The sequence below is a fragment of the Candoia aspera genome, chromosome 4 (genome assembly GCF_035149785.1).
Source record: "Candoia aspera isolate rCanAsp1 chromosome 4, rCanAsp1.hap2, whole genome shotgun sequence".
NCBI classification, from domain to species: domain Eukaryota; kingdom Metazoa; phylum Chordata; class Lepidosauria; order Squamata; family Boidae; genus Candoia; species Candoia aspera.
The window spans coordinates 117,524,602-117,660,992 of NC_086156.1; the positions used below are offsets into that span (position 1 = coordinate 117,524,602).

The following is a 136,391-nucleotide window of genomic DNA, read 5'->3' on the forward strand; positions in this document are numbered from 1 at the left end:
ACCCAGAGGCTCTTCACAGTGCCTGGTGGGCAGTCACTTGGCCACTGTGCACCTCCCGGTCTTACCGCAGCTGCCTGCACCGCTCGGCTGTCACACTGTGCCTCCACCGCTCTGCCACTTCCGGAAGCTCCATGGGGCTCTGATTGCCCCCTCCAGCCCCCAACGCATCAGCAACGGGGTCCGGGGCACTCCCAGACATCCCCAAGACCACCATCCAGCAAGGTGGGTAAGGAGGGGTCTCCAGGCGCCAAACAGGCATCCCGTTCAGGCCGGCAGCCAGTATCGGCTCCTGGTTGCCATCTTAGAGTTTCCAGAACAGATACCCACAAAGCCAACCGTTAGTAAAAAAAAGTTTTTATTTTTTTTTTCCAGAAAGTTACCATTTTGAGCGCAGAGAAAAAAGCAAGAATTCCAAACACTCAACAAAATAACGTTGCCTTGATTGCCCGCTTCCGCTTCCTTCCTCCGTTGCGGCATGGTTTACTACGGTCCCCCCGCCCCCCCATCAGCAGAAAGCAGCGGAACCAGGGGAGAGTTCCGATTTTCTTTTTTTAAACCTGCTACACGGGACCAAAGAAAGCTCAGCCAAAACCAGACAAAAAAGGTCAAGTTAAAAACAAGGCTGGTGCAAGAGCTTTTGATTCTCGGAACCCACCCCAGAGAGGAAAAAAGTGAAGACATAATGCACCAAAGCCAACAAACCTTCTAGTTTTCAACATAAATAATTCCCAACAGATACACCGAGAACGTACTATATAGCTCCAGCTGGGCAATGGGGGAAGAGCGATGGCCACCAAATGCCAGAGCGAGCAGAACGTGGCTCCATTTTAATGGGTTGAGTAAGAGTCAGGGCACCTCCCCAGTTATCCCGTAAAGTACAGATTTTGAGAGTTTATTAGGGGGTCAAGGTAAGTATTTACAGGTTGGCTTTTTTTCTGAAAGATAAAAACGGGGGAAAAGGTCAAAAGCAAAGGATCAAGGCCTTCTTGAAAGCAGGTGGCTCTGAACCAAGACCCCCCTTGGCCACTCACCGCCTCCAAAAACTCTGGGTTTCCCTTCGGCAACTGGGCAGGCCAACCCCCAGGACTCCCGAGTTTCTTCCCCATGTCCCCAAGGGTCCTGACTTCTCAACAAATTGTTCATGTCGTCACCCCGCGATCACGCCCCAACGCCTCTCCGGCCTGATGGGCGCCCCTCAGTTGTCTTCGTCGCTGTCGTCCGGACTGATGGCCGGGCTGGTGAGGCTGTAGGTGGGTGAGGTGGGGCTGTAACCGGGAGAGGTCGGGGAGTACGTGGAGCCTTTGGGGGAGGTGGGCGAATAGGTGGGGGAGGTCGGGCTGTACTTGGGGGAGGTGGGCGAGTAGGTGGGGCTGGTGGGGCTGTACTTGGGCGAGGTCGGGGTGTACACGGGCGAGGTCGGCGAGTAGGTGGGGCTGGTGGGGCTGTACTTGGGCGTGGTCGGGCTGTAGGTGGGCGAAGTCGGGCTGTACTTGGGGCTGGTTGGGCTGTACTTGGGGCTGGTTGGGGTGTACTCTGGAGAGCTGGGGCTGTAGGATGGGCTGGTTGGGGTGTACTTGGGGCTGGTGGGGCTGTAGCTGGGCGAGCTGGGGCTGTAGCTGGGCGACGAAGGGGTGTAAGTGGGTGACTGCGGGGTGTAGCGAGGGCTGGAGGGAGAGTAGCTGGGCGAGGTAGGACTGTAGGAGGGGCTGGTAGGAGAGTAACTGGGAGATGTTGGGCTGTAATTTGGAGAAGTTGGTGTGTAATTAGGAGAGGTCGGGCTGTAGCTGGGGGAAGTTGGGCTGTAGCTGGGGGAAGTAGGGGTATAATTTGGAGATGTTGGACTGTAATTAGGGCTGGTGGGACTGTAGCTGGGAGACGTCGGGCTGTAGCTGGGAGACGTCGGGCTGTAGCTGGGAGACGTCGGGCTGTAGCTGGGCGACGTCGGGCTGTAGCTGGGCGACGTCGGGCTGTAGCTAGGTGATGTTGGGCTGTAGCTAGGGCTGGTGGGACTGTAGCTGGGAGATGTTGGGCTGTAGCTAGGGCTGGTGGGACTGTAGCTGGGACTGGTTGGAGAATAACTAGGCGACGTCGGGCTGTAGCTCGGACTGGTAGGGCTGTAGCTTGGGCTAGTTGGAGAGTAACTTGGGGAGGTGGGGCTGTAGCTGGGGCTGGTGGGGCTGTAATTAGGACTTGTAGGAGAGTAGGAAGGAGAGGTGGGGCTGTAGGAAGGGGAGGTGGGGCTGTAGCTTGGGCTCTGTGGGGTGTATACTCCAGGGGAGCGTGGCTCATAGGCGGGCGAGGTTGGCGAGTAGCTGGGAGACATGGCGCCACCTGGAGGGGCAGAAGGACACAGACGTTAACCTGGGGCTCAACTCTCTGAGGACGACTCTGGGAGATGTGGCAGGACTGGGGCAGCAACGTACCTGGAGATGGAATATAGGGGCTGGAAGGTCCCGGAGAGCCAGGGGACCCCGGGGTGGGCGACCAGGCTGGGGAATACCCAGGGCTGAAGCAGCTGGCATCTGAAGCTGCGCTGGGAGAGAAGCTGGCAGCCCCGGGGGTCATTCCGCTGCCTGCAAAGGAGAGGAAGGAAGGGATGCTGTTGGGAAAGAAGAGAGCCCCCCCAGGGCTGGGAGCTGAAGGCCCTTTTGCCCTGGGAATGGTGGCTGATCAGGAAGGCAGCCTAGAAATAAACTTAATGGAAAACCCATGTATTCTCTCCCTGCTCGGGGCAGTCTGTAGCTATTAGCAGCCGGCCTTTGGCTCTGAGGCCACATAGCTTGCTGGTTTTGGCAGCTGGAAGCCCCAAAGGGCCGGTCCACACATGGGAGCCCTGCATATTTTAAGCGCACTCGCTGCCTCTCGCAAGCGGCCTGAGATCTCCAACGCCCTCAGTGGAATTCTCAGATTAGGGAGACTTTAAAAGGGGTAACGGCCCTGGCGCGCAAAGCCGATTTAACCCGTTTTCATTATGGCCGTGAACAGAACAGCTTGATCCACTGAAACGCTTCTGAGAAATGTTTCCTGTCGCCCAAGCGGCCCTGCGAGGCATGTTCCTGTGACGAAGAGAGGTGCGGGGGTGCCGGGGTTTCAGATCAGTCCTCCCTGCCTGCAGGGACAGGGGCGCATCTACACTCCCCTGAAGTGCTCAACCGTCAGGATACCAAAATCAGAACCTCGACACAAACCACCCTCAGCGTAAACCGCTTAACCCGAAATCAGGATGAAGCCCTTACTCTGCCAGGGGGCTAGACACCTACCGACGCTTGGCGACCACGCGCCGTAGGCTGGAGTGGCACCTTGGTTCCATGGGGTTGTGGCAGGCGACACCCCACCCATGGGGCTGGGTGCAGAGCCGAAGAACATGCCCGTAGCTGCAGGAAACAAAGGAGAGTGAGCAGGACTGGTGGCCCCAAAGAAGATGCTGGAGCAGCCTCGCTCGTGGGCCCCTTTCCCTGGGGCAGAGAAGAAGCTAGAAGTAAGACACCCACCTTGGCCGGTCCCAGAGCCACGGTTGCCTCCCCCCCTTTCATCCTCCAGATGTGGAATATGACCTGACTCCCAGCTGTGATCCCCCTGGGGCTGGAGGAACAACTAACACTGGCCTCCCCCAAGCCAGGGCCCTCTATGTGGGTCGATTTTGATGCCTATATGGAGACTGTGGCTCGGGGTTCTGGGAGGTGGGAGCTCAAACCTTTCCTCCCAGTCTAAATGAGAGGGTTCCCAGCTCCATCCTCTTGCAACCTGTGGCTGCCCCCCAGCCGCTTCCCTCTCCCAGGCTCCCCAGAGAAGCACCGAGTACTTACGGCCCCCGACGCCCAGCCCGGTAATGTTGGCGGGGATCTCCATGCCGTATTTGCATTTCTCTGCATCCAGCAAGAGATCAAAGCAACCGGTGCCAGCAGGCGCAAGCTGGCCCAGCATGATGTTTTCTGAGACCCCCTTCATGGGATCGCTCTCGCCGTGGGCAGCGGCTTCCATCAAGACGTCAACCTGGAGGATGCAGAAGGAGCCCGGTTGGTGGGATTCTGGCCACGGGGCCGCGAAAGAGCTGGATCCCCCTTCCTGCCGCTCCCCACAAACTCACCGTCTCTTCGAAGGAGCACTTCATGAGAGGCCCCGTGTCCTGGCGGTTGACGCCGTGCCGCGTGATGGCCATCAAGTGCCCGCGACACGTCATGGTGTCACAGAGCAGGGCCAAGTGGCGATAGTTGACGTAGGAGCCGTCGAAAGAGATGACGTGGTACAGCTCCCGTTCCAGCGCCTTCCTCACCGCCTCAATGCCTAGCACCTGCAGCAAGGGAAGAGGGACCCACGAGGTCACTCGGGCCCTGCCGTCTCCAGGGCCTTGTTTCCCCAACCCCTGCTGCTCTGAGCTCACCGTGAAAATCTCCACAATGTCATTGGAGGTGGTGCGCACGGGGTCCACATCTTTCTCGCTCAGCACACGCATGAGGCTCACGCCATCGGTTTCCAAGATCCACTCCTGCAGAGCTTTGAACTCACCGTCTTCTGTAATTATGATCTTCTTCTTGTTGTCAGTCTGGGGTAGGTGCATGTACACCTGGGGGAAGAGGAGGGTGGAGAATTAACCATGCCAGCAGCCCTGGGGGAGGAGGAAGCGGGGAAGGAAGGAGATGGGAATGGGGAGAAGGGAGGGAGGGAGGGACTTCCCTGGGGGAGGGCTGTTAGGAAGGCCAACCGCGCACACCTTGCTGATTTGCTCAATGCCTTGAAGGGTCATGTCTGTCAGCATGTTAGACTCGATGCAGCGCAGGAAGACATCGTCATCCATCTTGTCTACCACCTCTTCCTCCTAAGCCACCAGAGAATAAAGACCTCTCATGTACCGCACAGGCCGGCGGAACCAAGGCTTTTGACCTGGCCCAGCGGGCACGGAAATCCACCCGAGTTGGCAACGGCTGCTCCCCCATGAGCAGGCACGTGCCTCCTGCAGCTGAGGAAGGCCCTGGCAATCGTACCGGCTTCCCATCAACTCCAATCCCCAAAGGTTTAATTGTGAGATCCCTGCCTTCCCCACCTCCTGCATCTTGTTCTCGTCACTGTTCATGATGCGAATCCGCAGCACCAGCTTCTCGGCGTTGTCATCGTTGAAGATGCAGTTGAGGTCGTCCCCAAAGCCTGCAAAGGAAGGAGGTGTGGGCATTGGAAAGGTGTGAAGGACAGGGCCTCGAGAGCAGGGTTTCTCAACCTCCGCCACTTGAAGACGGGTGGGCGTCAACTCCCAGAATTCCCCAGCCAGCATCAAGAGGCAGGGCAGGCTCTGGCCAGCAACCCCACTGCCCTTCTCACCAGCGTTGATCTTCTCCGCGATCTGCTCCATGGTGAGCTTGCGGTCCGTCATGTGCTTGCGGTCCAGCTCCACCCTCAGCAGCCAAGGGGAGATGCGGGTCACGTCGAAGTCGGGCATTTCATAGTAGACGTTCACCCACTCCTGGTCCTCGGCCACCACTGTGTTCTGAGGGTTGGGGTCATAGTAGATGGCTGTGTTGGCCGTCACCTTGCGGAGGGTTGTGTGCTCCAAGCGGCAAAGGATGTCCTGGGAAGGAGACATGGGGATGAGGCAGAGAGCTGGGAGGACGGAGGCCTGGAACTCAACCACGGAAGCTACTTTCTGCTAGATCTACATCCAGTGTCGGGCCACCCGTTTGCAGCTGCTTTCAAGAGATGGAGGTGCAACCGATCTTTGGCATGCAAACTCTGAGTTAGAGGAAGACCGGAAGATCGAAGTGCAGCACGGCGGTGCAGGAACGTTTTGCCACCGGGTCTCCTTGGGATTCCCTCCCCTCATGACCCACAGCCAGGGCCGGTTCCACCAGGACCTCCCTCTCCTCACCTTGGCCCTCTCAGCGTCACGGGCAGACTGGCCCAGGAGGAAGACCGTCAGGGAAGGGGTCTTGGGCTTTTTGGAAATGTTGATCAGTTCCTTGAGCCGAGGCACCCCCAGGGTCACGTTTTTGGCTGAGACCCCAGCATAGTGGAAGGTGTTGAGGGTCATCTGGGTGGCCGGCTCCCCCAGGGACTGGGCAGCCAACGCCCCCACCATCTCACCAGGGTGAGCCTGTGGAAAAAGGACAGCCGTGACTCCACCAGGTCAGGCACGGCTTGACGCCGAGTCTGACGGCTCGTTATTTTGGAAATTAAGAGCTTTCGTTGCTATGTCTGATGAACAACTCGCTCCCACCAAACCTCGAGAAGCTTCCCACCCACCTGGGCGCCTTTGCATACATGGACTTCAGCTCCCAGAATTCCCAACCAGCACGGCCGTTGATGGGACACCCGGGAGCTGAAGTCCACGCTTTTGGAGGATGCCTGGGTGGGGGAAGGCCGTTCACAGCGGTAAGTACAGTCTGATGTGGCTCGCTTCAAACAAACACTAGGCAGGCTTGGAGGAACCGAGCTACAAAAAAAGGGAACAGAAACTTCCCAACCGCTTGGGCCTCAGCCAGAGGACAGGGAGAGGAGGCTGGCAGGCAAAAGCACGGGGCCGCCCAGCTCTCCCCTTCCAAGAAGAAGATGCCTGCCGTCTTCTGACCCCTTAAAGGCGGGGCAGAACTTTCCATCCCAGCGCAATCGGGCATGGCGTGTTCCCATCGCTAAAAACTTGGCTCTGGCAGCAAGGAATGCTGGGGCGTTTCAGGGTCCCAGCGGGCCACGCCTCGGCTGTGCTGGACGCAGCCCGGGGGAGACTCTGCCCCCTCCCTCCCCTGCCAGTTCCAGCCGTTCCCAGCATCAAACGCAGAAGTCGAAGTGAGCCCCGGGAACCGAAACAGCCCGGTTTCGGTTCGTCATGCCAGTTTCTGCTGGACAGGCGAGGCCCCTTCTGTGGTCACTGGGGCAAGCACTCACGATGGCCTGGTTGAACTTGGATTCGATTTCTCCCAGCAGCCAGTCGAAGGCCTCCCCGCTCAGCCGGAACTCCTCAACCATGCGCCGGCTGCAGAGGGTGGAGCGCAGGTGGATGTTGAAGAGCAGGGTGGCGTTCTCCTGGGCCTGCTTGCTCAGAGGGTCGTCCCCGTTCACGATCACCAGCTTCTTGCTCAGCTCTTTCACGCCTGGGGAGAAAAGGGACGGGGCTCATTCCCCCGAGAGCCGCAAGGGCAAGTCCACCCCCGGCCGTTCCTGAGCCTGTTCTCTCCCCGAGGCCAGAGGCCAGCTTCTCGAAGCCGCTCGACTGAGCCACCTGTGGGCAAGGCCCTGATCCACAGCCCAGAAAATTCAGAGAGGGGCCTGCCCAGCCCACCAGGGTCCAGGACTCTCTCCCTGCTCTGCCAACGGAAGGGTCTGCCCCCCCAACTCACCCTCCACCACCTTGATGGGATGCAGGTCAGAGGGGAGACGCGTGTTGATGTGGAAAATCTTCTGGGCGTTCCAGATCATGCGCAGCAGGTTGCAGGGAAGGACTACCTGTTACGGCAGGGAAAGTCACGGCGGGTGAACTGCAGCCAGGACCACCTGCCCCTGGTATCCCGTGGGCTAAAACCCACGGGCCATCCACCCACGGCAGGGGCCAAACAGAAGCAGAAGCCCAAACACACGTGGAGGGCGGGTTCGTTCCTCAGTGGCGTGACCGTGGGGGCCGCCCACGCTGCCTCTTCTCATACTTGCAAACAAAGGAAAATGCGAATGGAGGGCGGGCGGCTTCCCTCGCTGGGGACGTACGTGCCGCAGGAGTCTCACCTTCTCCGAGGAGGGGAGCCCGGGTGGGCCAGCCTCACCTTGCTGTCTCCGGTGGGGAAGATGACTCTCAACACCTCCCGGTCCTCCTTCATCTTCTCAAACTCCCTCTCCAGCTCGTTCTGGATGTGAGCGTTGCTGAGGATGTCCTTCACCATCTCCTCTTGCAGCATCCGCCGCAGCGCCCGCTCGTTGGTGTAGTCAAACTTGAACCTGGGGGGCGGGAAGCGAAGGGGGCCGTCAGGGTGGCCACGCGGCTCCCATCATACTCCTAAGCGTTCAAGCTGGGGGTGAGGACAACGCCGGGCGCTGCTCTCCAGAGAGCTGCATCTCTGCGGGCACATCCCAGGCGTCTTGGCAGAGGCCAGAACAAAAGCCTCTTTCCTCACCCCACCACGCAGCTCTGGGCACCACAGATCCAAGAATACAGGGTATTCTGAAAGAGCCCCTCCGAGCCGCTCCATCGCACAAGGAGGTCCGTCAAAGAGATGCCTGCTGCAAGCCTCTCGTGCCCAACCCTCCTTGGCTATCTTGAGAGGCTTCCTCAAAACGGAAGAGAAAGAAGGTGCCCCTCCCCAAACAAGCCCAGGAGCCCCCCACCCAAGCCGGGCCCTCCCTGCCCATGGACGCGCCCCGGCTCAGAGCAAGGGACTCACTTCTTTTCAAAAGCTTTGTTGGAAGGCTTGAGGGTGGCCAGGTTCTGGAACTCCACGCTCTCTCCGGCCAGCCCGTCCTCCCCGTAACGCAGCTGCACCACCTGGTTGATGGAGTTGCGCACGGTGGCGTCGTATTTCACCATGACCGACTCCATGGACTTGATCAGTCGACGCTGGATGTAACCTGGTGGGAGGTGGCAGGAGATCAGAAGAGCCCACGGACGCTCCAAAGGCGAGACGTGGCGTGGAGGATGCCTCCTTGCCATGCACAGCCCTGGGGAACCGCCCCGTGTGAGCTTTCCTCCCTGCGGCAGCTCAGCCCCCTTCCGACTCACCCGTCTCCGCAGTCTTGACGGCTGTGTCGATCAGCCCCTCTCTGCCCCCCATGGCGTGGAAGAAGAACTCCGTGGGGGTGAGGCCGGCCAAGTAGGAATTCTCCACGAAGCCCCTGCTCTCGGGCCCGTAGTCATCCTTGATGAAGTGGGGCAGCGTGCGGTGCTTGAAGCCGAAGGGGATGCGTTTCCCTTCCACGTTCTGCTGCCCCACCACGGCGATGACCTGGGGGCGGGAAGAGAGCAGCACCCTCAGCGAGTCAGCCCAGGCCTCCGGGGATCACCCCCCAGCGAGTCTTGCATTGTGGGAGGTGGGCCGTACCTGGGAGATGTTGATCTTGGAGCCTTTGGCCCCGGAGACCACCATGGACTTGAAGTTGTTGTACTCCGAGAGGGACTTCTGGGCAGAGGAACCCGTCTTGTCTCGGGCATCGTTCAGGATCCGATTGACCTGGTTCTCAAAGGTCTGGCGCAGGGTGTTGCCAGGCGTGGGCTCCAGTTCGTTGTTGTGCGCCTTCTCAATGACCTGGTGAGCAGCAGAGATGGCCGGGGCTCAAGGCAGGCCCAAGGACCCAGGCCCGGCTTTCCAAGGCTCCTGCTCCGTTTGGCAGCCGTTCTTCCTCCTCCCGTTCAATCTCCTCAGAGGTCCCCCAGGTTGCTGTACCAGCTCCTGCACATTCTGCTGCTCAGTACTTTATTTCCCCACTGTCCTGATTTTAGCTTGACTCGTTGGGACAATTTATCCCACTCCCAAACCACCCTGGAAGCAGCATTCAAAGGCAACGGAGAGTTTGTGGAAACAGGGCCAGCTCCCCCAAGTCTCAAGCGCCAGGTCTTTCCTTTTGTGGGTGACCCAACACCAGGTCCTGGCACCTGACCCTTGTCTTACCAGCCTCCCACACCTCGGTGTCTTTCAGCAACTTTTTCTTGCTTGCTCCCTACCTCAATCACATCCTGTTTGGCCTTCTTGATGGTGTTCTGGATGTCCTGGTAGGTCTTGGCATCAGCAATGGAGTCCCCGATACCAATGGTGTGTCCTGGGCAAGGAGGAGAGTGGTTCAAAGACAGGGAGAGAAGCAGGCATTCACCTCCCCAACCGCTGTTCACAAAAGCCACCTTTTCCTGCAAACTAACAGCTTTACTTACTCACGCCTATGTACGTCCACGTGTATCTGCCCAATTCAAGAAATGCAGATGCAGCATATGGGAAAATCTCTATTTTATAAACCCCCCACCAAGCAGACAAAGTCTGTTCTTTCCAAAACACCCGATAACGGATGTACTTTACAAAAATTTCAATTTTACTGATATTGGATGTAAAATTGTAAACAAATGCTCCTCATTTTCTGCTGCTCCGTAAAAATCAAAGGTTTTCTCAAGTTAACGTGTGATGGTTTTGAAGTCCTACAGTTCCCACTATTATAATTTCCGACAAGCCTTGGCCAGTCCCAGCTTAGCCCTCTTCCCAGACTTCACGGTCCCTTCCCACCTGAATGTCCTCACCTCATCCTGTCCCCACGGGAACTCTCTCGCTTTAGGGAATATCTTGTTATACCCTCTTAAGAGATCTCGACTGCAGGTTTCCCCCGTGTGCTACGTATGGGTAAGTCTTCTACCACAAACCCTTCTGCCCGCATGGCCCAATTTAAGCGGGCTGTACGTACACCACCTTACTTACGTGCCCGTTCCTACTTGTCCCTTCGTTAGCTCGTTAGCAGCGGCATTTCGGTGACAACATGGTGACCTCTGGCCAAAGGTCGCCAAGACCCTTGCACCTCCTAAGCTTCTGTTTTTCTATGGGGCCAGGACCACCAGCACGCCCAGAGGCTGCCACGGATGTCTTTGAGTTGCCAGCAAGATACCCCCCGTGATATGAAGACGCCCACCAATGCCTCCCCATTGCCCGCTGCCCCTGCCAAAGAGCACCCTACCGTCCAAGGAGCGGAGAGCGAGGCCCCCTAGCCCACCCTCCTCCGAAGGCTTCCCCACGCGCAGGCGGGTCGGCCTCACCTTCAATCAGCAGCCAGTTGTTGATGACCGTCTGGATGTTGCTGTAGAACAGGCGAGTGACATCGTGGCCCATCTCCAGGTAGGAGATGTGGACCAGGGAGCCGGCCGAGGTGCCCAGAGACTTCTTGCACAAGATTCCCATGATCAGCTCCCCGTTTTCCACAACGACCTGGAGACCGGAAGTACGGGAGCAGAGCCAGTCTCTCCCTTGTTCTAAAGGCGTCAGCAGGCTCCCGGGCGAAGCTCCGCCAGCCAAGCCAGGCCAGGCCAGGCCAGGCCAGGCCAGGCCGGGTTTGCGCATTCCCGGGGATCCTTCCCCAAGGACCACCCTCCAGCCATTCTCCCCAGCACTGGCGGGGGCCAAACACTTCTAACTGGTCTGGGTTCTCTGTATGAAGAAAGGAGGCTGATTTCTTCCGCTTCGCCAAAGCTGCCATTTCTCCCGGGGCTGGATCAGCTTGGCAAAGCAGCTCTGAGGCTTCCCAGGCACGCGTTATCTGGCCCCAAGCAACGAACCGAGCAGGCGACTACTGCTGGTTGTACGAGGCAGCGAAGTGGCAGCGGAACAGAGCAAGCCGGCTCAGCCACGCAGACCAAGACTTCGACGCTCCCTGTCCTCTCTGTCTGCCTTCTAACGCTACCCGGAATCCAAAGGCTTAAGACACCCAGGACGCCATCGCTGATCGGAAGCCGCTGCAAGCGCTCCCCTTGAGTTCCTCCCCGGCCCAGCTGGCCAGGCAGCCAACCATCCCAGAGAGCCTGTCCTGACATTAAGACTTTCCCCCAAGAACAGAACCACCCCGCTGTGGCGTTGGAGGTGTCAGTCTGGACCGGCCCTTGCCCCTGCAGACGCACCGCTCTACTTCTCCTCAACGAGCGATCGCAAGACTGGTGGCACGACGACCGATCCACCCGGGGGAAGCAGATCCCCCGAGGGACTGGGAAGGGAGGAAGGACGCCCGCCCCGCTTCCCAGCAACAAGCGGCCGTCGCACCTTGGTGTCTCCCGGCGAGATGTGCTTGTACGGGCCGCTGTCTTCGTCATCCGGGTGCGTGCTGTGGGTCCGGATGCAGTTGATGTGTCCTGGGATGATCAGGGAGAAGATCTGCTTCCCGGTCCAGAGCGGGCGAGGCTTGAGAATGGCCGGCTGAGGCACTTTGCCATCCCAGGTGGACAGGAACATCAGCAGGTTCATCACTTCACCCTGGGGGTAGGAACAGGGAGGAGCAAGGAGTTGGGAGGAGGTTCAGCATCCGCATTCTCCCATCTTCCACGCTAACCCTACGGCACGTTCCTATCCTCAAATTTGCCACTCCGTGATGATCGGGAAGGAGCAAGAAAGCCGACCTCAGCTTCCCGAGCTTTTTCTTCAGGAAAGAAAAGGACACCCTCTTGCTAGGTCTTGCCCTGGGCTCACTCACCCTCTCCAGGAAGACATCCCTCTTGGTGAACTTGCGGACCGCTGTCAACGTATCCTGCACAATGCCCATGACGGGCCTGTTGGACTGGGGGGTGACGATCATACGCGGCACCATGGCCAGTTCCTGGATCTCTGCCCGGGTTTCCAAGGATTGGGGAAGGTGCAGATTCATTTCATCGCCATCAAAGTCAGCGTTGTATGGGGTGGTCACGCTGAAGGTCAAAGGGACAACGCTGTTAGGCCACTGTCCAGCCCCGTGTTTGTCCCGGTTTGCAGACTCGGGGCGTGGAAGAACAACCGTGTTCTAAGTCAGACTAAACCCAGCTCTCTAGGACAGCATTTCTCAACCTCAGCAGCTTCAAGATGGGCGGACATCGACTCCCAGAATTCCCCCAGCCAGCAGTGCTGGGGGAATTCTGGGAGTCGATGTCCACCCATCCTAAAGCTGCTGGGGTTGAGAAACACTGCTCTAGGAGGATCTGGGATAACAATGGAGGCCCTTCACAACTCACAGACACAAGATACAACTCCATCCAAGCGGATGGAATTGGAACAAGCCACACACCCCAGCAGGCGCTGCATGTTCAAGCTGAACTGTGTGCAGGGGATACATGTGCTCCGTTTCAGTAAGATGCTACAGATCAGAAGGTAACGCGAAGCACTGACTTCGGGGGGAAAAAAAGGATCGGAAGATACCATCCTTACCAACTTGCACGCAGGCTGACCTGCTATGTCTTTACCCCACCTAAATTAACTTCTTCTGAAAACCAGCCCATTTCTTATTTCTAGCAGGAAGAGGCCCAAGCAAGAGAAAACAATGTTTTTAAGCTGTCCGTTCTTTGCCCCAGTTCGGCACAGCAAGGGATGTGTTGGGACTCCAGTTCCCTTGGCCGCTAGGTGTGGGCGATGCAAATTGTGCTTCCAGCGCCAGGGAAGTGGGGGTGGGGGTGAGCTGGTCCTTCAGGCCTGCGGCCCAGTTTCCAACTCGTTTTATACCAAATGCTTCTTATCCACTCGCTCATTTCCTGAGAACGCTAAGCATAAGTCCGTTCTTTTGTGGAAATGGCTCGGGGGGGAGGGGAGGGACTATCTCTGTGCAAACCCTCCGGCAGAACGAACAAAGCAAACCTGAGATTGAGTCGGAAGGTGGACCATGGCAGGATCCGGACTCTGTGGCCCATCATGGACATTTTGTGCAGTGTCGGCTGGCGGTTGAAAATGACAATGTCTCCGTCGCACATGTGTCGCTCCACCTGGAAGTGGGGAGGAAAGAAGATGAGCTGTTTACTGGAAAGAAGGGGGAGAAATCCAAGCCAGCTCAGGGTCCTGGAACAAAATCAGCTCCAACGCGGTGCCTGGCTAGTGCTCCTGGCGTAGCAAAAGGCAGTGAAAGGACAACCTGAACAAACGATATGCCAATTTCCACCTTTTGACGGGGTGCCATCTTGGTTCACCCCAAAGGACTTGGGAGATACGCCTCCCTTTCTGCCCCCCACCCCCGGAGCAGCTCCCCCCGTCCTTCCAGCAGCACCAACCTTGTATCCGTGCTGCAAGTGCAGGTCGCTGGACTTAGGGTGAAAACGGAGGTCAATCCTGTCGCCGTTGTGCCGGATGATGTACTTGGCTCCGGGATACTGGCTGTTCCCTCTGCCCACCAACTCCTGCAGCCTGCGGGGTGGGGGGCAGCCAAGAGGGTCAGGAGACCGCCAGACAAGCAAGCACTGTGCCTCTGGGTGCCAGCCCAGCACTGAGGCTCGTGGCTCACCTGTCAATATTGAATGGAGTCACAATCTCTGCAAAGGTCATGTTGGCAGCGATGGAACGAGGAACGCCCACCTGGTCGATGGAGAGGTTGGGGTCCGGCGTGATGACCGTCCGGGCAGAGAAATCCACACGCTTCCCCATGAGGTTTCCCCGCACGCGCCCCTCTTTCCCCTTCAGCCGCTGCTTCAGAGACTTCAGCGGCCGGCCCGATTTCTGCATCGCCTGCAGGTTAGAGGGGGCAAGCGCAGAGCGGGCATCAGGCAGAGCTCCGTCTTGCCTCTGGTACGCGGAAGAGGGAAGAAAGGCCCTCGGCCTTTGGTGGGGGCAAAGCCGGCCTGCAGCAACACATGAGACTTTAGGCACTGTCTCCATTCTCCCCACCCTGCACCCTTTTTCTCCTGTGGTTACTTAACGATCAGTTGGCCCGTTCTGCAATCAAGGAAATAAAGGGAAACACCTTAATGACAAGGCCACACGCTGAAATTCATTCATTCAGTCAACTCAGTTAGTAGCTTAAGGTAACAACAAGGTTTCCTTCCTATCCACACTGTGTCTAGGTGAGGTGGGATCATATGCCCCCCCCCTCGAAGCCAGAGGGAGGGAGGGAAGGTCCACGGTGCAGCCTTTTGCTCTAAAGCAGCCTTTTTCAATCTTTTGACCCTGGAGGAACCCTTGAAATATTTTCCAGGCCTGGGGGAACCCCTGCACATTCAGGCTCAAAGATAGGCCAGAAGTCACAAAATTATATTCATTTCACGGATAGGCCTGTATATGTGCATTAACGGTATTCTTAAACTAAAAGAAATGAAGCTTCCTTCTTTAATGTGAAGTTCCCCAAATTTGAAATGATGTTTTAAATACATCGTGATCTCCCAAGGCACCCCTACTGACCTCTCATGGAACCCAAGGGCACCACGGAACCCTGGCCGAGAAATCCTGCTCTAAAGCACTGTGACCAGAACCAGGAATGTTCCCTCCCTGGGGGGGCACCTCCCTTGGGCTGCTTCTGCCCCTCTTCAGGCACTTACACGGGGCAGCCCGGGCAGCTCATTGTCCACCATGGTGGCCACGTGGAACTGGAGGAGCTTGACATCTTCCGCAATGACGTGAGCGGCCGCCCCATTCTGTTCGTTTCTCCGCAGCTGGTTGTTGATTTTCACAATGTCAGCCAGCTTGTGAGTCAAGTCATCCTGGAAAAGGAGGAAAGGGGGTTGCTTCAGGCTGCCCACCAGAAGGGCCGGGGGAGGCAGCAAAGCCCAAGCCAGTAGCCCCGGGCGGGCCGGGCCACAACGCATGCCATTCGCTGCCCAGCTGCAGAGCCGGGATTCGCCCAGAGGCTTGGATCCTAGGCCACCCGGGCATCTGAGCCTGCTGAAAATCCAGTGCAAGCTCCAAGCGGTCTGCAGTCACCTGATTCCTGGCCGAGCCTTGCATGACGACGGCTGGCCGGACGGACAGGGGAGGGACCGGAAGCACAGTGCAGATCATCCACTCGGGCCGGGCGTACTTGGGGTCCATGCCCAAGATGAAGCACTCCTCGTCGGAGATGCGCTTGAAGATCTCATGGACCCGCTCAGGGCTCAGCAGGATCTTCTTCTCTTGCGAGTCCTCGTTCACGTGCTTCCACTCGGCGTAGAGCTCCAGGCCCGAGCGGCGGATCCTCGGCTGGTAGCGCCCGCAGCCCCCGTGGCCCTTGAGGGAGGGAGGGAGGAGGTCACCGCCTGTTAAGTCGAAGCCCTGCTCCAAAATAGCCACTAATTTCAGGCCAGAGGCCAGTAAAGTCGGCCTCGGGTCTCATGTGGGGCACTTTGGAGGCTGAAGACAGGATCAAGATCCACAAGCAAGTCCCCCCTACAGCAGTGTTTCTCAACCTGGGCTGCTTGAAGATGTGTGGACTTCAGCTCCCAGGATTCCCCAGCCAGCATGGCTGGCTGGGGAATTCTGGGAGTTGAAGCCCACACATCTTCAAGGGGCCAAGGCTGAAAAACGCTGCTCTACAGGCAACCCCAAAATCATGTCAGGCCCAAATAAAAGGCGGCTGGGGAGCACATAGCTCCCCGACCGCACATCACCGGAGCCAAGCCTCTGTGCAGGCGCAATCCTATATGCTCCTCGCATACATATTTTCTCTCGACATAATATTTCTCTAGGTTTTTTTCTTTTGGAGAACCCTTCTATTTTCACCTCCACGCAGTCTTCAAGGATTGAGTGAAAAAAACATCAGCAAATCCACATGTAACAGAGCCGAAATACGCATGCCTGCTATGATTAGCTAATACTAGATATTGTAGCATTATAATTAGTACTAATTATTAGTATTAATGATTGTAACAACAGGAAAGCTCAATCAACCTGGGTAGACTTGAGACAGAATTCAGACTAATCAATTTGAAAAACCTACTTTGGACTAAGAGACTTCCGGGGAAATACTTGTTTCTCCTAAGTAGGGCTAAATTAAATTAACTCAGAATGAAACGAAGGCACAGTCAGCAGATTTGCCACAGGGTGACCCTCTTCCCCCCACCACAAAGAAGCTTTGAGGGAAAGTATCAGCCGTCAACGGGAGCTTCAATCCGGCTTCCGAACGACGAACGTGAAGCACCCGAGCTGCTTCCGTTTTTCAAAACAGAAATAGCAGCCAAACACGCAATTGGGTGAGGACGCCTGAAAGTGCCCTTGGAAGATTAGCATTAAGGCATCACGGGCATCGTTCGTGCGGTAATTTCCCTGTGGAAATTCAGCCTTGCACAGATGTTCTCCCAGACAACAGGCGAACGGAATCCAAGACCAAGCGAACTGGCCAACTCGCACAACCAGTAGCTCTCATTTAATGGCCGCAATTGAGACTGGCATTTCTGTTGCTAAGTGAAGCGGCCATGAAGCAAATCCCACCCAATTTTACGTTTTTGGTGGTGATCATTAAACAAATCACCATAGGTGTTAAGCGAATCATGTGGTCGTTAAGCTTGCTAGGAGCCAGCCAGGAAGGTCGGAAATGGCGACCACGTGATGCCACGATGGTCATAAATGGGAATCAGTTGCCAAGTGCCCGAATTGTAATCACGAGATTGCGGAGATGCTGCAATGGCCGTAAGTGCAGAAACCGGTTGTAAGCCAGTTTTTTCAGCACCATCGTAAGTCTGAACCGTCACTAAACAAATGGTTGTTAAGCGAGGACTACCCGTATCGGTATTTCTGTATTATCATCAAGGGAAAAGGCTTCCAGTCCAATAAATGACTTCTGCCCTAACTCCTGCAATAGCAACGTTGCAGAAGACACATGGAATGCTGAAAATCAATGTGGTGAAGGAATTTGGGTTAGAGTAAAGGCAGGTGCTTTTGGAATGGAATTTTGTGGCTTTTTGGGTCTGTCACAAAGCGAACAAAACATCAGGCAGGGACTTCCAAGCTAGATTAGAAAAGTGTGTGCGCCCAGAAGTTCCTCCTCGGAATCCAAACTTGCTGAGCCTCGATTTTGTACCCACGGTATACCAGAAAAGAACAGAAACCCACAAGGCTGAGCAAATTCCAGTTATTTCAGGAACTGGAAGGCCCCGAGCAAGTTGCCAAGCGGAGTGGGGAAGTCCTGAGCTACGACTGAGGGGTGGGATTCTTCGCTAAGCCACCTTCCCTCCCCTCCTGGCCACGCTGCGGCTCTTCACCTTTTCCTTGGTAAGGTCCTCGTCACCCTCGGACTGCTCCACCCCGAACTTGTTGTCCATCTCTTCTCCCCCCTCACAGATGTTCTTGCCTTTGCAGAGATCGTAGACGTGAGTTAAGCGCTTCTTTGGCTGGCCTTTGGATTTCGCCAAGATGTCCTTGATCTTTGGATTGTTCTGCAAAAAGGAGAACGCACCGGAAATTATCTCCCGCAAGCCCCACCGCTGCCCCTCCCAGTCATCTCCAGAAGCCAGGTTTTCAACAGCCATTCTCTATCCCCTACGCTCCACTTTAGCCCTGGCCTCTTGGGTTCAACCTTTGGGGAAGGACAGAAAGATGGATCCACAGCCCTAGGGGCATCCAGTGATGCTGAAGTACAGCTGCCATTATCCCTGCGGCCGGATGGGATGGGCTCACGGCCTGATTCAGTGGAAAGCCACTTCATAACGTCGTGTGCACGCTTGGGCATAAAACGTTCCAGCAAGGAGACCACCAAACAGAGGAAGGTGGCAAGTTATTTGAACACTCAGGAGCCAACCTTCTTCATTTTGGCACCGTTCACCAAGACGTTTAAGGAGAAAGTCGTGAGAGACTAACACAGAACCCTCCCCTCTCATGCCCAGATTAGGCGGCCTCCTGGAGATTGAAACAGACCTTCAAGTACATTTTTCTCAAGAGTTCCTCCTTGAGAGAGAGCAAGATCTGGATTATCAGTTTTTCTAAAGGAACCAGCTAGAACCCGAGACAGGACCACTGGGAGACCCACCAGGCCAACCTGAGGGGAGGAACCGCCACAGGATGGCACTTTTTTTTTTTCCTCAAAAGCTTCACTTCGTGCCAAGCCTGCTGGGTTTAAGCACCAGCCTAAAAAACAGATCCTAGGCAGGAAGGCTTCTAAATCTTCATGGCTGGAAGCAACCTTGATTTTTGACACTAGGACTCTTCAGGATGGCTGGTGAAGGACTGTGGGGTGTTTTTAACTGGCACGGTTTGCTGTCCTGGTGTGGGTGTTCAGGAAGGTAGAATCAAAACCGGGGCGACCACCACCAAGGCTTTTTCACAAGTGTGGGCACCCCCATGGTGAAACAAGTAAGGATCAACATCATACTCCACCCAATTCATCACTGCAGACCAGTGTTTCTCAACCTTGGCGAGTTTAAGATGTCTGGACTTCAACTCCCAGAATTCCCCAGCCAGCATGGGGATTCTGGGAATTGAAACCCAGACATCTTAAACTTGCCAACGTTGAGGAAACACTGGTATAGACGATACTTTATTTTCTTTATTAATTTTATATACCCTCCCTTATATAGTGCCTGATGCGCTAAAATATTAAAACCAATGAAAACAATTAACATTACTGGTGTAAGTCAATACATTTGGCTGCCCTGAAAGCAGAGGGGCTTTTTCCTGGGGCAGTATAGTCAGAAGCTTCTTCCTCCTGCCTGCACAATGAATGCATCTCAGAAATGGGAGAGCATCCTTACTTAAGGCCCAGACTGTTCATACTGAGCTAGATAGTCCCCCCGATGAGGAGGACACTGTGATGGATTTTAACAGGTAAAAGTAGCATCTTAACCCATTCTCAGGAAACGAGCAGCCGCTGCAGATCATCCAGCCACAGGTATGCGGTTCCAGAATTAGGGGCCAATTTTAGCTCAGCTACTTCATTTGGCACCCGTTAAAGCTTCCAGGCGCTCTTCAAGGGCAGCCCCAGAAGCAGCATGTTGCAGCAGCCATTCCTACTGAATGGTAAGACAGGCTTGCTGACAGGCAGTTAACCAGTCCCCATCACATGGAGTCCTCGGTGCTCTCCGAGCTCGGTTGTTTTCTTGCAGACGTTTCATTGCCTAACCAGGCAACAGGAGGCGGGCCTTCTCTGCCGTGGCACTCGCCCTTTGGAACAGGTTACCCCCAGAGGTAAGACAGGCCTCCACTCTCCTGGCCTTCCAGAAGGGGGTTAAGACCTGGTTACGCCACCTCACCTTGGATGGGAGGGGGGAATAGCCATTCATGGGGGTGGTTGGCACCGTGATGGTGCCAAGAATAAGATCTTATTGCCATCCTGAATTTTATATTTTTTGTATTTTTATATTTTTGAGTGTTTATACCTATATTTATATTGTACTGTTTTTAGCAATTGTCATCTTATTATCTGTAAGCCGCCCAGAGTCGTCGTAGGCGAGATGGGCGGCAGAGAAATTTGATAAATAAATAAACGGACATCTTCAGTGCCTGGTTGGTACCCTAGCACTGAAGATGCTGCCTAGTTGGGTAATGAAACATCTGGGAGAAAACGACCGAGCTCAGAGAGCACCCAGGACTTCGCAGTTCAACCCTGAGCTACAGAGATTCTCTTCGATCAGTCACGATCTCTGGCAAGGCACCGCCGACCAGAGAAGCTGCCGCAGACTAAAAAAGCCAGGCGCTACTTCAACCAGCCCACAAGCTCCGAGCAAGCCCTGCCAAGCAGGGTATTAATGCCCACGAGAGCAGGCAAACTCCCTGAGTCAATTTTTTCAGCTGCTTGTCGGTGCCCTTGTTACTTACAGAGTCAACCAGCAATTTGGAGCAGAAGAAACAAACACAGCGGAGGACCTTCATGGTCTTTCCGAGGAAGCCGACGTGGAAGACGGGCTTGGCCAGCTCAATGTGGCCAAAATGGCCAGGACATTCAGTCATGTTGCCTGCCGGAGAGAAACAGAAGGCTGTGATAGCCTCATCTGTATTTCCTCTTTCCCCTCCGCGCAGGTGGGGGCACAGCCAAGGTGCCCACCTGCACACGTCTGGCACCGGCCAGTCCTCTCGATGACGCCTTGGCGAGGATCCATTAGCCCCCCAAGCTTGGGGCGACCTCCTTCCGTCGTCTCCGGGTACTTGATCCCCGCTTCGGTCACTGACATCCGTTTCTGGAAAAGCAACAAAGGGCGGGTGAGCGCCAGGCGTGCTACGAAGGAACAGCCTTCAGGTAAAGAGTGTGCAAGTGCCACAAAGCGGACGTTCTCTGGTTGTGCCTCCAACATGCTGGACAGGAGATTAATACCGGGGGAGGGGGGAGGTAAGGACAGACTCCCAGCAAAAAGACAGAACAAGTTTATCTCTGATTAGGTCACCTGGATGTTTCCTCTAAATCTAATTTATTGCCAATGGAATTCTCAAGAAGCCTTTTTTCACCCACCAGAGAATGGACTGCCCAAATAAAGGCAGCTTCTTCAAGTTGCCCCGACCACCTGTTTAACACTCTTCTGGCTTAGCAGGATGACATTACTTCAGTGTTAGGATTGTGAGTGGAACAAAAACAGGGTTTACCAACGTAACTGGCAGGAAAGTTTTGTTTCATAGTCTCTGGCTGCCCATCCAGGGGGCGCTTTTGAAAAGGAGAGAGCCCAGGGCAGGGAAGCTCAAAGAGCCGGCTTTGTGGGGGAATTTTGGACAAGCAGAAGGCCCAGGGATCAGGTGGCACAAAGCCTAAGAACCAGGGGTGTCGGGGAACACAAAAGTGGCTGGAGCCTGCAGAAGACTTTCAAATCAGGCCGCGCAAATCCCAAGTTCCTGCAAGCCGTTTGCGAAGATGTCCCCAGGCCTCCAACCCTCCGGGACGCAGGACCAGCCCTGCGCAAGGACCACCCTCAGATGCTTACCAAGCCCCACTCTCTCTTTAAAATCAGGATTAAAAGAAGCGGGGAGGGAAGAGAGAGACCCCCCCATACTGGAGCTCCCTGCTTGCGAAAGGGAAGCCAACGACACCGGACGGGGCTTCCTCTTTCAAAGGGGAGCAAAGAAGTCACTGCACTTGCAAAAACTTGCAAAATCAAAAAAAAGAGGGGGCGGCTTTGGAGAGCCGGGGGAGGGTCAGAGAAACCTACTTAGTAACGAGAGACCCCCAAATTCCGGGTGGGGGGAGTTTTTGCCCCCCCTTCCCGCCCCCCGCACGCTGAGCCACCAACCATCTCATCCGGGCTGAGGACGCCGAACTGCACGCGCTTGATGGTGCGCAGCGGGCACGCGCTGTCCCCGGAGGGCGCGCCCCCGTGCATCTTGGCTCTGGCCCCCCCTCTTTTTTAACCCCGTCCGCCGCCGCCGCCGCTCGCGCCTCCTTTTTCGGAGTCACGTGACGCAGCCGCCGCTGCTCTGCCTCCGCCTCAGTCCGTCACCAGCCCGGAAGAAGCCGCCGCCGCCCCTCCCCCAACACTCCGGTTTTATGCGCCGGGCGCCGGCGGGCCGAACTCGCCACCGGGGCGCGTCCCCCCTCGCGCAGCCTCGGCGCTCCGGTCGCGGGAAGGGGCCGGCGTCCCGACGACAACTCCTGACACGCGCGCGACCACGTCCGGCCGCCTCCCCCCCCTCCTGTCCTCTCCCTCCGCGCTCTTCGGCGCGACTGAGGGTAGCGGCTCTGGCGCCGCCTTATATAGCCTCGCCCCCCCTACACGGGGCTACAGGAGTACAACGGCAAGGGCGAAGACAGAGAAAGGGGCGGCGCTGCGGCTGCGTCCTCTCCGAGGGCAGGCGAAGTGGAGGGGCGTGGTTAAGCCGGAGTGAAAAAACGAAAGAGGCGGCGACGGAGAGGGAGAAAGGGTTGAACCAAATCTGTGGAGGGGGGGAGGGAATGTAAATCGACGATCGAGACATTATTTATGCCTCGTTGCATTTGCTTTTCTTTTGCAATCCAGCTGGATTTGTTGCGGATTGCGCAACTTTCAACTCAGTCGTCCTTTTTTCTTTTTTTTCTTTCTTTCTTTCCTTTTTTTTTACTACTGGAAGCAGATGTCACACGATGTTGAACAGAGATCCGAACCGTGCAAAAGGCATTTGAACTAGGGAAGCAATTAGAGTACTGAAAAGCTGGTATAAGATGCGGTTTGGTGCAGCTGCCGGAATGCCTTGTGGTTTCTCAACGAACTTCTGTTTTCGCTACTCGTAATGCAATGGAAGCTCTGAGTTTCTTACAAAAATAGCAAGTCATTCCGATAAGGAATAACGACCCAGACAGCTTATTCTATAGCCTGAGCCTCCTCACTGGGGCGACCAAGTGGGGATTTGTTCTCCAAGTACATTAATACGAAATGTACTCAATTATTCTACTTTCCCCCCTTTGCTAATGGTGCAGTCCGTACGGAAGAAGGCTTGTTTCCCGAAGATTTCCGACGTGCCTCATTGACTATTCATGAGCTGCGGGAGGCGGGGAAATAAAGCCGCCCCCTGAGAGAGTGGGTGTGGCCACATTCCGAAGTTTTCCGAAAATGGTCGAAGGAGCTCCGAGAGTGGAGAGTAGGGTGCCTCTCAGAGCCAGCTTTTGTCGAGCGCGAAGTCGAGGCGGATGGGACGCTCCGAGGTGCGGCCTGCAAGGCCTCGGGCTCGCGTGATTCACTTGGCCGGGAGAAGCGCGCGCTTGCCCGGCCGCTCCGCTTAGGAAAGCACGCTGCTTCAGGGCCTACCCCACAACCGAACCGGGCCTTCGCGGAAAGGCTCCTAGAGCTGCTCGGGGGTATGGAGGGCTGGAGGGTGGGGGAGTTACGGGAGAGGGCGGCCGAAGCGTGTTAGGGTGACTGCCTCCGAGGAGGTCGGTTGGGCGGGGGGGGACCTCCTGGCGGAGGGGCGCCTGGGGGTTGCCGCTCTTGAGGGGTCGGCCTCACGGCGTGATAGGAAGCGGGAGCGCTGTCTTGCCGGGGGGGCCGCCAGGGAAGGCCTGGAGCTGGTCTAGGCGGCTGGGAAGAAGTAAACGGGGGTCAAGCGCGGGGCTGGAGCGGGGCGAGGCGTGGGCCGGGGCGGGGAGCCCATCTCGGGGGAACGGGAAGCGGGGAGGGCCGAAGAAAACGAAGGGGGGGCGGGGAGGGGAAGGGCCTTCGGGGGGCGGCGCGGGCGGGGGGAGCCGCGCCCCCTCCGTGGGCAGAAGGCGGGTGCTCCTCCGGCGTAGGGGCAGCCTGCGACCAGGTCCGTCAGACCGGTGAGGGGGGCTGCCTGGGGTGGTCTGGCCTGTTTTCAGGCCGGGGCCCCGGACGACAGAATCTGGGGTGGGGTGGGGGGAAATGAGTCCCGAATAACCATTTGCCGCCCCTTCTCCGAGGGTTAAAAGGGGTCTGCTGGGTGGTAAAGGGGTGGGGAAGGAAGGAGGAGCCTAAAGTGGTGGGGTAGCATTTTTTTTTTTTTTTAGACATTCTGGGGAAAGGAGGAGGAATTTGGCAGCCGAAAATGGGGTGGGGGGAGAGAAGAACCCGGGAGGATTCTGGTGGTCCAAGTAGTGGGTGCAGGACAGCCTATATATACGCTTGGAGAAGTAAAACAGATGATGTTGGCGCAGCTGAGACTGATGTTTGCATTCCTAGCACCAGCTTGCGTTCCTATACTGTGTCTTTTAGTGGAAGCTGGGGGGCTGCTTAGGAAAATGAGAAAAAGGTGTGCAAATAAAACATGTGCGGCATGTTCAAAGCCTGGAACAAAAAAAAAGACTGGCCAGCAGACTTTCGGGGGGGGGGGGGGGCAGATGGGCAGCTGTTCCACTCAACATACAAACGTGGAGGGGCAAGGTCCCAATTAAACTACTATGCTAAACTGTGATGTGGTTGGTTTGATTTTGGTGTAGTGTGTTGTATGAATGCAGTCATTGTGGCTTATAAAACCCAGGTTGGTTTAATGTGTGAATCCAATATATTTCCTAGTTTCCGTCCACCTCAGCAGAAAAGCAGCACCTGTCTGGCCTAGGAAGTTAACTAGGATTAAGCTTGCATCACCGGCAAATTCCAGGGCTAGAACAAGGGATATCTAATAAAGATCTTGGAAGAACGCAGTGGCAAACCAATTCTGAATTGCCACCGAGAAAACTACACAGATGCGGCCACGAAATTGCAAAGTAGAATCTGAATTAAGGGCATTTTTGCTCACTTCAAAAAGCTGGGGTATGTGGGGCACGAACAAGGGGGCACCACTTTTCACAGCCTGGGTCCAAACGGGAAACGCAAAAGTGCCATGTGTGACGTTAGCTCTAAACTCCATTTTAAAATGCTATAAATATCTGTTGGTGTGGCAAACCATCAGCCTCTATGGAAGCCGTTACCATCTGCTTTCTCACTTGAATTAGACTCGTATAGAATAGCCATCCTTAATTCCACGCTTGCAGCTGGCTGGAGAATTCTGGGAGTTGAAGTCCACTTATCTTAAAAGTTGCCAAGTTTGAAAAACACTGATTTAGACAATAGCAGAACACCCCCTCCCCTTGATCCCTCATGTTTCAGTTGCTCCTGATGAAGGTTGGGCGCAGTTAAAGGATGTTGTAACTAGATGAGCCGATAAGCGTGGGGAAGAGCATGTTAAAGCAGCATTTTTGTTGCAGTTCAAGTTGCAAAAAAAGCATAGAAGCTTTCAGGTCTCAAGAAGACTAACCCATGAGTTGGTGAAAAAAGCAAAATAGTGGGGAAGGGTAGCTGTATTTATTTTTTTACTACTTGGGGAGAAGTTCTGGAGAGCCCCCCCCCCTTCCATGCCTCATTTTGAGCGGATTAATTCTTTGTCTTGTTTTTTGTGGACGTGGTTTGCCATGCGTTAGCCATTAGGGCGAGAACCAGCTTGTTGTGATTAAGGCACCAGGCTAGAAACCGGGAGGCTGTGAGTTCTAGTCCTGCCTTAGGCATGCCAGCTGGGAGACCCTGAGCCAGCCACTCTCTCTAGCCCTAGGAAGGAGGCAATGGCAAACCACTTCTGAAAAACCTTGCCAAGGAAACTGCAGGGATGTTGCCAGGAGTCAGGACTGACTTGAAGGCACCCATGCCAAAACAAAGAAAAATTAGGAAAGCACCATGGCCAGGAAGTTGGAAAGAGATGGGGCAGGGGGGCAGGCCAGCCTTTGGTTAAGAGGCATCTGCGGCTTGGAGCCTGCCTGCGTAGTGGGGGTTCGGCGGGGGCGAAGAGGTGGGGATGGTGCCAAGATCAGTGATAAAAACTGGGGCTGGGCAGGTGATGTGCTGCCTCCTGGCCCTCTGCCAGCGCTTTGGGTCCCCGCTAGAGGGCGCGAGCAGGCTGCGGAGCTGCCCGGCGTGCTTTCGGCCATCCCATTGAGCCTGGGATGCCAGCCAGCCGAGTGCTTGCTGCAAATGGCTGCGGGGCCTTCCCTTAGCAAGGCTCGGTGCAGGGGCTGGGCGAGGCAGGTGACTTTTGGTTTGCAGACAGCCAATTCTGTTAACCCCCCAATCCCCTGTATGCAGGAGGGGGACTGAATGCTCCGGATTGCAAGACCGGGTGGGATCTGAATGAGCTGGCAGGAGGACAGGACTTGCTCTGCTCCCTTTATTATTCTGAAATGCCTGAGAAATCATCTCGGTGATTGGAATTCAGTGCAAGACACTTGCATTCTCGGTCCCCCCTCCCCAGCTATCTCAGTGTCCCTTTCCCTCCTCGCTTGCTTCACTGGATATCTCCACATCCCACTACCAGGCTTTACAGGGTCCCTCGGAGCAGGCCCAGAAGGGTGAGGAGCACCCCACTGCCCCCTCCTCTCGTTGCGGAGCAAGCTTCGTGCCAAGCTGTGCCTTCTCCTGGGAAGCACGTCTGATTTGGATGTATAAATATAAATGCCATCTGGCTGTCGCAGAGGTCTCATGCCTGGAAGTGCCTCTGATTACATTTGCATGTTAATGAGCTGCTGGAGCACAAGCCCCTCCCCCCTCATCTCCTGTTGAAATCTGCTTCCTAATTAGATGTGGCCCAGACTTTCTAAATTGCTCCCAGCTTTGGGCCAAGGGCACTTCCTGGCAGATTCCCTCCAGGAGGGGCCGATGCCAGCAACCATTCCTCAGAGGTTTCTGGTCCTCGTGAAGGAGACCATTATAAGAGAGGGGTTTGAGGGGGGGGAGCGGAAGGCCGCTGGAGAACTCTGGATCCTGCCTCCTGTTGTTCTCCAAATCTGAGCCGCTGAGTCATGACTCTGGAATTTCGAAATATCAGCACTTGTGGTCAGCTCAGCTGGTAGGAGAGGGACTGTCTGCACGAAACAACCTGCCAGGAATTGGGAAGACCACGAAAGGCTTGCGGCGCATCATGTTCCTTCTCAAGGCCTGCGAAGAAGTGCCAACTCTTGGGCCGCTAAAAGAAGACAGGAAATCATGCTGGGCGGGGGGGAGGCATGCCATCATACAGAGGCAGCGAAGATTCTGCTTCACTGCCCCAGCCAGAGTTGAAGGCTTCCTGCCCAAAAGGAGAATGGCTGTTCTTAATTTACAAGTTTCTCTTTGGGGAGGGTGGAGAAGAGAAGAACTGGTTGACTGCCATGCAGATCCAGCACTTAACTCGTCCCTTAACTCCAGCGGGGATCTTGAAGCTCCAGCTTAGCGGGGTTAACCAGGAGGGTCTAACTGGAGACCGTATGGAAGCAGGCTGGAACAGTCCAAAATGTAAACGGGAGGTGAATTGGGGTAACGGGGCCGTCCGCCCAAGCTCCTGACGGAGAGCCGTCTGGATCTGCGATGCTCCATCTCCCCTCTGGCCCCTAACAGCCAAGCAGATTCAAATGGACAAGTATGAACAAGTCCTGGTCCCCCACTTTGAATTTTCTCCCCGCGGGGACCCTGCCGTGGAGCTACATGGGTGGGAAACGTCCTGCTCAGAGGCCTGCCCCCAATTTGTAATTGACATTGCAGCTTCCATGCACGCTCAGCACCCTTCCCATGTTTCTCAACCTCAGCAACTTGAAGACGTGTGGACTTCAACTCAGAATTCCCCAGTCCACACGTCTTCAAGTTGCCGAGGTTGAGAAACACTGCTCTGAAGGGCTTGTTCAGGGCTTGTAGGGCACAGCCCCCGTATCTGGAAGGGCTTCCAGCCGCAGGAGGCCCCTGGGCCTCTTCGGCCTGGATATCACAGTAGCCCCTGGCTGCTGTGGGGACGGATCTTTGCAGAAAAGGAGTTTGACTCTGCCCTTCCTCTCTCTCCCCTCCGGGCAATGCATTTTCCTTTGCCCTTTTATTCTTAGTTTCTCTTCTCATCTTCTGTGTTCCCTCGCTCTGCAAAAGAACAAAAGGCAGACCGAAAGCTTCAAAGTTCGTCGTCTAGGACTGATCTTCCTTCTCTAGCAGACGGAGGAGATGCATCCTTGCAGAGGCAGGGAAGCCAACGCAGTGTTTGAAGATGGCTTTCCCAAGGAATGGGTTTCGAGGTGCAGGAACTGACGGGCGCTGGCCGGCCGAGCCCAGGGAGCCTCCCGGCCAAGAAGGGACAGAGAGGACCGGCAGCAGCCGGGCGAAGGGCTGGGGGGAGCCTCCGCCGCAGGCCAGCATCTCGAAATCCCCCCGGAAAGCCATCAGAAGTCAGCCCAAGGGTTCTAAAGAGAAACCTGAGACTGAGGTTTGCACACTCCGCCCCCTCCTTCGGAGCCGAGCATGTTGTAGGCGCCGCAGGAAAGAGGCGGAAATGCAAGTGGGCCCAGCGCAAGGGCGCCCGGCGACTTGCTAGGCCGCTGCCCCGCGGAGAGTCCGTCCTGGCGGGTAAGTTCTGCAGCTAGCAAGCCGCCAGAGGGCAGAACGGCAGCCAGGCGTGACCCAGGGCCTTTGCACGCAGCTGCCTGCCTGGGTGGCGAAGGATGGGCCCCTGCAGCAAGCTCAGCAGGCAGTGCCGGGCTCCTGCTGCGCGGGGGAGGCCTGGGGGAGCCCAGGCCACGCTGCTGCGCCAAGCCCACCCGCCCCGGAGCAGCCAGGCCTGCGTCTGAGCTGCCCCGCCATGTTGCTTTCTGCATTCTTGCATGCCGCCCAAGCAGGCCAAGCCATGTGAGGGGTGGGGGGCTCTCCTGCCTCGGGCCCATTCTCTGGCTCTGTTGGGCAGGAGAAACCGATGGGGTGGCGAAACCGACGGAGCAAAGCGCATTGGAGTGGGGGGCTCTGGGCCAGTCCAGCAGGCCCCTCTGCTTGATCTGGAAGAACGTGACAAGCGCCCAGGCCACCCCGCCTCCCAGCTGAACCTCGGCCTGGGCCATCTAGGGCAGCGTTTCGCAGGGTGGGAAGGACTGAGCCTGGGAGCCTTTGGCGTGTGGCCCTGGGGCGCCAGGGTGGCTGCGTGGTGAAGAGCTGGGACCCTTTGCAAACAGTCCCATGGTGGCACCTGGGCAGTGGACCTCTGCAGCTGGCGAATGGGCATATCCAGGAAGCGTGTACCGTGGGATGGGTTGCAAGAGATTATTTTTGTCTCTCCTACAGATTTTACCTTTCTGAAGAAATGGAGTACGCTGGAATATTTTCTCCCTCCTAATAGGGTGAGGGGTTCTTGTATGCCAAACTTTAGGCCAGAACTGAGGACTCTGAGACCTTCTAGATCCGTGTTTTTCAACCTTGGCAACTTGGTCTGTGGACTTATACTCCCAGAATTCCCCAGCCAGCCATGCTGGCTGGGGAATCCTGGGAGTTAAAGTCCACGCATCTGAAAGCTGCCAGGGTTGAGAAACACTGGCCTAGGTAGAGAATTGTTCCCTGCCCAACAGATTGGGTCTTCAGATTTGTTCCACTGCCCTGTAGTTTCTCTCCTGATTTATCTACAAATGCCTGATTATTAGGCCCAGTTCTGTTCTCGCCAGCTCAAGTTGGCCTGCAAACAGTAGTCCAAATTTCATCTGTTTTAAGCCTCCGCAGCTTATGGATGGGCCAGGATTCACCCTTTCTTGCAATTCTCCTCCTCCTCCCTCATATCAATCACTTCAGCTCTTGTGCAAGTATATTTTTTCCATGCCTTCTCTCTCTCACTCCTTCCTCAACCCCCGAAGGTTGGTTATCATGCCCCAAACTCGGACTGGGGTCTTCACAAAGCTGGAATCCAAGCCGAACTATATACCTATTCAGCTTCTGGGGTACTATAGCTCTATGCCCTGGGGGTTCCTCCGCTGTCTTGCGTTTGTGTTTTGGAAATAATAACAACAACAATAATAATAATAATGTGTTAACAATTGGAAGTGTGAAGTCCCTTTGGCAAACTAGCATAGGCTGCGTGTACAGAAATGCTATTAGATTCTGCAGTTTCTCACACTGAATTTACTTTGTCTGGAAGGGGGGCTCAGCGCACAGGATCTGTTTCTCCCTGCATCTGTCTGCAGGCAGGACCTCAGGCCCAAACATCTCCCAACTCCCTTCTCCTTCAGAACGATTCCTGGAAATCAACGGGCACGCCACGTGGGAGAGCTTGGCCCAAACCAGAGCCCCCAATCCCCCTTCCCCAGCATACCAGTACGAAGCAGAGCATGAAAGCTAATTTCATAAATTCTGCGGCAGCCTCGGAAAATCCTGAGGGGTCCCACTCCCAGCTCCTCGGGGTGGTCCAAAAGCCCTGGTACCCTCTTCCACCCTGAAGGTCAGTCGGTGCTAAGCTAACCATGTCGTCCAGATGTCCTCTTTCCTGGCCCGGTGGGGCTGCTGGTTCCATCGCCAGCAACACATTGGCAGGCGGCTCAGCGGTGCAGCCAACTGATCCCTAAAGCAAGATTTTTGAAAGCCCACGAGAAAGAGCCGTTTCCTGCTGCTTTCAGAGGTAGGTGGACATCCGTGGCTAGCTATTTCCACGGCCCCCGACGCCTGCAAGATTTTGCGGCGTGAAGGCTTCTGCGGTACCACAATTTGCCGTCTCTTCAGTGAGCCCCAGATATGGCCGCGGGAGGGGCACTTCCAGGCTGCCACAGCCTTGGCTGGTCTTGTTCCTGGCATCCCCATCTCGGTCCGGTGTGGTCGGTGCCCGCTTTCACCAACTCCGCCCTCTGCCTACTCGATCCCTTTCAGCTGTGCAATCAGTCCCTCCTCCTCCTCCGCCGGATCACAGCTGATGTTCTGGGCTGTGATGATGGCGATGCTGCCCAGGATGACCCCTGCTCCCATGATGTCAAAGGGTGTGACGGCCTCACGCAGCACATAGTACTGCACAGCCAGGGTCACCACCACTTCCGAGTGCAAGACAGCGCACACCAGCGCTGGGTGTGCTTTTGTCACTGCGTAACTGGCACACAAGAAGGAGACGAGGGCCAGGAAGCTGATGGCCACCACACATGTCCAGGTCAAAGGATCCAGGACCATCACAGGGTCCTGGAGGAGGAACATCACGGGCGAGCACACCAGGCTACCCACCACACCAAAGAGGAAGGCAACGGTCACCAGCTTGGCCGGGAAGTCCAGCGCTCGGAAGATGACCAGGCCCAGGGCCAAGGCCATCCCTCCCAGGCACGCCAAGACGTAGCCAAAGGTGTCGTAGAGTTGGGTGCTCTTGTCCAAGTTCAACAAGTCCGGGACCACCATGATGATCAAGCCCAGGGTGCTCCCCACCAGCCCGAACCAGTCATAGCCTGTCAGGCGGCCGTTCTCGATGCACAAGGCCAGCAGGACCGAGCAGATGGTGGAGGAGCCCTTGCGGACCGTGGCCGCGTTGCCACTGGGCACCACCATGAAGGAGCTGTAGGCGCAGCCGATGGAGATGACGTTGATGGAGGCGTGGAGCAGGGTGCGCTGGCGGGCCTCCCGGGGCCCAAAGCAGGGTGCCTTCTGGCAGCGGAGGTAGCAGGCGAACAGCAGGTGGAGCATGCAGCGGAAGAGCAGGATCTCCAGGGAGGGGATCCCCGAGGCTTCGTTGGCCATGCGGGTGAAAGGTGCTACGAAGCCGGCGGGCACGCCGCCCCCCAGGAGAGCCACCAGCAGGCCCTTCATGCTTTCCGAGAGGCGGTAGCGGTGCCAGGCTGGGCGGCGAGGAGGCGGGGCTGGGGAGCAGGGAGGGGGGGAGAAGCGCAAGAGGTCGGCCACTGTCCAGGCCGCTTTCCCGGGTGGCCCGGGGTCCGAGGCCATCGGGGGCATCTCTGCACGGGGTTGGCCCCAGGCCCCTTCTGGAACCGGAACCTGCAGGAGGAGGAGGAGGAGGCCATCAGGGGGCTGCAGACAGACAGGGGCCTGACGGAGAACCGGGCAGGGGGCGGGCGTTCAGGGGGCCCCTCCCCATTGAATGTCCACCGGGTGTGGTAAAGCCGGGACGGAGGCCACGACCGTGCAGCAGAAGCCCCGCCCTTGTTTATGTGCGTTGTGCCGCTATCTTGACTTTCTTGACCACACCCAGTGAAGTGACCTAACCCTAACCCGCGCAGTACCCTGCTGGGGCTGGATCAAGGGCTGAATTGTGCCCATTCTCGCTTTTTAATCAAGTTTGTAGGATAAAAGCCCAACATTAGGTGGCCTATCTAAAAAGTAGGCCTGCAAAGCCACTGTCGGATTTTTCTAGTCAATGACATTTTTCTGGCTGCTGTGCGCTGTCCCGAGTTCTCTGCTCTTGCCAGGAGGAAAATTGGCATCCTATAGGCATTTACTCTGAGGACTAGAAACTTGATGTTCTTTTTCAGAGGTTCCCAGCATAGTGAGATAGTTAAGCACCAACAACGGCGGTATGTGGCTAGGAGGACACAATCTGACATTAGTGTCTCTTTCCGTCCTATCACTTGTTTCTTCATACGGTACTTGCTGCGTTATTCTTTTAAAAGAGGTAAACTAACAGATTTGTTACGTATCTTGCCCTTCATCTGGAAATATGCCTTTCTTGTTCTTAATTCAGATTCCCGTTTTACGGATGAGGAAGATGCAGGTTAAATGGCGGAGAAGGGCGGTTTGGCCGGGCCTCGGGCTGGGCTTGGCCCAGGGATGCAAGCTCACCAGAGGCGAGTATTGCGCACGCAGGTGATGCCCCAGTCCTGACGTCCTCTGCTTCCTGACTGCAGGGTGGCTGGTGCTGTGTGACCCATTAGAGAGTGAGGGGCATGGGGAGGAGGACGGGAGCGGTACAGTGGAGGGGAAAGACCCCTACCTGGGGGGACGAGGGAGGCACACCCACCTCTGGCCTTCGCCGGCTAACCCCGCTGCACCCACCAAATGTGTGCCAGCGCTTCAACCGCCTGGTCTGGCTCCCTTGCCCAGGAGGGCATTGTGATGTCATCCTACATCTCTGTGACCTCATACCCCACAGCTGCTGGGTGGGGGGTCACCGGCTGCCAGCCAACCAGCTGAAGGAGGCCAGCAGGTTACCCCCCGGAAGGCTTTGGGGAGCTGGCCAAAAAAGGGCCGGGCCTCTCCTCCGTTGGAGCCGGTTTTAACGGTGTGGCCCGAGGGAGCCTGGGGTTCCCGGCGGCTCTCCCCGCGGAACGCTCAGCCCGGCGCCTTCTAGAACCGAACCGCGGAGGGGAGGCCCGGCCGGCCGAGCCGATTCGCCCTCGGGGCGCCCGGCAGCCACTCTCCCCCGCTCCGTTGGCTGCCCGGCCGCAGATCTGGGGCGGGCACGGTCCGCGGGGCAGGGATGCCTCCGGCCAGACGCGCACCGCGCAGCTGGAGCGCGGGCAGAGCGACTTCCCGTCGGCCCCACGGGCCGTGCCCGCCCCGCTTTGGGGGCAGGGGGTTCACACGGCCCGGAGGAGCCCGAGGCTTCCGCGCAGGACCTTCGCGCCGCGAGCGATCTCCGTGGGGCGCCGGGCCCGGTCTCCCGCGGCCGGCCGGCTGGGCTGCAGCCGCGCGAGCCCTCGCCCTCCCTGGGCATCGCCGCCCCCCGCCCCCAGGCGAGAGCCGGCTGCGTGAGCCCGCCCCTCCCTCCTGCCCCGGCGTCTCCGAGGAGTGGGCGTCGGCGTCCTGCTGGAGCGGGGCACTCTGCCCATGCTCCCGGCGGCCTTGCTCCGCGGGCCGCCCCCCCCCCGCGTCGGGCGGGCTTGAGCTGCGCGTTCGCGCCGGCCGCTCCAGGCGCTCGTCCGGATGGCACGGGTAGGTGCGCGGGCCAAGTTGCGTGCGGCGGGGCTGAGCCGCTCCAGTTCGGAGCGATGATGTCAGAGGGGGCGGCAGCGGCGAGAGCGGCGGCGAGACGGGGCTGAAGGAGCGGGCGGGCGGGCGGGCGAGCGGCGCCCGTGCCAACCAGGCAGCGAGCATGAATGGCGGGGCGAGGAGACTCCATCTTGGGCTGCCCCCGGACGCTCGCCTTGGCACGCAGGTAGGCGCCCGGCGGGGCCCCCCGCTCGGCCGGGCCCGGGGAGGCGAGGCGAGGCGAGGCTGCCGCGGGGGCGCGCTCCGGCCGCGCAGCTTCCCTGCGCCCCCCGACAGGCGGGCAGGGCAGAGCCCGGCGGCCCTGGCTGCAGTCCCCGGGCGGAGCGCGCCCCTCCTCCCGCCTCGCCAACTAGCTGCGTAGTTTCGGCGCGGCTGGAGCCGGAGCGGGGCGGGGAAGGGAAGGGAGCCGCCGCCGCCGCCGCTGCCAGGGCGGCGCTGCGCTCTCCGGCTCCGGGCGCGTCCTCCCGGCGGGGCTCGGCGAGGGGCGCGGAGCCGAGCGCCCCCTCGCAGCGGGGCCGTGGCTGCCGCCCACGGGGGGCTCTTCGGAAGTTGAGCCGGCCCGCAGCGCGCCCCCCCGGCTCGGTTCGTGCCCGGCGCGGCCGGGGGCTCCTGGGGTGCCGGAGGCGGCCCTGCGGCAGAGAAGCGGCAGGGCATCCTTCGGGGCGCGGGGGCAGCGGCGGTCCGGGCCTCCCTTGGCGGATCAGGGCTGATCGGGGGATGCCAGAGCTGCGGGGGGGGGGGCGCTGGGGGGCGGAGGCTCGGCTCGGAATGAGCGGCCTGTTTTGGAAAGCCTCGTCTGTGCGGGGGGGCGGTTGTGTGAGTGGGGGGTGGAGAGAAAGATCTGGATATTTCGAAATTGCAAATCGCCTTTCCGTTTGTCCTGGAAAGAGGCACCTTCCCCGGAAACTCACTCCATAAAGAGGGCAGCGGGGGGGGGGGGGGCTGCATTTCGAGAAGAGTTCCCCGCGAACGCTTCCTCCTCCTCCTCCTGTTTTTCTCCCCCAAAGGACCCACGAGATGTCCCCCGGGGGTGGGGGACCCATCTTCCAAGAGTCGTACCTGCCTGCCACCCCCAACATCCAGTACTGCCCCCTCCTCCGCGTGCCACAGCAGATCCTGCGTGTCCAGCTTCGTGCACGCCAGGCAACTTCTCAGCATGTTGGTGACGGGATGTGGCCTTTTGCCACTCATTGTGCCCACGTAACATGGTCCAGTTCTTCCCTGCGTGCACAGATGCGCCCCCACTCGCAATCATTCTCCTTTTTCCTTCTCGGCCTTCCCTGCAATGCCATCTTTCAGGGTCGCGTATGGGCCGCGATTTAGGCAGGCACCACACATACAACCGGAGGGAGGAAGGATGCCGCGATCCCACCCGCCCTCCGTCCCTCTGAGCTGCTCTGTGCCAAAACCGACCAGAAGACATTTTGGAGCATGCCAGGGGTGTGTCGGGGGCCCATTCCCACCAGTTGTGCTCCTGGGAACCCCCTTGAAAGCAGCAGGATGGGCAGGGAGGATGCCTTGCCACCTGCTCCCGCCCTTGGCCACTCCGGCAGTTGGTTTTCTCTCCGGTGCCCTGTGTTTGCTTGGTCATCCTCTTGAGCAGGAGTCGGGGAAAAATGGCTTGCATTTTTTAAACATTTGTGTCAGTGGTGGGTGCTCCAACAGGGTCAGCATCCCAAGTTTGGGGAATCCATTTCAAAATCTTCAAGGTTGCAAAATCTTCAGGCTGGGTCTTCCTGCCACCCCACCCCCACCCCCCAGTGCTTGATTTGGGAGAGATAATCCTAATCTACTTCCTGCCATATTTACAGCCTTAGTTTGTTTCCCAGGCAGGGCGCATCGCCCTCAGCTGCACCCCTGCAGTGCCTTTTTAATGCAAATCAAATCAAATCAAATCAAATTGCCAGCCCCAGCTCTTCCTTATGCGCATTTCCCAACTGCCACCTTTGGCTGTCTCCAGTTTTGCTGTGTGGTCCCAATTTCCTCTCTTTCTCCCAGAGAAACACAGAGAAAACAATGTTCTCTAGCCACACCTCCTGTCTTACCAGCGCACTATGTTGACTTGCCATTTTCTTTCCCTGCATTTGCACTTTTTGCCCTGAGCTGCAATCTGTATTCTTCATAACCCGTGCTTCTCCATGCAACTTTGGCATTCGCTCTTACATTTTTGACTCTCCAAAAGCGCCCTCCCCTCCCCGTTCCTGGTCTTTCTTGCTACCATTTTCACACCTCCTAGGGCTGCTATGCTAATTGAGTTGCACAGCCTTGCACAAATGCGCACCCGTGGTGAGGGGGGCAATGTGGACGTGGCAAACGGCTGTTGCTCTTTCAAGCACACGTTTCTCTGTTGCTGGACGTGGCTGTGGGGGGGAACGCATTTGTTGCGTAACTGGGAAGGTGTGAGTGCAGGTGCAGGTCCTGCTGTCGCACACCGTCTTGGGAGTTTGGTGGGGGCATTTCGTGTGCAACGGTGCGATCCATGGGAGTGCGTCTTAAGGGACTGCAAGTTGAGTAACTGCAGCACAGGGAATTTTGTGCCTACCTAGGGGTGTAAATGCAGAAGGGGCTTCCCTGCAGTTTTAGGCCTGTTTCAACAGCAACGTGGCATCACCCTTTTTTGCAGCAAACGCGGCAGGGGAAGAAAATGGCACATGCAGACACTTCTGTGTTTTTCGTGTTTTCAAAACACACTCTAAACTTTTGCTGGAGCGTGCAAGCAACTGGGTGTTAATTTAAGACTCCCCCCTCCTCCCCCGTTTCAGATGAGTTTCGGAGGCTATGGAAACTCTGATGCGCTCACAAAACCCGCCTGGCCTGGCCTTTCCACCTCCCCGCAGCCAGGACTGCTGGCTAGAAGAATTGCACATCTGGTACCTTCCTCAGTCCGATGCCCTTCCAGATGTGTGGGCAGCACGCCCCTTAATCCCAGGGCCCCCTGCAGGCATGGTGTGCCAAAGCCATTCCTAATGGCGGTGACCCATTTTCAAGGAGTGTGGCCAGGCACTAGGTCCCCTTTGACCTGGCATTCTCTCCCATCTGCGAACTGCTGGAAACTTTGAAAATTCAGAATATGAGAAGTAGAAATAGTATGGTGAATTCCTTCCAGGCACTGTTGTGGGGTCAGTAATGATGCCAAGGCAAAAAAATAAGCACTACATGGTGCCTTTGGGTATTCGGAGCCCGTCTCCTGTTCCCTCGTGTCATCGTGGCTGAATCCCTTTGCTCTTCCTGGCTCCTCTTAACGGCATCCCCCGTCTAATCTTGTGCTGTGGCTTTCTGGGATGCTGCTCAACCAGGCCGGCGTGCTTATCCTGTGCGGCGTACAGCAGAAACTTTCGGGAACCCTGCTTGCTGCGTGAGCCACAGTCACTCTAGCAACTGATTGGGGCTCACGTCAAGAAGGGAACCCCCTTGTTCCAGTGCCAGACCGGGTCTGCTTGGGGGCAGCATAGGAGGCCAGTTGCATTTTCCCTGAAGTGGTGTTTCTCAGCCTTGGCCACTTGAAGACATGAGGACTTTGACTCCTAGAATTCCTCAGCCAGCAATGCTGGCTGGAGAATTCTGGGAGTTGAAGTCCACACGTCTTCAAGTGGCCAAGGCTGAGATACACTGCCCTGGAGAATCCCAGCCTTGCCCCCCTCCTTTGTTCTCTGATTGTTTTTCCATTCCTGCCAATTTAGCCCAGCCTCTTTTGCTGCTGCTAACGGGAACGAGTGCTTTTACATTGAAAGGTCATCCTCATATGGAAGGCTTCCCAGCTGAGAGGGTGGCTTTGGAGCCCTTCAGCGGGGCCTTTCGGGACACAAGATCTTCACTCCGGCGTTGCATGTTCTCTGACCTTGGAGATTATAGTGGTTAAATGCAAATAAAGACTTTACTTAGGAAGTTTCAACCCCCCCCCCCCGCAATTCCCTGGTTAAGCTCTAATCAGAACCCCCATTCAGACTTGCATCCTGTGCTCTTCTTATTCCAGACCTGGATGGCCAGCCTCCCTAAACTCCATACAGGTAGTCTTCGCTTAACGACCACAATTGGGACTGGAATTTTGGTTCCAAACAAAGCAGTCGTTAAGTGAATATGATCCGATTTTATGGCTTTTTTGCGGTGGTCATTAAGTGAACCGTGTGGTCGTTGGGCGAATCACGCGGTTTTCCCCATTGGTTTTGCTTGCTGTAAGCCATCTGGGAAGGTGGAAAATGATGATCACGTGACTGTGGGGATGCTGCGATGGACCGGCTGCAAGGTGGTTTTTCCAGCACTGTCGTAAGTCTGAACCATCACTAAACAAATGGTCATCACTAAAGTGGTTGTTAAGCGAGGACTACCTGTACAGAAGCTAGTACGTGAATGAAAAGAACGTCAGTAGAAAGCAAACTCACAGCTGGCATGGAAATAATAAATCTGTTTTAATGATATGAAGAGGAGGCTGGTTCCCGCTCCCCGGCCCGTGTTATGGGTACCAGATGGGCTCAGGAGTATAAAATGGGGGGTTGCAAGCCAGGTTTCTGGGCAGCCCCTGGATTAAGAGAAAACAAACGTGGATGGTTGCAACTTCTGTAGCATACAAAACCAGATTGATGGTGCAACGTGTAAGAGACCTGGGCATGTTATTGCTTGCGTTCAGCATTGCTTAAGGAGTTTGATGCTTTTTGGTTTTTATTCTTTTCTTGGCAACCTCTTGGTGGGGGTGTCCAACCTTTGTAAGAGGAGTTGTCCTCTGAGCCGAGGAATGTCGCGGGACGGGCCCTCCCTGCATCTGTTTGCACGAAACGGCGCTTTGGGAAATGTGTTATTTAACACACACGCACACACACACACACACGCACATCGGTGCGTTTGCGCGCACGTGCATGCAGAGGTCAGCGGGGGTGTTCGAATGTGCTAGGGTAGAATCTGTGTTCTCGGGATGATCGTCGGAGAAGGCTTCAGAGCGAGTTTTGTGCAACTGGGCTGGCAGTGCTGAGCAACCGCATCCAAATTCTTCAGGCTGGCTTTGCAGAGGGGAGTGGCTGGGACAATGTACTTCCTGTTCGGTGCCTGCCTCTGTCTGCTTTAGAGGGAGGGTGAGTGTGCATCTAAACAGAGTGTGTTTATCACTTCGATATTTTTTTTGGGTAGTTTCTGAAAAAGCAGGGGAAGAGAGGAGGAACAGAGGAAACAACATGATACCATAAGCGATTCAGCCAATAATGCATTTTCATCTTGTGAAAACTGGCGTACCCATTGGCTCTGGATGCTGTGAGGTTTGGACTGGGTAATCCTTATTTTTAAAGGAACAGCAGCCTCAATCGCTTTGGATTTTTCTGCTCCTGGTACCGAGTCCAAACTTGCCTTTCCTTGGCAAAAGCTGTTCCATTCAGCGTCTCCGGCTGTTGTCTGGGCGGACTGTGAACTCGGCCCACCATCCTGGTCGTAAAGGGTTTTGTCTGCAGCTCACAGGGTACTTTGGAGGCCGGAAAAAACACACAAGTGTTTGGGTGTTTCAGTGGTGACACCTGGTGTTGTTTTCTGGTTAATGATTTGTCAGTGCTTGGCTAATCCTTTGGCTCGGAAACAGTGTTCCTGCCTGATTTGAAAGAAAGACTCTGTTGTAGTTATTAATTAGCCGTCTATTGGACCCTGCTGCTGAGATTGGAAGCTACGTCGGGCCGTGCCGGACAAGCCACCAGAGCTGTTTGACTGACCCGCCGCATTGCCTGCGCTCCACTGTTCGTGCTGCGTTTCTTGCTGGCTTCCAGAGATGGGTGTATGTGCACAGGTGGGCTTGCGTAATGGTTTAATCCAATTTTACACAATGCTTCACCAACCTTGCGCCGGGCTGTACCGCCTGGTGTGTGTCGTTTTGAACTCCTAATCCTGATGTTGCAACTACTCCAGACTGGGTCCAAGACTTCTGAGCGCTGACTGTACTGTTGGCTAGTCTCAGTTCCAGCTGCCGGCCCTGAACGCCCTGATTCCATCCAGTACGTACGTCACAGAATTGTTTTCAGATATCCTTCAAAAGCCGCAAAAGTGAGTTCTCTCTTCCAACCCATGATTTTGCCCTAGATCTGCCCATGTTCTCTGCGTTCCTGACTATTCTTTTTCAGGAATTTCATAATGCTTACTCTGTGTAAAACCCAAGTGCTTAATGCTGTTAGGAATTACACGGAGACCTGCACAATTGGATAAGGCCACCCTGCCTGGCCCACATTTCAAAATTTCACCCGTTTCTAACGGACACGAAACATTTTTGTCGTGTTTTCTTGCCATACAGAGCCACATCTCTCTTCCTCCTAGCCTGTACCAAGTCGCACACATCCCAGTCTAGTCTGTCGTGAGTGAGTGTGACAGATCACATCCCAGTCTTCGTTTACATTCAGCTGCACCACACGCAAGAAACTCCGGGTTCAGATGCGTATCCATACAGATCACAAGATCGCAGCAGTCCACAACTCCAGATAATCCTTGCGGCTTGATCTGGTACGCAGCAAGTTGATGCTGCCCGAGTACAGCAGGCAGTGAGTTTCTAAGGCTGCGGCCTTTCCGCTGGCAGTTAAAAAGGATCCCCCCCCCCGCCATTTCCACTCCGCCTTGCTGCATTTTTCTAGTGCTAAACTTGGCAGGTGGATGTTAATGCAATCCAGTCAGCTCTGCTGAGATCAGAGGCTCTCCGGAAATGAAAGGGGATCAGGTTCCTTCTGCAGTGTAAGCTCAGAGGCTCAGCGCCTACCATGGCTCGGGAGGTGTGCTCTCGAAATGCGCAGGGTCTTTCGCCTCCGTTGATTCCAGTGAGGACAGCAAGATTGTTCACCCAGGATGGGGAACCTAGACGGCTGTATCCACAGAGGGGATGGTGGGGGAAAGTGGCGATCTGGGAGTAAAGCGAAATTGGGCCACAGTTTCCAAGGATCTTTGTATAGTACCTTTGTATTGTAGTCTGGATTTACACCCAGGATATACTGTTGAAAATTGGGGTGGGAGATGGAGAGGGACACGTCTCCTTGGTTGAGAAACAGTGCTACAGTCCCTGGGTGCTCCATGAATGTTCTAGAACGCAGGTAGCGCATCGCCGAATTCCCGCTTCCGTTTTCTCTGGGCGTAAAATGGTTAGAATCAGCAAACGTAGGAAGGGAGGAGACCCAGCTATTGGCCCCTTACAGCTGCTCTTATCAAGTATCTGGATGTGTCAAGAGGTTGAACATAAAAACCGAGAGGAGGCTGGCTGGTCGTGCGCTGCATCTCTTTAGAACCTGCCATTTGTTGATGAGGAACATCATGAAGTTATGTTTTTCCGGTATTCCAAATGCCTCCCAACTTGGAAGTTTTCAGCATGGATTGCCCAGATAGGAGACGGGAGAAGTCAGAAAATTATTTTTAGTGCGTAAATGCTGGCACCGTTCGTGTTTCGTGACTTCTGGGGTTCTGCATTGGGTGGCATTCCTCTGTCCCAACAATAGATAGCATTTCTGGGAAGCCTGTTGAAAGCAGAAGAGTTTTCCTAGTTTTAAGTGATCCTCCAAAGATACTTTAATAAGTAAAAAAACATAAAGTGGGAATCGTTTTCCCTTTTATCTTTGGTCTGAATCCTAGTGAAGGTTCCGACTAAATAACAGGAACTGGAAATTTTATTTTTCTAAAAGGGAGACAGTGAGGAAAACAGAGCTTGTAATCTTCCGAAAACGTTGTCTTCCTTGGCAGTAGAGCCTATCAGTTAAGATTCCAGGAATTTGAATTCCCAAGAGGATCAATTCCATTTTTTAAAACATCAGAACAGATTTCCAGTTGTTACTAATGAGGAAGATAATTTTAATCGAAGCCTTCCTGGAGGGTAGAAATTTCCAGTGCTTTTTCATACCTCCCTGGGGGCTAGTTCCTAACTCATATATTCCCTGCTGTAGCATCTCCTTATTACTTTTGCAGCCTCGGCCTGTCTCGCCCAAAGATTTAACGGTAAGCGCCATGCTTGGCGTGCAAATGGTCCCAGTTGCAGTCCTGGACCTTTCCAGGCCAACCCGCCAGAAGGAAATGCCTTCCTGAAATCTGCCGGTTAGCACAGAGGACCCTGAGTCAGGTGGGATGCTGCCTGTTCAGGCTGTTATTTGTCCTTGTCGTGTGCCGTGATCCGATTTGAGACAGTTCTGCAAAAGAAAGAAAGCTGCCATGCTCTTGACAAACTGCAGATTTTTCAAACTGCCGAAGGGAGGCGGGAGGAGATTGTTTAGATCTGGGGTAACACAGGACTGTGGATGGTTTAGATCTGGGGTAACACTTAACGCAGTGCCTCTTTTCTTCTCCAGAGGGTCCAGCTCAACCCCATTGGGAGAAAACGGCGCGAGGAGCACCGGCCCAGATGCCCAGTAGGTCTGGTCAGCTTGTCTAGGTAAGGCAACCTCCGTCCCTCTGCCGTTCTTCCGGGTCTTGCAAAGGTCTCCTGTTGGCAAGGGGGTCTGCAGAAGGCCTCGCCCGCCTGGCTTTCCCCACCCTGCACCCACAGGTGGGTCAGGACTGCCGTTCCCCAGGCCCCGCTCCAGCGCAATCCTCTGGGTTCCGAAGGGCAGGAGCGGCATTGCTACAAGCAACAAGGGCATCACTTGGCCAAGTCTGGTCTAGCCCACATGGTCTCTATGGAAATGCTGCCTGGTTCCAGGCGGGTTTCCTGTTCCGATCTCCATAGCAACCGGGGCTGTATCTAGGCCAGTGACTCCTTCTCTACGGCAACGGTGCCAGGATGTAGGCCGGACCCAACTCTGAGTCCATGACGACCAGTGTTGGGTTGGGAGGCCTCAATTTTGATGTGTCTCTTCTTGTAGACCCCATTTTTGGCTTATCGCCGCTTTCCAGACTAGTCCACTGGGCTTGTTATTTTTAGCGTGTTTTCCACTTTTTGGAAAAACAAGAAGTCTCACATTGCACCAGACCAACATGGGTTAGGCTGGCTTGGAACAATGCCAGACCTGTATCCAGTTGCCGTGGCAACATCAGGGCGGTCAGGGTTCGGACCTCTCTTTGGAAACCAACCTCCTGTTTGAGGGACTACAACTCCCAGCATTCCCAGCCGGGGTGGGAAAGAGCCGTAGTCCAGACATCTGGAGAGCCCCTGTTTGGGTGCCGCAAGGCTGTGGGTGCATTGCAAGTCTGCTTGTCTCAACCGGCGTTTGCCTTTGGAACGGACCTTCTCCTGTTGAGGATTGGGATTGAACAGAAATGTCCAAAAAGACTCTCGGCCGAGCTTTCGGTCCCTCGCCGTAATGGGGGCGGGGCCTTCAAAAAGGGGATAACGCTGCCTCTCCCAAACGCCTGCATTTCCCCTTCCTCCCATTGCTGTCTGCTGCTGCTTTGCAAATGCAAATGCCACCGGGACACCCTCAGCCCCCCACGTGTCCAGATGGGGTGGAACATTAGATGCACGCAACAGGACTCGGACATAGGTTGACTCTCGATGTTCCCTGGGCACCTGCAGGCAACACTGCAGTCCGTAAAAGCTCTTTTACAGTCTAAAAGCGAGGAGACTTGCTGTGCAAATGAAGCATAATATTTGGGAAGGAGTGGGGCATCAGCAGGTGTTGGCTCCATCTGGACTTCTTTCTGGCAACGCAGCTGTTGACGGCAGTTCGTACTGTCAGTTGTCAATTGTCACAAGATCAGCGTCCTGTGGGCGGGCACCGTGTCAGGGACTTCCACCACCCTTTCCAAATCCCATTGACCAAAGGCCTTTTGCAAGCTGCTTCTCTCTTTGGTGGGCTGTTTCTATGCCCATATTTCAGATAGGGAAAACTGAGGCAGGGCACGGGAGACTTTGTTTGAGGGCAGCCTCGCTGGCTGGGTCGTATTGGCCACCGATAAGCCCGTTGGACAGTGGCAAAGCAAGTTCTCCCAGGGGGTGCTTGGATTTCTGTTCATCAGGTGGCGCACGTTTAGGGTAACAGAGCGGAATTGGTTCTTTATTTATCTTTCCTCTGTGTTACTCAGAGCAAGATAAGTGGAATTTTCCTATTATTCTTGCCCCAACCCGGTGAGACAGGTTTGGTCAAGGTCATCTGGTGAGACTGATATGTACACAGGGATGGGAAGCCGTTCTGTCCCCGTGCGGTTTTGTACGGCAAGGGAGAAAATTTAAAATGTCAGGAATTACTTGGCAGCGTTCTTAAGCACCTGTGTTGATGTCTGGGGCACCTGCAAGTTCTCCCGGGCTGCGCAAGGCAACAGCGTCTCCCAATTAGGAAATAATGCATTTCTTATTTTGAGGCGATCCAGATTCTGTCTCCTGCAGCGCGCTCTTTCTCTTCCTGCCCTGCCAGTGTCCTGCTCCTGGCTTTGCATTTCATTTTCCACGTTGGTGCAACAGTCCGCTGCTATTCTCCCCCCACCCCTCTGTCCCTGTTGCCGCTCCCTATCCAATCTGCTGACATCAGCCGCCATGACTCACAAGCAACCCAGCCCTATAAAAATCCATTCTGCCTTTTCTTTTCTTTTCCAACCGGCTTGGGCGTCATGCCGTTCATCAACGCTCCCCCGTTTCAGAGGCCTGCCCAGTCCCACCACCTTTGCCCGTAGCCAGCAGCAAAGATGGGATTCCTTCTTTTCCGCATCCCCTCTTGCTTTCCTGGGGTGTCTATGTGCATAGGTGGGGGGATGCACATGGGTAAGTGCAATTTTGCTCTTTTCCCCTTCCTGCAGTTGCTCACCTTCCTCATCCAGGTGGAAATGCTGACAAATGTGGGTGGAAAAAGTGTGCCGCGTGTGGAAAAAGTGTGCCGCGTGTTTCCCAGATGTACATACTGGACAATTTTAGGAAAGCCAAACAGGTCCTAGGGAGCACACCGCCCTGTTTCTCTCTTTTGGACTTCAATCACAGAAACTGTCTAACATTACAGGAGGAGAGTTGTGTTAGTCTAGGTAGCCAAAAATCTGAAGGAGTCCGGTAGCATCTTTTCCGACTAACACGTTTTTTTAAAAGGAAGACGCTTCTGTGAGCTTGTGAGAAGTGGTCTAATTTCTGGTTAGGTCCTCTGTGTGTTTGCGGAGCGTCCTTCCCCACGAAGCTAGAGCCGTGTGCTGCAGAAACTGAGTCATAGGTGAACACAGGCGGCTCTGGGATTCCAGAGTGGACAGGACTACATCTCCCAGTTGCCGCAGCACAACGCCCAGTACTGAGGGACGCTGGGAGATATGGTTCCATCTTCTTTACCCAACATGGTGCCCCTGAGAGGGCCAGGGAAGTGGCATTTGTGGGCACTGAAATCCCACCGGTCTGGAGGGCAAAGCTTCCAGAGAGATCTTTTGCTGTGGGATCCTCCGCTGGATGGTAGATCCGTTGTGTCCTTCTGGAAGGAAGCCCTGGGGTGTTCCCAGGGGCCTTTGCCAGTTTGTAGCATCTAAAAAAGGTCAGCAGTGTCTCAGACCTACTGGTGGAGGGACGCGGTGCCCAGATTTGAGGGTGCCTCCTGCTGTTGGCAGCCAATTGGGAGGCCCCAATCTCTGGGGCTGAGGCTTGGGGTGTTCTCCGGGGGGACCCACGTCTGCCTCCTGCCCACCGCTTAGTATGTCCTCTGTGGCCACATTCAGTTGGACTGCTGCATCCCCCCTCCTCAAATCTTTGCTCCCCACCCCACCGTGGCCTTCCCTTCCCCCTCCTCTGTTTCTCTCTCCTCCATCCCGGCCTGTTTCCATAGAAACCCCTTTTCCGTTTGGATACTCCCGTCACCGCCAGGAAAGGGCTCTGAGCGTGCGCGTGTGTCTGAGCCAGACAGACCTCCTCCTGGAATTATTGTTACTGTGTCATACAGCCGTATCTGTCCTCGCTCATGCATGCACGCTTTTCCTACGTGTGCAAATATGCAGGCTTTTGCAAAACCCTGGTTAGTTGGCAGTGAGGGGGAGCAGACAAGAGACAGGCTCAGGAAAAAATGGAGGGCATCACCATTCTTTTGGGCACACCTTGAGAGGACACGAGGAACCGGCAGAGCCAGGCTGGTGCCAGCTTTTGGCACAAGAGGAGCCAGGCCAGCACCTGGGCTGAGAGGCGAGACCTTGGAGTGGCCCTGGGTGCCTAAGTCAAGGTGGAGCAAGCTGAGCTCTTAAGCTGAGCTGGCACCGGAAATGGTGTCCTTCAGCCATTTTAGGCTGCTGGGAAGGGAATCCCTTGAGCAAAATGGCTGCAAAGGGGAAGAAAAGGCAGAATGGAAGGGAACAAAGCTGCATCTTGGGAAGGCACAGATGTGCTTCCTCGAGCTGTGGCCTGCGGCTGGGGTCAAGCAGGCCTTTCCCAGGTGCTCCTGGCATGACTGTGCCAATGGCACACCAGGCCTGTTTGGGGCCTGGAGAAAGCAGGACCTGTGTCTGCCAGCTGGCCTGCAAAAGTTGGCTGCTTCCAGCCGTTCCTCGGTTGGGCAACTTCCGCCGCCTTCCTGGATCCCAGGAGCTGACATCTCCTCCTTCCCCTCCCACTTCTATCTCCAAAAACCATGTCCCAGCAGCCTCGAGTTTGGTCTTTTGGCCTCCCTGCTGCAGGGAAACCCCTTTCGGCCATGGGCCGTTGTCTCCTCTGAGGCAGATGTTTTGGGATCCTCCTTAAGTGGCCCCTTGCCACTTTGCAGAAGGACCTGGATTCACATTTGGCAGAACCCCTTGTTTCCCCACCCTTTGTTTCCCCAAAGAAATGTGAATTTGCTCTGGGGGCCTTTCTTGACTTTTGAGACTAGATAGAAGAGTGTTTCTCAACCTTGGCAACCTTGGCCAGCTATGCTGGCTGGGGAATTCTGGGAGTTGAAGCCCACACATCTTAAAGTTGCCCAGTTTAAAAAACACTGAGATAGAGCCCAGGGAACTCCCGACTCCAGGACCCCGGTCATTGCCCAGATCCCTGACGTCACAAGATCTCTGTCTCTCCTTTTTGCCGTAGGTCTGAGGCAGCACAATGGCTCCAGTTGTGGAGGTCACGGACATCAGCCACTCCAATTCCCTTCTGATCCAATTGAACGAGCAGCGCCTGCGTGGACAGTTCTGTGACATCACAATCATTGCCGAAGACACCAAGTTCAAGGCCCACAAAAATATTCTCGCCGCCTCCAGTCCATACTTCAAGGAGGTTCTTTCCAAGGAATCAGTGTGTCGCCAGCCGAGCCAGATTCTAGAGCTTCCCGACATCCAGGCCAAAGTCTTCTCGGACATCTTGAACTTCATCTATAATTCTCGACTTTCAGTGCCCAGTCCGGCAGTCGCCAAGGAGATTGGGGCGGTTGGCCGGCGCCTGGGCATCTCCCGCTTGGAAAACCTGGATGACCCCTTGGCAGATGTCAAGATGGACAGCTCTGGCCTTGCCTCTGCTAGAGCTTGCAGTTCGCCCATTGACCTGACCTGCCCTTCCCGCTCTGCAGAGCCTTCCAGCCCTGTCTGCTTCCAGGATTTGACCAAAGCATACAGCCCCGGGCAGGACACCCACCCTGACTCTGAAACAGAAACTGCCAAGATCCTCTACAACCTCAGCTCTGTGGCCACCATGCCGCCTCCCCCATCCTCTGATCTGACTTTCATGCTGAAGGAAAACGTTGGTTGGGGCCACAGTCTCCCTGGGACTCCCCCTGCCACCTCTGCCAACGCGAACGATGGGGTGCAGGTGCCGGCCGCTTCTTCCTCGCCCCCATCCCCATCCGGGGCTTCCTACCCAGCCAGCAGCACCTTCTGTTGCGGAAGCTGTAACCGTTCCTTTACTACGTCTTCTGCGCTCAGCCTCCACGTGAAGCTCCACCGGACGCGGCGCTCGCTGTCCTGCCGCCACTGCGGCAAAAGTTTCATCCACGTCAAGCGGCTACAGACGCACGAGGTCTTATGCAAGGAGGTGGAACCACCAGAGGAGAGTGCCTCTGCGGACAAGGCGCCGCCCAGCCCGGTGTTGCCTTCCAAGCCCACGGCAGCAGCATCTTCCAAGAAGGGTGGGCTTTTCCGCCATCGGGGCCCCCCAAGGGTGGACTACATCTCTGACCAAGACCACTTTGTCAAAGTGGTGGATGGTCACATCATCTACTTCTGCACCGTCTGTGAACGGTCCTACATGACCCTTTCAAGCCTCAAGCGCCACTCCAATGTCCATTCCTGGCGGCGCAAGTACCCCTGCCGTTACTGCGACAAAGTTTTCGCCTTGGCTGAATACCGCACCAAGCACGAGGTCTGGCACACAGGGGAGCGACGCTACCAGTGCATCTTCTGCTGGGAGACCTTTGTTACTTACTACAATCTGAAGACCCATCAGAAAGCCTTCCACGGCATTAATCCTGGGCTTATATCCTCAGAGAAGACCCCCAATGGGGGCTATAAGCCTAAACTTAATGCTTTGAAACTCTACCGCCTCTTACCCATGCGTTCCCAAAAGAGGCCGTACAAGACGTACAGCCAGGGTGTGGTGCCAGAGGACCTTCTGCGTCCAACTCAGGCTGTCCCCATGACGCTGGGTGAGGGTGACTCACTGGATGGGAACTTGGTCTCCTCGCTGAGCACCGGTGACGTCGCTTCTGTGTTCACCCCCAAGAACGCCTCCTTGGAACTGCCAGAGGCAGAACAGTTCCAGCAGCAGGAAACCACCGGTGCCGAGGAGACGTCTGTCCTGCCAGCTGCTGGTGAGAAGGCTCAGCTGGACAAGCTGCCGCGGTCTTTGAGCACGGAGGCTCCCACAGTCATCGCCTATGGGCGCCCCGCCTCTTCTGTGATCGTTCACAGCACCTCGGTAAAAGCGCAGGCTCCCTCGGTGATCACGTACAACAGTAAAACTTCAGGTGCCCCATTAAATGCGGGGTCTCCACCATCACTGTCACAGCCTCCACCTTCTCCAGTTGTGGCCAAACCCATCAAGAAGCAGGTGCTGAGGGAATACATTCAGTCACAGAAGATGGACGAACAGGCTTTGGACGAGGACGGGAGTGAGCAGGGGCCCAAGGCGAGGGGGCCGCGGGTGGGTCGCACCATGACCTATATGGCCAAACCGGCCTACGTGGGAGCCGCCTCGGAAAGCCGAGCCGCACCGCTCTGCCAGATCACGGTGCGCATCGGCGAAGAGGCCATTGTCAAGCGGCGCATCTCTGAAACAGACCTCATGCTGGACAAGAGCAGCCGGGCCGGAGGCAGACGCTTGGACTTTGGCAGGGACCAGAGCAGTGAGAAGCAGCAGCCCTCGCTGCCCCCCATACTGCACGGCAAACGCGCCGACCGGGCGTACGCCGAGAGCGGCGAGGAAGAGAGCGACCGGGGAGACACAGAAGACCAACTCTGGCGCCCGTACTACAGCTACAAGCCCAAACGGAAGCCTTGCGGGGGGGGCGGCAACGGCGCGGGCAGCGCCCTGCCGAAGGCGAAGAAGTCGCGGTGGCGTCACAAGCTGCGCTCCCTGCGGTGGATGAAGCGGTCGGAGGAGGCCGAGGAGGGGGCCAGAGTGGGAACCAGCCAGCCAGGGTCTGCTGAGGCATCCGGGGGGCAGGGAGCGGCCTCCGAAAGGGACGGGACGGAGCCGCCAGCCAAAGCGGGGGGCGGGCGGGGCTCCGAGTGGAAGCATGAGTGCAGCGTTTGCGGCAAACTCTTCTCCGCCCTCAAGAAGCTGAGGAAGCACGAGCGGGTGCATGGGCGCCTCGGCAAGGATGACCAGTCCCTGGCGGCCTTGCCCACCGCCCCCCACCGCGTGGGCCGCAAGCCTCTGGTGAAGTTTGCTTGCGCCCATTGCACCAAGGTCTGCAAGACCGCAGCGGCACTGAGCCGCCACATGAAGCGGCACGAGGGCCAACGGCCGGAGCAGGTCCCCCTGCCAGTGCTTACCACAGTCATTGCCTATTCTAAGAAGGCCGCTGAGGTGCCCCTGGCCACGCCCCCGCCAGTGGTTAAGGAGGAGACCACGCAGGAGATGCAGGTCTCTTCCTCCAGTGGGGAGGCTCCCGGGGGCCAGCCAGAGGCCCCCGAGGAGGGGCATGTGGAAATGGTGCCCTGCAATGGGCACACTCTGGCCCCTCTTCCAGAGGAGGAAGACTCACCGCAGCAGGGGGGAGATAAGCCCCCTTTTCACGAGGAGCTGCCTGCCCACCCGCCGCCACTACAGGCAGCCGCCACCAGCCTTGCTGAACTGCCCCCGGGCCTGCCCCACTCTCTTCAAGACCCAGTCATCTCCCACACGGGCCTGGTCCAGAAGGAGGTTCTGGCACCGCAGGAGATGGCAGAGGACCGTTATCCGGTCCAGGAGTACCCCTTACCGCTGCTGGTGCCGGGCAGCTGCCGGAGCAGGAAGGATCTGGAAGACAAGCCCTCGTTCCTGGCTTACCCCAGCGCCATCCAGTTCAACGCCGTGGGCAAAGCAGGGGGCAGCAGTGGAGACGGCAAAGTCAGCTTCTACCCTGACCCGTACCCGCTGATGTATGGGCACCAGTTGCTAGCCGCCTATCCGTACAACTTCACTTTGCCGGTGGCTTTGAACATGGTTGTCCCGGATGACAAGGGACAGCCGCTGCCCTTCCTGCCCAGCGTCTTCAGCTACTCGATGAACCCATGTCGGGGCGTGGGGCACGACGGGGGCCCCGGATGCCACGGGGGCGTGGGGATGGGCAGTTCGGCTCGGGAGGGCAGGGGGGAGCCCGCGGCACCCGAGAGGCTGAAGAAAGGAGGTCTCCTTTGAGGGACAGCGGGCCCACGGGGCGGGAAAGGGGCCACCGGATTACGCGGGGGAGGAAGTCAAGGCTAGAAAATGGCCGAGCCCCCTTCTGTTCTGAGCAGGGGCGTGTGCTTGTGAGAACCAGCAGGGCGAGTGCAGAGGGGCGCCTGAACCAGGGCGGGCGGAAGGGAGCCCCCCCTCTTCCTACCAGTGGCATTTAGCACGGGACGTGTCGTAGAGAAGACTTCTTTAAAATAGCAAAAATAGGTACAGGGTACCCCCATTCCCCCTGCCTGGTTCCTCAACCCCATATGAATGTTGTTTGTAGACACAAATGAGAGTGAATTTGCACAAGGAACCGTTTTTCTTCTCTGCCCCCTGCCCGCCCCCGCCGCACAGCAATTTCTGGCCCTTTTTCTTCGGTTCCTGACCTTTTCGCCACTCCCCCCTACTTTTGCTGCTGGTGGGGGCACTGTTTCGAAAGGAGGGGCCTCTAGTGTCACTCCTCTCCTGCTGGGGGTGTTTTACTCTGTGGATCCTGTCCCTTCCTCCCCCTGCCCCCCTCCCTCGCCCGGCTCCTCAGCTTTGCTGCGCAGCAGCAGCAGCTGCCGGGGAGCAGGAGGTGGCAGGGGGGAGCGTGTGCGTGCGTTTTGTTTTCCAACTCGCTGGAGATGAATCACATTTTCCTTTTGGCCAGAGGAAGGCCGGGGGGGTTGGGGGGGGAGGCCACGCTTGCCAAGTCGGAGAGGAACGGAAGGACTTTTTTTCTGGGTCTCTAGGATCCCACCTCGGAAAGGTGGAAGGACCCTCCCCACAAAGGTTTGCGTCATACGGTGGCCCCCACCATCCCCCAGCCAGCACACACAGAGGGCACCAAGGGGGGGGGGAACACGGCTGGCAAGAGGGCCTGTGCGGGGTCAGCAGGCTTGACGTCTCTGGGGCCAGCAGCAAAACCCACTCCCCCCCCCGCAACCCCCTCAATATAAATGACCAAGGATCAGCAATAGGTAATTTTAGCTATACATGTAATAGTGTTTTTTTAAAATAGGGTTGTGTTCTGTTTTTCAAAATGGGTGGCCTAGTTTAAAGTAATAATAATGGGGCAGATATCCCTGGTGAAATCAGTGGAGAAAAAGCCTGCATGGTGTGGGTGGCTTAAACTGTGGGTCCCAGGAGGAAGAGAGGGCTGAACAAAGGCATTTTGTCATGGACCAACAAGGTTCGCGACACAAAATCCCTGTGGGACAGACCTCGAAGAGGGCCACTCCAACTTGCCCGAAGTGGGCACTCCTTCCTTTCTTCCCTCGCTGGCCCCCCTCCAAAAAACCCTAAGTATTATTTGGGACAAGGAGAAGTTGAGCTCCAGTGATACATTCCGGGAAGAAAAGAAAATAAGAAAAAAACCCTGCACAGTTTGGGGAAATGAAAATTTATTTTTAACAAGCAAAACAATAGCCGTTTTCCTGTTAAAAGCCAAAGCTTAGACCCAGTGAACTTTTCGAGTCTTCCCCGATTCAAAACCCCAATGTGCTCTCGCACGCGCCCCCGTCACCGACTTCGATTGATGAGTGTTTTCCAGAAGGACCAAAACCTGGACATTTTATTTTAGTTTATTTTGGAAGGGAGGATTGCAAAAACTGTTCTAAAAATAAATTTTCACCAATTGTTCTATCTGTAAAATTTTATTTTAGATCAGTTTTTTTTCTTTCTTCTTTTTTTAGGAAGATGGAGGGGGAAAATCCAGAATGTTGCCAAAGGCCCTGCTGCCTGGAGGATTCTGGGAGTCATAGTCCGAAACCCATCTGGAGGTTGGAAAGACTGGCCTAAATTTCACAGCTCCCTTCTTGGCAGAGTAGCCATCTTCCAAATTAACATTTTTGCCCCCACTGCAGGGCAGCCTCCAAAGGTTCCCCTTCTCCAAGTCTTTTTCCTGTGCCAGTCATAGATGACAAGCCACAGCAGCATCGCAGGCGTCACGATGTGAATTCACATCATTTGCAGGATGACGTCATGACCTGTGTGACGTTCTTTGTGACCCCCTCCCTTCCCCCTGTGAAAGACCCACCTGAGCTCTGCTAAAACTGGGAGGGTGTATTGCCACTCCGCTTTGTGGGGAAAGGACAGTGTTTTGACAGGGGGCTCCTACAGGACACGTGCACCCCCCCATGCTTCCAGATGGACGACCATTTTTTGAGTTGCTGCTCTGGCTGTGTCCTTGGTGCGCACAGGTCTACAGTGGAGGTACAGGTAGTCCTCGCTTAACGACCACATTTGGGACTGGAATTTTGGTGGCTAAGCAAAGTGGTTGTTAAGTAAATCCAACCTGATTTTATGACCATTTTGTGGAGGTCATTAAGCAATCACCACGGGTGTTAAGTGAACCACGTGGTCATTAAGCAAATCATGCAGTTCCCCATTGATTTTGCTTGCCGGAAGCCAGCTGGGAAGGTTGAAAATGGTGATCATGTGACCAGGGGATGCTGCGGCAGTTGTAAATGAACCAGTTGCCAAGAGCCTGAATCTTGATCATGACCATGGGGACACTGTGAGGGTTGTAAGTGTGAGGACCAGTGACAAGTTGGTTTTTTCCAGCACCATCATAAGTCCAAACCACCACTAAACAAATGGCCGTTAAGGGAGGATTACCTGTACTGGGACAGCTAATGAGCTGGAATAATACTGCAGAATCAGGCAGGGGTGTTGGTGCTTGGGCACAAGGACGGTGGCCTTTGAACCCTGTTCCAAATGCAGAATTGGGACCAGAGTGCTGAGGATCGCAGGAACGCACCTGCACCACTGCTTGTTTCAGGGTCACCCCAGAAATGCGCCACAGTGCAAAATCTCTCCCTTCCCACGCCACGGATGAAGCAGCTCCCAGACGCTGCCTCTTTGCCGCACCCCAGTATGGCAGGGCTGTGTGCACCAGCGAGTGACACACACACGGCCCTCCCTGGTTTACTGCTGCAGTGGAGTCAAACCGTGATGCGCATGGTTCTGCCCATCCATCTCCCCCACCCAGCACTGACCTGTGGCCCCCTCCCCCCCTCCTTTTCTGCTGTGACTTCTTATCCTGACGAGTCTTCCCTCCCCGCCTGGCCTTCCCAGCCCTTCTTGCTGCCAACGTCTGATGCATTCCACCGGGGCCTGGTTAATGGCGGGCTGTGCTGTGCTGTGCTGTGCTGCACCGGGATTCCCACGCACACTTCCCGTCCTTCCCATGCACGGCCCCTCCTGTGCTCTTTGCCCCCCCACCCGTTACATGAAGGGCACGCTATCCACGGCTGGGGTTCTGGGATATTAGGGTACTTTCCTCTTCCAATCTTCTCCTGGGATTTTGGGGGGGCTTGCTTGCAGATCTGATGTAGAGAGGCCTCCGACAAACCAGGTTACAGCACGCTGCTGCTCTGCGCTAGGAGGCAGGGTTGCTCCTGTGCCCCCCTCGACCCCAGCGGTTTCCTGGGGGAGGCTGCATTTCCAGCAATGCACCCCTTGGTTGCATCCAGAGATGGGAGGGCAAGGGAGACGGGGTTGGGGATGGGACTGAGCGAGAGCACGCACCAAAGGTATTTTGGGTGGCCCCCTCCAGCAGGGCGGGAGGCTCTGGGTTCTGGGGGGGGCGCGTTGGGGGCAGAAGGGCGGTCACTGACATGTACATAGCAGTCCGTCTCTCCAATCTTTTGCACTTTGTCACTGGGGGGCTCCGGTGATTGTTGACCGTTTGCTACTGAATGTAACTTGTCTTATTTTTATTTTTTAGAAGCACCTCTAGCTAGTTTTATGGCACTTTAGATATTTACTGAAACTGTTTAAGGAAAATAACAAAAGCAAAAAAAAAGAGAGAGAGAGGAAAACAATATCAAGAGTTAGGAAAAAAAGCAGGAAACCGATAAAAATACGTTGGTAATAATCAAGAGGAGGAATAATAATTTTCTGCCGCTTTTTCCCGGTCTCTGTTCCAAGGTGTGACAGTGTGAGGAGTCCGTTAGACAATTACCGTATTTATCTTTCTGCATCTTTGTGTGTAACTCAAATAACTTCTTCAGAATAAAAATGACAGTTATATGCTGATGGTGACACTGTTGAAAAGCGTGTCCAGCCACCATGGCTTTGTGGGTTGGTAGGGGGGTCGGGGGGGGGTCAGAAAAGTCAAGGTGGGGGCCACGCCAGCGATGCCTGGCCCTTTCTGCAGGCGGGGCATCCAATGCACAAATAAAGGGGTGCAGGCGCGGCCCCCACCTCGACCTTTTGGATGTCCCTGTCCGAGCAGTTGCTGGTTCTGTCCTTCAAGAAACGCCCCTCTTCTGCGCAAAATTAGCAGCCCTCGATCCGGGATCGTCCAGCGATTCATCCATCCTCCGTGGCCTCTGCTGGGAACAGTTAAATTAGTTGCAATGGTGCTCAAAATTGATGGCAAAGCCAAGTGGCGATGGCTGCAGCGGGGATGATAAAGGCCTCCCCGGCCCAGCCTTGGCGTCCTGGGGTTGTCGGATGCTCCTTTGGCCAAGTCTCTGGCCAACAAAAGGAGTTGCTGGGGAGACCCTCGCACACCTCTGGCGAAGCTGCTTGGTTTACAGAGGCAGTCTTTTGAAGCACAGGGGTTTGGAAGCAGCCAAGGGACCCTAACCAGTCCTGTCCATCCCAGCTCTGTTTAGCTGGAAGGGGGACACCTTTGGGGTGGAAAAAAGGGGGGGTGTATGAATGAAAAAAGAGGGGAGTCGGGCCTTGCAAACAGAATCGGGCGCTGCAAAGAATGCATGGCGGGTGACTTGGAGGAACAGAACCCCTTTCTAGAGGTTGCTGATTTAAAAGGGGTCAGTGTAAAACTCCAACATGTGGATTGGGGAGGGGGATTTAAGTAAAGGATGTGGGGGCTGAGCCAGGCTCTCCTGAAGCCTGGCCAAGAATCAGGAGCTCAGTAGCGCCTTTTCTGACGAACCCATTTTATTCAAAGGTGGTAGATGAACACGCTCCCCAATGACAACATCTGCCCTAAATCTGTGACTGGTTTCTTCTAGCTTTGCCCCGGTTTCCAGTCCTGCCTCCCCACACTGTTGGTTTCAGTGCACGGATCCCCGCCAGCCCCTCTCTGGGGCCACAACGGCCAGATCTTTGTCCCCACTGCTAATCCCTTGGTGCTGTCGCAATGGTGAGCAAACAAGCCCTTCGCCTCCCAGATGACGGGCCTTTCACCCCGCTGCCAAAAGTGCAAGAAAGGTGTGGATTGCTGGCTGAGAGGCCCACGTGTTGCCAATGGCACAGGTTTTTAGTTCATGCCAAGGGAGGTGTGCGCATGTGTTATGCATTAGCCTTACCTGGAGGCCTGAGAATACAAAGGTATAAAAAATGAACGCCTTGGGGAAGTGCATAAAAATCTTCCACTCGTGGGCCAGCTGGGTCACAAACACCTTGGCCCATTGCTTTAAGGTGGCATTGTTTAAGGCAGGGTTTCCCAACCTTAGCAACTTTAAGATGTGGGGACTTCAACTCCCAGAATTCCCCAGCCGGCTTTGCCTGGCTGCCTTTGATTGGGACCAGCTGTGGCTTCCACCTGGTCTTGGGGACAGCACCATGCAGAGCACGTTGCAGCCATGCCAAGGAGGGGAAGTGCACAAGGGACTGCACGCAGCCTTGTTTGTGCTGTGTAGATTTTTCGCTTGGTGAAGCATCAGCCAGGCCGGGGAGGCCAACACAGGAATCCCTTGGGGGTCCCAGGGCACAGCAGTAGAGTGGGACTGGGGGGAGGAAGGCAGGAGGACGCGGCACTGGAAATGGGAAGGGGGAGGAAAGGAAGTTCGCCACCGCAGAATGCAAATTCTAAAAGGCAGGCAGTGTTTTTCCCCACTAGTGAAAGAAAATCCAGGGCCTGAGCTGCGTGTGCCAAGGAAGAGGAGAATCGTGCCATCTCTGCCTCCCTGGGAGACGAAGGCAGCATTTCCCGAAAGCATCAGTTTGGCTGCCAACGAGTTGCACAAGATTTGCACCGCTGCTGCCGAGCCAGGCCATCTGGGGCTGACCTCCCGTTACTCATCCTCACGCTTCCCCGGCCATCCGCTCCAAAGGCCTGACTTCACCGCTCTCGCCTGACGTGTCCAGCAGCTTCCAGTTGGGCCACTGAGATTTTGTGCAAAGCTTCCCCCAGAACTGTAGGCCGTGTGGGGCCTTGGAGGTCATCTAATCCAACCCCCTGCCCAAGGCAGAATCTGACTTCCCCTTCCCCACTTTGGAGGGCGCGGTCAGGGCTGTTTCCTGGCATTGTTCAAACAGCCCTTTGGAATGAAAGGGACAGGTCGGCCGTTCGGCCTGGCGGGGAAGATGGTAATGTTCCCCAAAGGCAGCTCTGCTGCAAAGACGTTGGAGAGCAGCATGCACCCTGTCCAGCTAGGCAAGACTTGGGGGGCCAAAGTCTGCATCCCCCCTGCCCACCCTCTGTCTTGCTGTGGGCCTTGACCCCTAGAGAGTTTAAGTCAACAAGAGCCTAGAGGGAGCAGGGCAATTGGAGTTTGACCGCAGCTTGTCCTGGCAGCTCTTTCCAGTCTGTGCTGAACCCTGCGGGTTGCTGCGCTGTTCCCAACAATGTTCCCAGCTGCCACTTGGCTGTTCCTGCTGGTGGCCCTCGGCCCCCCTTCGGCCATGGGGGACAGGATCCAGGAAGCTGAGGAGGGTGACGCTTCGAAGGTGAGTCTGGCACAGCGGGTGGTAGGCAATGCAGACCTCCTCCCTATCTTTATGGCCAGAGACCTCGGTAAAGGCCAGCCGGGCAGCCTGGCCACAGGGGCTTCCGTTCAGCTATCGGAAGTAGAAAAGCCTCTGAGTGAGTATCTGGGAACGCTCTGACAGCTGTTTGCAGGGCTGCGGGCGGTACCGGATCTTTTTCCCCTTTTCCCCTTTGCTGCTTCTCCCTTGGTCTGACCAAAGGAGGGCCACTGTTAACATCAGGAATGCAGGCTGGGTCCCAACAGGGGAGGCCCTGCTGCACTAAGGCATGGGGGGGCGGGCTTTAAATGTCACAGCTGCCCCTGCAAAAAAGCTCTAATTAATTTTAGAACATGCTTGAACCCAGCTTTGCCTTCTCTTCAGGTGAGGCGCACAGCATCTCCCCAACTGCTTGATGGCAAACATAAAACAGGCAGCTCTCCATCCCGGGGCAGCTTCACCTGTTGAATTTCTCCCTTGCAGCTGATAAAGCCCAGGGTCTCGCAGGCGCGCGGGATCCAGCGGCCCTGGGCTTTCCGCAGCGACGGGGCAGGCTCGGGAGAGGCGGAATCGGGACGCGGCGCGCGCCCGAGCTCGCTTTGCGCGTTTCAGCACCGAGGGGGCTTTCGGCTGACTCGGGGGCGACCTGCGCGGCTCTCAAGCCGCCGTTCTGCAAACGGAAACGGGGCGAGCGGGCGAGCGAGCGAGCGAGCGAACCTCTGGCTCGCTCCGCCACCCAAACCCTCAGCAGCGCTAGGATGCCCAGGTTTCCTTCCTGGGGCGGCGCCTCCAAGTCGTTCTCGGCTCCTAGCGACCCCCGGGCAAAATTGCTGACCTCACGGCCAATTCCCCCCGCCGCGCGTTCCGCAGGGAGGCGCGCAAGTTCCACGGAGCAAGGCTGCCCCCGCGTGGCCCATCCGGCGCCGCGCATCTTCCTCGGGTGCCCTAGCGGCGCGCTCGGGTACTGCGCGGCCCCTTTCTCCGCGGGGCGAGGCCGCCCCCTGGCGGCCGACCCAGGCTGACGGCTGCCCCTTTTCCTCTCCAGCTGGGTCTCTGCTTCAAAGGCTTCGCTGTAGAAGCCGGCAGTCTGAACCTGGGACAGAGATGGGGCGACCCCTCCCCAACCGCCACCCTGCACATTGATCTGCAAACGGTGACGAGGTAAGGAAGGAAGCCTCGGAGGGGGCCGGGAGGCTGTTTGGCCAAGCAGCTTCCGGGATCTCGGGCGAGAGCCACTGGCCCGGAGCGTGGCTTCCTTCTGGGGGCTGCAAGGGCTTGCCAGGATGTGAACCCCGTGCCCTCAAGGCCAGTGGGAAAAAACGGAGTTTGTGCCCGGTCCCCGGTGAGGTCTCAGAGCAAATGGGAAAAGGCTCTTTTGGAGATGCTGAAGGAGCCCCACAGGAGAGAAACCAGCGGGGCTGGGGATGGTGGGATCTGTAGTCCACCACCCCCTCCACACACACACATCCTGAAGGCACTAGCTTGGGGAGTGTAATGGGAAGGAGGAATAACTTTGACGATCAGGGGGAAGAGCTGCAACTGAGATGACAGTCAGATAAAAGAAATCTGAGTCCGGGTCAGAGCTGTAACCAGAGGAAGCAACTCGGACAGACCCTCCCCAGTTCTCACAAAGACAGGGGAGGTGCATTCAGAGTTGCAAGATTCTGTTGCTATAACAGTATGATAAAAGTAGTATTAGCAGGCATGGCTTCGGTTTCCAAGTCTGGTCTGCCTTGGAGGGCTGGCAGGGAGGTGTAGAAGAGGAATCAAGATGGCGGGTGATCCCAGGCACCCGGCTGTGCCTTGTCTCCCCCATCCAAGTGCTAGAAGGGGTCTGCAGGAAGACCGTGCCCCTGGGGCCCCCATTGAGTCCCTTCCTGTTCCCCGCACCCAGTGCAGCTTCCTCATTTGACTTCCGCACCTTCGACCCAGAAGGGGTGATCTTCTACGGGGACACCAGCCCCAGTGTTGACTGGTTTGTCCTGGCGCTGCGTCGGGGGAAGCCTGAAATGCAGATCCATAACACCCTGACCAATATCACTGTCTCCGGGGGGCGGCGTCTCGATGATGGCCAGTGGCATCGGGTAAGATGGGTTACTGCTCGACTACAACTCCCATCATTGTCTGGAGATGATGGGACTTATTGTCCAACTATACCTGGAGCATCATAAGGCTACTAGAGGCAGGCAAGATTTCTTTGGATGGGAGGGCAAAATGGGTCAGCGGGGGCCTCCTTCCCCCAAGGCCAAGGGTTTACTTCCTTGGCCTGCTCCTGGGGGTTCGGCTGGTTGTGAGCAAAAAAGTCAAAATGGCCACAATGGTGAGATCAAAGCTTTACCTGCAGACACTCCTGGCTGTTCCCTTATAGCGGCGGTTCTCAACCTGGGCCACTTTAAGATGTGTGGACTTCAACTCCCAGAATTCCCCAGCCAGCCATGAGAAACACTGCTGTAGAAGCCAGAGGGAATGGCCTTGAGGGATAGGAGGAACAGCCCCAACCAACAGGATGGTCAGATAAAAGAGGCCTGAGTCTGGGCCAGAAGTGTAACCTGAGAAAGCGTCTCAGACAAGCCCCTCCCCGGTTCTCATGAAGAGAAAGGGAGGGAGAGTGAGGGGGACCAAGTGATGTCATCTGCATCATGATGTCATTGTGCAAATGGCATAACTGATGCCATTTTGAAGAAAGAGCTGCCACTTTGCCAATCTCTCTTCTTCTTTCCAAAACCCATTTTCCAGGTCGGAGGCGAGGGTCTTTCAAATGACAGTCTTCTGTGTTAGGTTCAGACATGGTTCTGAGCCTATTTAACCAGGGTTTATTGAATAAGCCACAACGGGCTGGGTTCCTGCATCACATTAAACCCTCGTTTGCAAGCCACACCAGCTGGGGGCACATTCAGTCCCCAGCCGTTCAAATCCCACCTGGTGCTCCCACAAGCCCCTGAAATACTAAATGAATTTGCATGGCTCCCCGAAAATTAAACGAATGTGCTGGCCAAGAAATTAAATTCTAATCTGGTATCTCATGGGGTTCTCCAGCTGTGCACAGCAGCAGTTGTCCGCTGTAGGCTTGTTGGGGCTCAAAGCTCAGAGAGCGATCCCACGGGGCTGCCCAGTTCGGACCAGCTATGAAAAAGGCGACCCCCTTCACTCCCCCCCCCACATTGTTCGTGTCCCCCTGTGGGGCCCTGATCCACAGGGCCAAGCGGTCGCCCTCTTCCCCCCTCTCCAACGCTGCTTCTCCTCTGCCCCTGGACAGATCGTGGTAAAGAACGAAGGCCACGGCGTCATGCTGGAGGTGGATGGAGATGACCACCTCACGCTCAGCCACGTCTCCCACCCGATCGTCAGTCGCCCCACCTCTCAGATGCGCATTGGCGTGGGAGGCATGCTTATCTCCCTGCATGAGTTGCTGGCCCCGGTAAGACGGACCTCCTGTCCTCTGGTGTACGTGGCCTGAGGCCAAAAACATCCGAAAGCCCCCTTTGGACCCAGCTTGGACTCCTTTCCCATGGTTGCATCATCCCATCTTTTCACTAAGCCAGTGTTTCTCAACCGTGGCAACCTGAAGATGGGTGGACTTCAACTCCCAGAATTCCCCAGCCAGTGGGAGTTGAAGTCCACCCATCTTCAAGTTGCCACGGTTGAGAAACACTGCTCTCCGCTAATCCAAAACATGGCACTTGAGTCTCATCCTCTCTCCCTCTGTTCTATTTTCACAACAGCCCTGCGAGGTAGGTTGGGTAGCAAGGTAACAACTGATCCAGAGTCAGCATGGGGGAAATGAGGATTTGAACTTGGGCTTCACCCAAAACACTGCAATCTTCAGATTGAGAAATAGTTCCATCTAAAACCCCGTGGGCACGGGGATTTACTCCCTGCTTGTTCCAGCCATGGTTTGAGCAATCCAACCTGGTCAACTAGCTGTAGAGCATAATTTACAAACCAGAGTGTCTGGCTTTGCATATCATGCTATGGCAGAGTTTACTGCATTTGGAATAGAAGAGAAGAGGAGATAAATAAAATAACTAAATAAAGGCTTTTGCCTTTGAAAGCCTCAGACCTCAGACCAGTTCAGGGCTGCAAATTCGATTGTGGTTTAATTGGATGTTGTGGGATTTTTGCAGTGCAAGGCTTGCCTCTGAGTTTTTCCACCTTGTGTGCCAAATTCCCTTGGCTTGTCCTGCTTAGGAATCTGAGCTTAGTCCCTGGTGTCTCACTGAAGAACCCGGAGGATCAGCAATTTCCCCGGGAAATCACAATGATCCATTCTCTATGACTGCTAGATGAACAGTGGTACACAAATACTTGTCGTCTAATATCAAAAATCATACTAATGCAGTAGTGTAATAATAATAATAATAATGAACAGCATAGAACAATTACAGGTAGTCCTCACTTAACAACCATTCGTTTAGTGATGGTTCAGACTTACAACGGGGCTGAAAAACCAACTTACAACCAGTCCTCACACTTATGACCATTGCAGTGTCCCTGCGCTCATGTGATCATGATTCGGGCACTTGGCAACCGGTTCACATTTATGATTGTTGCAGCGTCACGTGGTCACGTGATCGCCATTTTCGACCTTCCCGGCCGGCTTCCGGCAAGCAAGATCAACGGGGAACTGCATGATTCGCTTAATGATCACATGGTTCACTTAATGCCTGCGGTGATTTGCTCAACAATTGCCGCAAAAAAGGTCATAAAATTGGCTCAGATTTACTTAATGACTGCTTTGCTTAGCAACCAAAATTCAGGTCCCAATTGTGGTTGATAAGTGAGGACTGCCTATATGAATAATAGCATAATGCTAATGCCCCTTGTTCTTCTGGCCCTTGCTGCCATGGATTCCCCACAAAACCGCACTGCAACCTCCACCCTGGGCAAAATGCAGCGATCGCCATAACAAGGGGGTCTTTTCTGTTTCTGCTGCCTGTCTCCCCTCTGCCCCTCTCCTGTGCCCAACCGCCGGGTGCTGCAGCTGAATCCGGCCCTGGACGGCTGCATGAGGCGTTGGGACTGGCTGAACAAGAGCCTGGAGTGGCATGAGGGCACTTCTTTGGCGGACCAGGACACCAAGGTCTGTTTTGTCACCGTCCAGCGGGGCAGCTTCTTCCCTGGAGACGGGCAGGCCGTCTTTGCACTGTCAGGTAGGGCTGGGCACCGGGGGCTCCAGAGTCTGTAGATGGGGAGGGCTGGGTCCGTCTCTGCCTGGCAGGGGGATTCCACCGCCTTTCTCCGAGGGACTGGCGTCGGCCCCGCCGTTGTTGTTCCAGCCGTACAGGAGGGGCCCCCTTGACATCCCCACCCCTCTGGCCCGCTCTCTTCCAGCGCTGCCCAGCGGCCCCAGGCCGGCCAACGGGAGCTGGCTCCTCTCGATGCAGCTGCGGATCAGGGCCGCTCCGCAGCAGAGCACCCTCCTGGCCGTCTCCGCCTTGAAGCAAAGCCCACTTCTGCGCTTGGCCCTGCAGCACATGGTGAGACCTGGGGGGTGGGGAGGGTGGGGGGAGAAATCCAGGCCCCCTAGGCTGGCTTATAGCAGAAGGGGCAAGAGCTGGCTGCCCATTAGGGTGCCTGCCAGATAGGTTGGATCTTGGCTAGCCGAATTCCTCGTCAGCAACAGGGATGTCTGCCGGGAGGGTCAAAAAAGTCAAAATGGCGACCAGAACCACGGCAGAGAAGCCTGCCCCTTTCCGTGCATTGCATGTAAAAGAGGGGGTGGGCTTCCATCACCCGGTCACAGGCGTCGCCATCTTGACTTTTCTGACCACTTCTGGAGAATCAGCAAATGAGCTGGACCTGAAGGAGTGCCTCGTGGCATTATATCCACAAGGCTGTTACAGTGTAGGGTACTTTGGGATACCGTTGGTGATGGAAATGTCTCCCCCCCCACCCCCCGTTAGTCCCCCCAAGAAAGAGCAGAGGGTAGGATGGGTGAAGCTTGTAATGCAGTGTTTCTCCGCCTTGGCACCTTGAGGAGGTGTGGACTTCAACTCCCAGAATTCCCCAGCCAGCAGGGGAAACACTGTTGCAATGTAATAGTTGGGGAACTTTGGGGGGACTGGGGAAATCTGCCATCCCGAAAAAGGTCCAATGTGGAGACTTGAGACCGTCCCAGGGAGTGCCAAGGACCCCTTCTCTTGGAGGGGGGGAGCATGCACCGTGCGCTCAACCATCCCACCCCTCAACCTGGTTTGTGGTCTCTCTCTGCATCCAAGGATCTGACGGCCGAGCTGGGTAACAAGACCGTTCTCCTGGTTCCTCTCCCTGAAGGGGGCTGCCTGGACACCCTCGTCTTCCTTTCCGTCAGCCCCTCTTCCTTCAAGCTGCGTCTGGGCAACACCGAGATCTCCAAGCCCACCCCCAAGTCAGAGTTTGAAAGCCTGCAGCAGATCTGGCTGAGCAGGATGGGAAGCCTGGTCATTGGGGGGTTATTTGGTACGTCTTCCACGAATGGCAGAATCATATGAAGGGCCCCATTTGAGGCGGGGGGGGGGGCACTGTTTAGCCAGACCTGACCTTACCTCCTGCTAAAACAAAATCTCACCCTGCAGAACAGCTATGCATTTGCCACATCTTGTGGCAGAGAGTTCCACATGCTGATGATGCATTGCAAGGAGCAGGGGTGATTCCCTGGTGGGGACCTAATGGTTCTGACTTTATGCCCCTCATCCATCTTTATTTCAGGAGAGGAGAAATCGCAGGAGGTGAATTTCTTCCGTGGCTGCCTCAGCGCCATCCAGGTGCAGGGCCGGGAGCTGGACCTCGATGCTGCCCAATACCGGGCCAACTCTATCTGGGCACACAGCTGCCCCGGGAGCGACGAAGGCGAAGTCAACAGGAACGATGGGCACTAAAGGGGTGGCCGAGCTACTGCACCCACCCCTCTTGCCAGAGGGCCATTTTTCCAGACTTTGGCGCCCATGCCTCCATCTCCCACATTCTCTCCTCCTGCCCTGCGCTGTTGCCACGTCTTGTGGCAGCTTGGCCCTGCTATGGGAGAACTTCTGTGGCTGCAAGTTTGGGCAGGGTGCAATTGTTGACAGCGTTGCTGCTAAACAGGTCGGCGCCCAGATGATGGGCGATTGTGGGACTTGGCATTGATGGCACCTTCCTCCAGGCTCCGAGGAGGGCTGCTAGCTTCTGGTGACTTGGTCCCTGCAGAATCAGTGTGCCATCATGGCATCCTTGTTCAGATTGATCCAGTGCCTGCAACTGGGCTGGTGGACGTGGTCCTCCCCCACCCCTAGTGGAAACTTCTTCATTCCCCCTCCCTGAAAAAAAAATAATTGTAGTAAGTAGAGAGAGTCACAGACTTTGATGCAGCCAAAAAATGGGGGTGGCAGGGGGAGAGGAATTTCTAAAAAATTGGGGAACTGGAGGAGTCTGTGTCCACCAGCCCGGTTACATCACCTAACCCTGGATTAGAGCCATCATACGCGAGATGGGTGGTAGACAAATTTAATAATAAATAAATAAAAATAAAATCTCACCCTTCTGACTTTGGAGAGGCCGAAGCAGCCCCGTCTGATCTCTTTCAGCACAGCAACAATGTGTTCACCTCCCCTCGGTGAAGCATATAATCCAGTCCTGGTTCAGACCGAAAGCACAACCTGTAGATATTTTAATAAATGGATGGGCTAAAGTGCACGGGTGTATATTTCAAAAGGCCTGAGAGTTAAGTTCCTTTCCGTGGAAGCTTACATCCTGCGGCAGGAAGAGCGCTGTGGGTGATACAACCCAAGACCGTTTGCACACATTTGCGGGCATTTTTGTCTCCTTAGGGACAAGGACCTTGCAGCTGCATCAGGGTCCTCCAGCCAGATGTTTCCAGATGTCATCGGACCACCGCGCTGGCTAGCCGACTCTGGAAAATGTCAGGCTGTATCAGAATGTCCAAATTCACCACGGACATCCCTCTATATCCACAGAGTTCTTCAATGCCATGTTTGGTCCGGGCATGGTCTGAAACAAAAGCCCATTTCTTGGTGCATTGAAAGTACAGGTAGTCCTCGCTTAACAACCATTTGTTTAGTGATGGTTCAGACTTACGACAGTGTTGAAAAAACCCACTTACAACCAGTTCTCACACTTAAGACCCTCGCAGCGTCCCCGCGGTCACGTGATCACGATTTGGGCGGTTGGCAACCGGTTTGCATTTATGACTGTCGCAGCATCCCGTGGTCACGTGATCGCCATTTTCAACCTTCCCAGCCGGCTTCTGGCAAGCAAAATCAGTGGGGAACCGCATGATTCACTGAATGACCACGTGGTTCACTTTAACACCTGTGGTGATTCGCTTAATGACTGCTGCAAAAAGGATGTAAAATAGGATCAGATTTGTTTAATTACCGCTTTGCTTAGCAACCAAAATTCCGGTCCCAGTTGTGGTCATTAAGTGAGGACTACCCGTATTTGTCTGCCAGCCTTTTTTTCTCTGCAGGAGGATGCCAGGTTCTTCACTTTCTCCCAATTTACCCTAGCGAATTTCTGACTTTCAGGCTAGGCCGGGTGGTATTGTTGGAAAACACAGAGCTGTCAGGGTGGGGGCTGGGGGGGGCTGCGAAGGGAGGGGGGCCTTAATTTTGATACACCCCCCATGGATGGCCCTGACTCCAATTCTATGGGGATGGGGATCCTAATGGTTAGAAGTGAGGAGGGATATCACAGAGGTTGGAGTTCATAGAACATAGGGTTGGAAGGGCTCTTGAAGGTCGTCTAGTCCACCCCCCGTTTTGTGTTTTGCTTTGGGAAACAGGAGAAGCAGTGAATGGGGAGCAAAGCCTTCTTTCCTAGCTCCACAAGGGTTCTGCGCCCTGCCTAGCAGGTGATAGTAACTATTCCCCCCCCACTCCTTCTTGGGAAGGTGAACAGCCCAGGGTCCTTTAGAGAGCTCAGCTCCCACCCCTCAGAGCAGAAGACAAGCCCTGATGTGGCGGACCAGCCAGTGGGGGGCACCCAGTGGCCCAGCCCTCCCGAGGTTGATTCTGCTAAGGATTCCCATCTCGGTCCTCTCTTCCCACGACGAGAACTTGTCCCCAAATGCCTCATTGATGGGACCGATCAAGATTCCCTTTCACCCTGCAGAACAGGGACCACTTTGGACCAGGCAGAAAGGGAGCCACACCGGAAGGGGACAGAAAAAGAGAGGGAAGTTGCAAAGCTAGGAATCCACTGTGCCTGGAAACTGAAGGATCACAGAACGGCAGAGTTGGGAAGGGACCACAAGAGTCATCCAGTCCAATGTCTCTGGACCTGGGCAACTCTTGAGATGGGTGGACTCCAGCAGGGCTGGCTGGGGAATTCTGGGAGTTGAAGTCCACCCATCTCAAGGGTTGCCCAGGTCCAGAGACATTGGTCCAACCCACCGATAGAACACCTGGAGCAAGATTTGAGGATGCAGCCTGCAAGGAGGAAATGAAAAAGCGTGTCAAAATTAAAATTGACAAGAGGAAAAGACAAGGCAGAGTGGAATGCAGGGGGCGGCAAAAGCATCTTCTCCATTCTGGGCAGAAACTGAGCCCAGGAAGGCAAAAGTTGGTGTCGGGTTGGTGCCCACAGACAGCTTGCCTCGAACAACCGGTGGCTTCCTCTTTCATAAAGCCACGCAAGCCAACGACCACTGCTTTGTCTTGTGGGAGGGGGTTCCACAGAGTAACTACAGGTAGTCCTCACTTAACAACCATTTGTTTAGTGACAGTTTGGACTTATGATGGTGCTGGAAAAAACTTATGACCGGTCCTTGCACTTACAACCGTCACAGTGACCCCGCAGTCGCCTGATCACAATTTGGGAGCTTGGCAACCAGTTCGCATTTATGACCTTCGCAGCATCCCGTGGTCATGTGATCACCATTTTCAACCTTCCCAGCCTGCTTCTGGCAAGCAAAATCGATGGGGAATGGTGTGATTCACTTAACGACCACATGGTTCGCTTACCACCCATGGTGATTCGCTTAACAACCACCGCAAAAAAGTTCGTAAAATCAGGTTGGATTCGCTTAATGACCGCTTCGCTTAGCAACCAAAATTCCAGACCCCATTGTGGTTGTTAAGTGAGGACTTCTTGTACCTCTTGTGCTGAGCTGGCCAGACTTCTGCACAAGGCAGGGGGCAAAACCTTGGAAACAATTTCTTTGTTAGGATGGGGAGTGGGGTGAAACCCTTGGAAAGAGCGAATCTTCCTTTGTGAGTCTGCTACAAATCCTAAAATAGAGCTGCGCAATTTTGCTCCCAGCAAGCTCCTGAGCAGTGTGCCGAGAAGTCACTCGTCTTCCCCAGGAGATCATGCCAGGCCAGGATGGCTCACACTTGCCCCCCTCCTTCTCTCCCTCACTCATCTTAACCAAAAGTGACCTGGCCTGATTTACTCAGACACTTCCTCTGCGGGATCCACCCACCCCGGTGCAGTGAGAGATGAAGTCACAAGCTCCTTTAAGGATGTGAGATTAGAAAAGTGATTTTGCCAGCATTGAAAATAATCCGGAGGAAGACAGGTTCTCCTGCAGAGGGAGAAAAAGGCTCCGAAGGGGCCGGCCGCACAGGGCTGTTGCACGCCTGGGGATGGACCTCACGTGTGGTTGCACCGAGGGGGCCCCGGTGTGTGCCCACTGCCATCTGACATCTTCCTGCCTGCCCATCTGTTGTGCCACAGCATCGGGCAAAATGATGCAGACACACAATATCGAAAGCACCACTGGGGGAGGGAAATTCTCCATTCAGTGGGAGGAAAATGCAACCACACCGTTCTGGCACGAGAACTTTTTTTTCATTCTAATCACGCCCTCCGAATGCCTGCGACGCCAGGAGTTCAGCTGAGGCCCTGCAGGAAAGCCTTATTCCGTCGGACAGGTGGATATTTCGGTATACTGCAGACTCAAGAGATTAAGTTTGTCAGAACAGGCTAGCGCGATCCTTTTTTACCACTTCCTTTTTCTTGATGAGAGCAGATCCGCTTGAAAAGTGCTTTCACGTGCCCTTGGGGACCCTTGTTCTGTGCAACCAATGGGCCCCTGGATCCCTCAGCTGACTTTCACACCGGCAAGGCCCCCTTGTGCAAAATCTATTGAGCACATTACCGAAGCCACAAACCGCAGGTTGTGAGTCATCCAGGGAACGTGCAAAGCTGAAATGAACATTTCCCAGCCACGGCCTGACATGCGTAGCTAAGCTGGGCCCTGGGTTAGAACGGTGGCTTGTCGCTTGCGACCCGTGACCGCATGAAGCAGGGGTGTCTGCAGGTGTGGTAAAAAAGTCAAGGTGGTCGTTGTGATAGATATTCTGCCTCCTTTTTTATGACTTGCACACCCTGCAGACACCCTGCCATGAACGCTCAACTAAACTGTTGTGGAAGGAGGGTGATGTAGCCTCACCATTAGAGCTTGAACAAGCTTGATGCCTGGGTGGGAAATTACTGACGGTGCTAGCTAGCTAGCAGGAGTTTTGTGGTTTGGGGTAGAAAGTGCCCAAAGTTCTCAGAAGAAAGGGGGGGGGGAGGAGGAGGAGGGTCCTTTAAAGGACAAGCTATAGAATATCCTGCGCACGCTTAATTGCTTTATGAATATTACCTAACACACCTTGCATCTCTAAAGTACTCATTTTAATGCGCATGCCATGTATGTACACGTATGAAAGGGGAAGAACCAGGAAATACGTAGAAGGCGGCCGGATAGATTGTGACCTCGTGGTGCCTAGGCCAATGGGGAACGAGGAGGGACGAGCTGAACGGGTTAGAACGGCATAAAAGGCAGGGAGGGAATCCTGGTTCTTCGGAGATCAAGTCCTATGGGAAGGATTCTCCCCGTTTGTTGCAATAAACCTCTCTGAACCCTCACTTCGTTGTTGGAGCCTGTTATCTCAGGTACTGTTACCTCCTCGCCATGATGGAAAGTGAGCTGAGGAGCGTGTAACACCGGCAGGGCTTCTCTTAATATTTTTGTTTGTCTGTTTTACCCTAGCAAGCTTCTACGCATCTCCCTGAACGCACCCTCCAGATATGTTGGGATGCTGACATCCCCAGGCAGCCTGGGAGTGTTATCTCACATGTCTGGAGGCTGGCAGGTTCAGCATTTAGTTTCTACAAATGCACCCATAGGGACAGGTCTCCTTCGTGGTTTTTAAATGTTGGCTGAAAAATCAGACTTTCACAAGGGCTACTTTGATCCCATAAGAAAAAACAAATCAAAGTGAGGGGGTGTCTTATTTGATTAGGATCTAGCTACTTTCTGTGGCGCGGCCTCATTTTTTTTTCAACAGCAACCCAAAGCATGCAAGCCTCTGAGTTCCACAGGACTCTGAACTGGGGAGGAAAGGAATTCTGTGCCATTCAGAAGCTGACAGTGTTCTAAACCATGCTCAGACTGAAGGTCAGTTTAGACTAATGCGGTAGAGGAATAGAGGAATTGTGAGACTGCGCAGAAAAGCAAAATGCCTGAGGTTTAATCCTAGGTCTCGGTGGCTCCAAGTATTCTGATGATAAATTGCTTCTGTGCCTGTATCAGCTGCTTGACAACAAAGTAGGTTCTAGGAACATTCCCTTTCTGTGCATCTGGTTGTTGTTTACCCTCACAGAAGTGTGTGGAGCGCAAAAGAATTCACACTGGGGTAAATTCATTTCTCCAGCTAGGTTTCAAAAGAAAACTGGCATCTCAGTTCTTTAGGTCGGTTGCCCCTGCTTGATTACATGGATTTTGGTGGGTCCCAATCAAGAAATCCCACCTGCTGTCGGCTCATAATTACTAATTCCCATTCCATGTTAGCAGTTTTAAAAAATGCCATTGCATGTCAGCCACGAGGTAGATTTTCAGGACTGAAATAAAACCTCCGCAGCCTTCCAGCCCTGATGGGTGTAACCAGAGTCCTTCGTCCTGTGAATATTTGGTAGCACATCTGCATGGAAGACTTCGTGGAGAGCAACTGGGCTGCTTTTACAAGGGGCAGTGTAAGGTTGGAGTCCCCAGTCGCAATTCGCTATTGCTTCTGGGTTCTCCGACCTTAGAAGCAATAGCTAATTGCGACTGGGGACTCTAACCTTACAGGCAGGGAGGGTAGAGGGGAAACACGGGTCTGGACACCTGGCTCCAAGGAAGATCCTCCTGGTTTTTGCAAATAATTCCTTTTTTGTTGCTCCATCTCTCTCCCCAGCAGGTGGATTGATATGGTGAAATACCTACTGGGACCACCAGGGGGCACCTAGATCGCCGCAAGGATGAATGTCCTGTTTGTGCCAAGAAGCGGCTTCGGATGCCGGGCATGGAAGAGGGGGCGAGGAGGGGTGGGGGGAAGAGGACGGATTTGGCTCTGGCCCCCGTCCCAGCCTGGACAAAGAGTCACCCTTAATAAAGGCAAAGGGAGAGCTGTGGGGCTGGTGCAATGGCTCACCCAGACTCTACGGAGAGAGGGATGCCTGCCCGTGCGATTGGCAGGCCTTTTAAAGCAACAGAGCAGCAGGCTGAAATATGACAGGTGTGGCTTTCTCCCCAGCTCCGTGGTTCTCGGTTATCCAGCAACCGAGGCCTTGACCCTGTGTAAAGCCTCTTCCTAGTCCCAGACCCTTACAAAATGTCCAGGACACTGCCACCCTTCACAGGTCATCAGGCTGAGGGTGGAACTCCCAGAATTCTAGTGGGCCAGCTAGGGATTCTGGGAACTGGTCTTTCCATACCTCTACAGGGCTCCAGGTTGGAAAAATGCGGGTAATGAGTCAGGAATATTGGCTGTGCTGACAAATATTGGCAAAAAGCTAAGCGTGGTTAGACCCACTTGGTCCTTGGATGGGAGACCACCAGAAGATCCCAGGATTGTAAACTAGACTGGAAGGTCATGAAGCATGCACAAAGAAACCACTTCTGTATTTTTGCCAAAACCCCCTACGTGGACATGTGATGAAGTTCCCGAAGGGTTGTGCCCCCTCCGAACACACCCTCTTTTAGGAGCAATTATATCCACAGCCAGCGATTCAGCTTGCTCGATCCGAGGGCCGTTCCTTGAAAGGTGAAAGAAAGGGACAATAGGCCTCTTCACAACACGTACCCCCTTTCCACCAAATTGCTTAAATACACACAAGGAGCGAAGAGCCACATCCTGGTTCCTAAATGGCTCTCCTGCTCTTTCATGGAGCTCCTGTGATGTCATGGGATATTCATAAATATTCATAAATATTCATAAGTAACTCCGTCGCTCAAGTGGGGGGAGCTGCAAGTTATAGGATAAGCCCCAAGGCAGTGTTTTTCAACCTTGGCCACTTTAAGAGGTGTGGACTTCAATTCCCAGAATTCCCCAGCCAGCGATGCTGGATGGGGAATTCTGGGAATTGAAGTCCACACCTCTTAAAGTGGCCAAGGTTGAAAAACACTGCCCTAAGGGATGCAGGGCGCATTTGAGAAGAGAGAACCCAGGAGGCTGAAGCCTGTGGAGATGGGGAACCATCTCCGGGTTGACCATCTGTGCCCTGAAAACATGGCTTGATGTCAGATCTCATTGAGAGAGAAAACCATTTGATTTAAATGGCAAAGGAGGAAGCTCATCTTCAATATAAGGGCAGCCAGAAACGACCGATTGCAGGCCGAAAGGCTGCTGACCGAATGAATACCTGTTGCCCTTCCTTCACCCCTTTCCCCTCCCGGCATCAACCATGATTTGCAAACCGGATGAAAGTGCCTGGGGTTTCCCCACTGCCCCTGCTCTGGATTCCTGCCTGGCTGGTTTGGGTTAGTTGCCTGGGGAAATGCAAATAGCAGATGAAAGAGGAGAGAACGAGAAGGGCCTGGGGGGATCTTCGTCCTTTGAAGGCTCACACCCAGAGGAACCAGCCTGCTGCAGCTTGCTGGGGCCGGATTCAGCGCCTGCCCTGCAGTGTTGACCTCTCAAACTGCAGTTGTCCCAACCTGGCCTCTTCCAGCCATGCCCAGAGCACAGCTGCCTTGCATGCCAGCTCCAGGACACCCAGCACATCTCTGACAGTTGGGAAAGATGGATCCTTTTGTAGCTAGGCTGGCATTCCCCCTGCCAGGCCTGAGACCTTGTGGGGCGGAAGGCACAAACTGCTGTAGGTTTTTCTTCTGCCTTTTCCAACAAGCAAATGTTATTAAAAGCCAGACATTTGTTCGTGTGACGAAGTAAAGGTAAAGGTTTCCCTTGACATTAAGTCCAGTCGTGTCCGACTCTAGGGGGCGGTGCTCATCTCCGTTTCAAAGCCGAAGAGCCGACGTTTGTCCGTAGACACTTCCTCTGTGGTCATGTGGCCGGCACGACTACATGGAACACCGTTACCTGCCCGCCGGAGCGGTACCTATTCATCTACCCACTTTTGCATGTTTTCGAACTGCTAGGTTGGCAGAAGCTGGGACTAGCAACAGGAGCTCACCCCGTCACGCGGATTCAAACCGCCGACCTTCCGATCGGCAAGCTCAGCAGCTCAGCGGTTTAACCCACAGCGCCACCGCATCCCTCTTTCGTGTGATGAAAGCTTCTGCCTTTTAATAAGGCGTGTTCGTCAGAAATTTGCTCCTCTGCGCAGGCATGCAAGGCCAATGGATCGGTCCCCTTCTAAGCCTCTGCCACGCCCTTTTGGCCATGGGAGGGATTCGCAGGGCGAGGTCAGAAAAGTCAAGATGGGGCAGCCAAAGCTCTGCCTTTTATGTGCAACACACTTAGGAAAACAGGCAGAGCTTCAATGGGCTGTGGAGGCCACCACCTTGACTTTTTTGACCACACCCTGTTCTCTCTCTCTCCCCCCTTTATTCTAAAGCCACCCCCTCCTTTCTCTTCCCCCTTCCCAGCCCCCTACCAGGGGCTTTTAGGCTTTAGCAGCGAAAGAGAGACCCTGCAAAACCCCTCGCTCACGGAGGCTGAACGTGTTGGCTTAGAGGCCAGGCCTGGGGAGGACGTTATGTGACCGGGATGCAGAGCACGGGACATTTGCCGCCGCAACAGACAGGGCCGGAGCGGGGCCGGGAGGCTGGCCGGGGCCAGGCGAGGAAACGTACTCATCTCACAGGGCGAATATTGGGTGCAATCAAAGAGAATCTCTGTAGCTCGGGGCTGAACTGTGGAGTCCTTTAGGGTTGTTGGACAACCCAGCTCAGAGAACACCAAGGACTCCACAAACATTGGATCCGAAGAAACATTCTGGAGGCCAAGGGGAGAGCACGGGCCATCCTCTGGCCTGACGAAAGACAAGCTTATTTTTCACCTTCCTGGGATCGAGCGGATTAACGTGAACGACAGAGGGAGGGGCAGAGCTGGGAATCCAGGATCCCTGGGTTCACTGTCTTCCGGAGGCTATTCCTGGTTTCCTGCGAGTCATCTTCCTGGCACTCAACCCAGATTCCCCAACAAGGAAAGAAACTTGGCCCCAATGATGCCAGCGCTGGAGGCGGAGAATGTGGGTCACGACTGTCTCCAAGGATTTCGGTGCCTTCCCGTTTGGCAAGCTGGAGGAAGGGGAAGAGGGGGGCTGAGCAAGCGGGGCCGAAAGTCGGGTAGCGCCCTTTCCGGCCAACCCGTCTTGCTCCAAGGCAGAAGCTTTTGTTCGCAAGGAACCCCCTCTGGAGCCTTGGCGCTTCCCCTGCCCCCTTCTCTGCCACCGCCTCTAATCTCCTCCGTTGACCTGAATGGGGTCGCTGGAGCCCTCCGGATGTGCCGGGCATCGTTTCCCAGAATCCCCCATCTTTGGCTGTGCCAGCAAGGCATTGTGGGAGTTGGTCCCACCTGTCTGGAAGGAGCAGGTTCAGGGGCAGCTGGCCATGGCCTGTCTGTCATGCTGCCACGTTGGGTCACCTCTTCTGCTTCCTCGGCTTTTTACTTGTGCGCAGAGTCAAGGCTGGGCTTTTCCCGGCGGCCCCTACAGAAGGCAGGCTGGCGGGGAAGGGACCCTCCTCCGCCCCCTCCCAAGCAGGACAAGCAACGGGACACATTCCAAGGCTCACCTGCAGGGGAGGCTCCCTCCCGGCCCACCGTCATCCCGCCTTGTTTGGCCCCGATATTTGGACACCTTGAACTGAAGAGGGAGAAGCCAAACTAAGGCAAGTCCAGGAGGCCGGAGGATTCTCAGCAGGCAGGCCGAAAAGGGTGCCCCATTTTAAAAAATGGTGGGTAAAATCTGGCAAGCTTGTTTTCCTCCTTTTTCTCTTCCCCAAGTCCAAGTGGGAAGGAAAGAGGGCCCTGGAGAGACCTGGAGACCCCCGTGGCCCCTTCAGCTGCGCAAGCCAACAAAAAATCGGCCCGGCTATCCCTTCGCCTTTTTGCTTGTGCTTCTCCTTGCACGGTTCCTGCAACGGTGCAACGCAACGTGACCCGGATTGTGGAGGGACGCACCTGGTAATTGGAGTGCTGGGTGGGGTCCTTTTGACTGACCTTTGCCATTTCCTGCCAAGCGTGTGACAGAGAGAGGGAGAGGGAGAGCGAAAGAGGAGCAATCAGGTTAAAAGTGGGGCGTCCAAAATCTCAGGTCACCTCCCTCCCCGATCCTTGCAAAGGACAGGCGTAACTGGCTCGGCCTTGGAAAAAATGATGTATCGATGTCTCAATACTTAATTGCCAATAACAACCCCAGGCGTGGTTTCTCCCTGGCGAGGTTTCTATCCAGCTGTTTGAGGGATGGAGGGCCGGAACTGATCGGGGGCAGGAGGGCAGGGGATGCCAAAATGATGCCAGACCCCGACGGCCAGTTCCAGGGCGGGAAAGAGAGGGGGGTCTTGGTGCAAGAGTTTCGTTCCTGAGAAAGCTGGCCCGTTTCTTTCAACCCCCTTCCTCTCCTGCTTGCTGAGGCGTTCAGTGCAACCCCCAAGTTTGCACATGTCTGTACTGGCAGCACTTCTGCTTCTGAATTCCAGTTTGTCTGGATCTCGTTACTCCAAAAGGATAATCCGATGGAAGGCCGGATATCTCTGAGTTGACGAGCTCCATGGCGCCCTTCCCAAGGAGAGGAAAATCCGTTTGGGTCAGTGGGCACGTTCCTACTTCTAGTGCTTCCCAGCTGGAGTGCAGGGTCCGGGTCAAAGCGCGCTCAAGCCCCCGGAAATAATGCTCCCTCCGTCCAGCTTGAAAGTCATTCTCGTGCAAGCGGCTGCAGGAAGGAGATTATGCTGGATCTAATCAAACGCAGATGAAATGTGGGGATGGGATTCTCTCGGATTTATTGGGATTATGTTCTCCAAAGAGAACATTTGGAGAGCTTTTGCTATCCTCCTGGCAGACTGGGAATGCTGGAGTAGTAATCTATACATTTGGGGGCCAACTGGTCCTATGATGGGCAATGAGGACCCATTTCATTTTTGTCTTGATCTTCTCCAACCTCTCCTGCATTCCACATGGCTCTACTTTCCACGCACAGACCCCTGGTGCCATCTGCTGACTTGGGGGGTAGCGGGGAATTGAATTCAAAAGCATTTTCTCCCCCAGCACGGAGACCAACCTGCTAAGGCAGTGTTTTTCAACCTCGGCCACTTGAAGAGGCGTGGACTTCAACTCCCAGAATTCCCCAGCCAGTGGAGTTGGCTGGGGAGTTCAAGTCCACGCCTCTTCAAGGGGCCAAGGTTGAAAAACACTGAGCTAAGGGTGCTGGCCAGGTGTTGCCCTAGGGGAAAAAGACTGATAAAAAAAAATCTGATAAGGAAATAGCTACATCAAGAGACCAAGAAAGACCCAAAGTCTCCCTTTTCAAGCAGACTTGGTTTGGCGGTTGCAAATCAAGCAGGAAGGGAGATATTTTAATGAGGAGGCTTTCAAAGGAGGTGGGGGCTGCGTGGGAGATACCATTTCCAAAGTATCAAAGAGGGTGGGAGAGGTAATTTCATAATTTATGCCCCAGGCAAAAGGGGCTGGCTTGGGAGGGGGGTGAAGCAGGACAGGGTCCTCAAATCTGCCCCATCATCCTTCATCGCAGAAGGTCACTCGGGGTGAGTTGGGTGAAAATGGGGGAAGCGTCCCAGGAATGTGGGGACAGGGCCAGACAAGGGGAGCAGTTCCTCCACTTGGTCCCTTGAACAACAGCTGTGGAAGATGTTGCGTGAGGACCGGGAAGACCCGGGTTCAAGTCCACCCTCGGCCACGAAAGGCCAGTCTCTCAGCCCACCCGACAGGCAGATTGGAAAATGGAATGAACTTTCTGGAAGAAAGCAAATATGGCAGCTGAAAAAAATGACACAGACCTGTGTCTGATGCCTCTGGAAACCACGTCCTACTCCAGGAAATTCTGCTTCTTTCGGCACATCGCAGACCCTGCGCAGGCTTCCCACGAGACGGGCAGAAATGCTGGACAGACGACCCAAAGGGGCCCTTTGCTGGAGGAAGGACCATTATAACTTGGCCCTCCAAAGGATTCTACCTACGGCTGGCCACCTCTCCCTTCCTAAGGGGGCAGCCAACTCAGAAACCTATCTGCACAAGGTTGCAAACCATAAATAACTGGAAAACAGTTAAGGGTTCTCCATATCTGTCGTCCTCTGCTGGCATTTTGGCTTACATCGCTAGGAACAACCTCTACTACATTTGTTGTGGCCGCCCATGCCATTCGACTCTGGGCGGCTTACAAAATCCCATAACCGTGAAAATCAGGGCCGGCTTCAGACCGAAAAGGAAAGGATCAAACCCGCCCTTCTCTCTAGACAAGGAGGACCTTAATTTTTCATCACCGCGAGGAGGCAAGGGGACAGAGCTGGCTTGACGGGTTCCCTGGGGCGTAAATGCCCTCTCTGTGCTGCTGAGGGCAGATACTTTTCCTCTTATCAGAAAGGCCTTTCGACACCCGCCCATTAAAATGCTCCCCCTCCTGTTTTTCCCCCTCGGTTCCCCCCCCCTGCAGCATTCAAGGACGCAGTGGTCATCTGCTGTGCATCTGAAAAGGGGGGACCCGCGGAGCTCAGGATAACAGGTCCCGCCTGCATCCCTGAGGCTCTGCTGTGCTGGGGTTTTTTCAAGTGCCAGCCTTGGGTGACTTTCATGCCCTTGCATCCTTCCCCAACGCGGTGCCCATTGAATGGGTCATCCTCAGTTGCCTGGAGAAAGACGTTTCTTGTAGCTTCCTTGGGGCAGATGGAAACAAGGGTGGTGCTGGTGGCCTTTGCGGGTTGACGCACCTCCATTTCCACCTTAACCAAGGAGGCGGCGAGAGCATTCTTCAGCCTCCAAGATCGTCCACGCTCCCGTCTTCCCCCCAAAGGCTGCAAGGATGTTCTCCCTCCAAAGCGTTCAGAACGGCCTATTTGGCATTCTCTCCGCATAAGGACCCAACGTGCCTTGCAGGCCGGCCCAAACCCACCCACTCTGACCTTCGAGAAGGAAGGTGGGCTTGAACCCGGGTTTTTCCTAGTCCAACCTTCCACACCCACCTAGAGGGGCTTTGCTGTGGACAACCAGGAGCGTGCAAACCCTGCGGTGTGGGTCCTCCTGGTCCAATATGTCGTGCAATCACTGATTGGTTAGACTGTGAGTATGGTACTCCTGGAGAAGCGTGTTGTGTGAATACAGCTTCAAAGTCCTCTGAATCCCTCGTTTCCCTCTTTTGGCATTCCCACCCACTTTCCTCTGCAAGAGTCCCTGAGATTTTTGCCAAGCTCCCTCTAGCCCAGTGTTTCTCAACCTCGGCAACATTAAGGTGCGTGGACTTTAAATGCTGGCTGGGGAATTCTGGGATTTGAAGTCCACACATCTTAAAGTCACCGATGTTGATTGACAGCTCAGCAGCACCCATTGCCAAGCTGAGCTTGAAAACGTCGGCAGCCAGCTGGCAGCCAACACACAACCTTTTCTGCACTGAATGTGTTGTGTCCAGTGGCCTGTGTCAGTGCTGGTTTTCTGATCCATGGTTTGATGAACAGACCACAATGTCACACTAAACCATGGCTTGTCAACCCCTGTCGTGCATTTGCACGTTAAAGAGTTGCCATCTCTCAGTTTTGAGGAAAGAGCTTGCCACTGGAGCAGTGTTTCTCGACCTTGGGCACTTTAAGATGTGCGGACTTCAACTCCCAGAATTCCCCAGCCAGCGCATGCTGGCTGGGGAATTCTGGGAGTTGAAGTCCACATATCTTAAAGTGGCCAAGATTGAGCAACGTTGTACTGGACCCGGTTTCCCCAAATCCTAAGCCCATACCAAACAATTCAACACTTACTCCCAGGGAGCAGCTCTTAGCCTACTTCAACCCGGCACCCTCCAGGTGGGTCCAAGCTGGCATCGCCACCAATTCCAGCCGCAGAGAAGCAGGTGGGGAAGGAAACTCGCTCCCCAGCCCCCCTGGGTCCGGGAGGGGGTGCTTTCCTGACTCCATCCTGGCGCCCACGGGCGTCTTGCAGGCCGCGCGTTCCAGCAACCGCGAAACCCGCTTTCCCGGCGTCGCCCAGTTCACAGGCTAAGCGGACGCGGCTTCTCACGACACCCCCGGCCACAGAACCCGGAGCCGGGTTAACCCCGCGGACGCAGCCGCTCGGGCTTCCGCGGGGCCGGGGCGGCGGGCGAAGGCTGCCTCGGGGGCGCGTGCTCTCCCGCGGCCCGGGCGGGGCCCGACCGGGGCGCAGCAGGGCCCCGGGAGGAAACCCGGCGGAAAGTCCGGGGGCGGGGGGGCGCAGGTTGGAAGGGCCCTCATTTGCATATGGAGGAGGGGGCGGGGCCAGAGGAGGGATAAAGCGGCCGCGGCGTCGCCCGCCGGCCTCTTGCTTCGCGAGCATCCCGGCGCGCTCCCCTTCGGCCCGGCCCGGCGGCGGCGGCGGCTTCGCTCCGGCTCACCTGCGGCTGCCTCGCCGACCGCGCCACCGGCCTGTCTGCCCGCCCGCTCTGCCCCCGGCCCCGCCATGGCTGTCGAGAAGGAGAAGAAGACGTGCGGGCAGGTCGCGCAGGAGTGGAAGGAGTTCGTCTGGAACCCGCGCACCCACCAGTTCATGGGGCGCACCGGCAGCAGCTGGGGTGAGGCTCGCGGGGCCCCCGGGGCCCCCCTGCAGGGCTCAGCCGTGGCGGGCGGGGGGAGCGCTCCTGTGCGGGGCCGCCCTCCTGGATGGAAAAGGGGGGCGAGGTTGACACCCCCCAAGACTTACGCAACGGAGGGGCCTAGAGAGGCTGGGAGGAGAGGGCTGCCAGAGCAGTCCGTCCCTGGCAAGGGGTTTCTTCGGAGCTTGGCTAATGGGGGGGGGGGGCAAAGCGAAAGGCTCCGCTTGGTGGCTTAAAGGGGGCTCCCTTTTCAGGGGTCTTAAATGGGGGGCCTCAATCACGCGGGGGGGGTTCATTGACGGCGGACGACCGTTCGGAATGCACGGTCTTCCGGAAGGAGCGAATTCTCACCAGCCCCCCCTTCCAAAATAATCCCAGCTTCGACCGGGGGGAGGGAATCAAAGCTCCGTCTGAACCGCACCGAGCGTGCCAGTGAAGCAGAAAGGGCGCGGGGGGGGGCCCGCTTCGCCCCAACATGTCCCCGTCGCTACCTGCCGGCCGAGCGGGATGCGGTGCTTCTCCGGACGCGTCCAGGAGCCCCGGACCGCGCCGACGGGGCTGGTCTGTGTCGCGGAGAAGGAAAGGCTGGGAATGTGACCTTTGCGATGTTCTTGGAGATGAGTTAATGGATGGGTGGGGGGAGGCTGGGGCTTCAAAGGGCTGCCTATCTCTCCCTGATAAATGGAGAGGGACGTGATTATTGCACAAAAACACGGTCGTAAATGTGCTGCAGGGTGTAAGGAGATCTCATTACCTCCGTTAAATTGGGGGGTGGGGGGGTGGAAGGGTGTTTAACTATATCTGACAGATTTCAGGAAAATGCAGGGGCTACAGCTACAGCAGACAGGGTTGAAAGCGGGGAAAAGCCAGCCGGGCAGGGAGAATTAAACCAATTCGTGGGTTTGTTTGTTTTTTAATGTATGTGGAATGGATAAAGAAAAAAAGGGGGGGCAGTGTTTTAGCATGGCATCTTCTGGGTGGGGGACTATACCTGCGGGGAAAATTGGCTGTGAGGAGGAGGGACATGAGAAGAATGGAATCAATATTGGGTGGGGGAGTCTCTGGTTTTTAGTGAGCTGGACGGAGTCTTCAAATATCTGAGGGGGGGGTTGTAGCTTCAAATTATCATCTCCTGGGCAAGATGGCCAGGGTTTGAGGGCACGGGGGGGGGCTGTTTTCTAAGGCAATGTTTTGGGGAGAATATCTCTTTTCTTTCCCCCACCCCCATTTTTAACACCGATGCAGTGAAAGGTGCCACTGCCGCCAGAGGCAATCGGGGCCTATGGAAAATAGGTCATGCTTCTCCTTCTGCTGAGGTGGTTGGCTTCCAAGGCCCCCCTCCCCCACCGCTGCCCGATCTGTCCACAGGCTCCCTCCCAGTGTGGGAGGGGAGGGGGCTTTGAGGTCGCTGCCTTCCTTCCTTCCCTTCTTCCGTGCATCTCCAATATCAATCTTCAAATGCATGTATTCAGCTCTGTAGACGTTTTTGAACCTCGACATCTCCAACTCTGTGTATGGAGCCAGAATTGGCACCGGCATGCCTGTTTCCATCTCATTTTAATCAGTGCCCCCACCTCTCCAATTCCTGAGATATCCCTCCAGGACAGGCTGCTAACCCCCTCCCCTTCTTGCTTCCAAAGGGAAGATTCGGAAATCCTTTGCCATCCTCCATTTTGCCAGAGTCTCCTTTCTGCCCGGGACCTTGAAGTGGGGGGGGAGCCACGTTAGTCTATTCTATGGTGGCAAAAATAGCGGAGTCTGGAAGCTTCTGCCTTTTAATAACATTGGTTCCTTGGAAAAGATGCTACCGGGCCCCTGATGCTCGTGAGCAGAGGGTTACGGTGCAATAAATTGGGAACGGTGGTGGGAAGAGTGGGCATGGTAGCAACAGTTCCAGCTGGGTTTGTAAAAGGGGAGGCATCTTGGAAGGGTGAGATTGAAAGAAATGTGAGGGGTGGGGTGGGGTGGGGTGGGGGGGAAGGACTTCTAGGCACATCTCCCGAATGTGGCATGAAGATTATTGTCTAACCAACTGGCCTCTGAAAAAAGTTGCTCCATTAGTCGCTTCCCTGCAATTCTTTATTTCTCTTCTGAACATCTCCCACCAGCCTGATCTCCGTTCTCCCCCCTCCCCACTCATTTTGACCCTTCCAGCTTGATACAGCCACATCTCCCTTTGCAAATGCTCTTGCGGTCCTTCCTGGCAAGTGCTTAAGAAAAAGCATGCTGCATCGTTCTTAGACTTTTCAATCTTTGAGGGAAGGATGTTGATTTTGAAGCCCAGCTGCCACTCTTCCAATTCCCTTGAAAACAAGGTGTCCTTTTCTCTTATTCCCCCTCTTTCTCTATTCCCCCCCCCCAAATCCCTGGTTTAGTGTGTGCTTGCAGCCAGTTAAACAGACGGTCTGATTTTCCCAGCCCAGCAGGCAAGACTAAACTAGGAACTTTCGTTGGGTGAATGCGGCTGATGTTAAAACCTTTTTGTTCCACCTGGCCTGTGACTCTGGGTGACTCTGGGTGGTGGTCCTCACTTCTGCTCGATGTTATTTTTATTCTTGTACTCCTGGTACACTGCCCAGGCCTTGCAATGGGGCAGTTTACAAATATCACAAATAAAAGAGACCAACTCATGGTGCCAAGCCAGAAGGCGGCTCCTCTTGAGCAGGGCACCTGATCCAAATGCGGCCAGGCACTGGGTTCTCCCAACCTCGATTCTGCCTCTTCAGGGAACCCCACTTTTGCGTGATTGTGCATTTGTGGGTGTGCTGCATAAGGGGGCAAGATTAGCTAAAGATTCTTCCCTGCAGAGAGTTTCCACCTCCCCAGACATTGCTGTCGGGCTGGATAGATGGAGGCGGGGGAGGAAGAACAGGGATGGGGAGGCGAAGAGGCCGGCTTCGTTCTCCACTTGGTGAGAGGTGGGGGGGCAATTCTGTTTCCCTTGGTTCTGCAGAGAAAGACGGGGAGATCGTGCACGCTGGAAGGGGGTGGGGGGAAGCTGGTGCAGCTTGGCCCGCTCTTCTGCAGCTGGCAGAGGGACCTGCTTGGAGGAGGACAAGGCCTGGCCTGGGATTGGAGAGCCTTTGAATGGAGGGGGCCCATTATTTATTTATTTGTTTGTTGATTCGGCAAGTGACTCTGGGCGGTGAGCAAAATTAAGCTTGCAGGTGAAAGGGTGCTGGTGTGACGTGGAAAGGTAAACCTGGTTTCTCCATGAGGGGTTGAGGCAAGAAACGCGAGGCTTCCGAGAGGGCCCAAGGAAAGGTGGGTCCTGAGCGATGGCGTGCTGGGCATTGCATGGCATCGCAGGGGGTGCCCGCCCTGCTGGTGTTGGGGTGAGTAGCAGGGGGAGAAGATCACGGGGGCTTGGGAATGACAGCAGTGTTTGCCTGCCAAGTTGGCTCGGCCACAGTACCTTGGAAGGCTAGGGCTTGCAGGCTTAAGGTGCATTTGAGAATGTGTCCCCTTGGCGCACTTCATGGTGCATCTGGAGCCTTGGTTTCCAGCTCATTGAAGGAGAAGCTTTTTGGGAATCTCTGCTACATCTGAACTTCGCTCTCTCTTAAAAAGTGAACAAGATTTCCTGGGGTTTACACCTCACCCCCCCACCCACCCCTGAAGGATGGGTCAGTTGCCAGCCATCTGCAAGGAATTGGGTATTATTTAACCCCAAGAGGTTAGAGTTCACAGCATGATTATCCCAGGTTTACTCTTTGTTCTGATTTGCTGGCAGATTAGTTTGCATTATGGTTAGGCATTGTGCAATTCAAATATATCATCAATGTATCACTGTTTTTGTAACACGTATCAAAACTCTTGATAGATGGTTTGATACTTGTCTGTCCTATATTAAATTCTGGTTTTGCAACTTGAGCCTTTAAGACCTGGCTTAGGTATCTCTGTAGCCACAGATTCTTACTGAGGGTGGAGTTGGCATTTTGTTACTTCCTCTTAGCCTCAACCTTCCCTTCTGCAAAATAGGAATAATGCCCTAGTTCAGGGACTGTATTGAACGGAAAGATTTGCTGACACAAATTCAGAATTGCTTCTGTGTTAGACAATCGCATTTTATTTTAATTTTGGTGCTTACAAGTGACCTCGACAGGGTAAAGCTTATAGGTAATAAGAAATCAAGATGTAAACCTTGTGTTAACCCTTAGTAATTCCAGAGACTGGAATGTAAACCTAAGATTTAAAACTGAAGATACCCTACTCCTAAATGATATTGTGGGTTTCTGGGAATTTAAGAGGCATATTTTTTAAAAGAGTTTGTAAAACAATCTGTTAAATGCCATAATAAAAAGAAATTTTCCACGTCTTGACACTGTTTTCATAGTATTTTTTCTCTGTCCTCCATTTTGAATCTTTTATGATGAAGATTTATGGTGCTGATTAATTGAGTGGTTTTAAAATTCTGTCCTGACTTACCCTATATCTTACAAGGGCTTTCAACGGATTGATTTTTCTTTTCATGATTCATTTTCTGCCCGTCAGTGTTTGATTAAAATTTAAACAAATGTACTGGGTGTAGCTTTGCTAAATTGCCTTTTATTCTCTTGGGTCAGCACAAGAAGGAATCATTTTGTGGAAGAAAACCTGAGTGGCATTAAGAAGGAATGGTATCTGACTCTCGGTGCTAGAAGGTGGTAGTAAACAAATGCAGAATCAAAACTCTCTTGGAAAGAAGTATTTATATAAATATAAGTATAAATAATAAGTATAAATTAGTGTGTGTGTGTGTTTATATAAATATATACTTATATATTCATATATATATTTCTATACTAATTTATAAATACCTATAAGTATATATATATTTATATTTATACTTCTTTTTGATCTAAGCAGCTAATACTAGGAGCAGGCCTGGGCGCTGCCAGGGAAACCTGTAGCAAACGCCTGTTCGCCTCTTTGCTTAGGATTGTATGAGGAAAGGAGAACATATTTGTGCTCTGCAAGCCAGCTGTTGTCCAGCCTCGTGCCCTCCAGATGTGTTGGACCTCAAGTGAAACAGATTGCGAGAAACAGATAGGTTGTCATCTGGATGGGTAGACGTTGCATCATGGCTTGGTAGGAGAAAGAAGCACAGTAGTGAATTGATGCTTACTCCTTGGAGCAACATGCAAGAATGAGGACTTTGGGACGTTATTATGGATACTCTTCCATATATCCCTTTGCACTATGGAAGGAAACTGTGCCCAGAATTTAAGATTAATGGATGTTTTAAGAGTTCAGTCTTTGTGAGGGACAGCTTCCCCAACTCTTCCACCACAACTTGACATGGGACATCTTTATTTCTCAAAAGCAGAGGGACATACGTGCCCTTCGAGGCTGGAGGATGTTCTCCAATGGCCGTATCCAAAAGGGTAGTGAATCATGCTGAGGGAAAAGCTACCTTGGCTTTCATTTAATTCACTTTTTTTTTTATTTGTTCAATCATGTCCAATTCTTGGAGACTGCCTGGACAAGTCCCTGCAGCTTTCTTGGCAAGGTTTTTTGGAAGTGGTTTGCCATTGCCTGCTTCCTAGGGCTGAGAGGGAGTGACTGGCCCGAGGTCACCCAGCTGGCTTCATGCTTAATGTGGGAGTAGAACTCATGGCCTCTCGGTTTCTGGCCTGGTGCCTTAGCCATGACACCAAACTGGCTCTCAATTTACATGTAATTACAATTAAATGTAACTGATAGAGAAGATCATTGAATTCATGACTGGTGAATAAACCTATCAGCTGGACTCAGTTCTGCCTTGGGCCAGTCCCAAATTCTGATGATCTCTCACGGACAGTGTGCCCTGTCTTGGTGCTTTGGGGGCGTATTGGTGATGCGACATCCAGAATTCCCAACGGCTGTGCTGACTGGGGAATTGTGGGAAGTGCAGACCCAACACATCTGGGGAGCAGCAGATTTCAGAAGACCCTTCCTTCCTTCCTTCCTTCCTTCCTTCCTTCCTTCCTTCCTTCCTTCCTTCCTTCCTTCCTTCCTTCCTTCCTTTTCCCTCCCTCCCTCCCTCCCTTCCTGTAGTCTCCCCACAGTGCCAATGGGACCCACACCGCAGAGGTGCCTCAAATGAGTTTTGTGGGTGGCTGTTCAGCTTGCCCTTTTTAATTTCCCGTCCCTGGAGGAAATGCTGCTGCAGGTGGGGGCCTTCCCATCTGCCAAGGACCTTGGGTTGGCTCGACGGCCAGCGCATGGGGAGGTCTCATGTTTCCCTGTCTCCAATCATCTAATTAAATTGGCACAGCGCCTTGGGGTTGAGCGAGGGTGTGCCGGAGGGCGCCTTGGAGCAAAGGCAGTCAGGTAGAGAAGAGCAAAGGAATGGTGGTGGGGGGGGGGCTCTCTGCAAGCAGGTGACTGAAGGCTAGGCTTTCTTGGGTGGGGGGGTCTCCTCTGTGGATATTAACCCAGAGCTGGTAGAGGAAGGAATCCAAGTGGGCACATTTGATAGAGGAGAACTGATGCTGGTGTAGATCAGCGTTTTTCAAACTTGGCCACTTGGAGATGGGTGGACTCCAGCTCGTCTTCAATCCACCCATCTTCCAGTGGCCAAGTTTGAAAAACACTGGTGTAGATGTTGGCTACTTTGATGCTTAAATCTGTGCAAATAAAAATAATAATACGGTGGGTTGTGCTCCTTGAGCCCTTCACTAATCTGGCCTCCTGCCCCCCCCCCCCCCGCCAGCTCTCATCCTGCTGTTCTACTTGGTCTTCTACGGCTTTCTGACGGCTCTCTTCTCGCTCACCATGTGGGTCATGCTGCAGACCGTGGATCCGTTCATCCCCAAATACCAAGATCGCCTCTCCGTCCCAGGTAAGGCCGTGCCGCAGCTTCCTCCTTTCTCGGCCTGTGCGGGAGAAATGCCCCGTTTCCCGTAAACTCCCCTCCATATGGCGAATGCTTCTTTTATGGAACACTTGGCCAGATGTCTGGCGCAGCTGCTCCCCAGACTTGCAGTTACCAGCTGTGGCAGCCAGGTCCTCTGGAGTGGCCCTCCAGCCAACGGCTGTGCTAAGCCCTGGACGTAACCTGGGCTGGGCTTACGGGTTCTGTTTGAGGAAGGTGCTCTGGCCTCCACGTGGGCAGCACGCATGCCAGCTGTAGCCTTCTGGGAGATGTTGAAGGGGCGCTTCGGGTGGGCACCGAGTTGGGGAAGACAGCCATGGATGTGCCCTTCCCACCCCTGAATGATGGTTTGAGCCTGATTCTGGAGCAGGCGAAGGGGGCGGTGGGAAGAGTTGGGGAGAGCGTCTGCCTTGATTGTTCTCTCCCCCCCAGTCACGCCAGCAATCGATGGGCTCCGTACAGCCCTGGGCTGCCGCCACCCCCCCCCAAGGCTGCCCCACAGAAATTAGGGGGGTGGAATGGGCACCATTGGGGTGTGTGTGTGAGGAATAGAATTATGGGATGGAGGGGACAGTGCGAAGAGGGGAACGTCAGCTGAGGCAAGCAGGAAGGCCAAGCCCAGGTGGACAGCGAAGCTGTTCCGGTCCAGCTGCCTGGACCGGTTTGTGTTCGCCGCTCTTGTGTTGCCACCAGCCTTTTTTTTTTTTTTTTTTGCTTTTTGCTTTAATTCCAGGCATGATGATTCGGCCCAAGACGGAAGCGCTGGACCTCACCTACAACCTAACCAGCACTGAGTCTTGGGACGGCTACGTGAAGATGCTCAATAGCTTTCTGGAAGGTGGGTGACGGAAGAGGGCCCCCCTTTCTCCCAGTTCCTTCTTCCAAAGGATGCTTGTTGAACCCTTGGGGAGAAAAACCACCACCTCATTGGGCAAAGGAGTGGATCACTTGGTGTCCGCCCCACCCCGGTTTTTCCAGGCCTCTCTAGTGCCCTTACGCCTTGCCTGTGCCAAGCTACTTCCATAACCCTGTCTAGCACAATACTGGGATGTAGCTCAACACAAGGGCATCTTGACCTTTGTGCATAGTTTGCCCTCAGGGTGCAAGTAACAACAAGTGCAGCGTGTTAATCAGAGGAACTCCCTGCCACATGAAACTTACATGACATATTTTCCGCTGCATATGGGTATCTCCCCTCCCATGCCCAGCATTCGTGGTAGGAAACACCCTTGTGAAGAGGCAGAGCTATACTACAGTTTCAGAACAGTGGAAGGCTGTTTCAGCTCTAGGCACCTCTGAAATCTGCAATATGAAAATAACCTTTTCCCTTAATGTGATCTTTATAAGGATTAGAGTAATACAGGTAGTCCTTGCTTAACGACCATTCATTTAGTGATGGTTTGGACTTTATGACAGTGCTGAAAAAACTAACTTGTGGTCGGTCCTCACACTTAACGACTACTGCAGCATCTCCCTAGTCACATGATCGCAATTTGGGTGCTTTGGCAACCAGTTTGCATTTATGACCATCACAGCATCCCATGGTGACGTGACTGCCATTTCCGACTTTCCTGGCCAGCTTCAGGCAAACAAAATCAATGGAGAACTGTGTGATTCGCTTAATGGCCATGGTGTGATTCACTTAACACCCACAGATTTGCTTAACGACCGCCCCAAAAAGGTTGTAAGATTGCGTTGGATTCGCTTATGACCACTTCACTTAGCAACTGAAATTTTGGTCCCAATTGTGGTCATTGTGCCTCGTTTAGCACCAGTTCGCAGTTATGACGGTGATGAAAAAGTAACTTTGCCACCAATCCTCATATTTATGACCTTTGCAGGTCTGTAAAGCGAAGGAAAGCTGAAGTCAGATCATAAGCACAGTTGCGATTTCACTTAATGACCGCTTCACTTGGATTCACTTAATGACCGCTTCACTTAGCAACTGAAATTCTGGTCCCAATTGTGGTCCTTAAGTGAGGACTATCTGTATCCTGGAGTTGTTGTTGGTTCCAAGAAGTAAACACTGAAAATGATCATGGCCTGTATATGTCAGATGTTTTTAAAGCCATGTTTGGCCCAGGGTGTCATATGCATTCCAGCCATCCCTGCATTTCAACATCAGCCACTGAGATTTTTTTCAAAAGCCGATCACTTGGGTGAAGGTGAGCCGCGGTGTCTAAATTAAATTCCAGACTGCAACAAAAACACTATCCCGGTTTCATCAAATTAAATGAACTTGTTTGATCTCTAGCACCACACCACTTCTTAAAACTCTGCGTTTATTCATGTGAAACCACACAGGGAAGCTGTAACCCTCTGAAATTACTCTCATCAGGGTTTATTATCGGTTAATTGGAGAAGGGGAGCAGATTGCCGTTAAGCCGTTCAACTTAACAGCCGTTTTTGATCTTCCCAGATGGCTTCAGGCAAGCAAAATCAGTGGAGAACTTGGCGATTCACTTAATGGCCATGTTTTGTCCAGAACCCGCATTGTCCTGGAAGCAGAATGCGTATGACCCTTAAACCGATAGTTTAAGAAACACTGTCCTGTGCAGGAGAGAATCTACCAGCCAGTTCTTCTCTGCCTTCACTCACCAATGCAAATACGTGGTTGGGGAGATTTAGTTTTCAAATACTTTGGAGTTCTGGGCCTATGGCCTCAGCTGGCACCCTCTGGACATGCCAGATGAAGGCTCTTTTGGCTGGCAATTTAGGAGCCAAAGGTACGTAGAGACCATCAAACTGAGGAAATCTGTTTGAAAAATCACCACGGTCGTTAAGTGACTCATGCAGTCGTTAGGCAAATCCAGTTTCCCTCATTGACTTTGCTTGCTGGGAGCCGGCTGGGAAGGTTGCAAATGGTGATCATGTGACCCTGGGATGCTGTAACCATTGTAAATACATGCCGATTGCCAAGCACCTGAATTTTGATCACATGACTGCAGGGATGCTGCAACCATCCTAAGTGCAAGGAATGGTCATAAGTCACTTTTTTCAGCGTTGTTGTAACTTTGAACGGTCACTAAATGAATGGTCATAAGTTGAGGACTACCTGTATATAAATGAAAGTCTTGGGGGCGGTCTCTGGGGCTCACAGCTCCTGCTTGAGGAGCAGGGGGCAGGCTTGGCCAAGAGGGCCTTTTCAGAGCTCCATCTTGTGCACCAACTGCGACCTTTCCTGGAACAGCAGGACTGTTACGCGCTGTCATCTGGGCCTGAGTCACCTCTTGACTGGACTGTTACAATCGTTTGTACATGGAGCTGCCCTTGAAGAGTATTCAGAAGCCGCAACTGGTCCAGAAGCTGGTCAAGAGGGGTGCACCTCCAAGCTCCTAACTAGCCCCTCTGCTCCAAGGTCTGGCCCGGTTGCTTCAAGGTGCTGGTTGTCACCTTTGAAGTCCTCCATGGTTGGGGCCTGGGTGCCCACAGAGCCACCTTCTCCCAGTTAACATCGGCCTGCCCAGTAAGATCCAGTAGGATGGACTCGTTGGGTGACCCCTTAAGGAGAGATTGTGATCTTCAGGGGGCAAATAGGTGCCTTTTTGGTCTCTCTCTCTCTCTCTCACACACACACACACACACACACACACACAGACACACACAGACACACACCAAATCAGCCCTTCTGGCTTTTAGGAAGCTGGTGAAAACCTGCTTGTTCCACCAAACTAGGAAAGGTGGAGTGTTGCAATCGCCTCTGGGTCATAAGATTGGGTCTCCCTTGATTTTTGTCCTTTTGAATTTGTGGGTCCTGGGCCCAGAGGAATGTTTCTAACAGTTGTTTTTAATGCACTGTATGATTTTAGTCCAAATTATGTATTGGGAGAAGGAAGGAGATATGGATGGACGGAAGGAAGGAAGGAAGGAGGGAGGGAGATGGGAATGAGAGGAAGGAAGACAGGCAGGCAGGCTTTAGAGAAAGGAAAACTTTTATATGGCCACCCAACTTTAGCGACTCCGGGCAGCTAAAAAGGTGAATCTCAATAAAACGACCAGGAACAGTAATAAATAGACAGACAGCGGTGGCTGAGGACAGGCACAATAGTAATAGCAATCGTCCTGCTGACCCAGATGAGGTTTGCTGGGACCTGGCTCCGCCCGGGGTGTTGGGCCCAGCAGCTGAATTTGCAAACTACGGATTGTGGCTCCGTGATTGCCCCTTCCCTAACCCTCATCCAGCCACCATTAGGGCAAAGCACGGAGCAGCGCAGCCCGTTTGCTAAGCGTTGACCCTTTGAAGGGGACATCCAAGAGGCTCAGCCGGGTCTCTTCCTCCCCCCCGTCTCTCTTCCGGCAGCCTACAACGATTCCCGGCAAGCCGCCATGAACGAGTTCTGTGAGCCTGGGCGTTACAATGAGCAGCTCGACAACGGGGTGCTGAATTACCCCAAGAGGGCCTGCCAGTTCAACCGCACGGTGCTGAGGGACTGCTCAGGGCTGAATGACTCCACCTACGGCTACCAGGAAGGACGGCCTTGCATCCTCGTCAAAATGAACCGGGTGGGTGGCTGGAGGGTGGGGTGAGGGTATCCCTGGGTGGGGGCTATGCAAGCGGAGAAGCCAAGAAGCTGGCGTCTGGGTCCTAAATCAGGGGTCCTTAGGAAAGTCAGTGTTTCTCAAATGTGGCCCCTTGAAGATGGGTGGACTTCAACTCCCAGAATTCCCCAGCCAGCTTTGCTGGCTGGGGAATTCTGGGAGTTGAAGTCCACCCATCTTCAAGGGGCCACGTTTGAGAAACCCTGTCCTAAATGCTTCCCTTACCCATCTTGTCTTTGCAGGTCATCAATTTCTATGCAGGGGCCAACCAGCCCATGAACATTTCTTGCATGGCCAAGGTAAAAATCCCCCCCCAACCCCGCCCTAGCCTCTTTGTCTTCTCCGTCTCTTGTTTGTCCTTGGTGTTCACACATTTTATCTACTCGCTCTGCACCCCTCTCCTGGCGGTCCTTTGGAAACACACATTCTGCGCTGGCAGAGACTGAAGTCCGCACAGGAGGTAAGGGTCCCCGGTCGTGGAGCTCGGGGATGAAATAGCCCGCTGGACTTCTTAACCCGCTAAGTAGCTGGCAGACTTGTTTTTGGACGTTAATAGATTCCCCCTTGCTTCGGGAGGCTGTGACTGAGCCAAGAGTCCAGTTGCCTAGTTCGTTTGGAAAGTTTTCCCCTGGCCGCTTCTTCTCCTCTACCCTGCGCCCCCAAACCTCTGTTTCTGCTTCCTTCCTGCCAAGCTCATCTTCCCGTGAGCCTCTTCCTTCCTTTCGGGACACGGAGCCAGTCCCAACAGTTGCGCTTTAAAATGTTTTGACACCAGGCCCTCCCCAGCCACAGATAGTTCAGAAACTTGGTTCTTGGGTGGTGCTAGGCCCTCCTAACCCGGTTTAAAAAGATCAAACCAAACCTGGATAGGGAGGGGGGGAAATCCCTCTGCTCGAGAGCACTTTGCCGCTTTGTGTCGAAAGGTGGTTTCAGCGTTCAGCATGAGGCTGGGGAAACCCTTTGATGGTTCAATCCCTAAATGCATTTAACGTCCTTAACAGGAGCCCTACCCGCAGGATTGCTTGCTCTCGCTTTTAAAAAAAATTCCCGCCACTTCTCTGGCTTGAAATAATTCTAGCAGGCACCTGGAGAAACTGGGGTTCTGGGGTTCCCCACCTTGGGTCAGGTGCCCCTGTTAACTTTTTCCCAATCTCCGTCCCATTCTTTTCCTGTAGCATCCCACCCCCACTGATGAGAAGGGGGTGCGCTTTGTGCTGTGTTTATTCGGTGCAGAAAAAATTGAATTCCTGCTTCCGAGGACTGTTGAAACATGGGTGAAAGCTGGGCGATTCTTTCTCTCTGGTCTTCTTCTGAAGCAGAGCCACCTGCCTGCCTCCCTCCTGTGCCAGCTTCCTTCCGAGGAACAGGAATTCTGCTGGCCATCCCATGCCCAGCCACAGCTGGGGAGGCACGCATGAGCTACCTTTGCGCCTTCCGACGACTAGGAGCTTGATCTTTTGCTGAACGTCCAAAAGATCCCACCAAGCCTCGGACTTTGGAGGGCGTGATCCTGCGTGTCTGTCCTATTTGTTTCTCTTCTTGATTAACCACTTCGTTTGCTTACTAATTTATTCATCCGTTGCTCTTGCCTACACCTTCCACCTCTTCATTTCACGTTTGCATCAATCTGTCCTTTCTGCTCCGTTTCCACCGTCAGATGAAGGAAAACCCTGAAGAGGAAGTTCCTGTAAGAACCAGGGGGGGAGGGGGCGGAGGGCTTCCTGTCGGGGTGTAATGGAAGATTTGGAAAGCAGGTTTGGGAGGGGAGGCAAGCTTTGGAAGATGCCAGCACAAGGAATGGGAGAAATTGTAAAGCTAGTAGCAATCTTGGCTTGTTGGATTATGTGGAATTAGGGTTTCTCAACCTCAGCCGCTTTAAGCAAAGCTGGCTGGGGAATTCTGGGAGTTGAAGTCCATGCATCTTAAAGCGGCTGAGGTTGAGAACCCCTGTGTGGAAGTAACTGAGGATGCACAGTATTTGCGTTGGGGAGGGGGAAATGTTCAGGCTGTCATTTGACACCCCTTTTTCCCTTCCCAGAAAGAGGAGGATGCCCAGAAGCTGGGAGAGATTGCAATGTTTCCCGCCGATGGCAACATTGATCTGATGTACTTCCCTTACTATGGCAAAAAAGTCCATGTGAGTGTCGATTCTTGGCAACCTGGCACGGTGCCTGCTGGGAAATTCCCAGCTTTGTGGTCCACCCCTGGGACTTCGTGCAGGGAAAAGTTTTATCTCACGTGTGCATTTCAACCCAATTGTTAATTCTTTGGTGACCCCTTTGATAAAAAAGCTGGAGGGAGCGATTGGAGGGGAGAAAAACGCAGCGCAGGCTCGGGCCAAACGTTTCAGGCGGACGCAGAGCAGAGCCATTTCCAGTTTTGCTAACGTCAAAACTCCTCTCGATAGCTAGTTTAGTATATATATATTAAATAAATATAATATATACTATCTTATATATATATATCATATATATATTAGTATTATAGCTAGGTATTGTTTAAGCGGACACGGCCAGTGCAGGGTAGGGATGGGTGCAGGGCAAACTTTCATGCGGAGAAGAAGATGCATGAGCCTGAAGTCCCGACATCTAAATGTGCAAAGAATGCAAGAACAGTGTGCATTTTTAAAGGCCTCTAGAGCAGGGTTCCTCGACCTGGGCCACTCTAAGCTGTGCAGAATTCTGGGAGTTGAAGTCCGCACAGCTTAGAGTGGCCCAGGCCGAGGAACCCAAAGCTGGCTAGGGAGTTCTGGGAGTTGAAGTCCGCACAGCTTAGAGTGGCCCAGGCCGAGGAACCCAAAGCTGGCTAGGGAGTTCTGGGAGTTGAAGTCCGCACAGCTTAGAGTGGCCCAGGTCGAGGAACCCAAAGCTGGCTGGGGAGTTCTGTGCGTAGATTTTTGGTGCCAGTGCTGGTTTGAGCCTCTTGATGGAAAGAAAAGGCGGCGAAGTGCAGCCTGTGCGGGGCAACCTTTTCTCTGTGTGTGGCTGAGCCTATTTACCTCCTTTCCCCGCCATCGGTCTCAGGTGAACTACACGCAGCCCGTGGTGGCCGTCAAGTTCCTCAGCCTCACCTTCAACTACGACCACCACGTGGAATGCAAGATGAACGCAGCCAACATCGCCACCACTGACGACCGAGACAAGTTCGCCGGGCGCGTGGCTTTCAAAATCCGGGTCAACAAAGACTGAGGCCTGCTCTGTCCCTGCTCCTCCGCCTCCTGGACCCTCCACCCTCCAAAACGGATCCTTCCCGGTGGCTCCCTGCAACCCCAACAGGGAGCTCAGAACAACCACCAGGTCGAGGCTGATGGGGCCGGGGGGGATGATGGATTTGGGGGTCCCCTTGGCAGCTGCTGCTCATCTTGTCCCACTAACCTGTGCTATTAGACAATCCCACGCCCCTTGGCCCTACGGTTAAGGCTTTGCTCCCCCCTGCCATCAACCTTCTCCATAGCGCCCCCCGTTACCTGGAGACCCTGGATTGGTTCTAACCTCACCGCTTGGATATTGCGAGGGGAAGATCAGAATGTTGACCCTTCCCCTTTGGAGCCCCCCCCCGCCCTCCCCGGAGATGTTTCCTAATATAATAATAAATGTATATAGATATTTTTTTATATATATATAAAAGTATATATTAAAAATTAAGGCACCACGGAATCTCTGTGTTTTCCTGCTCTGCGTGCACAGATGGTGGCTTTCGATCCACCCCGGGCTGAAGGGGGGTTGGCTAGGTTAACTGGCTGGGGGCCTTTCTGTATGCTTGTCCCCAAAGCTTGTGGCCGTTGGGACGTGGAAGGCACCCTGCCTGTCGATGCGGGTGGCACCCTGATCCGAGAGTCGGTCCCCCTGATTACAGTGGGACTCGCTTCTGGGTAGACACTGCCCAGTTTGCGTAGCCCCAAACTGGCCAGTTTGACCCACTGGGCAAAGGGGCGGAATGATGGCCATTTGGCACCGGGTTAGTCCTCTCAAGAAGGAAAATGGCTAGGAAGCTGGCATGGCCTAAAATCCTAAATTGGGCTATGGGTGCAGAAAATCCTAAATGGCGGGTAGAACCCAAAAGCGTCCATTTTCTTCCTTGGCACAGCAACAGCTTGTCAATGCAGCGGCTTGTGGACATGGCAGAGGTGTGCGATGGCCCCGGTGTGGTCTCCTTGCAAAAGTCAATTGCCATGGCATCTGTGAATGGCGGTTTGTTGGTTTTAATGTCTAACCCTGCATTATCGCTTTCCCTTTCTTTTTTCCTGCTTAGGATCTACGCGGAACGCCTGTTCATTAGTGTACAGTTGTTTTAATCTGTTGTAATAGTGGCACCTTGCACTAAGATAATATAAATGAAATCATTGTTTCCACCATAACCACATGGGGAATTGTTGACTGAACTAATGATAATTATTTTTAGCCAACGTTAATTCATTGTTGGAGATCTTGGTTTCTCTAGATGCTTCCCTGCAAGATCTGCTCTCTACTTTATATTTGTTGAGCAAAAGAACGTGTGTTTGAAAAAAAATAGCAGTGAAGGTTTTCAACTTTCTTTGCTTTTTATTTTTATTGTAATATTAAATTTCCTCCTTTACAGTTTAAGGATGCACCTTTGAAGAACTTGTATGTATGAATGGCAGTCATAACTTAAAATTCCTCAGCTTTTTAACTTTCTTGATTTTTTTTTGTTCTTGGTTTTTATTTGCAGAATTATTTAATTGCCTGTATCAGATTTACTGTGAAAGAAGAGAAATAAAACTTAAAAATTCAACCTCCAAATGTTTTTTTTAATGCCAAAACGTGTGTAGAGGAACACTAATGGTATCTTGTCGAAGTCCAGTTCTAATGAAATGCCAGACAGAATATATATTAATAATCTTGATTTTATGGAAGCACGAAGACCCTTGAGTTGAAGCAGCGAGACAGGTGTGTGGACTTCAACTCCCAGAATTCCCTTTAAGATGTTTGGACATGCTGGCTGGGGTATTCTGGGAGTTGAAGTTCACACATCTTAAAGTTGCTGAGATTGAGAAACACTGGTTTAAACCATCAGAAGTTGATCCTGTGGCCATTTGAAAGAAGTAGTCTCTGGGCTGCCATTTCGAATCCCCCCAAAAGGGAACTTTTTAATGTTTTTAAAGATATAATTGAATTTTTTTTCTTTAATACAGTCGAGCAAAGCAGGCCGCCTCTGCTAACTGCCAGGAACAGAAATTGCAAGGGTATAAAGCTGCTGTGCCCAAGAGTTGGGGAGCGGGATATGGAGATGTGTTGGCAGCAGTGCCCTGGTCCTTGGGGAGCCAGACTTCATGAATAGTTTTCATTAAAAGCTTGCAGGAGCCCCCCTTCCTGCCCTTATTTTTTTGCTGAGTCTGATCAGGAAAGGAGGCTGGGGGAGGTCAGGGTGGGGTGGGGGGGCAGGAAGCCCTTGGAGGTTTTAAAACACAGATGCTCTCTTCTCCCAGGCTGAGCGCAACAGACATGCGTGTCCAGAAACACTGGCACTTGTCTCCTTTCTATTGAGACAAAGGTAATTTATGTGGGTGGCTTCAGTACGAATTTATTTTGCCCCTCAGAGGGGGTGTTAGCCGCCTCATTTCCCAGAGACTGACCCATGTTCGAGGAGGGTCCTTCTGTGGGATCCACCACACAAATCAGCTGTTCTTCCCCCCTGCGCTCTGCAGCTTTATGCCTTTTTAATTGATCGATTCGATTGGGGTGTCAACCGACTCGGGGGGGGGGGGCTCACAAAATAAAGAACAGCGTTAAAATGAGGGGGAAAGAAGAATAGCTTAAAGTGAAAAAAAGGATTACAGTGTAGGCCCAAGATGGCAATCCAGGCAACACACCAATCTTAAATTGTGGGGGGGCCGTGTCCGTCCACCCCACCCCAAGTGGAGAAAGGCCAAGTGCAGCTGCAATGCAAAGGCTTGGATATCCTGTCCTGCTTCTCTGCAGCCCTTTCTCAGGTTCATCAGCACACACAAGTCCTTGGGTTGTTTCATGTCATTGTTTAAGGCAGTGTTTCTCAACCTTGGCCACTTTAAGATGGGTGGACTTCAACTCCCAGAATTCCCCAGCCAGCGCATGCTGGGAGTTGAAGTCCACCATCTTAAAGTGGCCAAGGCTGAGAAACACTGGTTTAAGGTGTGGCAGTGTAATGCATCTTCTTGTGTAGCATCCTGCAACTGCATTAAAGACAGAAAAACAACTGGCACCATCATAAGGACCGGACCACAGAGGCAGCGTGCAACAGATTAGTTCTGTGAGTTGTGTAATCTTTTCTCCCCTTTTGCCCCTGATATTCCAAGGTAGAGTGCCTCTGAAGCTGGAAGTGCAGCATTGCAGCCAATCTTAAATTGGGCAAATTAATTGAGGATTCAAAGAGTTGCTTTGCGTTTCCTCTGGTTACAGCTGGCTACTCTAGCTGCTCTTTTTAAGTGTGAAGCGTTGCAGGATGGTGCACACCCTTCTGGTTGTGCAAACCACATATGGATTGCCCCTTCCAGCCATAAGACTTTTGGGTTGCTGGGCAAACATCGCCCCACAGGGATCCTCCCTGGAAATCTCCAAAGGCTTCCCAGCACAGGGCACCCTCCGTGCTGAAGGGACCCCCCAACATGTAGCAAAGCTCTCTCGACCCCTCATCGCTTACGCTCCTTGGCCTGAGCCAGAATTCCTGACACAGACAATGCCGCAACTAGCAAACGGCGTTTAATTACGGCCGGGCTATTAGTTACGCAGCGACAATGATCTCTTCGCTTAATAATTGATTGAAAACCATGCTCCGTAATGGCTCAAAGATTCAGCATCCACGCCTGGACATTATGCAAACTGCCACCAAAGGGTGGCACCTTTGCCAGGAGAAACCTCCCCGCCCCTCCGCCCCCCCGCTGCCCTTTATTGTAACCAGCATGGCAATCCACGGACAGTCATTTTTGCCCAAACCTTTGCAAATTAAATCTCAGGACGGGGACTAGGTGGAGACGCTCTCGCGGCGGTGAGTTTTATTTTCAGCGCTGCCTTGCTTCGAGGGAGGGGGTGAGCTTGTGGGTGCCTGCGGGGGCTAAAGGTCCGGAAAGGAATGCCCATTTATTCAAGATGGCTGCAAACGCATGTTGAAGCAGGGAGTACCACTGATATTGCATCCGGCGAGCTGAGGACCGCAAGGGATTCGCAACTCCAAGTTTTGGCTGCTGTTCAAGGTAGCAAACGTTGGGGGGGGAGTTGTGGGGGGGGGAGATGCCGAGCCTCAGTGCATCCCACTTTCTACAGCCTCAGCTTGGTGCAGATAGCAAAGTGATGATGTGCGGGCAGCACTGGCAGCTCCCAAAAGTGGGACAGTTGCCATGGTGACGGGGAGCGCGTTTCTCTGCAGGGAGAGAGTTGCCGTGGTGACAAGGAGTCCTCCATTCATCGCAAAGAAGTCAAAGATCCAGGGATTGTGGAAGGTGCTGGGGAAGGTCTGGGGGGCTTCAGCTTTGCTGGGGAGGACAGCTCCCCGCCAAAACCCCACCATTTCAGTCAGCTCCCGGAAGATGCATGCGCAGCTGCGCCATAGAGTTCCCTAGTGATCTCTGGGTGGGAAAACACACACACGGACAAACAGTTGGCACTGCAAGATTTAGGGGAGCTGCAGTAAAATTGGCACTTTAAAAAAACCAGTTTTCTTCTTAGACTTTGTGCAAGATTAAACAGGATGGCAGCTCTTGGTTTATGCGGGATTTGCAATCGGATTCAACAGAGAATTGGGTCAGCCACAGGGCTTCTGCGCAGCTCACTCAGCATTGCTTGCCCCCGAGAAGCTTTGCCTTTATTTAACTTTGCTCAATGCGAAATTCTGTGTAGCCTGAAAATGTGCATGCCTCACCGCTGGAAAAAGTTGACGGTGAGATGTGATATAATTTTTGATCTCCTGTTTTTCTGGCTCTCTGAAGCTCAAAGATCTGCTTAACAACACTCACTTGGACATATGTCCAGCTCTGCAGGATGTTCTCTGTGCAAGCTCAGCCCACGATAAAGCCAGCAGCTGCCAGGATTCCACAGAGCGCCGTGACTTTGCTGCTAGGGATCAGTCAGCTCGTCCTTACAGCAAAATGTTCCCGGTGCAGTCGAGCCATCTTGGTCTGGCCATGATGTGGGACCGCAGCCCCGTGTCCAAATGAGACAGCCAACGTGAATTAGGCAATGGGAAGTGTGTGGTGGGTGTGAAGAAGTGCTTTGCAGGTGTTCCCAGCCAGTCTTCTCTTACCTGTCCTCCAACTTGCCCCCAGCTCCAACGAAGCCTCAGAAGAGATCAACACCCATCTGGCTTCTAAACTGCAACCAGCCTCGCCTGGAAAACGGTCCTGTGGTTCGAAAGGGGTTGACTTTGATTGGCTTTTTCTGGCTGTGTTTGCCACAGAAGACCCCTCCCAAGAGGGTTAATCCACTAACCAGGTTTTGATGTTTCCCTCTAGCAGTTTCTCAACATTGGCAACTTTAAGCCGTGTGGACTTCAACTCCCAGAATTCCCCAGCCTGGCTGGGGAATTCTGGAAGTTGAAGTCCACACGGCTTAAAGTTGCCAACATTGAGAAACACTGGTCTAGCAGGTGGGGTTAGGGAAGGGGATAAATCTTCCTCCAAACTGTCACTCTTTCCCCCATGTGACTGGCATGCCCACCCTGCCAGCCCCATCACCACTTCTGCATCCCAGTTCTTGGCAAGGCTCTTAATCCCGCCCCACCCCCAGCCCCGCTCTCCCGTCAACAGCTGCTTCAAGGAGGCAGATTGGCTTTCTGTAATCCCCCCCACGTAGCACAATCTCTCCCCCCATGTGGGCTTCAAGCTGCAGGACGTGCTGGAGCTGAGGTGCCCCCCCCCGCGCGGTTGTGGGTTCCCTGCATGGCGAAGAGGAGTCACCCTTTGGAAGCTTAGTGGGAACCCCAAGGTTAGCTGGGGAGGGTGAGGGTGCAGCCCCTCCCTGAACCCCAAAGAGCCAGAGGGAATCTCAGCAGGGGATGCCGAAGCCAGAAGGCCAGATTCCCCCCACCCATCTGCTAGATGTGTTGGTTCAGCAGCATCTGGGACCCCAGGAGGGGCATCATGCTGATGGGCCAGTTTACCCACTTTGTCGGTTAAATAATTCATTAACGAATAAAAATGATAACAACTAAAACCCGAACGGTCTGAACGCTTATAGCGTTCCACTGTATCCAAGAATTGTAGCTGGACTCTGGTCCGGTCCCTTGTCATTAAGCCACAGGATGGTTGTCATTGGGCCCCGGGGCCCCCAAAGCAGGGCCCAGCTGGATATTGACTCTCCTGCAAGTTGGAGCCTTTCTTTTGGATCTCGTGGCATGCGACGGCCTCCCCTGATTGCCTGGCATATCCCCCAAATGTGTTTGCCCACGTGCCAAAACTCCAGGTGCCCCCCTCCCCAGTATCCAATGCTTCGCTTTCCTTTTCAAATGGCCATAGACGGTCAACCGTTCATAAAAATTACAAAAATATTTATGGGGGGTTGTGTGGGACAGCTGGAGAATTCAGTGGGGGCAGGGGGTTAAGCATTTGCACAGAAGGCTGGCATGCCATAGAAATCGGGGTGGGTGGGTGAAAACAGGGTGCATGGAAGGGCCAAGCTGGCTGGCTGCAGTGCCAAAGAGGAGCGCTCCAGCACTGCAACATTTTGCTGCAGTCGCCATCCACGGAGAATACCATCCCGCTCTGCCCGGCCGCCTGGATTGCATGCGTGGGCGCAAGTGGGAGCTGGGCATCCCTCCTTCCCGCCAGCTTCTTCCTCGGGGTGCCAGCCAGCTGGGCCTTTGCCAAGCCCTGCTCCTCAGCCGCGGTGTGGCAGGATGCCAGCCTGCAGGAGGAGGGAGGGGGCAGCTCTCCTTCGTGGCCTTGCGTGGCCTGAGCTTTGCAGACTCACAGCCTCCATCCACGCTTGGCTGCCTGCTGAAGAGCCAGCCTTTGCCCCCCAGCCCCCCAGATCAGCCCCCTTCTTGCTCTTCAGCCCCTCCCAGGTGCAGCTGAGATGACCTGGCAGACAGTTGCCGCCAGCAACGGGGGGGGGGGGCGCAGATCGAGGCCTGTGTTGGAGGAGAGCCATCCCTGTTCCTTAGGCAGCATTTTACAGAGAGAGTTGAGAGGGATGCACGTGGATGGGAGAGGCCCCCCCGGGAGGGGCCCCCCCTTCGTCCTCTCCTCCTCCCCTCCCCCCCATCGAGCCACCCTCCCTGCCACCCCGCGCAACACAGTACATACTTCTGCAAGATGCTGCTGATTTTTCCTGGCTGCAGAATGAGGGCGCTGGTTTTGCCTCAGGAGACGCCGAAGTGAGCAGGTGACCCAGGGCTCCCTTGCCTAGAGAGGCCACCGTCGGTCCGCTGCAAGTCGGGTGGAACAAGATGAGATGTCCAACTGGAGCAGTTGGGGGGTAGCAGGGCTGAAGAAAAATGCAGATGGATCTTGCATGTGAGGAGTGTGGTGTGGCTGCGAAAGCTGCCTGCATTCTCAGTACACGCTAATCTCCTTTAGTTTTAAGGGGGTGAGGTGGTGGATGGGAGACCACCAGGAACACCGAGGGTGGTAGACTAGATTTGGTAGTTAAGAAAGAAGGCAAGGGCAAACCATATTGCTGCAAGAATCTGAACGCACGGAATCACCTGGAGTCAAGCTTACTCAAGAAGCCTTTACCTTCCGTATCAGTATGGAAGTAAATATACAGGTAGTCCTTGTTTAACGACTGCCTCGTTTAGTGCCAGTCCACTGTTATGATGGTGATGAAAAAGTAACTTTGTGACCAATCCTAACATTTACGACCTTCTCAGGCCTTTAAAGCAAAAGAAAGCTGAAGTAAGATAGTAAGCACAGTTGAAGTTTCACTTAGTGACTACTTCACTTAATGACCAAGTTGCTGGTCCCAATTGTGGTCGCTAAACAAGGACAACCTGTATCTGTGTTTACCATTATTTCTATGCTGTCCCATTACATGATGCTGGACAGCATAAAGCAATTAAATGTGGTCATTGAATGAAACATCACATGACTGTGACAGACTTATGACGTCCCTTCCCATTCGGTCATTAAGTGAGTAACCATGGATCACTGAGTAAGACATCATGTGACCGCAACTTGCAATTTTACTGCTGGCTTCTTCATTGACTCTGCTTCTCAGAAACTGGCTGTGAAGCGCACAAACGGCAATCACATGACTGCAGGATGCTGCGACAGTCATAAATGTGAGGACTGGTCGTACAGTTATTTTTTTCAGCACCATCATAACTTTGAGCGGTTGCTAAACAGGGTTGTCATTAAGTGAGGTCTACCTGTAGAAGAGCGCAGTCTTAAATTCCCTGATAGATGTCAATAGGGAGGGGGCTTTTTTTCTATCTCAGGGGGACAATGTAACGGCCAGGAGGAACAACCTTGAGAAGCAGGAGGAACAGCCCCAACCGAGGGGATGGTCAGATAAAAAAGACCCGAGTCCGGGCCAGAACTGTGACCTGAGAAAGCGTCTCAGAGGAGACCCTCCCTAGTTCTCACGAAGAGAAAGGCGGCGGGGGGGGGGGCGAATTCAGACTTGCAAGATTCTCTTACGGTATAACAAAAGTAGTATTAGCCTGCAGGACTTTGCTTTCCCAGTCTGGTCGGCCTCGGAAAGCTGGCAGACTCTTCCACAGGACTGAGGTGGCAACAGAGAAGGCACATTTCCTGACTTTTGACCCTTTTGGTTTTCTGGGGGAGACACGCTGCCTTTCTGGCCTGGGTGTGTTGGAGGGCAGATCCAGTTTGGAGCAGGTGGGCCCTAGGATGACACCAGCTTCAGAGCAGCTGTTCTCAAACTCGGCAACTTTAAGCCGCGTGGACTTCGACTCCCAGAATCCCCAGCGTGCAGCCAGTGCCTTAAAGTGCACCGGGAGCCCAGAGGGGGCCGATGAAGCGACCACCTCGCTGGACTGGTTTTCACACGCTGTACATGGCGGCCACCATCTCTGTCCTTTGAAGCCTCCAAATCGTCTTCACGGGCAGGCTCAGGCAAGGGGCCCTTGGCAAGATCCGGAATGGCAGCATCAGCTCCGACCCAGCTCTTCTTCGGCAGGGGCGCTCCCGAGTTTTAAATCCGGTGCAACGAAGGATGAGAGGCGCGTAGCCCAAACGACTTTAACAGATGAAATGGGGGATAAAAACAGTGCTGATAATACTAATACTAATACTAATAATAATAATAATGATGATAATAATAATGATGATGATGATGATGATAGTGCTTTCTTCCCGATGTGCAGGAACTCTCACTGGGAAGAGATTTAGCCGTGGAACAAGCTGCTAAGAGAGAATCAAGAGGCAGGGATCACTTTGGCCCACTTGGTGACCCACAATTACTGCCTCCCAAGGAAAGATGCATTCTGGCCCCACTCGGTCTGGAACATTTTGTGCTTCCGGACGTCACACACACACACACACACACACACACACACACCATCGTGCTCTCTCTCCATTCCCTTAAGCTGGACTGCTTCCTCTCTGCCCCACGACATGGGCCCTCTCTGGAAGCCTTAAAAAGTTGCATCTCTGGGAGGTTCCCAACAAGAGACCTATTCTGTCTGCCACGAACCCTGTTTCGGAAAAGGTTGGACGCCAAGGAACGATCCAAACAGGCTAGCCAAGGTGAAAACGAACTTGGTTTGAGGAGCGGCGGTCATCGAAAGCTTTTTGCTGGGGGAGTAAACGGGAAAAAGGCTGTCTTCTGCCGATTGTCCCAGCCCACGGGAGCCTGACGGCCGTACTGCGGATCGCACCAAGCATCCTCTGCTTGGAGCAGCAAGGAGGGTGTAAGTGAAATAGCTTATATCCATCGTCTGTCCCACCACCTATTCTCCTGAGACGAAACTGACATCGGGGACTTGCATTTACCTGCTGCCCAGAAAGGCTGAGCCTTATCCTTGGCCCTGAGCCTCAAACTCAGGCCAGCTTCTGGGACTGCAGAATCCAGAGGGGCAGGACGTCTCCCCTCCAAAGACCCCGTCCACATTTGGCTTTGCACATTTTTCTTCCCCTGACCGCTTTCCCAGGTGGAGAATTGCCGAGGAAGCTTCGGCGGCAGCTGCCAAGCCCCGCAGCCAGGCTGATGGGTTCAGAGAGATTGCATGCAGCTTCCAGGAACCGCAACCCACATGTTTAACCCCCAGACCACTGCTTGGCTTGGCTTTGCTGCAGACGTGGAAGGAGTTAAATCGTCGCATGCTCAGGCTAACCCTCGCGCAAGCCGGAGAAGCCGCAGCAGCTGTGCCACTTTATGGGATTTGTGGGTGGGGGAAATGCAAGGGGAGGGGCTTGGATAATATTTGTCAACCTTGCCCTTTTTTGGCTCTGGATAGTGCAAAAAGAGACTTCTAGAACAGTCTTTCTCAACCTCAGCATTTTAAGATGTGTGGACCAACTCCCAGAACTCCCCAGCCAGCAAGGCTGGCTGGGGAATTCTGGGAGTTGAAGTCCACACATCTTAAGTCCAGAGATCAAGGCTGGCTGGGGAATTCTGGGAGTTGAAGTCCACCCCTCTTAAAGTTGCTGAGGCTGAGAAACACTGTATGGGGTGTGTGGAAAATGTGGGAAAGGCGCAAGTCCAAAGAAACTTGGAATCACATCTGGATGGGCACCCAAGAATACAAATTAGTACTCCTAAGACATTACACAAACCAGACAGAAGAATAGAAAAGTGTGATTTTAGGGTGGGGGATGCATGTGGAAGGAGACTTTTCCAGGTGTGAAAGAGAACAACCTCTGGAGTTGTGTGAGAACTAAGGACGTCGCAAGGGAGCCCCTTCACCAGTAATAAAGGCGGGATAAAAATTAAACAAACCAACTTCTGGCCCTCCAGAGGTGTTGAAATGAGGACACCCAGAATCCCCAGCCATGCTGCATAGGAATTCTGGGAATTTCAGTCCCAGGACCTGTGGACATTGTCAAGTCGGGATGAAGTAGAGCTGAAGCACGTTTCATTCTGCCTTGCAAAACTGCCCCTCATCCTTCTTCCGTCTGGAGAGATGGAAAAGAACTCCGCTTTCGTACGTCAGCAGCATTTCAATCTTCTCCTGAGCACTATTTCTTTTAAGTTTTTTTTCTCTGTGCTCTGTAAAACGACTGCCAAACATATAAATTGCCATGACTATTTCTTTTGCAGGAATTCCCTTCCTGCTAACCATCTCTGAGCACTTTGCCCAGGTGTACCATAATTCTTGCACCTTTGCAGACAGGAGGTCTAGAAACTTTAAAATAAAAGATCAAGCAGCGAGATGGTTAGGTGGCGAGAAGCATTGGCCCTGGCCCTGAACTGCTATGGGGATTTTCAGCAGCAAGAGTGGGAATACTCGTGAGAAGCTGGCTGGCGCCGAAGCCCTGGAGGAGAGCTGGGGATTGTTTTGGGACCGGAGGAATTCTTTACGGGCTGAAAGTTGACATTTGGGCTTAGTCGGCTCTCAGGGTGCAAATCAGCCATTTAATCTCCCAACTCTGGGTTGGCCAAAGGCTGGAGAAGCCAGTGGCCTCGGAATGCCACCTCTCCTTCCTGAAATGCTGTGCCAGGGAGGAGGCCACCTTCCCCAGCCATGGGCCTTTGCTGGCTCCATCCTCAAGGTCACCAGAGGATAATTCCAGGATTCTCTTGGCCAGCCCCAATGCCTGGGGTGGGAGAAGTTGGGGCTGAAGGAAGAGAAGGGACAGGCTCTCTTTCCCCTTCTCTGGACCCCGTCTCCCCAAGTGCCTGTTCCCCCACTCCAACCACACAGCCCTGAGCATGGCCGGGCACCATCAGCTTTGCATCAACTGCCTAAAATTGCAAGACGTGGCTCAGCCTCTCTCTTTCTGGGGACCCTCCCTGTTCGGGCGGCAGGGGAAGACAGCCAGACCCTTCCCAGCTTCAGCACCCCCTTTCCAGAAGCCACTCAGAGGCCGTATTATTTTGCTTTTCAGTGAAAGGGGCCGAACCGGATCTTTCCCCTGGAGCAGGGCTGCCCTCTCCTGGCACCAGGTGGGAAGTAAAACAGGTAGAGCCCCACGGCAAGGAAGAACTCAGCACTGGGGCCCCTGTGGCACGCTCAGCCAAAAACGTGGCTTGCTGGGAGTTTTGCGTGTTGTGTACACCCAGCCAAGGGTGGCCTGCAAACTCCTGGACTGGGGTGCATCAGTTCAGTTCCCTGTGCGTTTCATTTGATTTGGATTAAGCAAGCCTGTTGTGCAAAGGTGACCCCAAAGCCAAGCTCCCCCCATCTCAAAAATCTTGAAGCATTTCTGTACAAGACAGATCTCAGCCAAGTGCAAGACAATTCCATTTTGGGGAAATAAATACAATCGCCATGGTCTCACTCAGGCCATCCAAAGACCAATGAAGATGAAGGCCGCCCAGCTTACTGCACTGTGTGAATGCACCAGCCGGGCCAATGTTTCCCAAACTCAGCAACTTCAAGACATGCAGATTTCAACTCCCAGAATTCCCCAGCCAGCTGTTTTGGTCTAGAGCAGCATTGAAATTGCTGCAATAAATAAGACTGCAGCACGAGCTGGGTGCGAAAGGTTTAAACGCCTCTTCTGCCCCTAGCCCTGTGCCGACTGAAGCCCCCCTCCCACAGCTGTTATTTAATTTAAAAACAAAAAACAGCAAAACATGTTAATGGCCAGCATTTATGACTCCGTAGCGCAGGGTTTCTCAACCAGGCTTCCGTGGACCCCCAGGGTTCTGTGAGCGATCACTAGGGGTTCCCTAGGAGATCACAAATTATTTTTAAAAATATTTCAAATTTGGGCAACTTCACATTAAAGGGGCAAGTTTCATTCTTCATTTTCAGTTTAAGAACACTGTGAATGCATATAGACAGGCCTACCCAGGAAACAAATACAGTTTTGCAACTTCTGGCCTACATTTGAGCCTGAATGTGCAGGGCTTCCCCGAGGCCTGGAAAGTATTTAAAGGATTCCTCCAGGGTCAAAAAGTTCAGAAAGGCTGCGTTAGTAGATGTTTTTCCAATCCTTCCCCATCCAAAAGATCTTGGAGGGGGGGACGAAAAACGTAAGAGCTCAAAGAATTTTGCAAAATGGAGTTTTTCCCACCCAGACCTAGCAGCAGTTGGTGTTCATGAGGGAGCCACTGTGTCCAGCCCAACCAGACAGTGCTGGAGGGTTCCACTTTTCCACCTTGGTTTAGAATCCAAATGCTCCCGTGGGCCAAATCACCAGCTCTTGCCAACATTAAGGAAAATAATATAAGCAGAAACCTTTATTCAGTATAAAAAGCAGTGTTATAAAACGTTTCAGGTCAGCAAGAAGAATCAAGTACAAAAATTTTTTCAAAGTAGCTGCTGGGAAGGGAGTACAAAAAACGGAAAGTGGGGCGCGGGAAACCTAAACTACAGGAGAATTAAGAGTTATGCATGATGTAGCATATTGGATAAGCATATTTGAGCTAATATGGCAGACCAGCTATATTAGTTCTACACATCAGAAAGGTCAAAACTGAAAAAGTGCACGGAAACTCTTTCAGGAAAGCATTGTTGTTCTGACCCTGATCAAAGGAGCAGGCGAGACTTAGAATGGTTGAGGGTGCAGTCAAACCTTGTGAACCTGAGGTCATATCAAGTGGCCCGTTTCTTCCGGTGACATCTGAATTTAATCCTGACCTAAGGACTGAGGGATCTGGTCCCACTACCTTTCAAGCTGATTAGGAATTCTCGAGAACTGCCTCCCACATGCGTGCTACGAAGTGCAAACATAGCTAATGACAACCTAAATGTACTGCTGATTTTCAGGTTTAATTCTTAAAGTTATTGTGGATTCATCAACTTCTTCTATACATCAAGGTGGTTCTTCACTGTTTAAAAAGGCAGCACTTTGCGCACGTCACTCCCCACCCTGTCTATGAGATAGTTTTCCCTGTCCTTAACCATTATGAAAGCCGAGTGGACAGTAAGCTGCCCTTTACAGATTGGACCTGCTGAAGTGGAAGCAGGCATTAAACAGTCTAAGATCTGCTTCTTATTGCTAAGCTGTGATTAAGAAAGTAGTCCTGAACAGATTCCCCAGTATCTGGTCAAAGGCAACTCTCATATAAAAGGATGCAATAGATTAATAAATGAAAAGTATTAACAACAGACTTGTTGTTAAGTCTACAGGTAGACTTCAGCAGTTCATGGAGCGAGAAATGCCAGATGCACAAGCTGGGTTTAGAAAAGGCAGAGGAACTCGGGACCAAATTGCCAATATCCGCTGGATAATGGGAAAAGCCAGGGAGTTTCAGAAAAACATCTCTTTCTGTTTTATTGACTATTCTAAAGCCTTTGACTGTGTGGACCATAACAAATCGTGGCACGTTCTTAGCGGTATGGGGATACCAAGTCATCTTCTCTGCCTCCTGAAGAATCTGTATAACGACCAGGTAGCAACAGTAAGAACAGACCACGGAACAACAGACTGGTTTAAGATTGGGAAAGGAGTACGGCAGGGCTGTCTACTCTCACCCTACCTATTCAACTTGTATGCAGAACACATCCTGCGACATGCTGGGCTTGAGGAATCCAAGGCTGGAGTTAAAATCGCTGGAAGAAACATTAACAATCTCAGATATGCAGATGATACCACTTTGATGGCTGAAAGCGAAGAGGAACTGAGGAGCCTTATGATGAAGGTGAAAGAAGAAAGTGCAAAAGCTGGCTTGCAGCTAAACCTCAAACAAACCAAGATTATGGCAACCAGCTTGATTGATAACTGGCAAATAGAGGGAGAAAATGTAGAAGCAGTGAAAGACTTTGTATTTCTAGGTGCGAAGATTACTGCAGATGCTGACTGCAGTCAGGAAATCAGAAGACGCTTAATCCTTGGGAGAAGAGCAATGACAAATCTCGATAAAATAGTTAAGAGCAGAGACATCACACTGACAACAAAGGCCCGCATAGTTAAAGCAATGGTGCTCCCCGTAGTAACATATGGCTGCGAGAGCTGGACCATCAGGAAGGCTGAGCGAAGGAAGATCGATGCTTTGGAACTGTGGTGTTGGAGGACAATTCTGAGGGTGCCTTGGACTGCCAGAAGATCCAACCAGTCCATCCTCCAGGAAATAAAGCCAGACTGCTCACTTGAGGGAACGATATTAAAGGCAAAACTGAAATACTTTGGCCACACAATGAGAAGACAGGACACCCTGGAGAAGATGCTGATGCTGGGGAGAGTGGAGGGCAGAAGGAAGAGGGGCCGACCAAGGGCAAGGTGGGTGGATGATATTCTAGAGGTGACGGACTCGTCCCTGGGGGAGCTGGGGGTGTTGACGACCGACAGGAAGCTCTGGCCTGGGCTGATCCATGGAGTCACGAAGAGTCGGAAGCGACTGAACGAACAAACAAGAATTTGATAATCCACTGGATCTGAAGACTAGCCCAGGGTTTTTCAACATTGGCAAGTTTAAGATGGGTGGACTTCAACTTCCAGAATTCCCCAGCCAGCCATGGGGAGAAACACTGGGCTAGCAAATCCTTGCAGGTGGGGAGGGGCAGGAACATTTCAGTGTAGGATCAGGGTCAAGGACCAGCCTTGAGCACCCCTCTTCCCAAAGCTCAGCCTTTAGCAAGTGTCCCCCACCTGGGTTGTGGGTGTGAAATCCAGGGAGGACGTTTTAACACCAGGTTGAAAGGCAATTTTTGCAAATCTTTAGGGGATGGGGAAGTTGATAGCAAGGGGGAATTCTCAAGGGCCCCCAGCTAACCAAGAGGTTTTGGGACCAGGGGATGGGCTGCAAATGGCAGCTGGTGATGGGGACCCCTTCCAGATGTGCCGAGGCAAGCCGAGGGGCCCTTGAGGAAGATGCTGGATCAGGAAATGAGCATCCTTGGAACCCTGAACTAGGGAAGGGTGCCAGGGAAGGACAAAGAAAGCCCAAAGCAGCCAAGGGGTGTGGTGGGGGGGCAGCATTAGTCAGAGTCCTGCATCTCGTCCTTCACCCGGACTTTCTTCTGATGGGGCGAAGCAAACCGGGGTCCTCGTCTCCGGCTCTTCAGGATGCTGGAGAGAGGAAAGAGCCCCAGTCAGTGAGCCAAGCTGCAACCCAGGCAGGCAGAATCATCACCCATCGGAGGGCAGCTGGCTGGGATGCAGTCAGTCTGACCCCCCCAGCACAGAAGGGTGGGATGCAGCCCCTCAGGCATCTGGCCCCTGAAACAGGGCAAGTAGTCAGAAATATAGGCCACTGTTTTGCTCTGTGCAGAGATCCAAATTAAAGCACCTCCAGGATTTCTAGGTGTTGGAAGGAACCCTTGAGGCCATCCAGCCCACCCCTTGCTCAGGGCAGGAACCCCTCTCAAAAGCAACCCCGACAAAAGGGCTCTCCAGCCTCTGCCTGAATGCCTCCAGCAAAGGGGAGACCGTCGCTTTGCCCGTCCCTTGCGGATCAGCCTCCCTGCAACTTCCCTCCATTCTTCTGCATCCTGCCCTCTGGATCGCTGGGGGACGCATCCTGACCTCCCTGCACGCATTTCAGGAGGACCATCCTATTCTCACCCCTCCATCTTCTCTTCCCAGGGCCGAGCAGCCCTTCCATCCCTCTTTGGAGGACTTAAGTTTCTAGTCCTGATCTTCCTCGTCACTCTTCTCTGAACCTACTCTGGCTTCTCTGAATCCTCCTTCCAGGGTGCTGCCCAGGGAGTCTGCAGGGTGCGGCCCACAACATCCAGATGGCGCAGCCTCGGTCGCACTGCTGTGTCGGCCATCTTGGCTCCTTTCACCACACCCGGCGGATTCCCCTCGCGGTGCCCAGGAATGGGAAAAACGGCTTCCTAGGATTCAGAAGCCTCGCTGAACGCCGAGCCCAAAGCCACAAAGGCTGGATTTGCGCACTATGCTGCAGACACCCCTTTGGTGCCACACCACGGGCGAACCCAGCTGCCGCTTCCGCATGGATGGGGTTTGGGGGCCGTTGCCCACCTTTTCCCAGATTTGCATCTCTCCAGATCCTCCTGCTGGCCGGCTTCCTGGAATTCAAGGGCATCCAGGATCCTCTTCAGCATCAAGTAGTGCTTGCGGTTGCGAATCTGGAAAGCAATGCCCAGGGTTCAAACGCAAGGGACCAACACTGCCCTGCTCCTGCCTCCCCCTCTCCCGGCCCTCCTCCCAGGCCGGGCCAAAGGGCAGTGGCCGTCCCTCGGCCCTCTCCCAAAAGGGAAAAGCGCCAACACAGGCCCAACACGCATCTCACCTGGAGGGTGTAAACTTCAGGTACGCGTTCGTCTTCCGATTCGCGTCCAGGTGCGTCTTCCTCCGGCGCACCGGCCTCTGGCCTCCGGCTAGCGGCACCGTGAAGCCTGCCTTGCAAAGGAGCTGGAGAAAGAGAGGCAAATCAGAGGAACTCAGCAGCCGAGGCCCCCTCCTCTTCTGTCCGGGAAGCCCACCGGCAGAAAAGGAGACCAAGAGGAACTTCCCAAATACACCGAGTTTAGGGTCAGCTGGGAGCCCGTGTCCGCCCTTGACCACTTTCTCCTCGGATGCCCCGTCTCCCTGCTTGTTTTCAGGCCAACTAGTCTGAACTGTAGCATCCTGTGGCAGTGAGTCCTGCAGGTTAACCCTTCCCCGTGATCCAGCCTGGATCTCCTACCTATTTCCTCGGATCATTCCACAGCCTCGAAGGATTTGGAGAAAAACAGGTTTTCTCCTCGCATTGCCCCCCACCCCCCCGGACTTCATTCGTGAACCGCAATTACATCGCAATTGCTAGAAGAGTAACCGGCGTATCCATCAGCCCTTCAAGGCAGACCAGACAACCAAAGCCAGCAGGTTAATACTCCTTCCTTCCTTCCTTCCTTCCTTTTTCAAACTTCTATTACCGCCCATCTCCCCCAGGAAAGGGGGACTCTGGGCGGTTTAACAATAAAATGCTTTTCTTATAACTCAACAAAATCTTCCAAGTCTGAAAGCGCCTCCTCCCTCCTTCCCTTTCTCTTCATGAGAACCAGGGAGGGGCTTGTCTGAGACACTTTCTCAGGTTACAGTTCTACCCCGGACTCAGGTTTCTTTTATCCCACCATCCTCTTGGTTGGGGCCCTTCCTCCTGTCCCTCAAGGCCATTCCCTCTGCCCCCTACAGCAGTGTTTCTCAACCGTGGCAACTGGAAGATGTGTGGACTTCAACTCCCAGAATTCCCCAGCCAGCGCATGCTAGCTGGGGAATTCTGGGAGTTGAAGTCCACACATCTTCCAGTTGCCACGGTTGAGAAACACTGCTCTTCAGAATCCGTGCTCGGCATCACAAAGGTGCATCACTTTGATTCTGCGGTGCAGCCACTGCTTTGACTTTTTTGCCCTCCACCCCCTTTCTCCTCTGGATGCCAGCAATTAATAATGCAACTTCTCTGCAATGCCCCTTCCTCCTACAGATCCTTGGCTGATGGGGCCCTTCAAACACAACCAGCTGATGGGGCCCTTCAAACGCACCCTTTTTAGGTTTTCCCGCGGAATTTGCTTTTTGCTGAAAGGTGTGTTCCTCGGACCGTCGATCTCGTCCCGGGCAGGCACAGACCCGGACTTCGAAGCATCGGCGTCCCAGGACCTCCCCCCTATGAGTAAAGAAGACGGGTCCTTGAAGACTTTGCAGGATGGAAGGAAATCTTTCGCCTCCCCCTGCAGAGCCGGTGCCACATCCACGCCGACGGTCCAGCGGGGTGGGTAAACCTGGGGGGTACTGCCTTCATTTAAAGGAACAGCTGTGTTTTGGGTGGTTTCACCCGTTTGATACTGTTGTTTTCCTTTCTGTAAACTGCTAAGAGCCACCAGCCAAGATGCGGTTGCAAATTCTAGGTCATAAAGTAAGGTTGGTGGTGAAGGAAGGGAAGTTACTGTAGGTAAGTAAAGGTAATTAAATACCATGCCATGCCATGCAGTACACTTCTGCTAAATTGAACGTTGCAGCTCTCCCTTATACTTCTCAGGGAAGTGGGGTCCACACAATGCTGCATTCCTGACTGGGGGTTTCCACGCATGCATGCCTGGGTCAAAAAGTCAAGGTGATGTGTGCGGCCGTGAGATCAAAGCCCACCTCCTTTTTTACGTCCGTTGCATGTAAAAAAGGAGGCGGGGCTTCGATCGCACGGCCGCGCACATCACCCCCTGCAGATGCCCCTGACCCCTTTGGTGTTTTCACCCATTTAAAACCTGAGTAACTCCAGGCAAATTCTTCTCCCTCACCTTTCCACAACCAGCTAGCCAGCATTCTTGGTTAAGCCGAACTGGAAGGAAAGTGGGGCACCTCCTGGGCTTCCAAGGGCTGCCAAACTCTTGCCCCACATGATAAGACAGAACCAACGGGTGGAAGCTTTACAGAGGGGGGTCCAAAACTGAAATAAGGAGGAATTTCCTGACCGCAAGATCTCTGAAGCTGGGGAACAGACTCCCTTCGGGCATCGTGGGGCTCCATCACTGGAGATTTTCAAGTAAAGGCGGGACGGCCATTTGTCTAGGAAGGTGTGAGGATTCCTGCCCTAGGCAGGGGGGTGGACTAGATGACCTCTAAGGTCCCCTCCAATCAAATTCTATGATTTTGTGGCCAACCACCTGGAACTGGGGAAGAGGATGAGAAGAGAAAGAGAACTCACTGGGCAGTCTCCAAAGTCAGGATGGTCAGGATGGGGCGCCGGTTCATTCCGCCCATGCAAGAACTGTTGCACATATAATTGAACAAGATGATGGTACAATCTGTCCCCACCTGCAGGGCAGAAAAAGAATTTTGCACAAATATTCAGTCTCTCCTCAACGCCCCCCACCCCCCCAAGTTGCTCTCAAGGCCTGGAGGAAGTTGGGAAGAGACCAGGAACTAATTAAAAGGGGGGGGGGACTTTACGTGGGGCAAACGGAGCTCACCGCCACAAGAGCCAGCCATCCAAACCGGATTAGCCAAGTTTTAGCATCAGCAGAATTGAAACGCCAAACTTTGCAATCCTGCTTTCCCCCACCCCAAAATCAGGGCGTTTGAACATGCTCAGAAGCTGCAACTGGGCTGGTTGCATGTGCCTCCTTCTTAAAACCAATTCCCAGAGCAGGCAGCTTCTCATGACGAAGCTGCCATATTCAGGAGCAGTGTACCTGACCTTGGGAACTAGAATCACCCGCCCAGCATTTCCAGAATACAGACCCTCTGTTCAGCAGACAATTGGGCAAAGAAATAGAAGATGGGGAGGGCTGGGATGAACCCCCAAATCACACCTGAGCTTTCAAAGGGAATACCCACCCCCATCTCTTTCCCCATTCCACCCCCTCCTGGACACCTGAGGCTTCTGGTAAGGAACGGAAACACTGTGCCGGTTGCTCTCTCTATCCGTGTAATACTGGGCCTGGGGGTTCCCCTCGACTCGGATGAGATGGTCAGCGGGGGTCACGCCTGTCCAAAAACACCAGTGGGGGGTGGGGGGAGAGGGAAGAAAACGGGGGAGTTTAGATCTTCTTACTTTCAGTGTAATGGCAGAAGCTTCGTGCTGGAGGCTGAATGCTCCCCAATTAACAACCCCAATTCAAGTGAGAAGAACGTTCCCCCCAATTACTTCTCGCCCTTCCATTTATTTGCCAGCCTGCCTCAAAGCACGTGGCTTGGCTCACTTCCTGAGCTTTCCCCAGCCTGGAGGACATCAAGGGTTTTTTCTGGGAAGGGGTGGGTGGGAATATGCTGGGGTTCCCCCTTTGAGAGGAACTTCCATCTGCTGGATCCCCACGTCTCCCCCACCCCAAGCCCAGCTCCTCTTCCGATGGAAGCCAGCGGGAGGACTTCGAACGCTCAAGGAAGTGAGACAAGCACGTGGCTTGGCTCACTTCCTTGAGCTTTCCCCAACCTGGAGGACATCAATTGTTCCTCCCAGGAAGGGGTGGGTGGGAATATGCTGGGTTTTATCCACCCCACAACCCTGCGAGGTAGGTTAGGCTGAGAGATGTCGACTGACCCCATATGACCTGGGGAAGTTCATGGCAGAGTACTGGCCCCAGATCCTGTCTTCCTGCAAGGAACAGGCTCTGGTAACGGGGGGAGGATCCTAGCCCCGCAAGAGGACACAGGTCTTCAAACATGTGCAGAGTGTCCCTCTCTCTCCACCCCTCAAGTTTTGAGCCTGGAGTGGTCTGGGCATCCAGGTCACGTGCAGCCCACCCGCCCACCCACCCCCACATGTCCCAGAGGACCCCCCTTCCCCAAAACCCTTTGCCTCTGCCGGCGAGAGAGGCCCACCGTCGTTGTTATCCGGATGCCGCTCGTGATGGGGGCAGCGCTTGACCACCTCAGCCATGTGCTCCGACCTCTTGTAAATTGCCATGGCACGGACCGTGGAGCCTGGCGGGGGCACCACCTGCGTCTTAATCAGCACTTTGCAAGTTTTGCTCATTTGGCAGAAGAGTTTCTTCAGCTCCGGGGAGTACTGGGGCGGAGGAAATTCAGATCCGTGAGAATTAGAGAGGAAGAGGAAGAGAGAGGAGGGGGGAAGGAAAATAAATAAATTAAATTATTAAATTAAATTAAATTAATTCCTGTAACTAGTTTACAGGAGAACCCAGGCACTATTTTTTCTCATCCCCCCCCCATCACTATCTCCCCCTTTTCTTCCAAAGGCTTCAGTCAGACCAGGCGCCCCCTTGAGCAGGTCTTCCAACTCAACTTCATGGCCTCTTCTGCCTTCATTGCAAGATAAGAAATCTGGGCCGCTGGGGGGGCTGCAATCCAGCAGCCCCCTCCCATCCCCCCTTCTTGCCATGTGCAGGCAAGGGGGCGCTGGAGCGCCTGGGACGGGCGTCTGCAAAATCTCAGGCGGAGCAGAGACACATGTCCAGGCTTGTTGCTGGGGAGGGTGTGCACAGGGCAGGGGGAGACGGAACGGGGTGGTCTCTGCTTGGGCCCTGCTTCGAGAAAGCACAGCCATTGGGTGCGCATGCTGAAACCGAAGCGGGGGGGTGGGCAGTCAACCCAGTTCACGAAATGGGTAGCCGACAGAGCCCCTAAGAAGCGGATTAGCGTGCAAGTCATGGCTACGAAAATCGGGGAGCCACCGAAGAGGTAAGTTTAAAGGCTGGGGGTTCAGGGCACAGGTCTCCCCAAAGCTGCAAACTACATTCCTGTGGGGTACAAGCAATTGGGGGGGATTTCCAAGACCAGCAGCATGAGAGGGGAAGCGAACGGTTTTCTCCTAGCCTCATCCTTCCTGCCCGAGGCGCACGAAAAGATGCATTGTAAAGATTTGTGTCTGCGCCCAGTGATGTGGGCCGAGCATGTGCTCCGCCACCCATGCGCCCGTGGGGTCCACATACGCCTAAATCCCAATTAACGGTACACTTTACCGCTGGGAGGGCAACCTGGGCGTGGCCCCAGCGCCACAAAGGTCTGGCAGCACGGGGGCCAGCGTTCAGCACATTTAAATGTATTTTTTAATATATGAGTTAAGGGTGGCAGGAGGGACACGTATTGTGGGAAGCAAGCAGCTCCTAATTTATTCAAAATCCCCCTCCCCCCTGACTCTCTTGTCGGCTTGAAACTTTCCTTGGGGGAAAGGGGAGGCTTAAAGGCAGGGACGGACTGAAAAATTAGATCCAGCCCTTCCTGGTGGCAGCACCCCAGCCTCGGAAATCAATCCTGGCAACAGCGGATAGGAAGCAAGTCTGAAAACCTCTTTAATTTCTGGGTAAACCATCAGCCCCCTCCCTGGTATCTTCCAGATAGACTGGGGGTCTGGCTCACAGGATGCCCAAAAGGGCACCCCTGGGAGGGCACCACGTTGGAGAAGCTTCTTCCAGATGCAGCTGTATCTCCCAGCATGGTCACCCATGAGGGAGGCTGGGAGGTGTAGCTCAGAAGCATGAGGATGCTGCAGTGCCCAGTCTTAACCCATGTAAGAACTAAACCAGCATTTCTCAACGTGCAACTCTAAGGTGGGTGGACTTCAACTCCCAGAATCTGAGTTGAAGTCCACCCACCTTAGTGTTGCCAAGGTTGAGAAACACTGAATTATGCACCTCTACAGACCCATATTCAGCGCAAGATGGGTCCGAAGACCCCACCTTGTGCCTTTCAGGGGACCAGGATCGATGGCAACAGCCGAAACCAAAGACTGCCGGGCAGGAAAAGCGAGCCTAGGTTACGCTGACCTAGTGCACACCAATCCGCAGGGGAAGGGGGTGGATCACGTGGTCACAGACGCCACCTTGGCTTTTTTGACACCCCCCCGGATGCTAGAGACAGAGGACACATGTGGGGGGAAAAGGACACCCGGGCCCCCTTTAACTCCCCCCAGCCCCACTTCATACGGTGTAGGTGACGGACTTGGCGGTCCCAGACTGCTCAAACTCCAGACCAAAGCCGCAATCCCCAGGGTAGTCTTCGGTGGGAGGAAAGGCGAAGCCGCCCCCAGCAGGATAGTCTTCCGGGTGGTGGTGCGTGAACCCGGGGCCCGCCGAGTAGTCATCCAGGGGCGGGACGGCAAAGCCTTCTGCAAGAGGAACTGGGCTGGCGGTGGGGGAGATGAGGGAATCCAGCAGACTGAAGTTAGCCTGCTCCATGGGGCTGCCCCCCTCCTCGGGGAAGGGCAGGGCGACAAGCTGGGCTGAGGTCGTCAGCTGCTGCGAATCCTAGGAACATATAAACGGGTTGAGCCCACGCCAATCAGATCAGTAAGCAAGCCAGCTTGGATTAACCATCGATCAACCTGTAGGCAAAGCCAGTCAGGGATCAGGGTCCCTCTAGACCAACCTGGCCCAACAGCTGGAGTTGCCTGGCACGCAGAAGCCCCCCTCCCCCTGTTGAGGACATTCAAGACCCCTCCCAGATGCTGTGGGATGACCAGCCAGCTTTCTTAATCTCAGCAACTTTAAGGTGGGTGGACTTGAACACCCAGAACTCTGGGAGTTGAAGTCCACCCACCTTAAAGTTGCTGAGGTTGCACCCCACACTCACCAAGAAAGGGCTGACCATGATTTCAGAAGTCCATATCTCCTGAAAGGTCCCCTGGCTCAGCGGCGGGCTCAGCGGCGGGCTCGCATCTTCCTCCCCCACTTGATCCATGGTTTTTTTTTTACAGTGGGGAACTAGGAAGAAAAAAGAGAAAAGACTCAAGGATGCCTCAAATGTCCATGCCTGCACATAATCCAAGGTTGCATGTCTTCATTTTACAGCATCTCTCTCTCAAAATGTGCCAAGGAGCAGCACCTCTTCCCCAGTCCTTAGGCGGCGGTGGTGCCAAGCGACCCACTTTATAGTGAATATGCTCCAGCTGGCAAGCATCAGCCTTCAGGACCAGCACAGAGCATGCATTTTGGTTGGTACGTATTGATCTGCTGCATTTATACCGTCTTTCCTTCCCGGTGTCCCCCAGATGTGCTGGGACAGCAATTCCCAGAATTCCCTGCCAGCACGGCGGAAGGGACTCCAGAGAATTCTGGGACCTGCCCTCCCGCAAGCTCTTGGAGGGCTCTCATTTGGGGAAGGCTGCTCTATACTGCCACCCCATGGCCAATGAAGTTAAGGCAGCTGACGGTCCTTTCAATTGAATCTGCACCCCTTGGTCAAGCAACTAAAAGAAAAAACGTCTACGGAACTCTCCGCCACAAGGTGCAGAACTATCCACCAGTTCCTAGTGTCTTGCATTACAGGTATTCCTCACTCAATGACCATTCATTTAGTGATGATTCAGACTTATAACAGCGCTGAAAAACAACTGGCAACTGATGCTCATACCTACAACCATCACAGCATCCCCGTGGTCACGTGATCACAGTTTGGACGCTTGGCAAATGGTTTGCATTTATGACTGTCACAGCATCCCATCGTCACCATTGGGGAACCATGTTGATTCGCTTAATGACCATGTGGTTTGCTTAACTGCCCCAGTGACTCGCTTAATAACCTCCAAAAAAGCTCGTAAAATCTGGTCGGATTTGCTTAATGACTGCTTCGCTTAGCACCCAAATTCTGGTCTCAATTGTGGTTGTTAAGCGAGGACTACCTGTATAACACATGCTGACTTTGACCAATGGCCTTCTTAATGAGGGCTGGATTGCAAATTCAGCTTGGAGTTACTGGGTGGTTTCAAATTCAGAGGAGACAATCAGCAGGTACTTAAAATAAACTTCCCATTTCTGCTTTTCCCACTTGTGCATGACGATTGCTACGGGGAGAGAAAAATGAATGTACCTGCATGCTTTCCCAAGCCTAAACTTAATTAGAAGCTGTATCTGTATCCACAAAATTCCCCACGTATCATTTGGGGCAATCCCTATAGTTTTAACTTGCAATTACAGTTACTAAATTTGTGCCTCATTTTGTGGGAAAGAACGGCAGCTTTCTTTCTAAGCCACGATCTGTTTAATTGTAATAATCAATGGTGGCCTGTTTAGAGAGATCACGAACTATTCCCAAGCTAGCTAGATTGTTGTGTAACCCAATGCATGAACTCACTTTCCACCTTCTCTCATGGATTCCCCCACCCCACCCCAGGGTTTTTTTATTTGTCCCTTTTGATTTTGTTCTTATAACAAATTTCAGCATGTGCTGAATTGGCTCAGAAGACAAGTGATTTGCGGAAAATGATGGATGGATTGTATGATGCAACCAGGACTATGGATCTAAAAGAATGGGTCAGAGACCAATTGTGATGGACCGGGAAAGCAGAGGGAACAATTACAAGTTATATATAAACGTTGAAAAATCAGATGAAGTAGATGTTAATATGTTTTCTACTACAGATTAAGGTTACTATGGTAACTAATCATTTTGGCTGGGTGAAGAGGTTGAATTTAATTGACCCCTTTTCACCTGTTAATGGTTGCATTGCCTAAGGGAGGAACTTGCCTGAACTTGTTTTAGTTTCAGTTTCCCTTCTGCATAGGCTTGCAGAGAATATGCAGCTGAGAGAAATCTCTCCTCTCAGCAAACAGCCTTTAAATATGTTTGTTTTCTGTAAATAAAATTATTTTTATAGAAATGCCTGGTTTGTGACTTTTCTGGTCTCTCCTGGGCCAAAGGCTTTCCTAGCAATCTGCTAACAGTAGATGCATTCCTTGCTAGAGCGTTTACTAAAGATGACAAAAATGATGAAAAAAGGGAAGCCGACAGGACTGTGTATAAAAGTGTTTCTGCCCACAATGATACCGGGAAGTGAGAGTAGGGTATGCCAGGAGCCCTTTAAAAGTCTGTGGAATGCACCAGGAAGGGAGCATTCCAGAAATGTGTGGGGTAAATTAAGGAGGTCAAATACGAATCAATCCGAAATGAATTGAATATAAAGGGAGGGACCTGCATGAAATGCGTTGAGGTGGTTTGGCATTAGAGACAAGGAGTGGGCAGAAAAAAGTGTTTGGTCGAAAAAAGGCAAGATGCCACCCATAGTGTACATTTTTATAAAGGGCTGGGGGGGGTGCCTTTTTTAACACCTCCTCCCTGGGTAAACAGTATTGGTGTACATTAGATTATGCTGTTTCCTTTATTTTTTCTTATTTTATGCCTTTAATTTCCTTGCTTTCAATTTCTGGCTTACTTCTTTACTCTTTGCCCAACCTGGTTTACTGTGATGTATCGAGTCATGGTTTAGGCCAGCGTTTCTCAACCGTGGCAACTGGAAGACAGGTGGACTCCAACTCCCAGAATTCCCCAGCCAGCATGGGGAACTCTGGGAGTTGGAGTCCACACAGCTTAAAGTTGCCAAGGTTGAGAAACCCTGGGTTAGTCATGACATCCGCATCTGAATAAAGTCACTTTGGCCAACTGCAAGTGCTTAATAATGCCTACAAATGACTGGCAGAGACTGGATTCTCCCATCACCAGTCTTGGGAGCAGAAACACCCCTTCCCTTGTTTTGCTAATAAGAAACACCCCTTGCTCTGTTTTGCTAAATGCTACCTGTCTTGCCAACTTATAAAATGTGGGGTTTGGTCTGGGGCATGCCTGCTTTGGTTCCCAGGGATCTTTTTGTCTGCGCAGAATAAAACGTTTTATATCTCCATCCCTGGCGTGCTTATTAATTGGGCCGAGCATGCCAGGCACAAACCCAGCCTCTCCTGGGCTTCGCCACTTCCCCATCCGGCAGACTGCGATTCCCACGGACTGCAATACTGGACATACACGAACAAAAAAACAGATTTTCTTTGGAGTTGGCCACCCTGCTCAGTTTGGGCTTCCTCCGTGGTATTTAATTGTGCCTCATTCTAGAATGGCTGCAGCCTGCTTTGTGGAAGATTTTATTTTTATCTATTTATCTATTTTTCAAATTTGTCACCGCCCTTCTCCTCCCACCAGGGGGACTCTGGGCAGTCTACAACAAAATAATCAATAAAATAATAAATATACACTGCAGTTACGATATATAAAAATGCAATGAAGGCCACCTTCATTCAGAGAGAGGTCAGAATCCTGTTTCCTTGCGGAAAGCGGGCACGGTCTCAACGCGCCCCCCCCAACCCACCTTCCCTGCGCTCTTAAGCGGGCAGTTGCGCGATGCTCTTCTTTGAAGAAGCGGAGAGGAGAGTTTTCACCCCGGCGCCCGTCGGGCACGGCCGTCGGCCCGGGCACGCGTGGCATCGGCGCTTCCGCGGGCGCCGAAAAGGCCGCTCCGCTCTCCGGACCTCCCGCGCGGCGGGGGCAGGGCGGCGGGGCTGTACCGTTCCGTGACGGGGGGGGCGGAAGGGAAACTACTACCGCTCCTCCCCTCAGGCCGTATCCCCGGAGAAGCGCTTCCTTTCCCTTTCAGAGGCGGCGCGTGCGAGGGCCGAGCGCTGCCAGCGAGGAATGCCCGCCGGCGCTCCCGCTCAGCGCCCCCGCCCCGCCGCTTCTCACGGTGCCTTCGGCCGCCACGGCCAGTGCCGGAGCGGGCCGTGCCCTCCAGGTGTCCCGGAGGGGGGCGAGAGGGGAGCCCGGGGCCCGCGCGGAGGCTCCAGCGCGCGCTCGGCTTGCCGGGGCTGCACCGGGGCGCCCGGCGCGAGGCGTCTGCGGAGCAGGAGGGAGCTCCCTCCCTCCCTCCCTCCCGACGCCCCGGAGGGGCTGTTAAAATATCGCGGGGCGGGGGGGCCAAGAGCCCCGACCCAGCTCGCCCCCCAAAAGACAGCCACAGCGAGGCCCCCGCACCCCTCCCCTCTCTTTTCAAAGTCTCTCCAATTCCAGGAAGTTAAATTTGGGGGCGGGGGGGGCAGTAGCAGCTCCTAAGCAGCTTGCAGGTACTTGCGGGGGGGGCAGCACTCGCGCCTTCCCCGGTCTCCCCGCCCGGACGGGGGGGGAGGCCAAGCGAGTCAGCGGGCACTTTCGCAGGCGGGGGGGATCCTCTCCCCGCCACCCCCGCTCCGATCGAGGCGCCGGGAGCTCGCCGGGGACGGAGGGGGCGACCGCCGTCCGCTCTGCGCCCCGCGCGGGAGGGCAGGGGCGGGGCGGGGCGGGTCGCGGGGGAACGGGAGGACCGGCGTTCCGCCTCCGACCGCGGCGGCCCCGGGCGTTCCGCCCCCCTTTCCGACTGTCGCTCCGCAGAGCCACCGCCGATCCGGAGCCGGGCGGAAGCGCCGCGGTGAGTCAGCGGCGAAAGCGAGCGGGGGCGCGGGCGCCTCCCCGCCGCCGGCGCGCGCCGAGCGCCCCCTCCCCCGAAGCCCGGCCCGCGGGCGGCTCCGTCTTTACCGGCACAGCTGCGAGCCCTGCTCCCGTCCCCGCCGCTCTCCGCCAGCGACTGGCCGCGCCGAGCCCGGCCCGGCCAGCAGAACGCACGCGGCGGGGATTCCCCGGCCCCCGCCCGTTCTCGCGAGGGGAGGCGCGAGAGCCGCCGCGGGAGGGGGCGTGGTGGCGGGCAGAGGGCACCTTCCCGGGCACCGCGTGGTCGCCCAGGGGAGAGCTCTACCTGTGGCGCTGCCGCCTGGAAGGGCTCCTCCTCCTCCTCCTCTCCTCCTCCTCCCCCCCCAGCCCCGGGCAGAAAAAGCCGCCGCCTTCGAGGCGCGCTGGGCAGGACTACAGGTCCCATCACCCCCAGCATCAGGAAGTTGAAGCTCGCTAAGGAAGCCGCGCCCCCTTCTCTCTCTTAACGCTAATGAGCACCCCCCCACCCCGAAATAGAAGAAATTTGCAAGGGAAACTGGGAAGTTTGACAGATTTTGTAAGCGAGCCTTCATGTTCGGGGGCAGTCTATCGTGCAAGATAAACGGGACAAAGGAGGTAGCCCAGTCTTTCTCAACTTCTGGTGGTTTCAGAGGGGTGGACTTCAACTCCCAGCATCGCTGGCTGGGGAATTCTGGGAGTTGAAGTCCACCCCTCTTAAACCAGCCATGGTTGAGAATCACCGAGGTAGCCTCTCAGGGCAGGCAGCTCCCCAGATGGGGGGCGGGGGCTGAACCAGGTGGAGGCAGTCAGCTCAAAGAGACACCCCCTCATCAGTTCTTGCTCTCCCCAGCTGGCAACTGGCGCCTCCCAGGTTTTTGGACCAGTTCCTATGACCTCATCGATCAGGAGCAAGGAATTATAGGAGCTGGAGTCTCAATTTCTGTAGGGGGCGAGGCCACCTCGGCTGGCTTTAGCGGGTTCTGCAGGAAGTAAAGTTTGGGAGAGCCGCCCTGGCCTGCCTCTGGAATGCGGGAGGGAAATGGGACTGGGGACCCGGGAGCGTTCTCCACCGACGACTGCCGCAAGGGTAGACTGCCTCTGACCCTGGGGGCTCTGCTCCCCAAACGGGTCAGCCCCCAGATTTAAATGGCAATGAGGCCGTCACCTTGCAAAGCCCTAAGTCTAGCGTAAGGTGTGAACGGAACCGATAAATTCTGGCTCCTTTGCACCCAGGGGCTAAGCGTGTCCCTGCCAGGCCAGCCTACGAGGGGGCAATGTGTTTTGGGGAAACCGGACCAACATCTGCCCATCCCAAGTGTGCTCTGTTGGATGGGGCAGAGCCCGGCAACTGATTTTTGCCACCCTGGGGGGGATTTATTGACTTATTAAACGGATTCCGTTGTGGGCTGCCAATAGTTTGAACCCAATCCAACAGAGCATTCTTGGGATGGCAGATGAAGGCCAAAATGCTCCAATCCCCCCATTCCCATTTCTCAAAGCCCCCAAGCTGTCCGGCTTCCTGCAAGACCACAGAGGATGTCCAGCCGACATCAAAACAAAAAAGTGACTTTGGGGGGACAACGTGATGGTCTTTCTAACCGAACCCCAAACTGGGGACGCTGTTGAGTGAAACACGCTCTTCCGCATGAGCTCTTCAGCTTCCTGCTTCTGACCGCAAGATTGCAAGAGGCTTCAGCGGATCGCAGCCCCCCAGCTGACCTCAAGAGAAAAACGCTGAGTGGGTTGGGGGGACAGGAGGAAAGGGGAGATGTAGCAAAGCTAGAACAACCCTTCCCCCTGCCCCATTAAGTCCAGACTCTATTTACCAAACTGCACTGCTGTTCACATATATACGTTCGCCAGCTTTCTCTATTTCTGACACAGGAACCCTCCCATTGGCTTCACAAAGATGTCAAATCCCAAAATTAAAAGGGGATTTTTCTTATTGCAAAAGAACGCCTGTTTTCACATCTTTAACTCTGTGTGCTTTGTGTGCGCACGTTTCCATCTGACACCCTTTCACGGGGGAAAGACCACACGGGGTTTTGATTTCTCAACAAGCCCTGTTTTCCGAAAGTGGGGACAATAACGGAAGGAGTGTTCTCACTTTCAATGCCCCATGAGAGTGCTAAGCCCAAAGGTGGCTGCTTTGTCTGTTCCCAGCCGAGAACGTGACGGCACTGTGGTTTATGCAAAGCGTCCTTCCTGCAGTCTGAAAATCCGGCACTGTGGCACAGCCAACCCATCCCAATTTAGGGTGGCCTGCAAACTAGCTACAGGTTGAACCCTGGAAGCAAAACAGTCGGCAACAGAACAGAAAGGCTATTTACAGGGTAAATGCATTTATTTCTTTATGTATTCCATTGATGCCCTGCATTTCTTAGGGACCAAGCTCTTGTTAACCAGGGAGGATGTTGTGGAGAAAATAAATCTGACAGACAAAATGGGGGCTGCACCTTTCCCCTTCCGCTGCCCCCACCCCCACTGTCTTTTGGACGTGACCGGGGTCAAGCCCAGTTCACCTCTTTGCCTAGTCCCTGTCAGACCCAAACTGACCGTCCCTGCCCCCAGATGACACCCCCTGCAGTCCCATCTAACCGAGGAACATTGGGAGCCTGGCACAGGCGCAGCCCTAACCGCAAGGGAGTTGCAACATAGTACAGGTTGTCCTCACTTAATAACCATTCTTTTAGTGACAGTTCAGATTTATGTCAGTGCTGAAAAACCAATTCATGACCGGTCCTCACACTTAAGACTGTCGCGGCATCCCTGTGGTCATGTGACCATGATTTGGGTGCTTGCCAACTGGTTCGCATTTATGACCATTGCAGTGTCCTGTGGTCACATGGTAGCCATTTGAGACCTTCCTGGCTGGCTTCTGGCAAGGAAAATCAATGGGGAACAGTGTGATTTGTTTAACGACCGTGTGATTCGCTTAATGCCCATGGTCTTTCACTTAACAGCCACTGCAAAAAAGGTTGTAAAATCAGGTCGGATTTGCTTAATGACCGCTTTGCTTAGCAACTGAAATTCTGGTCCCAGTTGTGGTCATTAAGCGAGGACTGCCTGTAACCAGGCGAGAATCCCCAACGTTCCATCCTCCGTCAGGGACACGCCCCCCATTGTCTCAACGTTCTGCCCACAATGGCTCCTGGAAGGGCCGTTTCGCCAAACCGCAGAAATAGTCCCGGGTACCCGGACAAGGACCTGCAGCTTCCCCAAACCGGCCAGCCAATCAGATCCCTAGGATCGCCGGCCTTGTAGCCCTCCCCGCCTACCAAAATCTTTGTTTTCCCACTGTTTGGGGTCCCCCTTTTCTTGCAAAGCAGGCGCCCCGTAAGCGTGGGTCTTCTGCTGCTGTGCTCCTTCTTCAGGCCAAATCCATGATGGAGGATACCTTTTTAGGGTCCCCCCCTTCCATGGCAGGCGCCCGTGGTCCTCAGGCCCATTGCAAAATCGCTGATGGTTCTGCGGAACAGAGCATCCCCTCCCTCAAGGAGGCCGTGACCGCCGGCCTGGAGTCCAAAGGCTGATTCTCCGATCTGTGGGGATATCAGGTCCTCCAGACCGCTCGAATGTGTACGTTTGGCCCAAATCCTGCCTTGGATATGTGGAAATGAGTTGGCAGGATCAATGCATTGCCTTTTACAGTGGGTGGGGGTGGGGGGGCAGGGTGATGGAATGCCTAGCCATTAGGGGTTGTAAACCAGGGTTAATGAGGGCTTTGGTGAGCTCAGCCAACAGGTGTAATCAGTGAACGATAGCACAGTCTGATAGGTGGCCCCGGTCCCGGGGTGCAAACTCCAGAACGTTGGATTTCAGCTTCTCAAACTTTCTGGTTCGCACTCGGCCTCCTGAGTGAACCCAGTCAATCCCTGTGTGTGCTCAAATCATGGTTTAGCTGCCCAGAGTCACAGGTTTGAGACGGGCAGCAATATAAATTGAATGAATGAACAAACAAACAAACAAACAAATAAAATGGTTTAACACCAAGCCACGCATGGAGAGCAATTTCCTCAAGCAGTGACCTGTCGGAGGGCCGTGGAACCGTCTGCCACTGCGTTCCTTGACCTGGTGCGAATCTGCAGGCCGGGTGGTCCCTGGGCATGGCTGCTGTGCCTGCATCGGAGTCTTGCCGTGAGTCGGCTGGGCTGAGGCCCCACCCAACCCAGGATTGCCAGGTGGCAAGGCGGCAGGGAGAGGCACCCACTGCAGCTTCTGGTCTTACATCCAGGGAACGGGCGATGGGAAGCATGTTTCCCCACGCCTTTTTTCATGTGATCTCCATCTGGCCCTCCACAGCCCTCTGATTGGGAAGTGCTGCTCTGGTGGGGAGGGCCGCAGAGGGCAGGTGGGTATAAAAGGGCCCTGCCCTGTCAGCCAGTGGGAGTTTGGAGCTGCGCCCCAGCCGGAAAGCATGGAGTGTCACATCCGACCAGCCACCAGCAGCGACTGTGAACAAATCATGAGCTACATAAAGGTGAGGCGCCTGCAGCCAGGATTCAAAACCAGGCTGGCCGGGGACCCCGGATTTTGCCTGTTCTCGGAGCCAGCAAAGGAACTGCGCTGTGCACCTGCTGAGAGGAACCTTCCACTCTTGATTATTGCTCCCGTTTGCGTGAGGAGCGAAACGCTTTCTGAATGGGCTGATGGTGTTCCAAAACAAAGGTTGGCAAGCTGGCCCCTGCTTGGCTCTGAAACAGTTCCAGATTTAGGGAAGAGAGCTGGATCAAGCCGACGGAGCCCCCCTTCCCTAAACCCGTGCGGAGCCGTAAGAAGCAGGACAGCCTCTTGCCGACGTTTTCTGGCAACGGGGAAAATAGGGAATAGAGTCTGGATTAGCAGCCACTGAAAGCGCCCTTCTCTCTGAGGGCGCCCGCTCCACTGTCAGACCTCTCCAGGTGGGTGACTGTCACTGCATCAGGTGGCACCCAGTCGCGCAGTTTGATTAAGTACCTTGCAAAAAAAACCATTCTCCCAGATCAGGGTTGCTCAACCAGGGTTCCGTGGCACCCTCAGGTTCCACGAGAGGCCACCAGGGGTTCCCTGGGAGATCACGATTGATTTAAAAAGTTATTTCAAATTTGGGCAACTTCACAACAAAGAAGTTTCCTTCATTATTTTCAGTTTAAGAACACCATGAATGCATCTGTACGGGCCTACCCAGGAAATGAATATAATTATTTTGTAACTTCCGGCCTATATTTGAGCCTGAATGTGCAGGGGTTCCCCAAGGCCTGGAAAATCTTTCCAGGGTTCCTCCAGGGTCAGAAGGTCGAGAAAGGCTGGGCTAGATCCCCCATTATACTGAGTGACCCACCAAGAGCAAGGAAGAAAGACACATCCCCAGGGGGCTTCCCCTTGCATAGCTCTTCAAGCAGCACATCTTCCCTCGGGTACCCCTGACGCACTTGGGGCTTGAAAACGGCATCAGGTGCCCCCGAGGCTCCTCCGCAGCTTCACAACATCAGGTCTGTTTTTCCCCAGGAAATCGCCACATATCATAACCTGTTGCATGAAGTCATTATAAATGCAGAAGGTAAGGACTGGTTATCAGATCCTTTGTTTGTGGAGCTCAAGGTTGCTGGTCTGCCTCCCTGTCCCACCCCACCCCACCCGCCCATTAACATTCCCTGCTGCTGGCCCTTCCCTATGGAGCAGAGGCAAGGGGCTGGGCGGGGGGGGGGGGGTTGAAGGAGGGGTATGTGTGTGCAGGATCTGAGTGGCAAAGGGCATCAGCACAGAGCCCCCCTCTGGCCTTGGGCTTAATTTAATTTAATTTAATTTAATTTAATTTAATTTAATTTAATTTAATTTAATTTAATTTAATTTAATTTAATTTAATTTAATTTAAAATTTATTGGATTTGTAAAGCCACCCAATTCGAAACGATTCTGGGTGGCGTTAAATATTAGATCAAAACAACAATTAACAAAAAATAGAAGTTGTTTGCTAAAGGCCCAGCCTTTGCAAAGGAGGCCCCTGTCTTCTTGCAGCGCACCCAGCCCGCTTGGGGCCACCCCCGTCCACCTGGGCCCTGAGGAAAAAGCCAAAAGCCGGGGCCCCTTCCCCTGGGGCAGGAGCATTCTCCATCTCTCCGCTTTGGGGCACCTGGCAAGGGCAGGGGAGGCGGCCGCCCCCTCTCTGCCCCATCAGCCCAGGAGGAGGAAGAGGCGGCTTGGGCTGTAAACGGGTGATCCGGTGCCCATCTGCAAGACAATGGGGATGTGCTCTCTCTCCCACACCCCAGTTGAGTCACCCCCGCCCTCTGCGACCCAACTCTCTTGGCCAGGCTGGCAGTGCCCAAGAGCGAAGCCAGCTGGCACCAACTGCGGGCTGTGAGCCAGTTGGGTCTAGTGGCTAAGGCGACGGGCTAGAAACCAGGAGGCAGTGAGTTCTAGTCCCGCCTTAGGCACGAAAGCCGGCTGGGTGACCTTGGGCCAGCCCCTCTTCTCTCAGCCCAGCCCACCTCACAGGGTTGTTGTTGGGGGGAAAATAGGAGGAGGAAGGAGTATTGGGAATGTTCGCCGCCTTGAGATATTTATAAAAAATAATAATAAAGGCAGGATAAAAGGAAAATAAATAAACACTAAATTTGGCTCCTGTCATGAAGATGCCCACCCTCCCTGGGGAATTTCAGGTGGGGGGTGGGGGGGTGCTGGAGCCGGCTCACGAGCGCGTTCGGTTTCCTGAAATGTTGTGAGCTGCTCGAGCGCTGAGCCACAGTCATTATTCGTGTGTGTTTCCCTTGTGGGAACGAGACTGCGCTCAAAGCAAGTGTCCTCTGGTTCCTCCTCCCCGTCCCCATCCCAGATCTGAAGGCAGACGGCTTCGGCAAAGAGCCCTTCTTCAAATGTCTTCTGGCTGAACTGCCCCCAGAAAACACAGGCAAACAAGGTAAAAAACAGGCCATCCCACCGCCCCGACTTGTGCAGCCTAGCGGACTAACACTTTATTAAAGCAGTGTTTCTCAACCTGGGCAACTTTAAGATGTGCGGACTTCAACTCCCAGAATTCTGGGAGTTGAAGTCCGCACATCTTAAAGTTGCCCAGGTTGAGAAACACTGTATTAAACCATTAATGTTAGTGTATCAAAGTCTCCTTCATCAGAGGCATAGAATGTGGTCCTACAAGAGGAGTATCAGGGTTATGAATCATTGAAATGTAGAATGTAAGGGTTGGGTGGGACCTTAGAGATCATTTAGTCCAGCCCACTGCTCGATGTTATGGATGTTGCTGGTGAAGGAGAGGGGGGCCCACTCCAGGGGGAAAAACGCAGGCGCAATACTGATTCCCTTCACCTTCCTATCAAGAAATCCAGAAGAGAAAGGCCTTAGCTTCCTGGGCTGTTCTGGTAGATATTCTTCTACAATATCTCTGACAGATGGCCACCACACCTCTTCTTAAAATTTCTATTCCTGCTGGCAACTTAGCTATTTACAGGTAGTCCTCACTTAACAACCATTTGTTTAGCGATGGTTCGGACTTACGACGGTGCTGAACTGACTTGTGGCTGGTCCTCACACTTACAACCATCGCCGTGTTCCCACAATCACATGATCACAATTCAGGCGCTTGGCAACCAGTTTGCATTTACAACCCTGACAGTGTCTCATGATCGTGTGATCGCCATTTTTGACCTTCCCAGCCAGCTTCCGGCAAGCAAAATCAATGGGGAACTGCCTGATTCATTTATCGCCTGCTGCAAAAAAGGTCATAAAATCGGGTCATTCACTTAATGACCATTTCGCTTAGCAACTGAAATTCCGGTCCCAATTGTGGTTGTTAAGCGAGGACTACCTGCAACTGGATTTGATTAAAAGACGGGGAAAAAATGACGCCCAACTTCTCTTGCGCTCTGCAGAGAACATTGGCCCCGTGGAATATTGGTGACGCACCAGTATCGCAACGCCTGTGTGATCAAAGAGCGGTCCCTGACCTCGAGCGAGATTAGGCGGGAGATGGGGCGGGAAAGTGGGTAATCGTTTTTTGGGGTGGCTCGCACCCTAGAGCCCCTCCCACCAGCTTGGAATTTTATAGCCTCTTGGATTTTAGATTTACTTACTGCATTTTATAATTGTAATGTGTTTGATTTTTATGAGATTTTAACGTTTATGGCTGTAGTTTGATTTTATTGTAAACCGCCCAGAGTCCCTCTCTGGGGGGAGATGGGCGGCAATTAAATCTGAATAATAAACAAACAAATAAATAAATAATGCACCACGGATAGCTTGGGCTCAGAGAATGAGCTTTTGCACCGGTATTCCTGTCTTCGTCCCCCTTCCCCGCACTCATTGACTGAATGCAGCATTGTGGCTCTCGATACCAACTAGTGGCATTGCTGTGCTGCCAACGCAGGGCGCCCGGCTGGCTACGCTTTGTACTTCATGGGATACAGCGTCAATCACGGAAGAATGATTTACCTGGAAAACCTATACGTGGTATCAGAATTTAGAGGTGAGTGAGAGCAGGCGTTGTCCTGCACATCCACAGCTTTTAAAAACCAGTTTTTACGAGCGTTACCAATCTGATTCAAGGTAGTCCTCGACTTACAACCACAGTTGGGACTGGAACTTCTGTTGCTAAGTGAGGCAGTTGTTAAGTGAGTTGCACCTGATTTTACAACCTTTTTTGCCACGGTCATTAAGCGAATGCGGCTTCCCCCATCGACTTTGCTTGTCGGAAGCTCCCTGGGATGGTCACAAATGGTCATCACATGACCCCGCGACACTGCAACTGTCGTAAGTACAAGCCAGTTGCCGAGCACCCAAAGTTTGATCATGTGACTGTGGGGAAGCAGCAATGGTCAAAAGAGCGAGGACTGGTCTGAAGTCACTTTTTTCAGCGCTGTTGTAACTTCAAATGGTCGCTAAATTGAGGGTCGTAAGTCGAGGACTACCTGTAGTAGGATTTATTTGGTTTGCCAATTGGAGAGACTTGCTCTGTCAGTGAAGGGTGTGGGTGTGTGAGCAGAAAGAGGGCAGTAAAACTTAACTTCTCTGACTTTTGGGGGAAATGCCTATAGAAGTATTTCTCAATCTCAGCAGCTTTAATGTGTGTGGCCTTCAACTTCCCATGCTGGCTGGGGAATTCTGGGAGGTGAAGTCCACCCATCTGAAAGTCACCAAGTTTGAAGAACACACTGAGCTAGACCAAGGTTCACTCTGAGCAAAATCCAGTGTCCCCCAAGAATACGGCTGCAAAATGTTGCAGTTATTGGTTTTTTTAAAATCTAATTGGGAAGGCACTTTTGGTGCAACGCACTGACTTCATTGTGGTTTCTTCTCACCAGATAAAGGAGTTGGAAAGCAGTTACTGGCCAAAGTTGCAGAAGTAAGTTCTGAACTTAACCCTCCCAGGTTCTCTGTGGCAAAGGCATTCCAGGCTGGTGTTTACCTTTTCAGGACTTCCCCAAATGTGGCATTGTTGTCCCAGAAGGAGGCCCATCATCACCCAGGGCATGAACAACCTGTGGAACGCACTGCCGCAGGACGCAGAGATGGCCATCAATTTTGAGGGCTTTCCAAGGGGTTGAGGTTCATCCCTGGAGGACAGGTCTGCCTTATTGGCCTGGAGGACCCCATGTTACCTCTGGGTTGGGGGGCAGAAGCCCCCAAATACTGGCTGCAGGGGGAGGGTTTTGGGGGAGGGGACCACCTCCATCTCCTACTTGCGAGCACCCCAGAAACACCTGGCTGGTCACCGCGAGAAACGAAATGTGGATTCAGGCGGGCCTTGCTGTGATCTGGACTTTGCTGAGATCCAGGCTAGCTCTCTGGCGTCAATCATTTTTCATCAATCCACCCGACTGAGGATGATGGGCATTGGAGTCTGGAGGATGTCAGATTGCAGAAGGCTGTTAACTGCTGCAGCCAAAATGAGAGGTGGTCCCCATGCAGTAACAGATGGATTGGCCTCTTTAGAAGTCCTTGCTCACCTCACTTAGAGAAGGACCTAGTGGCCAAAACACACATGAAGAACCATTGGTGGGAAGCCCTTAAAGAGGGGTGAGGGTGGGGGTTGAATAAAGGAGCACCGAGGCGGCTTCCTGCTCCTGTTGGACCAGATAAGGATAACGGAGCCTGCAGCTTCAGCAGTAGTCCACCAGCTGGGGAACCCAGAGGGGACCAGCCAATTTCCTTATCGCACAGACCCACCGTGGGAAGCTGGGCTCTGGTTTAGCAATGCCACCCTCGAGCCGGGCATCCCTTTGGCAACCAAACGGCCCACATCCTTTCCTCTGGCCTTGCAGGAGGCACTCGCTGCCGGCTGCACAGGGATGAAATTCACCACGATGGAGGGGAATCGGAGGGCAAAGGAGTTCTACCTGCGGCTTGGAGCGCACGACACCACCCTGTCAGAAGACTGGCACTGCATGGAGTTTGGCAAAGAGGCCTTGCAAGGGCTCGTCCAGGGGCTGTGAGCGCCCCCACCCCAAACTCAGCCCGACTACTCCAGACCAACGCTGAGGTCGGAAAGGCCTCTAGGCCAGTGTTCCTCAACCTTGGCCCCTTGAAGACGTGTGGACTTCAACTCCCAGAATTCCCCAGCCAGCCAGCCTAACCCTAACCCTAACCCTAACCCTAACCCTAAAGTCGCCATGCTGGCTGGGGAATTCTGGGAGTTGAAGTCCACACGTCTTCAAGGGGCCAAGGTTGAGGAACACTGGAATAGGCATTAAATAAAATGAACAAATATTTTCCGGTTTGGATGCTACTCGAATCACGTACTTGATTGTAGAATTTGCAGCCAATTGGCCAGAGCTTCAGAAATCTGGGTTCTGAAGCTGGGTTCAGCCCCATACCCCCTGCTCTCAGGGTGGATCACATTTTTGTTGTTTTAAACCTAGCCCCAACATTTAACATTGTACTCACCTAAACAGAAGACTAGTTGTCCCCCCCCACACCAAATAATATACCTTTAAAAAGTGAAGGTGACATTTGGCGTCTGCTTTTTAATAAAATCTCTGAGTTGGAAAAGGTGTTCCTGATTTATTTATTTATTTGGGGCAGCTTTTGATTTCTCAGCTGTCGCTGGGCACAGCATAAATGTGCGGCCACCCGTACAAGAATTAAGAGTGCTTCTCCTCCCTCCCAAGTTACTAGTCCACAACGTTTTATTAGCGTCACGGTTCGGGATGATGGGAGTTACAATCCCAGAGCAGTGGAAGGTCATTAGATTGAGGTTGGCTGCTTATGAATTGCCAATTTCTGCGGGTCTCGCCATAGACAGACACTTCCGGACAGTCCCAAAAGACATGGCGCCCCCCATGAGTCAGACTCCCCCCCCTCCACCAAGCAGCAAACGGAGATTGAAATGGGGCATATCTTTAATTCAATTTCAGAAAGAGGTGCGCGCCTGACGGGAAGGAGGTGGCAGAAAAATAGGAACAGTTTTATATAAAAATAATAATAAAAATAAGCTAGGCTGGAAAGAAGGCACTTGGACACCAAAGTCTGTTTTGGAAAAGAGGAAAAGGGTTTCGCTCCAAAACGGGACAGTGGAAGATGTAGCCGGGGGTCTTCGGTGCGCGTTGCCCCTAGCCCAGGCAAGGCCAGCTTACGGGGGTGAGAGCCCTCAGCGCTGATGGGCGTGGGAGTCCATTCAAGTATATTCTGGGACAGAGAGGGTGCGACACCTGCTTCCAGGGGCCACGCAGAACAGCCATGCTAGCTGAGGATGATGGGAGTTGTGGTCTGCCCTGGCTGGGGCAGGCTGAATGACAGGCCTAAACCTATTTCGGGTGACTTTGGAAAGCGCAGCAGCAGATTCAGAGTCAAGAGCTGGACCGAGCAAAGCAAAGGGGCCATGATGCCTCCACCCCCCACCCCCGAGCTGGGAAGCTGCTAAAATGATAGAAAAAGGCATTAGGGCAGTGTTTCTCCGCCTTGGCTTTGCTGGCCGGGGAATTCTGGGAGTTGAAGTCCGCGCATCTTCAAGCCGCCAAGGCGGAGAAACACTGCATTAGAGCGATGAGATCTTTTCTTGGAAGGGGGCACCAGAAAGGCGGTGCAAAGTCAAGCAGCCCACGAGGCCCCAACCCAGGGCACCCCCAGGGGAAGGAGGCCGAGGTACCCCCCATCAGCAGTCGGTGGTGATCTTGGAGGAGAGATCTTGGATCCGCCGCGCACTGCAGTTCTTGCAGAGAATATGGCCGTCCAGGGGGTAGCAGCCTCGGCCCTCCCCTTCAGAAGAGAGCAGCAGCCCACACTCCTGGGGGGGCGGGGGGGAGAAAAGGAAAACCAGGTGCAACACTCAGTGTGGTTCACAAAGAGGCCAAGCCCTCCCTCGCCCGTCCACCCCGGGGGCATCTCTGTCCCTGCTTGCACCTCCCTTCCGGACCCCGAGGAGGGCCGGCCCATCACTCACCTCGCATTTGTAGCAGCTGATGTGAAAGCTGCGGTCGAGGGCCACGATCCTCACGGTCTCCTCCTGCCCCGGCTCGGGCATGATGGCATTTCCGCACACGGAACATCGGGGGGCAAATTTCCTACGGAGACGGGGGGGAATAGACATGGCAGCGGCCTTTCCGCGCCTGGCACCTCCCAGATGATTTGGGCCCCTGGCTCCCATCCTCTCCAGCCAGCAGCATGCCTGCCCTGCTGGCTGGGGATGATGGCAGGTGCAGCTGGCGCTGGGCAGAGCAAAGGATGCCCTTTCGGCCCCCCGTGCCACCCGCTGAGCCCGAACGGATGGGAGTCCTGGCCTCACCGGTGGAAATCTTCGATGCAGTGGATCTGGCTGGTGGCGTCGACCGTGAAGGGGATGCCGTCCAGGCAGCGGTGGCAGACGACGCAGGTGAAGCACTGGGGGTGGTAGGCCTTGCCCATGGCCCGCAGGATCCGATCCATGATGGGCTTTGAGCACATGGAACACTTCTCCAGGGTCACCTGGCGGGGGCGAGGGGCCGGGGAGTTAGATTAAAAGAAAAAAACGCATGCTCTCCTCTCTCTTGCCAAGTGACTACCAGATCCCAGGATCCTGCAGTCCTGTCTGCATCCGTGGCTTGGCTCGCTTGTTTGACTCGTCTGAAGCCACTTGCCTCACGGGACAGCGGGGACTTGGCAAGCACATCAGTTTGCCAGTTTCCCAGGAAGCTGCTTCCCATTTTGGGACAGAGAGGGAGGATCAGGGGAAACAGGGCGGCCTTCCTGCCCTGCGGACTCTTCCCCAAAGCCACAGTCCCCAGATTAGACACCAGGGGGCGCCAAACTCGAAGTGGCAGAGCAGTGTTTTTCAAACTTGGCAACTTGAAGGTGGGTGGACTTCAACTCCCAGCATAGCTGGCTGGGGAATTCTGGGAGTTGAAGTCCACCCACCTTCAAGTTGCCAAGTTTGAAAAACACTGAGTTAGAAGCAAGCGGCTGAAATCTGGGGCCCCCAGGCTCCTTTGAACCCCTTGCACCCGCTTCCTAGCCCTGCTCACTCACAATATAGCAGGATTCACAGTAGGACCGGCGGTCGATGGCATAGAACGGCTGTCCCCGGAGGTGGCAGCGGCAGGTGGCACAAGTGAAGCACTCGACGTGGAAGACTTGGTCCATGGCCACGCAACCCGTGCCGTCGCCCACCACGTTCTCCCCGCACTGAGCGCAGCGGCCTGCATGCATGCGGGTCAGGAGCAAGAGCTTGATTTTTACATAACAACAGGAAACACGCAAGAACCGGCTCAAAAATTCCACCCCTCCATGCACCAGAGCTGAGCTGGACCAAGCGCCCGCCTCCCCCCGCTTCCGAATCAGAAGGACCAGGCGGCATCTCAAACAGCAGGAGAGGAAGCCAAGCAGAGCTCCCTCATTGCTACGCTGCCCAGCAGCTGCATTTCAAGATAGACTGCTCCTGAACACGGAGGCTCCATTTCAAACACCCCACCCGGCGGCCCCCTCTGTATTTAAAAAACTAAACTAAACTAAATTCTAAGGTTCAGAAACCCACCAAAATATTCTGCAGTTGGAGGATTGTTCAAGTCGTAGATAAGTTTCTTCGTAAGCCGATCTAACTCCTCTTCTGGGCGGCATGGGGGAGGCTGCGGGAAAGAGAGGGAAGACTGGAGAAATGGCCGTCCCTTCTGGACAGCTCCTGAGCATGGGCAGAATACTATCCCCTTCTCTGCCAGCAACTTCCCCCAGCATGGGGGAATTTATGCAACAAATAAATATGTATTGACCATCTGGGTCATATCTGTCAGCCTTCCCAGGCAGACCAGGCAGGAAACAAGACCAGATGAGCTAATTCTACTTTATTGTAAGGCTACATTGACAGAATCTGGCAAGTCTGGAAGTATAATTCTCCCTCCGCCTCCTTTACAGCCCGAGAAACCGGGGAGGGTCCCTTCTGAGCCTCTTTCTCCGCCCTTTATGCCGCTGCGGGGTCGGCCCCCTCTTACCTGACCGTTCCCTCGGCAGCGTCTCTTCCCCGTCTCCCAAGGTCACCCCCACATGCCATTACAATATCCTCCCACCCGTGGGTTGCCAAGAAGAGCAGGACGCCCTCAAGAGGGATCACCCTGGCCTGGAATGGGCTTCCGGGACCCCCACTGGCGTTATGGGTCTCAGAACCTCCCCTCTGTCCTGCCTACACAATGTTGCAGAAAGCCTCTTGCTACACCCTGGTCCACCTGACCTGCAACGTCCAGGGAGTGTCAGCTGGAGGGGAAAACCTTGCTCTGAAGCCCCTTCCCAGGAACAACCCCCCCGCCCTCTCCTTCCCCATCCCCAACAACAGCGAATGTTACCTGATGCGGAAACCTCAGCCCCCCACTGCTGGAGGGAACCTGGGGCACAGCCAACTCGTCCTTCCCAGCTTTCGCCAATCCGGCCTGGAACTGGCCCAGCGGCGCCCCCAGCCTGGCCTGCCCTGCAGGGCCGGTGTAGAATTCCCCCTCGCCCAGCCTCCGGCCATAGGAGGGTGGCTCCGGATACCAAGGCTCGGCCTCGTGGGGGCGGGC

General features: G+C 54.0%; 8 protein-coding genes across 12 annotated transcripts in view; 4 read left to right on the plus strand and 4 right to left on the minus strand.

Annotated features, from left to right (window-relative positions):
* Nucleotides 1-338: 338 nt before the first annotated feature.
* Nucleotides 339-21,889, minus strand: POLR2A (RNA polymerase II subunit A). 2 transcript variants are annotated; one of them, XM_063301676.1, is made up of 30 exons: nucleotides 21,488-21,889; nucleotides 20,317-20,449; nucleotides 20,091-20,227; nucleotides 17,543-17,716; nucleotides 15,291-15,572; nucleotides 14,909-15,070; nucleotides 13,882-14,102; nucleotides 13,652-13,784; nucleotides 13,245-13,369; nucleotides 12,118-12,328; nucleotides 11,691-11,900; nucleotides 10,697-10,865; nucleotides 9,629-9,723; nucleotides 9,009-9,212; nucleotides 8,690-8,912; nucleotides 8,355-8,538; nucleotides 7,740-7,911; nucleotides 7,323-7,428; nucleotides 6,871-7,076; nucleotides 5,858-6,082; nucleotides 5,314-5,560; nucleotides 5,042-5,142; nucleotides 4,712-4,816; nucleotides 4,382-4,564; nucleotides 4,088-4,291; nucleotides 3,807-3,993; nucleotides 3,261-3,374; nucleotides 2,424-2,573; nucleotides 1,395-2,331; nucleotides 339-1,352 (listed from the first exon to the last, which is right to left on the minus strand). In XM_063301676.1, the coding sequence occupies exons 1-30, from the start codon at nucleotides 21,575-21,577 to the stop codon at nucleotides 1,196-1,198; spliced, it is 5,847 nt and encodes a 1,948-aa protein (XP_063157746.1). In that variant the 5' UTR covers nucleotides 21,578-21,889; the 3' UTR covers nucleotides 339-1,195. The 2 variants fall into 2 exon arrangements, with proteins under 2 accessions (XP_063157746.1, XP_063157745.1); XM_063301675.1 differs by having other exon boundaries at nucleotides 339-2,331.
* Nucleotides 21,890-30,065: 8,176 nt separating this feature from the next.
* Nucleotides 30,066-31,357, minus strand: SLC35G6 (solute carrier family 35 member G6). Its single transcript, XM_063303138.1, has one exon. The coding sequence runs from the start codon at nucleotides 31,334-31,336 to the stop codon at nucleotides 30,260-30,262; it is 1,077 nt and encodes a 358-aa protein (XP_063159208.1). The 5' UTR covers nucleotides 31,337-31,357; the 3' UTR covers nucleotides 30,066-30,259.
* Nucleotides 31,358-33,083: 1,726 nt separating this feature from the next.
* Nucleotides 33,084-53,814, plus strand: ZBTB4 (zinc finger and BTB domain containing 4). Of its 4 annotated transcripts, XM_063301680.1 has the most exons (4): nucleotides 33,312-33,494; nucleotides 38,447-39,340; nucleotides 41,608-41,690; nucleotides 46,212-53,814. In XM_063301680.1, the coding sequence occupies exon 4, from the start codon at nucleotides 46,227-46,229 to the stop codon at nucleotides 49,953-49,955; it is 3,729 nt and encodes a 1,242-aa protein (XP_063157750.1). In that variant the 5' UTR covers nucleotides 33,312-33,494; nucleotides 38,447-39,340; nucleotides 41,608-41,690; nucleotides 46,212-46,226; the 3' UTR covers nucleotides 49,956-53,814. The 4 variants fall into 4 exon arrangements, with proteins under 4 accessions (XP_063157748.1, XP_063157750.1, XP_063157747.1 ...); XM_063301678.1 differs by lacking the exons at nucleotides 33,312-33,494; nucleotides 38,447-39,340 and adding an exon at nucleotides 33,084-33,271; XM_063301677.1 differs by lacking the exon at nucleotides 38,447-39,340.
* A 2,635-nt stretch (nucleotides 53,815-56,449) lies between these two features.
* SHBG (sex hormone binding globulin) lies at nucleotides 56,450-64,125 on the plus strand. Its single transcript, XM_063301683.1, has 8 exons — nucleotides 56,450-56,606; nucleotides 57,670-57,785; nucleotides 58,519-58,708; nucleotides 59,881-60,042; nucleotides 61,606-61,774; nucleotides 61,956-62,101; nucleotides 62,843-63,062; nucleotides 63,312-64,125. The coding sequence occupies exons 1-8, from the start codon at nucleotides 56,505-56,507 to the stop codon at nucleotides 63,479-63,481; spliced, it is 1,275 nt and encodes a 424-aa protein (XP_063157753.1). The 5' UTR covers nucleotides 56,450-56,504; the 3' UTR covers nucleotides 63,482-64,125.
* A 14,267-nt stretch (nucleotides 64,126-78,392) lies between these two features.
* On the plus strand, nucleotides 78,393-93,350 carry ATP1B2 (ATPase Na+/K+ transporting subunit beta 2). The gene is made up of 7 exons (XM_063301684.1): nucleotides 78,393-78,524; nucleotides 85,222-85,350; nucleotides 86,117-86,221; nucleotides 89,684-89,886; nucleotides 90,165-90,221; nucleotides 91,961-92,059; nucleotides 92,946-93,350. The coding sequence occupies exons 1-7, from the start codon at nucleotides 78,413-78,415 to the stop codon at nucleotides 93,108-93,110; spliced, it is 870 nt and encodes a 289-aa protein (XP_063157754.1). The 5' UTR covers nucleotides 78,393-78,412; the 3' UTR covers nucleotides 93,111-93,350.
* Nucleotides 93,351-108,065: 14,715 nt separating this feature from the next.
* On the minus strand, nucleotides 108,066-121,626 carry TP53 (tumor protein p53). The gene is made up of 10 exons (XM_063301686.1): nucleotides 121,532-121,626; nucleotides 116,834-116,964; nucleotides 116,188-116,508; nucleotides 114,125-114,311; nucleotides 113,178-113,290; nucleotides 112,509-112,618; nucleotides 111,352-111,473; nucleotides 110,121-110,242; nucleotides 109,850-109,956; nucleotides 108,066-108,931 (listed from the first exon to the last, which is right to left on the minus strand). Exons 2-10 carry the CDS (start codon nucleotides 116,939-116,941, stop codon nucleotides 108,841-108,843), a joined length of 1,281 nt encoding a protein of 426 aa, XP_063157756.1. The 5' UTR covers nucleotides 116,942-116,964; nucleotides 121,532-121,626; the 3' UTR covers nucleotides 108,066-108,840.
* A 4,185-nt stretch (nucleotides 121,627-125,811) lies between these two features.
* On the plus strand, nucleotides 125,812-131,883 carry LOC134495976 (thialysine N-epsilon-acetyltransferase-like). Its single transcript, XM_063301687.1, has 6 exons — nucleotides 125,812-125,924; nucleotides 126,932-126,983; nucleotides 128,258-128,341; nucleotides 129,803-129,901; nucleotides 130,737-130,777; nucleotides 131,697-131,883. Exons 1-6 carry the CDS (start codon nucleotides 125,862-125,864, stop codon nucleotides 131,865-131,867), a joined length of 510 nt encoding a protein of 169 aa, XP_063157757.1. The 5' UTR covers nucleotides 125,812-125,861; the 3' UTR covers nucleotides 131,868-131,883.
* Nucleotides 131,884-132,813: 930 nt separating this feature from the next.
* TRIP6 (thyroid hormone receptor interactor 6) overlaps nucleotides 132,814-136,391 on the minus strand; it is a 7,845-nt gene continuing 4,267 nt past the window's right edge. Inside the window, exons 5-10 of the mRNA XM_063301681.1 lie at nucleotides 136,179-136,391; nucleotides 135,380-135,470; nucleotides 134,875-135,044; nucleotides 134,156-134,334; nucleotides 133,814-133,934; nucleotides 132,814-133,657 (exon numbers count right to left, since the gene is read on the minus strand). The exon at nucleotides 136,179-136,391 is cut by the window's right edge and continues 435 nt beyond it. Of these exons, the coding sequence (XP_063157751.1) occupies nucleotides 133,526-133,657; nucleotides 133,814-133,934; nucleotides 134,156-134,334; nucleotides 134,875-135,044; nucleotides 135,380-135,470; nucleotides 136,179-136,391 (906 nt within the window). The 3' untranslated portion in view covers nucleotides 132,814-133,525. The remainder of the gene's footprint in view (nucleotides 133,658-133,813; nucleotides 133,935-134,155; nucleotides 134,335-134,874; nucleotides 135,045-135,379; nucleotides 135,471-136,178) is intronic.

What these genes read in the sequence shown, in the direction of transcription:
- POLR2A (XM_063301675.1), bottom strand. Translation starts at nt 21,577, where the DNA reads ATGCACGGGGGCGCGCCCTCCGGGGACAGCGCGTGCCCGCTGCGCACC. An exon ending in ACCTTCCGACTCAATCTCAG is followed by an intron (nt 12,329 to 13,244) that starts GTTTGCTTTGTT and finishes TTTGACCTTCAG; the next exon opens with CGTGACCACCCCATACAACG. An exon ending in AACAAAGCTTTTGAAAAGAA is followed by an intron (nt 7,912 to 8,354) that starts GTGAGTCCCTTG and finishes CCCGCCCCCCAG; the next exon opens with GTTCAAGTTTGACTACACCA.
- SLC35G6 (XM_063303138.1), bottom strand. Translation starts at nt 31,336, where the DNA reads ATGCCCCCGATGGCCTCGGACCCCGGGCCACCCGGGAAAGCGGCCTGG.
- ZBTB4 (XM_063301678.1), top strand. Translation starts at nt 46,227, where the DNA reads ATGGCTCCAGTTGTGGAGGTCACGGACATCAGCCACTCCAATTCCCTT.
- SHBG (XM_063301683.1), top strand. Translation starts at nt 56,505, where the DNA reads ATGTTCCCAGCTGCCACTTGGCTGTTCCTGCTGGTGGCCCTCGGCCCC. An exon ending in ATGATGGCCAGTGGCATCGG is followed by an intron (nt 58,709 to 59,880) that starts GTAAGATGGGTT and finishes GCCCCTGGACAG; the next exon opens with ATCGTGGTAAAGAACGAAGG. An exon ending in GGCCGTCTTTGCACTGTCAG is followed by an intron (nt 61,775 to 61,955) that starts GTAGGGCTGGGC and finishes GCTCTCTTCCAG; the next exon opens with CGCTGCCCAGCGGCCCCAGG.
- ATP1B2 (XM_063301684.1), top strand. Translation starts at nt 78,413, where the DNA reads ATGGCTGTCGAGAAGGAGAAGAAGACGTGCGGGCAGGTCGCGCAGGAG. An exon ending in AGATCGCCTCTCCGTCCCAG is followed by an intron (nt 85,351 to 86,116) that starts GTAAGGCCGTGC and finishes CTTTAATTCCAG; the next exon opens with GCATGATGATTCGGCCCAAG. An exon ending in GCTCAATAGCTTTCTGGAAG is followed by an intron (nt 86,222 to 89,683) that starts GTGGGTGACGGA and finishes CTCTTCCGGCAG; the next exon opens with CCTACAACGATTCCCGGCAA.
- TP53 (XM_063301686.1), bottom strand. Translation starts at nt 116,941, where the DNA reads ATGGATCAAGTGGGGGAGGAAGATGCGAGCCCGCCGCTGAGCCCGCCG. An exon ending in CGCGGGAAAACCTAAAAAGG is followed by an intron (nt 110,243 to 111,351) that starts GTGCGTTTGAAG and finishes CTCTTTCTCCAG; the next exon opens with CTCCTTTGCAAGGCAGGCTT. An exon ending in AGATGCAAATCTGGGAAAAG is followed by an intron (nt 108,932 to 109,849) that starts GTGGGCAACGGC and finishes TCCTCTCTCCAG; the next exon opens with CATCCTGAAGAGCCGGAGAC.
- LOC134495976 (XM_063301687.1), top strand. Translation starts at nt 125,862, where the DNA reads ATGGAGTGTCACATCCGACCAGCCACCAGCAGCGACTGTGAACAAATC. An exon ending in AAATCATGAGCTACATAAAG is followed by an intron (nt 125,925 to 126,931) that starts GTGAGGCGCCTG and finishes GTTTTTCCCCAG; the next exon opens with GAAATCGCCACATATCATAA. An exon ending in CGTGGTATCAGAATTTAGAG is followed by an intron (nt 129,902 to 130,736) that starts GTGAGTGAGAGC and finishes TCTTCTCACCAG; the next exon opens with ATAAAGGAGTTGGAAAGCAG.